The sequence below is a fragment of the Somniosus microcephalus genome, chromosome 8 (genome assembly GCF_052327205.1).
Source record: "Somniosus microcephalus isolate GS21.2 chromosome 8, FLI_Smic_1.0, whole genome shotgun sequence".
Classification (NCBI taxonomy): Eukaryota; Metazoa; Chordata; class Chondrichthyes; order Squaliformes; family Somniosidae; genus Somniosus; species Somniosus microcephalus.
In genome coordinates, this window is record NC_140994.1 from 171138037 (window position 1) to 171282215 (window position 144179).

General features: G+C 46.6%; 2 protein-coding genes across 3 annotated transcripts in view; both read left to right on the forward strand.

Annotated features, from left to right (window-relative positions):
* Positions 1–1486, forward strand: part of LOC147113928 (grpE protein homolog 2, mitochondrial-like) — a 14757-nt gene extending 13271 nt beyond the window's left edge. Inside the window, exon 4 of the mRNA XM_085995355.1 lies at positions 1–1486. This exon is cut by the window's left edge and continues 629 nt beyond it. The gene's annotated coding sequence lies outside the window, so the exon portion shown is untranslated.
* Positions 1487–23357: 21871 nt separating this feature from the next.
* pcyox1l (prenylcysteine oxidase 1 like) lies at positions 23358–109288 on the forward strand. 2 transcript variants are annotated; one of them, XM_085995357.1, is made up of 6 exons: positions 23358–23729; positions 52307–52513; positions 59484–59658; positions 67128–67339; positions 103323–103463; positions 108408–109288. In XM_085995357.1, exons 1-6 carry the CDS (start codon positions 23639–23641, stop codon positions 109061–109063), a joined length of 1482 nt encoding a protein of 493 aa, XP_085851483.1. In that variant the 5' UTR covers positions 23358–23638; the 3' UTR covers positions 109064–109288. The 2 variants fall into 2 exon arrangements, with proteins under 2 accessions (XP_085851483.1, XP_085851482.1); XM_085995356.1 differs by having other exon boundaries at positions 23366–23729; positions 108405–109288.
* Positions 109289–144179: the final 34891 nt, after the last annotated feature.

Sequence of the window (144179 nt, forward strand, 5' to 3'; positions counted from 1 at the left end):
CTCAAAAGGTCTTCCAAAAAGGAGACACTGATGCTTTCTTGCCTGGCATTGCTGAAGACCTGCTTATTGTCTCCATCTGAGTATGAAGAGTGGTAGAAGTAAAGTAAATAAATAAACTGAGATGGGTGGTACTCTGATGGCTCAGTCAGTAGCTGAGCTATAAAGTTTTGTGCTCCTGAATTAGGGAAAGTTTACAAATTGCTTGAATTCCCACTCCTGACTACTGCTCAGCAACCCCTGCTGGAAGTGTCCTTGTGTGGATGTTGGATGGGGACAGAATTGGGCTTGACTGAACAGTTGGGCAGTTCCACCACATCCAAGGCTCACTGAATAATCAATTGAGAACAATACTGGAGGGTCTCTGGAACTGTGCCCCAATGAGGATGGGGAAAAATAGTAAGAAAAAAATAAGTGGAAATGGTGCTGAGAATCTTTAACTAGGATTACATGCTCAAATCATAGTGGTCTTCCAGAACTGTTACTTGGGATTGGGTTGTCACTGGGGAACTCAATGTGGAAGAACTGCACATCCAGACAGGAGAGAGCCACAAGATTTTGTTTGCTTCTCGAAGCAGATTTTAATTGGATAAAAAGGCTATTGTTAAACCTGTTCTGCTCCACCATGCAATGCTTTCATCCATGATCTGATGGCTTCCTGTGCTCTTGGTTTAACCAGAACAATTTGTTCAAAAACTAGTAAAATGATCCCTGTAAATAGCATCCTGTCACCTTGAAGTGTTAGACCCAGTCAGCTAGCCTTGCAGGTACTTCACTTGAAGTTTGATTTTGAAATTGTTTTGTATGGGCCTTTATTCTACTTTCATGTAAAATTTCTCTCTTCTGGTCAGTGGACAAAATAGTATGTTATTTATTAGTGATGTCAAACTAAACATATTTATAACATACCATGACATGCAAGATTTTATTTTTTGTAATCAAATTATTGCAGGCATGCTAGTGAAAATTGTAATATATTTGTACAATATTTGGATTGTTTTGTCACTCTTGTGCAGACTAAAAATCCATGTGTCCTGTAAAGTGCCAAAATCTTATTTTATACTGTCAGTAAGTGTGCATTTTTGTAAGTGAATGGAAGAACTGGTAAAGCAGTTTTTAAAAAACCACATTGTTGATCAGAATGTTACTTCTAATAAACAGAAGACTCTTAAAAGCTTAACTCTTCTTAAATGCAACTTGCAGAAATCAACTTTTTACCATCCTGTTGTACTTTTTGGAGTTTCTCTCGAGTTGTGCCACTTTTTGCATATATTTTACTTTTACTATGAGCAAGAAAAGTAAAGTATAAAATAATTATTGCTGTTGCACTCATGTTGGCTCCCATTAGGATGCAAGGTTAAGCTCCTATTTAGGCCTGTTTACTTTTATGATACCACGTCTGTGCCTTTTGACTTCTGTTTTGAATATACCCAATGACAGCCTCCACAGCCCTCTGGGGTTGAGAATTCCAAAGATTCGCCATGCTCTGGAAATTTCTTCTCATCTCAGTCCTGAATGGCCTACCCTTTATCCTGAAGCTGTGGCCCCTGGTTCTACACTCTCTCCAGCCAAGGGAAACATTCTCCCAGCATCCACCCTATCAAGCCCTGTAATAATTCTGTATGCTTCAATGAGATCCCCGCTCATTCTTAATTCAAGAGAATACAGGCCTAATTTACAAAATCTCTTATACGACAGCCCTGCCATCCCAGGAATCAATCTCGTGAACCTTTGTTGTACTCCCTCTATGGCAAGTAGATCCTTCCTTGGGTAAGGAGACCAAAATTGTACACAGTACTCCCGGTGTGGTCTCACCAAGACCCTGTATAATTGGAGTAAGACTTCTTTACTCCTGCACTCAAATCCTCTTGTAATGAAAGCCAGCATACCATTTGCCTTTCTAATGGCTTGCTGCACCTGCACATTCACTTTCAGTGACTCGTGTACAAGGACACCCAGGTCCCTTTGACCATCTGCATTCCCCAATCTTTTTTCCACATTATATTCCAGCTGCCATGTTCTCGCCCACTCACTGAGCCTGTCGAGATCCCCTTGAAGCCTCTGCACATCCTCTTCACAACTGACACTGCCACCTAGCTTTGTATCGTCAGCAAATTTGGAAATGTTACATTTAGTCCCTTCATCCAAATCATTGATATAGATTGTGAACAGCTGGGGCCCAAGCACCAATCATTGCAGTACCCCACTAGTCACAGCCTGCCATCCTGAAAAAGACCTGTTTATCCTACTCTTTGTTTTCTGTCTGTTAACCAATTCTCAATTCATGCTAGTATATTACCCCCAATTCCATGTGCCCTAATTTTGTTCACCAACCTCTTGTGTGGGACCTTCTCTAAGGCCTTCTGAAAATCCAAATACACTACATCTACCAGTTCCCCTTTGTCTACTCCACTAGTTACATCCTCAAAGAACTCCCAATAGGTTTGTCAAACAGGATTTCCCTTTCATAAATCCGTGTTGACTGCCCAATCTTGCTATTAGTTTCTAAGTGCCCAGTTATTACATCCTTTATAATTCCAGTATTTTCCCAACTACTGATGTGAGGCTAACAGGTCTGTAGTTCCCCATTTTCTCTCCCTCCTTTCTTAAATAGCGGGGTTACATTTGCTATTCTCCAATCTGCAGGAACCGTTCCAGAATCTAGAATTTTGGAAGATGGCAACCAATGTGTTCACTATCCCAATGGCCACCTCTTTCAAAACCCTAGGATGTAGGTCATGCAGTCCTTGGGATTTATTGACTTTTAGTCCCATTAATTTTGCTAGTACTGTTATTTTTACTAATTTCTCATTCTCACCACACCCTTGGCTTTCTCATTTCTGGGAGGTTTTTATTAACTTTTGTCACATGTACCTGCAGGGCTCCTTCAATCAAGTATTTAGCAACAGTGCTCAGTACTTGAGGCATGAGCTACCAGTTTGTCAAGAGTGACTCAACCTATTTTTGTCCCACTGTACCTATAATTTGGGTTGTGTGGAAAACTTGCAAGCTAGCCCTGGCACTTGCCAAAACATTTTTTTAGTTCCAAATGAGCATAAAGTTCCTGCATACTTCACTTTAGAACCCCTAGTGGTCCAGACTTGCCAGTTTCCATTTTGAAAATGATGTTGGCATTTGCTATACTTGATGCTGGTCTATTTCATAAGTTAACCACTATTGAGGTCTTGGAGTAATAAACATGATTCTTGTTGCTTCAATAATTTCTCTCCTGGTCGTCTTCACCTCCCACCCCAAAAAAAAAACTATGGTGGTCACTCCTGCCTCGCAGCTGGTATTGTAGTACCATATCAGAATATGTAATGGGGGAGAAATTGAGCTCCGAGGCGCTAAGGAAATTACCAATGCCCGTGAACTTCCATGGCGGGTTAGCTCTGGTGCTAAAACTTATCGCCCCGGAGATCGTAACTTCATCCGATGTGCTGGAGAGGTACCACCAACGTTACCTCCAAGATCCTGCAAATCCATTGGCAAGATAGGCACACCAACGTCAATGTTCTTGCTCAGGCCAACATCCCCAGCATCGAAGCTCTGACCATGCTCAATCAGCTCCGATGGATGGGTCACATTGTCTGCATGCCCCATACAAGACTCCTAAAACAAGCGCTCTACTCGGAGCTCCGGCACGGCAAGAGAGCCCCAGGTGGGCAGAGGAAACGCTTCAAGGACACCCTCGAAGCCTCCTTGAAAAAGTGTAACGTTCCCCACCGACACCTGGGAATCCCTGGCCCAAGACCACACAAAGTGGAGGAGAAGCATCCGGGAAGGTGCCGAACGCCTCGAGTCTCTTCGCCAGGAGCAAGCGCAGGCAGCGGAAGGAGCGCACGTCAACCCAAGCACCCCACCCACCCGCCCCTTCAACCACCATCTGCCCCACCTGTGACAGACTGTAGGTCCCGCATTGGACTCATCAGTCACCTGCGAACTCATTTTTAGTGTGGAAGCAAGTCAGCCTCGGTTCCGAGGGACTGCCTAAGAAGAAGAAGCAGTCCGTTATGCCCGGATGTAAAATTCGCTTCCGCCCCCTGCAGCATCACCGGATGCCGACAACAGCTGCAAGAGGCATCGTCACCTCGGCTGGCTACTGAGGGAGCGCTAATTAAAGGCAGTGGTGGTCAGGTAGGCCAAAATGTATTAATGTCCCCAGTACACTGCATTTTGATTTTTTTTCCAGTCCACGATTGATCAGTCCTGCACTCGTGAGTGCGTGGGGCTGCTATGCACGTATCGCAGGTGCCGTCGATGACCACAGCATTGGCCCTTCCCTCTAAGGGAGGGAAGCAGCCTGTAAAACTGGCAGCGCGGCACGGAACATTGTGCAGCACTGTGCCACTACTGCCCCTCTTTCTCCCTTTAGTGCTCTAAGGGAAGTGGTAGCACTCTACCTCCCTCTTGGAGCGCTAAACCGGAAGCTCCTGTCTAAATCAATTGTTTAGCGCCTGGAGATACTTTTGTGCTCGCCCCGAATGGGGCGCTACACAATTTCTAGCCCAATGTCTTTACTTGAATGCCTCAGCATTTCTTGTCAGGTCAGCTGAAGGGCGATGCTGGTGGCTGAGATTTTCCAGCATGCGTGATTAGGGTTCTCATTGTAAGAATATATCACCCGATATGAAAGCAGGCTGCAGAATGGATTTATGTCGTGCCTTATCACGTCCTCAGGATCTCCTAAAGTGCTTATTTAGTGTAGTTACTGAAGAAAATGTGGCAGCCAATTGTGCACAAGATCCCAGAGAGCAAATTAGATGAGTGACCCATTTAATCTGTTTTGATGATCGTGGTTGAAGGAGAAATTGTGGCAAGAACACTGGGCAAACTCATTGCTCTTCAGATAGTGCCATATAATCTTTTACATCCTGTTGACTTAACATCTGACAATGTAGCACTCCCTGAGTACTGTACATCGGAGTCGATCTGGATTATGTGCTGAAGTCCTGGAGGAACCCAGTACCTCTGACTGAGACAAGATAGCAACTAAGATTTAGTTCAGAGCATATGTCCAATGGCTGAAGGACAGAGAACCAGAGACCATAGATTTCAGGTGGTTGGCAAAAGAACCAGAGGCACAATGAGGAAAAACTTTATTATGCATCAAGTGGTTAGGATTTGCAATGCACTGCCTAAGGTTGGTGGAAACAGATTCAGTAATAGCTTTCAAAAGGGAATTAGATGTATACTTAGTGGGGAAAAAAATGCAGACTTGATGGGCCAAATAGTATCCTTCTGTGCTGTGCTATTCTATGTCTGCCATTCAGAAAAAGAGACAAAGAAAGGGACTTTCAGTGGCCATGCTTTTATTTCATTAGACTTCAAGAACAATTATCCATTATGGAATCATTTCGATGAAAACCTATCAATCCTCTTTTTTGCAGTGTGGCCAAACACTTCAGGTGGCCACATCAATTCTGCCTACCTATTACTACCAAACTTCAGGACTGGAACTCACTAAAGATAACCTAAGCAAGAAAACCGTATTAGAAAAAATAATGGCACTAAAGACTGACAAATCCCCAGGACCTGATACTTTCCACCCCTGGGTTTTAAAGGAAGTAGGTGAGGAAATTGCAGATGCTTTAGCCATAATCTTCCAAAGCTCTTGATTCAGGAATTGTCGCTTTAGATTATTTAAGAGGGTGTGAGAGAAACCAGGAAATTATAGACCTGTTAGTCTAACATCTGTTGTGGGGAAGTTATTGGAATCTATAATTAAGGACAGAGTGACTGAGCGCTTAGAGAAATTTGAACTGATTGGAGAGAAACAACATGGATTTGCAAAGGGCAGGTTATGTCTAATGAACCTGGTTGAATTTTTTTGGGAGGTAACTAGGGTAGTGGACAGGGGAATGCCTATGGATGTAGTTTATACAGACTCCAGAAGGCATTTGATAAGGTTACTTATAAGAGGCTGTTAGCTAAAATTAAAGCTCAGAATTGAAGACAAATTAGTGACCTAGTTAATTGACTGGTTAGGCGGTAGAAAACAGTAGGGATAATGGGTATGCACTTGAATTGGAAGGAAGTGACTAGTAGTGTCCCACATGGATCTGTGCCAGGGCTTCAACTATTCACTATATTTGTTAATGACTTAGACAACACAATAGAGAGCCATATATCCAAGTTTGCCGATGACACAAAGATTGGTGGCATAGTAAGTAGTATAGATGGGAGCAACAACTTGTATTTATATAGCGCCTTTAACGTAGTAAAACATCCCAAGGCGCTGCACAGGAGTATTTTAAGACACAAAATTTGATACTGATCCACATATGGATAAATTAGGGCAGGTGACCAAAAGCTTGGTCAAAGAGGTAGGCTTTAAGGAGCGTCTTAAAGGAGGAAAGAGAGGTAGCGAGGCGAACAGGTTTAGGCAGGGAATTCCAGAGCTTAGGGCCTAGGCAACAGAAGGCACGGCCACCAAAGGTTGAGTGATTATAATCGGATCCTCAAGAGGGCAGAATTAGAGGAGCGCAGATATCTCGGGGGGGGGGGGGGGAGGTGTTGTGGGGCTGAAGGAGATTACAGAGATAGGAAGGGGCGAGGCAATGAAGGGATTTGAAAACAATAATGAGAATTTTGAAATTGAGGTGCTGCTTAATCGGGAGCCAATGTACAAAAAAATAATCAAAAAAGCTAATGGAATATTAGCCTTTATAACTAGAGGGCTAGAATATAAAGGGCAGGAAGTTTTGCTACAGTTATACAAAGCCCTAGTTAGACCACATCTGGAGTACTGTGTGCAGTTCTGGGCATCGCACTTTAGAAAGGATAAATTGGCCTTGGAAAGAATGCAGCGCAGATTCACCAGAATGTTACCAAGGCTCCAAGGATTAGATTATGAGAGATAACATAAACTAAGCTTGTATTCCTTGGAATATAGAAGGTTAAGGGGTGGTTTGATTGAGGTTTTTAGGATTTTGAAAGGAATTGATAGGGTACATAGTGAGAATTTTTTTCTGCTCTTGGGGGAGTCTAGGACAAGGGGACATAATCTTAAAATCAGAGCTAGGCCATTCAGGAGAGATGTTAGGAAACACTTTTCACCCAAAGGGTGGTAGAAGTGTGGAACTCCCACAAAAAGCAATAGATGCTAGCTCAATTAATAATTTTAAATCTGAGATCGATAGACAAGGGTATAAAGGATATGAAGGCAAGTGGGTGGAGTTAAGATACAGATCAGCCATGATATCATTGAATGGCCGAACTGGCTTGATAGTCTACCCCTTTCCCTCCCAGTGCTACTAAATATGAGATACTACTTGTAGCCTTATACATGTAAGGGTGAGAGATAAAATGGAGTACATATGTAATGTGACATATAATAATCATCAAAGCCACTGATGTCCAGTTTGGCAGAGAATACCAGAATCCCATATAATAGAATACAACTTGACATATTCAGTGAATCAAAACATGACACCTGTATATAGCTATAAAACAGTGTACTCTCTGATTCGACATAGTAATAGTACGAAAATAGTATGTCTAGTGTGCATTACCTGTCTCGCATTTAATCTGTCACAACTTTACCTCACTTCCAAAAAAATGTAAAGGAGTTCTCAAAACAATGGCGCTACCACATACGGAGTCTCTATGCACCCATCCAGTGTTTGTTTAAGAACATAAGAAATAGGAGCAGGAGTAGGCCTTACAGCCCCTCGAGCCTCCTCCACCATTCAATAAGATCATGGCTGAACTTCTACATCAACTCCACTTTCCCATCCTATTCCCATATCCCTTGATTCCCTTAGTGCCCAAAAATCTATCGATCTCAGTCTTGAATATACTCATCGACTGAACATCCACAATCCTCTGGAGTAAAGAATTCCAAAGATTCACAACCCTCTGAGTAAAGACATTTCTCCTCATCTCAGTTCTAAATGACCAACACCGTATCCTGAGACTATGGCCTCTAGTTCTAGACTCTCCAGCCAGGGGCAACACCTCTCAGCATCTACCCTGTCAAGCCCTCTAAGAATATTATACATTTCAATGAGATCCCCTCTCATTCGTCTAAACTCCAGAGAATATAGGCCTATTCTACTCAATCTCTTCCCATAGGACAGCCTTCTCATCCCTGGAATCAATTTAGTGAACCTTTGTTGCACATCCTCCAAGGCAAGTATATCCTTCCTTAGGTAAGGTGACCAAAACTGTGCACAGTACTCCAGGTGAGGTCTCACCAAAGTCCTATATAATTGCAGCAAGACTTCCTTACTCATGTACTCCAACACCCCTTGCAATAAAGGCTAACATATCAATTGCCTTCCTAATTGCTACTGTACCTGCATGTTAACTTTCTGTGATTTGTGTACAAGGGCCCACAAATCCCTCTGCATATCAACATTTACTAGTCTCTCATCTTTTAAAATTATTCTACTTTTCCATTCCTCCTACCAAAGTGGATAATTTCACACTTCCCCACATTATACTCCATCTGCCAGCTTCTTGCCCAGTCACTTAACCGGTCTATATCCCTCTGCAGTCTCTTTGCGTCCTACTCACGGTTTACTTTCCCTCCTAGCTTTTTATCATCAGCAAAATTGGATACCTCATCTAAGTCATTGATATAGATTGTAAATAGCGGAGACCCAAGCACTGATCCTTGCGACATGCTAATAGTTACACCCTGCCATCCCGAAAATGATTTCTTTATTCCTACTCTGTTTTCTGTTAATGGAGATAGACAGTTTCCCAGCAGATAAGGGAATTAGGGGTTACGGGGAGAGGGCAGGGAAGTGGACGTGAGTCTAGATTCGGATCAGCCATGATCCTATTGAATGGCGGAGCAGGCCCGAGGGGCCGTATGGCCTACTCCTGCTCCTACTTCTTATGTTCTTATAACCAATCCTCAATCCATGCTAATATATTACCCTCAATCCCAGGAGCCCTAATCTTATGTAACAACCTCTTGTGTGGCGCCTTATCGAATGTCTTCTGAAAATCCAAATATACTACATCCACTGATTCCCCCTTATCTACCCTGCTAGTTACACCCTCAAAGAACTCTAATCAATTTGTCAAACACGATTTCCCTTTCATAAAACAATGTTGACTCTGCCTAGTCACATTGTGATTTTCAAAGTGCCCGATTACCATGTCCTTAATATTAGATTCTAGCATTTTCCCTAATATTGGTGTCCAGCTTATTGGCCTATAGTTCAGTTTCCTCTCTCCCTCCTTTCTTGAACAGTGGGGTTACATTTGCTACCTTCCAATCCCCAGGGACTGTAATGTATGTACCTTTTAAGGGGAGAACTACTTTTTACAGCTCCTGTATACTGTAGTACCGGCAGTGACCACACCTGTATATAAACCCTGAGTAGTGATCTGTACAATTAGTTCTAGAGTAACCCTCATTCAGTAAACACCTGTTGAATCAGTAAACACCTGTTGAATCGTTCCCTGCAGTCTTGTTGTCTAATTATTGAAGGACACAACATCAAGATACACGGATCTAACATTGGCGACGAGCAGATTCGAACCTACCTGCAACTCTGCATCACCTCCCAGGGATTCGCTCCTGGAGAACAGTGGAAGAAGGCCGAGTCCAGAAGCACGGGCGTCGACCACGGGCAACCCCCCAGTCATCCAGCGGAGATTTGAGCAGCGCAGGGGAGGCTGTCGAGCGCCAGGCTTGGCTTTCCAGTCACGGTGGTCCAGCGAAACGGGCTGGCAACAGGTACTGCGCAGACCCTTCCCGGACAGCGGCGGCTAGAGCCGACCGAGAGGCACAGAAAAAGGCCGAGCAGCGTCGAGGGGGAGAGAGGGTAGAGCGCACAGGGCGCAGCCGGTGTTCAGGACTGAGCGGCGTCAACGGGGGAGAGAGGCGAGAGAGAGCAGAGCGCTGCCGGTGTTCAAGGGCTGAGCAGCATCAACGGGGGAGAGAGGCGCGCAGGAAAACGCGCAGAGCGCAGCCGGTGTTCAAGGGCCGAGCAGCGTCAACAGGGGAGAGAGGCGCACAGGAAAACGCGAGGCGCTGCCATTGCCACGAGGACCGCAGAGAGTGGCATTGGCAGCAGCGCATGAAACCCACAGGGCGTCGCCATTTGCCATGAGGACCACCGAGAGCGGCGTTGGCAGCACTGCGGGAGACGCCATTTTAAGCCGCAGCGGGGAAGAAAGGAAACTGCGGGAGACGCCATTTTAAGCCGCAGCGGGGAAGAAAGGAAAGTGCGGGAGACGCCATTTTAAGCCAGTCTAACCACACCCAAAAATGCCGAAGAGTGGCAGTATCACAGCGTTCGACAATGAAGTCGAAGATTGGACGACATATGTCAAACGCATAGAAGTATACTGCAAGGCGAATGAAGTGCCAGATGACAAGAAAGCGCTGGTATTGTTGAATTCAATGGGTGCAAAAACGTATGGCTTATACGAAACCTAGTAACCCCAGAGAAGCCAGTGGAAAAGGATTTTGAAAACATAGTGTCAATCCTACAGGACCACTTAAACCCCACACCGCTGCTGATAGCAGAAAGATTTAAGTTTCACAAAAGGAACCAGCATAAAGATGAAAGTAATGCTGAGTATTTAACGGAACTGCGCAAGCTATCGAAACACTGCCAGTTTGGAACGGGACTAGCAGATACTTTAAGGGACAAGTTTGTGTGTGGCTTCAAAGCGAAGGAACCCAGAAACGGCTTCTATCAGAAAAGGATCTTACGCTGGACAAGGCTTTCAGCATTGCAGTATCACACGAAGCAGCAGCACGGGGCGCTGCAGAGATACAACGGAGATCGCAAGAATATGGCACAAATGAAATGTCATATGGAACAGTGAAGTGCTATCGCTGCGGCAGAACAACACACGACCATAATGATTGCTGGTTCAAGGACAAAGTGTGCAGACAATGTGGAAAAGTAGGACACATAGCAAGAGTCTGCAGGTCGGGAAAGAAAACCAGCAGCAAGAAATCTCCACAGGAGAAGTACAAGAAGGTACATAAGGTGACGGAGAGTAGTTCAGATGAACAGAAGAGTGATACAGACTCCGGAAGCAAGGAGCTGGGTTGGCTGAACCACATAATGTGATAAAAACGGAGGATCACCAAACTATCTGGCTTACGCTCAAGATAGCCGGAGTCCAAGTGAAAATGGAATTGGACACAGGATCAGCCCTAACAGTCATAAACCGAAGGGACTACAAACGGCTATTCTCACATATACCCTTGAGAGATACAAAGATTGTCTTGAAGACGTACACGGGGCAAAAATTCTACCCCAAAGGAAAAATAAAGGTTAACGTTATATATAACGGCAAGGAAACACCAAAAATGGACCTATATGTATTGCCAGATGGAGGACCACCACTACTAGGACGTGAATGGATCCGGAAGATACAGCTAGATTGGCATTCCATACAAGCACTGACTGTAGATGCCAAAAAGGATGACGACGTCACACCTGGACGACTGTCAGAAATGCTAACTGACGCACAAGAAGTGTTCCAGCAGGGACTCGGAACACTAAAAGGCATAACAGTGACGATCAAAATAGAGGAAAATGCAAGCCCAAAGTTTTTTAAGGCCAGACCAGTACCTTATACGATCCGCCCAGCCGTCGAAGCAGAGCTGGAAGGTTTGGAACGTTCAGGAGTACTGTCCAAAGTGGACTGGAGCGAGTGGGCTACACCCATCGTTCCTGTAATGAAGAGGTCGTTGAGTAATACGCCTGGGGAACCAAAGAAGGTTCGCATCTGTGGGGACTTTAAGGTGATAGTGAACCCAGTCCTTCACATGGTACAATATCTGCTTCCGCGGATTGAAGATAGTTTCGCCTCGCTATCTGGAGGGAAATGCTTCACTAAGATTGATCTGGCCCAGGCGTACCTGTAAATGGAGGTAGAAGAAGCCTCGAAACAGTACCTCACGATCAACACTCACCAAGGTCTCTACCAATACAACCGGCTGGTGTTCGGGGTAGCATCAGCTCCGGCTATTTGGCAAAGGGCAATAGAACAAGTCCTGCAAGGGATTCCAGGGACCCAGTGTTATTTGGACGACATCCTGGTCACGGGTGAAAATGACAGTGATCACCTCGCCAACCTGGAGCAGGTGCTCACTAGATTGAAGGAATATGGGCTTCGAGCTAATCACCACAAATGCGAGTTTTTCCAGAAGCAGATCTTGTATTGTGGCCATGTTATTGATAAAGAGGGGTTACATAAGTCCCCTGAAAAGATTGAGGCAGTAGTCAAGGCTCCAGCACCGGAAAATGTGTCATAACTGAGGTCGTTCCTCGGGCTGGTGAACTACTACCATAAGTTCTTGCCGAATTTGTCTACCGTACTACACCCACTGAACACCCTACTGCAAACGGGGGTACCATGGAAGTGGAGTGACGAATGTAAACGAGCTTTCCAGAAGAGCAAAGCATTGATCACATCAAAAGAGGTGTTGGCTCATTTCAACCTAGCACTGCCAATTCGGTTGGCATGTGATGCATCACCCTATGGCATTGGAGCGGTGCTGTCGCACAAATTCCCGGACGGCTCGGAGAGGCCAGTAGCCTTTGCGCCTCGGTCACTAACCTCAGCCGAGCGTAACTCCGCCCAGATTGACAGGGAGGCCCTCAGCCTAGTATGGGGAGTGAAAAAGTTCTATCACTATCTGCACGGGCAGAAGTTCACCTTGCTGACTGACCACCAGCCACTTCTCTCCATCTTTAATCCAAAGAAGGGCGTTCCGATGATGACTGCGCAACGGCTGCAAAGATGGTCCCTTTTTCTAGGGGCGCACCAATATGAAATCGAGTATAAGGGCAGGAAACAGCATGGAAACACTGATGGGCTATCACGCCTGCCACTGCCTACTGCGGAGGAAGCACCAGCAGTGGATCCTGTCGAAATATTTCATTCGACTATAATTGAATGCTTGCCAGTAACTAACGCTGGTATAGAGAAGGAGACCCGAAATGACCCGACACTGTCTCGGGTATATGATTTGACGGTGAAGGGATGGCCAGCACATGGCGACTCACTGTTGCCAGCATTCTCATCCAGAAGAGAACAGCGGTCAGTATGCCAGGGGACCTTGATGTGTGGATCCCGAGTGGTAATTCCACCCAAGTTAAGGGAGAGAGTGCTCAATGAGCTTCACGAAGGTCATCTGGGAGGGGTGAAAATGAAAAGCCTTGCTAGGGCTTATGTGTGGTGGCCGGGGATCGGTCAGCAAATCGAGGACCTGACAAAGAGCTGCTCAGGATGCCAGAAGGTCCAAAATGCACCACCACATGCCCTTCTACACCCATGGGAGTGGCCCTCATCTCCATGGCAACGGGTGCATATTGATTTTGCTGGTCCATTCATGGACTCAATGTTTGTAATAGTCGTGGATGCGCACTCGAAATGGCCTGAGGTGATCAAAATGTCCTCCACCACCACGGAGAAAACTATTGCAGTCCTACGGACCATTTTTGCCAGGAACAGCTTGCCAGAGTAGATTTGCTCTGATAACAGACCACAGTTTGTGTCCGAAGAGTTTCGAAGATTTATGAAAAGGAATGGGGTAAGGCATTACACATCTGCCCCGTATCATCCAGCCACAAATGGATTGGCTGAGAGGTTCGTACAAACCTTTAAGAAGGCAATAAAGGCTATGTACAATGACAACATTCCGCTGCAGCACAAGGTGGACAATTTCCTGTTCGCCTACCGGAATGCGACACATGCAGTCACCAACCAGGCCCCGACCATGATGTTCTTTAACCAAAGGTTGAGATCTCGTCTGGATTTGCTCAGACCAAATGTACGAAGAGATGTTGAGAGTAAGCAATTCCAGCACATCCATGAGAAGCCGACAAGGAGCTTCAATGTAGGGCAACCAGTCTTGGCCCGCGACTACCGAACAGAGAAATGGCAACCAGGAACGATATGCACACGGCAGGGGCCACTAATGTACACAGTGGATGTTGGGGAGAACATTGTGAGACGCCATGCTGACCAGATCCTAGAGTCACAGGAACGAGTCAACCCCATGTCTCGGCCGTACGTACCTGGTGAGGAACCCGACGTACAGGTCGCATCTACCTCAGAAACCATAGCATTGGAAGCTGATGAATCAACTGACGACAGGGTGTTAGAATCCCCTCCGCACCAAGAGCGAGACACTCGGGAAAGGCGTTATCCAGAAAGGATCAGGAAGCCTCCCCAAAGACTGAATTTATAAATAGACTATTTTCAGTTAATGTTGCATGTTAAAAGTGTTAATTGTAATTAGTTTGATATTTAATTGTTAAATGAGTGTTATGGTACTGTTAATCTAAAAGGGGAGGAATTTTAATGTATGTACCTTTAAGGGGAGAACTACTTTTTACAGCTCCTGTATACTGTAGTACCGGCAGTGACCACACCTGTATATAAAACGAGTAGGGATCTGTATAGTTAGTTCTAGAGTAACCCTCATTCAGTAAACACCTGTTGAATCATTCCCTGCAGTCTTGTTGTCTAATTATTGAAGGACACAACATCAAGATACACGGATCTAACAGGGACCATTCTAGAATCTAGAGAATTCTGGAAGATCAAAACCAATGCAGGTATTATCTCTGCAGCCACCTCTTTTAAAACCCGAGGGTGTAGGCCATCAGGTCCAGGGGATTTGTCGGCTTTTAGTCCCATCAGTTTCTCAAGTACGTTTTCTTTACTAATATTAATTACTTTAAGTTCCTCACTCTCAATAGACCCTTGGTTCCCAACAATTTCCAATATGTTGTTTGTGTCTACTACTGTGAAGACAGCCACAAAATATTTATTTAACATCTGCCATTTCCTTATTTCCCATTGTAATTTCTCCTGTCTCTGACTCAAAGGGACCATGTTTACTTTTGCTAATCTCTTCCTTTTTACATACTTATAAAAGCTCTGACAATCTGTTATATTTCCTGCTCGTTTACTCTCATTCTATTATCTCCCTCTTCATCAATTTCTTGGTTACCCTTTGCTGATTTTTAAAACCCTCCCAATCCTCAGGCTTAATATTATTTTTGGCAAAACATTGTAAGCCTCTTCTTTTAATCTAATACTATCCTTAACTTCTCTAGTTAACCATGGCTATACCACTTTTCCAGTGGAGTTTTTATTCCTCAAGAGAATGTATCTTTGTTGAGAATTACTAATTATTTCTTTAAATGTTTGCCATTGCTTATCTACTGTTATATCTTTTAATCTAATTTCCCAATCTACCTCAGACATCTCACCCCTTATGCTTCCGTAAATGGCTTTGTTTAAATTTAAGAGCCTAGTTTCAGACTTAACCACATCACTCTCCAACTTAATATGAAATTCCATCATATTATGATCACTCTTTCCCAGATGATCCTTTACTATAAGATTACTAATTAACCCTGTCTCATTACACAATACTAGATCTAAAATAACCTGTTCCCTAGTTGGTTCCTTGACATATTGTTCTAGAAAACTATCTTGAATGCATTCCATGAACTTGTCCTCCAAGCTATTTTTGCTAATTTGGTTTGCCCAGTCGAAATGAAGAGTATAGTCCCCCAAATTATTGCATTACCCTTGTTACATGCTCCTCTAATTTCCTGATTTATACTCTGTCCAACAGTATGATTACTGTTAGGGGGGCTATAAACTACTCCCAGCAGTGTTTTCTGCCCTTTGTTATTTCTTAGCTCCATCCATACTGATTCTACATCCTGATTTTCTGGGCTAAGATCCTTTCTCTCTACTGCCTTTATCTCATCCTTTATCTTCATCTCATCAGGGCTACCCCCACCTCCTTTTCCTATCTTTTCTATAAGTTACATACCCTGGAATATTTAGTCCCAACCTTGGTCACTCTGCAACCACATCTGGATCACATCTGGCTACTAGATCAAATCCATTTATCTCTATTTGTGCCATTAATTCATGCCCTTTGTGACACAATCTACGTGATTTTACCCAAATCACTGCTCTGCTCTACAGCCTTGACCTTTCTCTTCAGGCTTATAAATTTACCCTTTCCTGAACCCCCCCTCCCCTTTATTAGTTTAAAGCCCTATCTACCACCCTAGTTATTCAATTCACCAGAACATTGGTTGCAGCTCAGTTTAAGTGGAACCTGTCCCAACGGGACAGCTCCCTCTTTCCCCAGTACTGGTGCCAGTGCCCCATGAATTGAAACCCCTGCCTCCCAAGCCATTCTTTCAGCCACACATTTAAACCTCTAATCTATTTGTCCCAGTGTGTCAGCCAGTGGCTGAGTTGGTAGCACCCTCATCTCTGAGTCAGAAGGTGTGGGTTCAAGTGCCACTCCTGAGATTTGAGCACAAAAGTCTAGGCTGACACTCAAGTGCTGCACTGTCGGAGGTGCCATCTTTCGGATGAGATGTTAAACCGATGCTCTCTCAAGTGGAAATAAAAGATCCCATGGCACTATTTTGAAGAGGAGCAGGGGAGTTATCTCCAGTGTCCTGGCCAATATTTATCTCCCAACAAACATCAACAAAACAGGTTATCTGGTCATTATCACATTGCTGTTTGTGTGAGAGATTGCTGTGCAAAAATTGGCTGCCGTGTTTCCTACATTACAGCAGTGACTACATTTCAAAAAGTACTTCATTGGCTATAAAGCGCATTGGGACGTCTGGTGGTCGTGAAAGGTGCTAGTAAATGCAAGTCTTTCTTTCTTTCTATGCCAATTTGCACGTGGCTCAGGTAGTAATCCAGAGATGATTACTTTTGAGGTTCTGCTTTTTAACTTGTACCCTAGCTCCTCAAACTCCCTCAGCAGAACCTCATTCCTAGTTCTACCTAAGTCATTGGTAGAACGACATGGACCACAACAACCTGCTCCTCCTTCTCCAAGTTCTACTATTTCTAGGGCCACTTTCTTAATTACCCTAGGATGTAGATTATCAGGCCCTGGGGATTTATCGGCCTTCAGTCCCATCAATTTTCCTAACACCATTTCTCTACAAATACTGATTTCTTTCAGTTCCACCCTTTCATCAGACCCTATGTTCCCTGGCATCTCTAGGAGGTTATTTGTGTCCTCCTAACAAGGGAAATTAGGGATAGCATAAGATCCAAGGAGAGGACATATAAATTGGCCAGAAAAAGCAACAATCCTGAGGATTGGGAGCAGCTTAGGATTCAACAAAGGAGGACAAAGGGATTAATTAAGAAGGGGAAAATAGAATATGAGAGTAAGCTTGCAAGGAACATAAAAACTGACTGTAAAAGCTTTTATAGCTATGTGAAGAGAAAAAGATTGGTGAAGTCAAGCGTAGGTCTCTTGCAGTCAGAATCAGGGGAATTTATAATGGGGAACAAAGAAATGGCAGACCAACTAAATACATATTTTGGTTCTGTCTTCACAAAGGAGGACACAAATAACCTCCCAGAGATGCCGGGGAACATAGGGTCTGATGAAAGGGTGGAACTGAAAGAAATCAGTATTTGTAGAGAAATGGTTTTAGGAAAATTGATGGGACTGAAGGCCGATAAATCCCCAGGGCCTGATAATCTACATCCTAGGGTACTTAAGGAAGTGGCCCTAGAAATAGTAGATGCATTGCTGGTCATCTTCCAGAACTCGATAGACTCTGGAACAGTACCCATGGATTGGAGGGTAGCAAATGTTACCCCACTATTCAAAAAAGGTGGTAGAGAAAAAGTGGGGAATTATAGACCGGTAAGCCTGACATCGGTAGTGGGGAAAATGCTGGAGTCCATTATAAAAGATGTAATAGCAGAGCACTTGGAAAGCAGTGACAGGATCGGACAAAGTCAACATGGATTTACAAAAGGTAAATCGTGCTTGACTAATCTGGAATTTTTTGAGGATGTAACTGGTAAAATAGATAAGGGAGAACCGGTGGATGTGGCGTATTTGGACTTTCAGAAGGCTTTCGATAAGGTCCCACATAAGAGATTAGCGTGCAAAATTAAGGCACATGGGATTGGGGGCAAGGTATTGACTTGGATAGAGAACTGGTTGGCGGATAGAAAGCAAAGAGTTGGAATAAACGGGTCGTCTTCCGAGTGGCAGGCAGTGACTAGTGGGGTACCGCAAGGATCGGTCCTAGGACCCCAGCTGTTCACAATATATATTAATGGTCTGGACGAGGGAATTGGATGTAATATCTCCAAATTTGCAGACGACACAAAGCTGGGTGGGAGGGCATGCTGTGAGGAGGATGTCGTGAAACTCCAGTATGATTTGGACAGGTTGGGTGATTGGGCAGAAACATGGCAAATGCACTATAATGGGATCAAGGGGTATGGGGAGAAGGCAGGGACAGGATGCTGAATTTGGATGATCAGCCATGATCTCATTGAATGGCAGAGCAGGCTCGAGGGGCCGAATGGCCTACTCCTGCTCCTATCTTCTATGTTTCTATGTTTCTGCAGCTGTGAGGAGATGTCCTCAACTCTGGCATCTCAGGCAGGCAACCCAGTCTTCGAGACTCCCGGTCGTGGCTGCAGAGAACAGTATCCATCCCCCTGACAATCCTATCCCCTACCACTGTCACATTCATTTTTGCTCGCCCACTTGAATGGCTTCCTGTACCACATTGCCATGGTCCATTTGCCCATCCTCCCTGCAGTCTTTGTTCTCATCTACACCGGTAGCAAGTACCTCGTACCTGTTGGATAATGGCAAAGGATGAGCCTCCTCCACCACTGAGTCGCAGTCACATTCTCCTGTCCCTGACCACTAACCAAATCTAAATCACTACCTAACCTAAGGGGTGTGACTGCCTCCTGGGTCAAAATGTTCAGGTAACTCGCCCCCTTTCTGATGCATCGCAATGTCTGCACTGCAGACTCCAGTTCAACAACTCATGGGATGTGGGCATCATTGGCAAGGCCAGCATTTATAGCCTTTCCCTAATTGCCCTTGAGAGAATGTGGTGGTGAGCCGCCTTCTTAAACCGCTGCAGTATGTGTGGTGAAGGTACTCCCACAGTGCTGTTAAGTACGGCGTTCCAGGATTTTGACCCTGCGCCAATGAAGGAACTGTGATATATTTCCAAGCCAGGATGGTGTGTGACTTGGAGGGGAACTTGGAGGTGGTGATGTGCCCATGCGCCTACTGCCCTTGTCCTTCTAGGTGTTAGAAGTCACGGGTTTGGGAGGTGCTGTCAAAGGAGCCTTGGTGAGTTGCTGCAGTGCATCTTGTAGATGGTACACACTGCAGACACGGTGTGCCAATGGTGGAGGGAGTGAATGTTTAAGGTGGTGGATGGGGTGCCAATCAAGCGGGCTGCTTTGTCCTGGATGCAACATCCCCACTTCTGATCTTATGATGGAGGGAAGATCGTTGATGAAGCAGCTGAAGATGGTTGGCCTAGGACACTGCTCTGAGGAACTCCTGCAGCGATATCCTGGGGCTGAGATAATTGACCTCCAACAACCACAACCATCTTCCTTTGTACTAGGTATGACTCCAGCCAGTGGAGAGTTTTCACCCTCTGATTCCCATTGACTTCAATTTTACTAGGACTCCTTGATACCATACTCGGTCAATCTTCGTAGGACTGCTCCTGGGCCTGGCCAAAGTGGCCATTAACTGGTCCAGGCAGCGGGCGGCTGAGGGGGTCATTTGGCCCGACTGCCTGCCTCTCTTCCACGGCCACGTTTGCTCCCGGGTGGCCCTGGAGATGGAGCACGCGGTGTCCGCTGGCACGCTCGAGGCCTTCCGCGACCGGTGGGCACCGCAGGGACTGGAGTGCATCATCACCCCCGGAAACCAAATTTTAATTTAATTTGTTAGGTTTCATTTGATGTATTTTTGTTAAGTTACAGTTTTTGTTTATTAATCGTACCAAAAGAGCACACTTGGTCAAATGCTACCTTGATGACAAGGGCAGTCATTCTCACCTCACCTCTTATTCAGATCTTTTTCCCATGCTTGGACCAAGGCTGTAATGAGGTCTGGAGCCGAGTGGTTCTGGCAGAACCCAAACTGAGCATCGGTGAGCAGGTTATTGGTGAGTAAGTGCCGCTTGATAGCACTGTCGACAACACCTTCCATCACTTTGCTGATGATTGAGAGTAGACTGATGGGGCGGTAATTAGCTGGATTGGATTTGTCCTGCTTTTTGTGGACAGAACATACCTGGGCAATTTTCCATCGGGTAGATGTCCATGTGGCTAGTTCTGGAGCACAAGTCTTCATCACTACAGCTAGGATGTTGTCGGGGCCCATAGCGTTTGTTGTATCCTACATTACAACAGCGACTACACTTCAAAAGTACTTCATTGGCTGTAAATTTTCTTTGGGACATCCGGTGGTCATGAAAGGCAGTATAGAAATGCAAGTCTTTCTTTCTTTCTATCCAGTGCGCTCAGCCATTTCTTGATATCATGTGGTGTGAATCAAATTGGCTGAAGACTGGCTTCTATGATGGTGGGGACCTCGGGAGGAGGCCGATATGGATCTTCCACTCAGCACTTCTGGCTGAAGATGGTTGCAAACGTTTCAACCTTGTCTTTTGCACTCATGCTGGGCTCCGCCATCATTGAGGATGGGGATGTTCACGGAGCCGCCTCCTCCCGTTAGCTGTTTAATTTTCCACCACCATTTATGACTGGATGTAGCAGGACTGGAGAGCTTTGATCTGATCAGTTGCTTGTGGGATCACTTAGCTCTGTCTATAGATTGCTGCTTCCTCTGTTTAGCATCCACGTAGTCCTGTGTTGTAGCTTCACCAGTTTGGCACCTCATTTTTAGGTACGCTGGTGCTGTTCCTGGCATGCTCTTCTACACTACTCGTTGAACCAGGGTTGGTCCCCTTGCTTGATGGTAATGGTAGAGTGAAGGATGTGCTGGGGGCTATGAGGTTACAGATTGTGGTGGAATACAATTCTGAAGCTGCTGATGGCCCACACTGCCTCATGGATGCCCAGCTCTGAGCTGTTAGATCTGTTCTGAATCTATCCCATTTAGCACAGTGGTAGTGCCACACAACATGTTTGCGGGTGTAATCAGTGTGAAGACAGGACTTTGTCTCCACAAGGACTGTGCGATGGTCACTGCTATCAATACTGTCGTGGACAGATGCATCTGTGACAGGTAAATTGGTGGGGACAAGGTCAAGTAGGTTTTTCCCTTGTGTTGGTTCTTTCACCAGCTGCCACAGGCCCAGTCTGGCAGCTATATCCTTCAGGACTTGGCCAGTATTGGTGCTACTGAGCCACTGTTGGTGATGGACATTGAAGTCCACACCCAGAGTACATTCTGTGCCCTTGCTACCCTCAGTGTTTCCTTCAAGTTGTGTTCAATGTGGAGAAGTGCTGATTCATCAGCTGAGGGAGGGCGGTAGGTGGTAATCAGCAGGAGGTTTCCTTGCCCATGCTTGACCTGAAGCCATGAGACTTCATGGGATCCGGAGTCAACGTTGAGGACTCCCAGGGCCACTCCCTCCCAACTGTATACCACTGTGTTGCCAGCTTTGGTGGGTCTGTCCTGCTGGTGGGACAGGACATACTCAGGGATGGTGATGGAGGAGTCTGGGACATTGGTTGAAAGGTATGATTCTGTGAGTGTGACTATGTCAGGCTGTTGCTTGACTAGTCTGTGGGACAACTCTCCTAATTTTGGCACAAGTCCCCAGATGTTAGTGAGGAGGACTTTGCAGAGTCAACTGGGCTGGGTGTGTCTTTGTCATGTCCGAATCTGGTGCATATGTCAATCCCGGGGGGTCCGTCCAGTTTTATTCTTATTATTGTTTATTGTAGTGGTTGGATACAACTGAGTGGCTTGCTAGGCCATTTCAGAGGGCAGTTAAGTGTCAACCATATTGCTGTGGGTCTGGAGTCACATACTGCAAATGTGGATCTGGAGTCACTTACTACAGATGTGGTTGCCTGGGTTCACGCTGCTCTCCACAAACTCCCATGTGTGGCACACCTCCTGTCTTTACCTAATCTTGTTTTATATATTTAATTAATTAAATTTTTATGGATTTAATTCACTTGGTTTTTAGTTTTTTTTAAACTGATTAATTTAACTAGTTTAAATTATTAATTTAATAAAGCATTAGTTATAGGTTCCTAGTTTTAAATACTGCCTCAAGCTTATACAAACCAATACAAGGGTTAAAAAGCAAAAAGGAGCACCTCTTTCCCTCTCTGCACCAAATTTCCACTCTCACCAAATTCTCAAATTTCCACTCTGTTTATATTAAAGAATAATTTTATTTCAAGGCCTCAGTCACTGCCAGAAGCTGAATTTGGACTTGATGGTGCATTTTTCAGGTGTTAAATTGGCACTCAAGTCTCCAATTTGGCAGGCAGGCAGGGAAGTTCATTACAAGTTGGAAGTGCCACACTGGCATAAGCATAGAAAACAAGCGTTCGAGCCTTTGTATATGCAAGTAAGAGGCCTAACACCTGTCTGAGGTCCCGTGTGCAAAATTGGGTTGCCCTGAAGTCTTTGCTCTTCCCAATTCTTCATCACTAGTGCAAGGCTTGATTTCAAAATTCTCATCCTTGTTTTCAAATCCCTCCATGGCCTCGCCCTTCTCTATCTCTGTAATCTCCTTCAACTCCCCCCCCCGAGATATCTGCGCTCCTCTAATTCTGCCCTCTTGAGCATCCCTGATTATAATCGCTCAACCATTGGTGGCTGTGCCTTCTGTTGCCTAGGCCCTAAGCTCTGGAATTCCCTGTCTAAACCTCTCTGCCTCGCTATCATTTTCCTCTTTTAAGACGCTGCTTAAAACCTACCTCTTTGACTAAGCTTTTGGTCACCTGCCCTAATTTCTACTTATGTGGCTCGGTATCAAATTTTTTGTCTTATAACACTCCTGTGAATTACCATGGGACATTTTACTATGTTAAAGGTGCTATATAAATACAAGTTGTTGTTGTTGTAGTGACAAAAGCCCTTCAAAGCTGTTGTGAAGAAACTTCTATAATCTTTTTGTTCTACAATTGGTAACTTAAGGGACAGATGTGCACGAATATTATTTCAAGCCTTGCATTAGGAATTTGTACATACATAAACATTTATATGATTCTCTTCTGTGGACCTGGACGCATTAAAATCTTCTCTTTAAGTTTTATTTTTGCAACAGATCCCCCAAAACTGAATGGGGAAGGTGGACAATTACAAAGCTGTCGGGCCATGTAGCAGCTTCACCATTCATTTCAAAGACATGACTCAACTCCTTGCACAGTGAAGCAGACCACTGGATTTCCTGCCACAGGCCTGAGCCTGCGCACTTGTCAGCGAATCAACGTTTTTGTCAATGATGAGGGATTCTGTAAAACCCGGCAAAGGGAGCGCCTTCATAAACTGGACTGAGAGGGTGTGAGTTGATTTTATTTATTTTTAAAAGGAATACCGGCAATTCTGACGATTAGGGAGAGATTATATTTTTCTCTTCTTTAAAAAACCCCCCCACAAAGTAACGAGTGGCAGGCGGGAGCCCCAGCCTCGAAAGGTTGGGATTGAGATCCGGCTCCTGGGTTTTTGAAGAACAGACCCGGGACGGGCTGCCCATGGCGGAGCTGTGCTGAAACAGACGCCACATTCATACCAGCTGCTGGCGACTCTCAGCCCCGCAAACCTCTCCATTGCCGGGGCTCTTTACCGTCGGCGAGCTTTGGCCGTTCTTCGTCCTTTCTGTCACCTTGCAATCGCTGCTGGGCTTCGGCTTTGTGCAGTATGGCTGTTGGTGCTGGGCTGACACTTGCATTTTTAATCAGCATTGGAGTCACCTTGTGTCATCAGGAAGAAGCGCCTCCTAAAAAAATAGGTAAGATTTGTGCCTGCAAAGTGGTTTTATTGTAGAAACTGCAAACTGCGTCTTATTCCAACTTGTATTAATGGTATTCTATAAGGCAAAGACAATTTCTGTAATCTTAAGTTCTAATGATCTCTGTTGCTAAACCTGCTATCCATTAGTATCCAAATAACGTTCCTCTGGAAAAAAATATCAAACATATGCTTTAAAAATTTGAACTTTCATGAATCCTAGAAAATTAAAACTGGCCCTATCGATTTACAAAATCATTAGAGGTACCGGAAATGGGTATCATGCATCACTGTACGTGAGTTAGATGGCTACTGTACTGTATTTTTGGAGTAGGAGATGGAGAATACATCATATGGGATTGATCAAAGTCTCTGATTTAATAGTGTTTTCAAAGCTGCTCTTTGGTATAATTTGAATTAGCTCATGATTCCCAGACCTGACTAGTGGCTGTGTCTTTGGTTCCTGCTGCAGTCAGCTGATTATGCAATAAAGGTGTATCATCACCTTTGCCTCCTACATAAAAACAATTGAAGTATTGTAGAGAAATTTCCAAGTGGGACTTTGCAGCTACAAGAAAGGTTTGAAAGAATAACATGTATCTAAAATGATTCTATGAGGGGGGGATGGGCACCAGCATATAGAAGTAGAAAAGAGGAATAAGGTGCATAAACAAGTGATTGTGTTGGATAGTACTAGAGAAGAAAGTAGTACTAGAGGTGGAAGTAGTGCCATATTAGATAGGAGCAGAGTAAGAAAGACTAAGAAAAATTCAAAAATGGGTTTAGAATGCATGTATGTAAACGGACAGTGGTGAATAAGGTTGGTGAGCTACAAGCACAGTTAGCCATGTGGCAATAATGGAAACGTGTCTTAAAAACAGTGAGGACTGGGCACTTAATATTCAAGGGTACAAGGTGTTCAGAAAAGATAGGGAAGGAAAAAAGGGAGGTGGAGTGGCTGATTTAAGGAAGACTTTGTAGTGTTGGAAAGGGAGGATGTTCTTGAGGGGACAAGGACAGAATCCATTTGGTTAGAGTTGAGGAGCAAAAAGGGTATGATCACACTATTGGGGGTATTCTATAGGCCTCCAAATAGTGAGAGGGAGGTAGAGGAGCAAATCTGCAGGGAAGTTGCAGAGATATGCAAGAGCTATAGAGTGGTGATATTGGGGGATTTTAATTACTCAAGTATCAATTGGGATAATGCTAGGGTAAAGGGAAAGAAGGGGGAGGAATTTCTGAAATGTGTTCAGGAGAATTTCCTTGACCAGTATGTTCTTCGCCCAACTAGGAAGGAGGCATTGCTGGATCTGGCGCTGGGGAAATGAGGTGGCCCGGGTCGACCAAGTGTCTGTGGGAGAACACTTGGGTACGAGTGATCATCGTCTGATAAGATTTAGATTAGCAATGGAGAGGAGCAAGGAACAATCTAAAGTGGAACTTCTAAACTGGAATAGGGCTAACTTCAATGGGATGTGAAAGGACCTAGCCAGGGAAAAATGGAACCAAAGACTGACAGGAAAAACTGTAACGGAACAGTGGGTGATCTTTGAAGGAGGAGATGTTCCAAGTACAGGCTAGGTACATTCCAACAAGAGGGAAGGGTAAGGGAACCAAAGCAAGGGTTCCTTGGATGACGAGGGAGATAGAGAAGATGATGAAACAAAAAAAAGAGGGTGTATGATGCATGTCAGGTGAATTCTTCAAGGGAGAACCAGACCAAATACAATAAGTTGATAGGGGAAGTGAAGATGAAAATAAGCTTGACAAAGAGAGAATATGAGAGTAGAATGGCAATTAACATAAAAGGGAACCCAAAAATCTTCTACTGACATGTAAACAGTAAGTGGGTAGTAAGAGGTAGGGTGGGGCCTATTAGGGACAAAGAAGGTGATATATGCTTAGAGGCACAGGACAAGGCTAGAATACTCAATGAATACTTTGTATCGGTGTTTCCTAAGGAGGTGGATGCTGACAAAATATCGGTAGAAGTGGAAAAGTTAGAATCAATGGAAGGGGTGAAAATTGATAGACAGGATGTACTAGAAAGGCTGGGTATGCTTAGAGTGGATAGGTCGCCTGGTCCAGATGACTAATCTAATTGAATTTTTTGATGAAGTAACAGGGAGGATTGAAGGGAATGCAATGGATGTTGTCTACATGGATATTACGAAGGCATTTGACAAAGTACCACATAGAAGGCTGGTTAACAAAATTGAGGCTCATGGAATAGGTGGGTCATTGGCAGCTTGGACAAGGAATTGGCTTAAGGACAGAAAACAGCGAGTTGTGGTAAATGGCTGTTTTTCAGACTGGAGGATGGTAGACCGTGGTATTCCCCAAGGGTCAGTGCTGGGGCCACTGCTTTTTGGATATATATAAATGACCTGGATATTGGAATACAGAGTAGAATTTCTAAATTTGCCAATGACACCAAATTTGGGGGTGTGGCAAACAGTGAGGATGATGCCAATCGACTGCAACAGGACATAGAAAGACTAGCAGAATGGACAGACAAGTGGCAGATGGAATTTAATTCAGAGAAGTGTGAGGTGATGCATTTTGGCAGAAGGAACAGGGAGAGGCAATATACACTTAATGGCACAGTTTAAAAGTGTGCAGGGACAGAGGGACCTGGGAGTTAATGTGCATAGGTCCCTGAAGGTGGCAGAATATATTGCGAAAGTGGTTAACAAAGCAAAAGGGATCTTGGGCTTCATAAATAGAGGTATTGAGTACAAAAGTAATGCTGAACCTTTTATAAAGGGTGGTTAGGCCACAGCTGGAGTATTGCGTCCCGTTCTGGTCACCACACTTTTTAGGGAGGGTGCAGAGGAGATTCACCAGAATGGTTCCGGGGATGGGGGATCTTCGCTACAAGGACAGGTTGGAGAAGCTGGATTTGTTTTCATTAGAGCAAAGGAGGTTGAGGGTGATTTGATAGAGGTGTACAAGATTATGACGGCTTTGGATAGGCTAGACAGGGAATGGCTGTTCCACTAGTTGATGGTGGTCGTCGTCTTAGGCAGTCCCTCGGAACCGAGGATGACTTGCTTCCACACTAAAAATGAGTTCGCAGGTGACTGATGAGTCCAATGCGGGACCTACAGTCTCTGTCACAGGTGGGGCAGACGGTGGTTGAAGGGGCGGGTGGGTGGGGTGCTTGGGTTGACGTGCGCGCCTTCCGCTGCCTGCGCTTGGCTTCCGCTTGCTCCCGGCGAAGAGACTCGAGGTGTTCGGCGCCTTCCCGGATGCTTCTCCTCCACTTTGTGCGGTCTTGGGCCAGGGATTCCCAGGTGTCGGTGGGGATGTTGCACTTTTTCAAGGAGGCTTTGAGGGTGTCCTTGAAGCGTTTCCTCTGCCCACCTGGGGCTCTCTTGCTGTGCCGGAGCTCAGAGTAGAGCGCTTGTTTTGGGAATCTCGTATCGGGCATGCGGACAATGTGACCCATCCATTGGAGCTGATTGAGCGTGGTCAAAGCTTCGATGCTGGGGATGTTGGCCTGAGCAAGAACACTGACGTTGGTGCGCCTATCCTGCCAATGGATTTGCAGGATCTTGCGGAGGCAGCGTTGGTGATACCTCTCCAGTGCTTTGAGGTGCCTGCTGTACACGGTCCATGTCTCTGAGGCATACAGCAGGGCGGGTATCACTGCTGCTCTGCAGACCATGAGCTTAGTGCTGGGTTTGAGGTGCTGGTCTTCAAACACTCTCTTCCTCAGGCGACCAAAGGCTGCACTGGCACACTGAAGACAGTGTTGGATTTAGTCATCGACATCTGCCCTTGTTGACAGTAGGCTCCCGAGGTATGGAAAGTGGTCCACATTGTCCAAGGCCTTGTTGTGGATTTTGATAATCGGAGGGCAGCACTGTGTGGCGGGGGCAGGTTGGTAGAGGACCTTTGTCTTACGGATGTTTAGTGTAAGGCCATGCTCTCGTACGCTTCGGTGAAGGTGTTGACGATGGTTTGGAGTTCGACCTCCGAATGAGCACAGACGCAAGCGTCGTCTGCATACTGTAATTCGACGACAGAGGATGGGACGACCTTGGATCTGGACTGGAGGTGACGGAGGTTAAACAGTTTCCCGTTTGTTCTGTAAATTAGCTCCACTCCAGTGGGGAGCTTACTGAGGGTGAGATGGAGCATTGCACCAAGGAAGATGGTACAAGGACTAGGGGACACAGATTTAAGGTTTTGGGCAAGAGTTACAGGGGTGATGTGAGGGGAAACTCTTTTATGCAGCGAGTGGTGAGGACCTGGAACTCGCTGCCGACGGAAGTGGTAGAAGCAGAGACAGTCAAGGGGAGACTGACTGGATAGGTACTTGAGAGAAATAAACTTGCAGGGCTACGGGGATAGAGCGGGGGAATGGAACTGACTGGATTGCTGTACAAAAAGCTGGCGCGGACTCGATGAGCTTAATGGCCTCCTTCTGTGCCGTTATGACTCTCTGATTCTATGTGCTGCATTGGAGTTGTTTTTAGTTGTATGTGGGCGATGTTGATATGGTGATCGTACAAATGTTGGAGAACATAAGTGTAGGGGGTTTCTCTTGCTTGCTCTGGTCTCCTGCCAGGCTTCTTGCAATAATTACCCGTGAGTGGTTCGACCCACTCGCCCCTACGGTTCTCGACCTTGGACTTAGGTGCAGGGAGCTGTAGTGCAGAGAAAAACTCAATAGACCAGGTCGAATAGCACAAAATGGATGCCTTTATTGAACAGTTTGCAGCATTATAAAATACATGTCATATGCACAGATTAAAGTAACTACAAGCATACACACATCTATAAACTTAACTCTATAGAAATGGGGAACACACGGCACATCGTGAAAGGGGTAACACATTACAATTACCCTTAACCCCCTCCCCTACAATTACCCTTAACCCCCTCCCCTAAACCTAACTAAGTTTCGATTTGAGGGACTCGGGATCATGCTCACCACTTTAAGAATTGCGAAAAAGGCTTTGCAGCCTTTCGACACAGCTTTCCGTCGTCACGTGGGTTTGGAAGCTTCTGGCGCAGCTTGTTTTCCTCTTGGTTCTCCTGCGATGTAGGCAGCCGGTACAGCCTTGGTGAGCGCTCGCCACGGATGGATCCGTTTCCGATGTGATTTTTAAGAACTGGATGCACACGGATGAATCCGTGACCGATGTGATTTTTGAAGAACTGGATCCTGGGCTCCGGGACCTGAGTGTCGTCTTCTCCGGCCTGGGTCGTCGATGATCTCCCGACAAAAGTACCCGGGCCTCCCTCGTCGTCTTCCCGCCGTGGCCGGGCCTTGCCTGGCCGAGCTGGCTTCCAAGCCAAATTCTTCTCGTCGTGGCCGGGCCTTGCCTGGCCGAACACCGAACACGTTCCGAACCGAAATTGTTCCGAAGGTCCGAACCGAAGTGCTGTTTAACCGAAGAGTCTGTCCCGAAGCGTTTTTGAACCGATGGAGAACTCTCTGATGGACTTTACTCAATCCACAGTTATACTTTTTTGGAACATTCTTATCTCCCGCCAAATCATAGTCCTGTCTTTGTAATAATTTTGGCGGGCAGAACTCTCTGCAGGGGTGTTTTGTCTTCATAACGGGAGTCGGTGATAGCTTAACTGGCCTTCCTGGGCCGATAATGTCTTTGCTTTGTTACCGTAACTTGGTTTGTATATTGATCGGTCTGGAGATTGCCCTGGATGGCTGTTACACGGCTTCTCTTTGTACAGTGTAATGGGTTAAAGCGTTCGTTCAATTGTCCGCCCATTTCTTGATGGGTCTCATCCTGTCACCCAAATCTGTCTTGTACTTATAATCTAATCAATATGTATGCTCAGTTCCATGAGTTTCGGCTTCCCGAAACTGGTTTTCGCGGGCTTTTAATGTCCTCAATCCACAAGCCTGTCTGGCTTGCAGTAATCCACGATTCTGAGAGGGGTGTGGATAGCACATTTAGTGAGTTGGTCACACCGCAGGTTAAGGCCAGCGTAGACAGTACATGGGTGACCAAAAGGCAGAGCAAGGGCAGGAAGGTAGTGCAGAAATCCCCTGGGGTTGTCTCCCTTAGCAACAGGTTCACCGTCTTAGGTACTGTTGTCGGGGGGGGTGACGCATCGGGGGAAGGCACCAGCAGCCAGGCTCATGGCACCATGACTGGCTCTGTTGCAAAGAAGGGAGGGAAAAAGAGTGGCAGGGCTATAGTAATAGGGGATTCGATTGTAAGGGGAATAGATAGGGGTTTCTGTGGTCGCGACCGAGACTCCAGGATGGTATGTTGCCTCCCTGGTGCAAGGGTCAAGGATGTCTCGGCGCGGGTGCAGAACATTCTGGAGGGGGAGGGGGAACAGCCAGTTGTCGTGATACATGTTGGTACCAACGACGTAGCTAAAAAAAGGGAAGAGGTCCTACAAGTAGAATTTAGGGAGTTAGGAGCCAAGCTAAAAAGTAGGACCTCGAAGGTAGTAATCTCTGGATTACTACCAGTGCCACGTGCTAGTAAGAGTACAGAGAACAGGATAGTTAGGCTAAATACGTGGCTTGAGCAGTGGTGTAAGAGGGAGGGTTTTAAATTTTTGAGGCATTGGAACCAGTTTTGTGGTAGGTGTGACCTATACAAAAGGGACGGTCTACACCTGTGCAGAGATGGAACTGATGTTCTCGGGGTAATTTTTGATAAAGCAGTTCGGGAGCATTTAAACTAGTATGGCAGGGGGCTAGAAACCTATGTAGTGAAATAGAGGAAAGTGAAAGGCAGACAGAAATAAATGGTAAAAGGGTGAGGAACAAAAAACAAAGGGCCAAACTAATTCATAAAAAATGTGAGCATAAAAAAAGCCTGAGGGTTTTATACCTTAATGCGAGAAGCATCAGGAACAAGGTAGATGAATTAGCTGTGGAAATAGAGGTTAATAATTATGATCTAATTGGGATTACGGAAACATGGTTGCAGGGTGAGCAGGGCTGGGAGCTTAACATACAGGGGTATTCAGTATTTAGGAAGGATCGACAAAAAAGAAAGGGAGGAGGGGTAGCATTGCTAGTAAAAGAGGGGATAAATGCAATTGAAAGGAAGGATATTAACTCAGTTAATACAGAATCTATATGGGTGGAGCTAAGAAATAGCGAGGGGCGAAAAACATTAATAGGAGTGGTATATAGGCCTCCAAATAGTAAAATAGAGGTTAGGGAGGGCATCACGAGGGAAATTAGAGAAGCGTGCAATAAGAGCACAGCTGTCATCATAGGTGACTTTAACTTACATATAGATTGGACTAGCCTAATCAGTAAAAATAATGAGGAGGAGGAATTCCTTGAGTGTTTAAGGGATGGTTATCTGGATCAATATGTCGAGGAACCAACTCGGGAACAGGCTATATTGGACTGGGTACTGTGCAATGAGAAGGGACTAATCAGTAATCTTGTTGTACGGGGACCCTTGGGTCAGAGCGATCATAACATGATCGATTTCTCACTCGAAATGGAGAGCGAAGAAATTGACTCAGAGACTAAGGTCCTGAATTTAAACAAGGGGAATTATGATGCCATGAGACGGGAACTGAGTAGGTCTGATTGGACAACGTTCCTGAGAGGACTGGAGGTAGATAAACAATGGCAAACATTTAAAGATAGAATGACAAAATTACAAAAATTGTTTATACCAATCTGGCATAAAAGGAAATCTAAAAAGGTGACTCAACCGTGGATAACAGGGGAAATTAGAGACAGCATAAAATCCAAAGATAGGGCGTATAAAATAGCCAAAAAAAGCGCCAGAGCGGAAGATTGGGAACAGTTTAAGATAGAGCAAAGGAGGGCAAAGGGCATGATCAAGAGGGGCAAAATAGCTTACGAAAACAAGCTGGCGGAAAATATAAAAACTAACTCCAAAAGCTTTTATAAATATATCAAAAGGAAAAGACTGGTGAAAACCAAAGTTGGTCCATTGCAGTCAGATACGGGGGAATATATAATGGGAAATAAGGAAATGGCAGATCAACTAAATGCATACTTTGGGTCAGTCTTTACGAAGGAAGACACAAAAAACCTCCCTGGGATATCGGGAAAAATAGGGACATTGGCAAAGGAGGAACTGACGCAAATCAATATCTCTAAGGATATGGTGTTAAGGAAGCTAAAGGGATTGAAGGTGGACAAATCCCCAGGGCCTGATAACATGCATCCTAGGGTACTGAAGGAGGTGGCCCTAGAGATAGCGGATGCACTAAGGATGATTTTTCAGAATTCATTAGACTCGGGAACAGTGCCGATGGATTGGAGGGTAGCTAACGTTACCCCACTATTCAAAAAGGGGGGTAGGGAAAAAGCAGGTAATTACAGACCTGTAAGCCTTACATCAGTTGTGGGCAAAATGCTGGAGTCCATCATTAAGGATGAAATAGCGGAGCACTTAGCAAATGGGGACAGGATAGGACAGAGTCAACATGGATTTACAAAGGGTAAATCGTGCTTGACTAATCTATTGGAATTTTTTGAGGGAGTAACTGGTAGAATAGATGGGGGAGAGCCAGTAGATGTGGTGTACCTGGACTTCCAAAAGGCCTTCGATAAGGTCCCACATAAAAGATTAGCATGGAAAATTGAGGCTCATGGGATAAAGGGGAAAGTTTTGGCGTGGATAGGGAACTGGCTGTCAGATAGAAAACAGAGAGTTGGAATAAACGGCTCATTTTCTGAATGGCAGGCAGTAACAAGTGGGGTACCACAGGGATCTGTCCTGGGCCCCCAGCTGTTCACAATTTACATTAATGACCTGGATCAGGGAGTCGGATGCAGCATTTCCAAATTTGCAGACGACACTAAACTAGGAGGTGGGGTGGGCTCAGAGGAAGAGACCAGGAAGCTCCAGAGCGATTTGGACAGACTGGGCGATTGGGCGGATAAATGGCAGATGCACTATAATGTGGACAAGTGCGAAGTTATCCACCTTGGGTGCAGGAACGGGAGGGCAAATTATTATTTAAATGGCAATAGATTGGGAGAGGGGGAAGTACAGAGAGACCTGGGTGTTCTTGTACACCAGTCACTGAAGGCGAGCATGCAGGTGCAACAGGCGGTCAAGAAGGCAAACGGTATGCTGGCCTTCATAGCAAAAGGGTTAGAATACAGGAACAGGGATACCTTGCTGCAGCTGTACAGGGCACTGGTGAGACCACACCTCGAGTACTGTGTACAGTTTTGGTCGCCTCATCTGAGGAAGGATGTTCTTGCCATGGAGGGGGTGCAGCGGCGATTCACCAGGCTGATACCAGGAATGGTGGGAATGACCTATGAGGAGAGACTATGTAGTTTAGGGATGTACACACTGGAGTTTAGAAGATTGAGAGGGGACCTCATAGAAGTGTATAAAATTCTGACAGGTCTAGACAGACTGGATGCAGAAGGAATGTTTCCCTTGGCGGGTGAAAACAGAACTAGAGGACATAATTTAAGGATAAGGGCTAAACCATTTAGGACAGAGATGAGGGGGAATTTCTTCACTCAGAGAGTGGTGAACCTGTGGAACTCATTGCCACAGAGGGCAGTGTACGCCAGCTCATTAAATATATTTAAGAGGGAATTAGATATATTTCTACGGGCAAAAGGGGTTAAGGGTTACGGAGAGAAGGCGGGGACGGGATACTGAATTAAAGGATCAGCCATGATCTCATTAAATGGCGGAGCAGGCACGAAGGGCCGAATGGCCTACTCCTGCTCCTATCTTCTATGTATCTATGTAACAGAAATTCAAATGGCCCCAGAAGCTGGTCACGAGGTCTGGCGGCCATTTTGTGTGCCCTTTTATCAAAGGTTTCTCTGTGTAAGCTTCTTTTGGTCAATAAAGCTGTTTTATTAACCCTACTTTCCTATGTGATTATTTAATGAAAATTTCGCGAATCTTACAGTCCCTCCTGTGATACTGATAGCTTGCTTAAAGTATCAATAACCCTTGGTGAGCAAATTTTCTCTGATTCCCCACATCCAAACATTCCTGGTAATTAACTATCTATGACCCCCACGACACATGCAGTTCCCATTTCAGAAAATTACATTGTGTACAGTTGGACAACCATAGGCAGTACAGGGCCGATACCCCTTACACCACCTGCATACACATTTTGTTAATCAAAAATAGAAAACCGATCAACGGTTATAACACAACAGTATTCATACACTTAAATCATATAGTAACCAAAAATCAAGAGTGGAGGGACGCTTTATCCTTTAATACATAGCAGCCTAAGTGGGGGTCTCTTCACCCACTCGTACATAGCGTTCTCTCCATTCTCCTGTGTTCTCGTGCCTCTGGAGGCGTTTGCCTCTCTTGCAATGCACGAGCAGTAAATATATTACAATCAAAACCTGACACACTACTAGGATGTGGGATGCTATTCTAATCCAGGGTGGGATCTCTATATTAGTGAACAGGTCCCCCCATGGTGGGGTGACTATGTCTAATATGTCTTTCCCTATCTCCAATGTCTTCTGCTCTACTGTGTAAAAATGCTTCTGTGAGACTATTACGGCTTTTAAAATCTTGGTGAGGTGTTCGGGGAGAAGGGGAATGACATAACCAAAATGCGCAACGAATCGCTACAAATCCGTGAAATTCTCTTTTACAGTGAGGTGAACAGTGGAAGGTACAGGAATGGGGACAATTCGCTGTTGTGCCACTTGAACTTCAGCCCTGGGTTTGAAACAGAAACTGCTGTCACTGACCGGACACCACCCGTGCTGTCCGTGATGGTAGTGAGGCGCTGCAGTGGTAACACAGTATGTTCCACCTCCGATATATGCCACCTGCGGGGGCACATGGTCTTTTGCCATTGCCTCCATGGTGCAATTTACCGGCTTCGCGCTAGCGGCTCTGAACCCGCACTGTGGTTTTAAAAAGGCATTCAAGTGCTGGGGACACAGGATGATGTGTGCTCCCCGGCTTCGACACCCCGAGAGGTCGGTGCCTGTCATCGTACGCTCCCATCTGATGACATAAGGCGGGACCACTGTGTAACGAATGTGCGCACCCCCCTGAATGACTCCAATGTTCTCCACCCTGTATACCTGGGCGGGTTTTGCTGTGGGACCCAACACCGGCATCCTCACCACTATTCCCATGATAGTGTGATTCGAGCGTCCACAGTCCACTGGGACTGGGTACGCCTCTGCAGCTAGCCTGAGCTGGCACGGACTTAATGCGTTCTCAAAAGGGTGGAGCGCTTGCAAGTGCTTATTGCTGATCCAGGACGGGACCAAACCTTGTTTTAAATCCTCCAGATTACTGCGGCCCTCGCCCAGTAACCACGCCCCGTATAGCACACAAGCCTCGTTCTGTGCAGCCTGATCGGACGCATTCCGATCCTCCCTAATGAGTGCATTTACCGTTCTAGCGTGTTTCTCCAGCTCAGCAATTATTTCTTTTAAGTGTAGTGTCATGGCCTGGTCCTCATGTAGCTCAGAACCCACTACCTTATTTTCGTTTGTCAGTATGTTCCTTAACTGGGCCTTTAGACCATTAATCTGTGTCTGCAGCGCCACGTTGTCTAGAGCGTTGACAACAGACGTCCCGGTACTAAAAGCAGTGAAGATGTCATTTACAGTACCCCTTCTTTGCCTTCCTACCCGATCCAAAACTTCTTGTGGTGTGGTGTACAATTCGGCTTTGTCGATGTCGGCAAAGTCAAACTCATAAAATTGTCTGAACATCCTGGTTAACAGGACCTGGTACAATTGCTCCGTTTCCTTGGGACACCACTCCGGCAATCGTACCTGTGAGGTTTAAAATCACTGAGGCCACCGTGTAGTGTACCCCTTGGTACAGCATCTGACCGGTGGGTACCAATACTAAACCGTTCCCGGGTCCCTTTGTGGTGGTGGGGCACCCTTCCTTCTGGGCTAGTGTTACCGGAATCGTGGGCAGGGGCTTGCGTGGGCGGGTGATGAGTTCAGTGGCGTTTACCGGAATCGGGGAGAATGGGACTCCGCACGCCCGGGTGCTGACGTCCCACCTCATCCCTTTCCCTTCATCCTGCCACTGCCTCTGGAAAAAGATGGATATGCCTTAGGGGCAAACGTACTTCGAACCCCACATGCAGACATATATCCCTTCATCTGGTTCCCACCACTTGTCCCAACACACACGTAATTGTCCGTGAGTCCCCGTAATTGTTCGATGGGTATTGTTACCCAGTCGCTCCCACTCGATTGTAGAGTTCTTCATATTCTTTCCCAGATTTCGAAGCCTCCACCATCTACTTAGCGGTACGTTCCCATTACACACCAAACAGATCCTCTTTCCCACGGTAACGCTGACTCTGGGTGCAATGATCCTCACCCGAGGGCACAGTAACGAAGTCTCTTGGTAGGCAAACCCGGATTTGCTGGAGTATTCTGTGGAATTCGATCCTGGCCATCTCCCTTGGTGGAAGTAGGTGGCGGTTTCCTCAACCTCTCGCTTCCCCGTCCCATCCGTCGCGATGGGGGCTGTGTCCCCGGAGCATCCGAACACGACGACGTCCTTGGTGCGGCCTCGGTAGGCCAGCCTGCACCCGATCGCCGCGAGCACCACGAGAATCCTCTCCATTGTATTCCTGGTTTCTGTAACCGATAAGATGATGTAGCCAGGCTCCCAATAGGCGCTGGCCTCATTAAACGGATGCTCGGGTCCCTTGACCCCGCTTCCAAACAAACACACATACTGGGCAGACTTCGAAAACTACCTTTTAAAACATCCCCATCATCTTAAACTTTACATGCCTTAAACTAACATTAAAATTACTTAAGTTTAGGTAATGATAAGTTAAGTTATGTACAGCGCCGCCCTCCTTCGGGCGGCCTACCTAATTCCTGTGAGGGCTGCAGCGTGCCGCTCCCTGTGGCGGGGCTGCACTAACCTTCGGCTTTGATCCCCCGCAGCCTGTCGCTGCTGAACGGGAATCGTGTCTTTCCTGGGCTACCCTGGATCGATGTTGGGGGAAGTAAGGAGGATCTGACCAAAACTTTCTGGGCTGAGGCGTCCGAGCCGACCTACGAGGGGGCACCTTGGGCGAGGCTCCCAGGGCTAACGGACCGGGGATCGGGACCTTCACCTTCGCAGCCTGTGGTCCCACCACAGCTGCCGGCTCCGGCTCCCTTCCCTCAGGCTCCGCCCCCCTGGGGCTGGGATCCGTGGCATCCGACTCCACCCCACCTGTCCCCACAGGTGGTGAGTCTCCGCCCCCAATCCCTACCTCCCCTATGCTCGAGTCGGGGGCGAGACCTTCGTCCTCCTCCGACGACTCCTCCGTGATCGGGTCAGAGGCGGGGTCGAGCTGTTCGGGCTCTTCCTTGTCCGAATCCCAAACTAACAGGGAGACCTCCCACTCCGATGGGATGACTCCTCCCCTCACGCAGGCTACAGTTCCAGCCTGTGTGGTCTGTGACCCTGTCTCAGGCTGAGGATTTCTGTCCTCAGACCTGGCCCCTGTTGTTGGCCCTTGTGCACCCGGCTTAAACAGTTTACACTGGTTAATGTGAAACCATTTAGTACGTCGGGGCACCTTCACTGCGTACACCATGGGGCTGGCCTTGTCTACAATGCTGTAGGGCCCCCATGTACAGTGGTTCCAGACTCCCTACTCGGGCATAGTTCCTAACCATGACCTGGTCTCCGACTTCCCACTCTTGCTTCTTACGGGGTTCCAGCAACAGTCGATTGCCCTGATGCTGTCTCCCCATGTTCCCAGCCGCTTGCTCATAAACCTGTTTCAGGTGCTCCAAAAGGGTTTGGATGAACTTGTCCCGATTCACCTCTTGGAGCTGGCCCTCAGTGAGCACCGGGGCTAGTACATGGGTGGGTGTTCGCATGATCCTCCCAGTCATTAACTCGTGCGGGGAGTGCCCCGTACTTTTGGACTGGCTGGCCCGGATCCCCATGAGGACTAGAGGCAGGATCTCCGCCCACTTCTGGGGCGAGCCCATTGCCTCTTTCCTCAGCTTTTCCTTGAGGGTCCGGTTCATGCGTTCAACAATCCTGGATGACTGGGGATTGTGCGCTACGTGCCACTTCCCTTCAATGCCCAAGAGCATGAGGGTGTTCTGCATCACTTGGCCGGTGAAATGACTCCCTCGGTCGGACTCAACAAAACGGGGGAGCCCCCACCGTGAGAACACTTCCCGGACCAAGATCTTGGCAGTACCCAGCGCCGTAGCTGTTCTACACGGGAAGGCTTCTACCCACTTGGTAAACACATCCACCAGGACAAGGCAGTACTTATAGCCTCCCTGGGCGGTGGGCAGGGGCCCTATGTAGTCGACCTGTATCGACTGCCATGGTCCCTCTACCCTCCTGATGTGCCCCATGGGCACCTTCCTTTTCTGGGGGTCTGGGTTGTTTGCAGCGCACACAAGACAGCTTGCACAGAACTCGCGGACATCGTCTCGAAGTCCCGGCCACCATCCTGCCTGCTCTACCCATTGCCAGGTAACCTCAGGCCCGGGGTGTCCTGCCCCTGGACCCTCATGGGCCAGTTGAAGGAATTCCCTCCGGTGCTGCTGCGGCACAACCCACTGTTCCTCCCGGAACAACATGCCTTCCTTGACGGAGAGGGCTGTCGTACTGTACGGACCCTCTACCTGCTTGCCCTCTGCAATAGCATTGAGGACTGTTTTCAGGGCGGGATCCAGGGTTTCGACGGTCTTTAGGTCTAGGGGCGGTGTCACCCCTGTGTTCCCTGGAGTCCCCTCCCTGCCTCGGATCACTGCCACGGGTCCGGGTCCATAGGGGTCCCAGAAAATGCCGTTGCGGGCACCCTCCCTGGCTAGCGCATCCGCCTGCTGGTTACCCTGACTGCGGGGTTCTGTGGTGGAATGAGCCTTCACCTTGTGGATGAACACCTCCCCTTCCTCCCCCACTGCTGCCAGGATCTTTTCCAGCAAGGGCTTAACTGTTAAAGGTCGTCCGTCCGCGGAGGTATATCCGCGACGAGACCAAATGGCCAGGTATTCCGTACACGAATTGCATGTGAACATGCTGTTCGAGCAAATCGTGTATGGGGTTGGGAAGATCTCGGGGTGGGTAACCACGTACGCCACCGCGGACAGTTCAGCCTGCTGTGCGCTCATAGTGCTGGGGAGCCTAATCGCCAGGGCAATGTTTGCCGCGGGGTCATAAACTCCACACCCTGTGAGTCGTTCGTCAGCAGATACCGTGCTGGAACCGTCTACGTAGATCTCGCGGCCTGTGGGGTGTATCCCGGCCCGTAAACCTATGTTGACCTCCCATACCCCTTCGACGGAACACCGATGGGCTGTTCCGGGATATACCATGTTGGCCGCGAGCTTCGGCTCGCAAAGACCTTTAACCTTGAGATCCATCTGGGAAAGGAGGAGGGTCCAGCGCGCAATCCGAGCGCTGCTTACGGCCCCATCCTTAATCCTTCCATCCAGCAGCACCTTTGTGGGTGTGTGATGGGTGAGGAGAGTGATGGGAGAGGTTCCTGTGAAGATCGCTGATCTGTTCACAGCCCAATGCGTGGCCAGGAGATGCCGTTCGCAATTGGAAAAACTCCTCTCCACATCCGTAAGCACCCTGGAGGAGTAGACCACTGGCCTCAGCTTGCCGTGTCGCTCCTGGAGCAGCACGGCACTCAGGCTGTCTCCACTGGCGGCTACTTCCAGGAAAAACTCCTCTTCCCCCATCTATGGCCCCTAGGGCTGGCGCGGTCTGCAGGTCCCTTTTCAACTTCTCGAATGCTGCCTGACAACCCTCGTCCCAAGACCACTCGACTCCCTTGTGTAAGAGTCGGAGTAGCGGGGCTGCTGTGGCTGCATAGTCCTCGATGAAGTCTCTGCAGTACCCGGTCAGTCCCAAAAAGGACCTCACACCCGTTACTGTTAGGAATCGGCAAATCTTGCACCGATTCCCGCCTAGCCTTATCTATGGCTCTTTCCCCAGCGCGGATGGTCAGACCCAGGAATTTCACCTCCTGCTGGCCGATCCGTGCTTTCTTTGGGTTTACTTTAAAACCCTTCGTTTCCAGTAGCTCCAATAATTCGGCTAATAGTGGGCCGTGCTCCTCCTTGAATCCGTGAACAGGAGCAAGTCGTCCACATACTGCACTATCTGATTGGGCTGGCTAAATTCCTTTAAACTTCCTGCCATGCACTGATGGAAAATGCTGGGGCTGTTGTGGAAACCCTGTGGCAAGCAGTTCCAAGTGTACTGTTGCCCTTTAAAAGTAAAGGCAAACTTGTACTGATCCTCCCGCCGCAACGGAATGGACCAAAAACCGTTCGAGATATCCAGCACCGTGAACGTGGTCGCGGATGCTAGAATACTCCCTATTAGGTCGGCAACTGCTGCTACCGTGGGCGCGCAGGCTGGGATGTTACTGTTGAGGACTCTGTAGTCCACCGTGGCCCTCCATGAATTGTCCGGCTTCCTTACCGGCCATAATGGGGAGTTCACGTGAGTGGCTATCGGCCTCAACACGCCCTGCTGCACCAATGAAGATATTGCTGTCTCCATGTCGGGTTCTGCTTCCTTGGGGAAGTTATACTGCTTTTGGGGTCGGATCATGGGGTCCCCGTCTACGCTGACCTCAAACCCGGTGACCCTCCCACAGTCGTGCTTGTGGGTGGCAAATGCGGTCAGATTGTCCGACACAAACGCTTGCAAGTTCGTTGGGACGTCCGCGACCATGAGCTCGAGGTCGTAACCTCCTGACGGCTTCATGGTGCACAGGGTCCCCTTTCCTCCCTTCTCTGGGATCACGACTACCTTGCCTAACCCATTCTCTGCTCCCCAGAGACAGTGATTTCTAAGGTCCACGAGGATCCCGTGTTCCACTAAGAAATCAGACCCGAGGATGCCTTTACCACCCCCCTCGTTCCACTTCATCAGGCTACACGTCCATGTGGTGTGGAGTGCTCCCAAATGAATGGAGAGCGGGATGGAGAACGCGCCAGCCTGTTCTTTGCCTGTGAAACCCGCTAATGAGAATGGAGCCTGGGTAGACAGAGGTGAGGCAAAAGGTTTAGCTGTGTGGATCACGGTACATGATGCCCCCGTATCCAACAGGTAACTACCCTTTTCCTTCTCTACCTCCATCTCCACAAGGGGTCTTTTCCACGCGTCATATCGGAGCGGACACAGGTAGACGGGCTGCGCGGGCTTTAGTCATTGGGGCGCTGCAGTTGGGGCTGGGGGAGCAACAGGGCCGTTGGCGACTGCCACCTTCCCCTGCGAGGTCATTAGAGACCGCATTGCCTCTAAAACTGACTCGATCGCATCGGGATGGATCAACACATCGGCTCCTTTCTCCCGGATGGGCGTTTGGGCTGGGGCTGAGGGAGCTTTTCCCTTTGATGCGCTATCAATTACTCATAAAAGACGGAGAGTTAGGAGAGTAACTAAAGGCTTTTATTAGCAAAGAACAGAGCATGCCTCTCGTGGTTGACTGGGTTCCAAGAAGGCAGGGGGCTGCAGGTCAATCACCTTTTATACCTGGTGCCTGTGGGTGGAGCCAGCTGAGACATGTTGAGGCATGCATAGGTACAGCAGTGAACAACAATAACAGTGGTTTACCACATTCACCCCTTGTTTAAAATTGAGTCCGGCGGGGTGAAGTGTACTAAAGGTTCGTGTAAGTAAGTCTATCAGGTGGCCTTGTATGCCGTCCTGATCGTCGTGGTGGCGGCGGTGATGGTGCAGCATCCAACGTTGAATCTGGCGTCTCATTGAGTGGTTGGGTGGTCAATGACTGGGGCTGCGGCATGCCGTCTAGCGGGGTTGGGTTGTGGGTAGTGGTGGATGGCAATGGTAGTGTTTCAGGGGCACCCAAAGGTGCGAGATCTCGTGTGGGGGCTGTGTCCTCCCGCCCGTCCGGGTACGCTACGTAAGCGTACTGGGGGTAGGCGTGGGTAGTGGTGGGTGGCGAGGGAGGTGTTTCGGGAGCACCCGAAGGTGCGAGGTCTCGTATGGAGATGGTGTCCTCCCGCCCGTCCGGGTACACCACGTAAGCATACTGAGGGTTGGCATGGAGGAGGCTCACCCTCTCGACCAGGGGGCCCGTCTTATGGGACCTCACGTGCTTCCGCAGTAGGACGGGTCCTGGAGAAGTCAGCCATGTCGGTAACGAGATCCCCGATGTGGACTTCCTGGGGAAGGAGAACATTCTCTCGTGAGGGGTAGCATTGGTGGCTGTACAGAGCAGTGACCGAATGGAGTGGAGCGCCGCAGGGAGGACTTCCTGCCAGCGAGAGGTCGGGAGGCCCTTAGATTTCAAGTTTAAAAGGACTGCCTCCCAGACCGTCGCATTTTCCCTTTCCACCTGGCCATTCCCCCGGGGGTTGTAGCTGGTGGTCCTGCTTGTAACGATACCTCTCGAGAGCAGGTACTGCCGGAGTTCGTCGCTCATAAAGGATGAGCCCCTGTCGCTATGAATATAGCTGGGGAAACCGAACAAGGCGAAGAGGTCATTCAGACATTTAATGACCGTGGTACTGGTCATGTCTGAGCAAGGGATGGGAAACGGGAGTACTCATCAATTATGTTGAGGAAGTACACCTTGCGGTCGGAGGAGGGGAGGGGCCCTTTAAAATCGACGCTCAGCCGTTCAAAGGGGCGCGTGGCTTTGATCAGGCATGCTCTGTCTGGCCTATAAAAATGCGGTTTGCACTCGGCACAGATTTGGCAGTTCCTGGTCATGGTCCTGACCTCCTCGATGGAGTAGGGCAGGTTACGGGATTTGATGAAGTGAAAAAACCTGGTGACCCCCGGGTGGCAGAGGTCATTGTGGAGGGTCTTCAGTCTATCGACCTGCGCGTTGGCGCATGTACCACGTGATAGGGCATCTGGGGGCTCATTGAGTTTCCCGGGCCGGTACAAGATATCGTAATTGTAGGTGGAGAGTTCGATTCTCCACCTCAAGATCTTGTCGTTCTTGATTTTGCCCCTCTGCTTATTATTAAACATAAAAGCTACTGAACGCTGGTCAGTGAGCAGGGTGAATCGTTTTCCGGCCAGGTAATGCCTCCAATGTCGCACAGCTTCCACAATGGCCTGGGCCTCCTTTTCGACAGAGGAGTGTCGAATCTCGGGGCCCTGGAGGGTCCTTGAGAAAAAGGCCACGGGTCTCCCCGCCTGGTTAAGGGTTGCAGCTAGGGCAAAGTCGGATGCGTCGCTCTCCACTTGGAAAGGGATGGACTCATCCACTGCGTGTATTGTGGCCTTCGCAATATCTCCTTTTATGAGAGTGAAGGCTGCACGGGCCTCTGCTGTCAGGGGGAAGGAGGTGGACTTGATGAGGGGTCTGGCTTTGTCCGCATAGTTGGCCACCCACTGAGCATAGTACGAGAAAAACCCTAGGCATCTCTTCAGTGCTTTTTGGCAGTGGGGGAGGGGGAGCTCCATAAGGGGGCGCATCCAGTCGGGGCCGATGACTCCGTTCTCCACTACACAGCCAAGAATGGCAAGGCGCTCGGTACGAAACATACATTTGTCCTTGTATGTTAGGTTCAGCCGCTGGGCCATACGGAGGAATTTCTCTAGATTAACATCATGGTCCTGCTGGTCGCAGCCGCAGATGGTGACGTTGTCTAGATAGGGGAAAGTGGCCTGGAGCGCGTTCTGGTCAACCATCCGGTCCATCTCCCGTTGGAAGACTGAAACCCCGTTGGTGACGCCGAAGGGAACTCTGAGGAAGTGGTAGAGACGACCGTCAGCTTCAAAAGCTGTGTACTGGCGGTCCTCAGCCCTGATGGGGAGCTGGTGGTATGCCGACTTCAGATCAATCGTCGAGAACACCCGGTATTGTGCTATCTGATTGACCATGTCAGATATGCGGGGGAGTGGGTATGCATCTAGCTGGGTGTAGCGATTTGATCGTCTGGCTGTAGTCAATAACTAGGCGCTGTTTTTCGCCAGTCTTCACTACCACCACTTGTGCTCGCCATGGGCTGGTGCTACTTTCAATAATCCCTTCCTTCAGGAGTCTTGCTACCTCGGATTTAATGAAGCTCCTATCCCCGGCACTGTAACGCCTGCTTTTGGTAGCGATGGGCTTACAGTCGCGGGTGAGGTTAGCGAACAAGGATGGGGGGGGGACTTTAAGGGTGGAGAGGCTGCAAATGGTGCGTGGCGGGCGATTTAAAAGCTGCTGGCTGCAGACTGTGAGTGGGGGGAGGGGTCCGTCGTACGCTAATGTGACACTCTTAAGGTGGCACTGAAAATCCAACCCCAGTAGAACGGCAGCGCAAAGATGGGGCAGGACCAGGAGTTTAAAATTTTTGTATTCTGTGCCCCTTACTGAAAGGGTCACTACACAGTAGCCACCGACGTCCGCTGACTGGGCTTTGGAAGCCAAAGAGATCCGATGTCGCGTCGGCAGGACCGGGAGAGAGTAACTGCGCACCGTGTCGGGGTGGATAAAGCTTTCCGTGCTCCCGCTGTCAAAAAGGCAGGTAGTGGCGCGACCGTTTACCGTAATGTCCATCATGGACCTGGACAGTTGATGAGGGAGAGATTGGTCCAGCGTCACGGAGGCCAGCGTATGGTCGAGCGAGTCGAAGTGGTCGTCAGATGAGGCGGTGGTTGAGTCCGGGTCCCCCGTGGTTGAAGTTGGAGACGTCTGAGATGGCGGACAAGATGGCGGCGCCCATGGTCCCGATCCCCACGTGGCTGGGGGAACCCAAGATGGCGGACAAGATGGCTGCCCCCACGGTTCGCACGCGGCGCTGCTGGCGTTAGCAGTTTTACCTTTGCAGGCGCTGACATAGTGTCCTTTCTTCCTGCAGCCGGAGCAGGTAGCGTTTCTCGCCGGGCAGCGTGCTCTGGGGTGTTTTGCCTGGCCACAAAAATAACATTTCTGTGCCTTGGACATCGCAGCAGCAGTTGAAGGTGGCGGTCCCATGACCCAAGGTTGTGGCGTCCACGTTGCGGAGCGGTTAGGGGAGAAGGCGCCCATATTCCTGTGGGCCGCGTCGAGCGAGAGCGCGAGGGACACTGCCTTTCTCGGGTCCATTTCTCCCTTTTCCAACAGTCTCTGCCGGGAGTAGTCGGACCTTAGACCCGCAACGAAAGCATCTCGGATCAGTCCCTCCGTGTGTGCTGCGGCTGATACTTCTTTGCAATTGCAGTCTCGGCCGAGTATCCGTAGTGCCCGTAGGAAGGCCTCCACCAATTCCCTGGGCTGCTGTCTGCGGGATCTTAAGAGGTGCCTGGCATAGACCGTATTTACCGGGCGTGCGTATTGCCCTTTTAGCAGGTCGATAGCCGCCGTGTAGGTCGTCGCGTCCTGGATTATTGTATAAACTTGGTGGCTCACCTTTGAGGCCAGGATTTCCAACTTGTTTTCGTCCAGGGTCACAGTTGAGGCTTGCAGGTAGGCCTCGAAGCAACGCAGCCAATGCGCAAATTTGGTAGCCGAACCCGCTTCTTGGGGGTCTAGGTCCAGGCATGTTGGTCTGAGGGCTCGCAGCAGCTCCTGCTGCTCAGCGTTTGTCGACATTTTGTTTTTGCTAATAAAATTGATGCGCTATCAATTACTCATAAAAGACGGAGAGTTAGGAGAGTAACTATAAAGGCTTTTATTAGCAAAGAACAGAGCATGCCTCTCGTGGTTGACTGGGTTCCAAGAAGGCAGGGGGCTGCAGGTCAATCACCTTTATGCCTGTGGGTGGAGCCAGCCGAGACATGTTGCATGCATAGGTACAGCAGTGTGCAACAACAACAACGGTGAACAACAATAACAGTGGTTTACCACACCCTTTAAATCCTTCCAGGGATTTTTACAGTCCCGGCGCCAGTGACCTTCCTTCCCACACCCGTAACAACTATTCTTGGCTTGGGGAGGGCGATTCCTCTCCTGATGCCACTCCTTTTTAACAGGAGCTGCAGGCCTCACCTCATGCACCTTTCCCTTCGGGGGAGGCACTTCCTTACTCCTGCTGTTCCTGTAACCTATCGTGAGCTGATCAAGTACTATCTCCTCCGTGGAGCGGGGGTTATTGGGGTCAAACCATGTTTTGGCTTGCTCCCTCACATGTGGCAAGCAATTGGTGACCAGGCACCGGAGCCAATGAGCCCTTTGACCAGCGTCCTGCCCGTCCTGGGCCGGCCCGCCCGGGCAGCTGCGCCGATACACTGGCCACAACCTTCCGGCGAAAACCCGTGGGGGCTCTCCCTCTAGCTGTACCGTCCTACCCAATCGGAGGAACGGACTTCTGTCATCTTCCACCATAACCTCCAGGACCTCGTCCCGTAAAACCTCATACTCCCTGTGCCCTCTCTTGCTCTCGTCAGAGAGACACTGGAGGATCGAGCTGTCCAGGGAGAACAGCAGCATTCTGGACTGCTCTACCCCGTCACAGTCATTAACTGCTGCGGTCTGCTCCACGTCCCTAAAATGGACGGAGGGATCTCCTGACTCGGAGAGTTTTGGGATCTCCTGACTCGGAGAGTTTTGGATGTGGCTTATCATTGCCCTTAGCTGTTGTGCGCTGTGGGGCATTACGATCTGATTCATGAGGGGTCCGTCATCGCCATTCGCTTCGTCCGGACCGAGCCTCCAGTGTCGAGCGGGACACATCGGTGCCGGCTTCGACCCTACTACCTGGGGTTGTTCTACCTCAGAATCTCTTCGACTAACTCCACCGTTTCCTCCCCCGCAACCCAAGACTCATCATAGCTGGGAGGTGCCGAGGGCTCGGTGGTTGGTACCCCAACAGCCTCTCGCGGAATCGGTCTTTTGGATTCCCTGGCTAACTAGATGGCTCGCTGGTGGGTTTATGAGACACACCAAGCCGTTTGCCTTTGCTATGGCCGTTCTCAGGTCCTCTAGCTCCCTTTGGCAAGCGCTATGGTCGGCGTTCTCAGACCTATCCTCGATGGCCATCTTGTACGCTGCTCTAGCTCCCAGAATACTCTCCTCCTGTGCCTTTACCTGCTGAGCTGGGCGGACACACCTGTCTCTTATTCTTCCTTCACTGGTCTTGGCCTCAGTGACCTGACACTCCAAGTAATCTATCTTGGTCTCATGGCGATTGGTTACGGAGTGGCGTTCCTGATTCAGTGCGTTGAGCGATGCAATCAGTCTCTTTCCTCCCGCAACCTTTTCCTCTACTTCTGCTAGTAACCCTTTGATCTGGGCCGTCTGTGCTACAACGACTTGGTCCAAAAGCTGGACTTGCTTCTTGTAGCACATCAGCCAGACCGCTTTTTCTACAGATCTTTTGTGCTCTTTGCTTTCTGTCCACTTGATGGCTGCGTCTAGCAGGCGCCTATCTCTTAATAGGTCGGATATCCACTGTTTTGTAAGGTTTACCTTCCCAAAAACATAATCCGCTATTCTCTCATCCATCACATTTCGTTTATTCAGACCTTGATCTAAAACACTACATTCCTGCTGCCAAGGTCCTGCCGCAGTCGCCATCTCTGTAGGGGGTTTCTCTTGCTTGCTCTGGTCTCCTGCCAGGCTTCTTGCAATAATTACCCGTGAGTGGTTCGACCCACTCGCCCCTACGGTTCTCGACCTTGGACTTAGGCGCAGGGAGCTGTAGTGCAGAGGAAAAACTCAATAGACCAGGTCGAATAGCACGAAATGGATGCCTTTATTGAACAGTTTGCAGCATTATAAAATACATGTCATATGCACAGATTAAAGCAACTACAAGCATACACACATCTATAAACTTAACTCTATAGAAATGGGGAACACACGGCACATCGTGAAAGGGGTAACACATTACAATTACCCTTAACCCCCTCCCCTACAATTACCCTTAACCCCCTCCCCTAAACCTAACTAAGTTTCGATTTGAGGGACTCGGGATCATGCTCACCACTTTAAGAATTGCGAAAAAGGCTTTGCAGCCTTTCGACACAGCTTTCCGTCGTCACGTGGGTTTGGAAGCTTCTGGCGCAGCTTGTTTTCCTCTTGGTTCTCCTGCGATGTAGGCAGCCGGTACAGCCTTGGTGAGCGCTCGCCACGGATGGATCCGTTTCCGATGTGATTTTTAAGAACTGGATGCACACGGATGAATCCGTTACCGATGTGATTTTTGAAGAACTGGATCCTGGGCTCCGGGACCTGAGTGTCGTCTTCTCCGGTCTGGGTCGTCGATGATCTCCCGACAAAAGTACCCGGGCCTCCCTCGTCGTCTTCCCGCCGTGGCCGGGCCTTGCCTGGCCGAGCTGGCTTCCAAGCCGAATTCTTCTCGTCGGCTTCTCGTCATGGCCGGGCCTTGCCTGGCCGAACACCGAACACGTTCCGAACCGAAATTGTTCCGAAGGTCCGAACCGAAGTGCTGTTTAACCGAAGAGTCTGTCCCGAAGCGTTTTTGAACCGAAGGAGAACTCACTGATGGACTTTACTCAATCCACAGTTATACTTTTTTGGAACATTCTTATCTCCCGCCAAATCATAGTCCTGTCTTTGTAATAATTTTGGCGGGCAGAACTCTCTGCAGGGGTGTTTTGTCTTCATAACGGGAGTTGGTGATAGCTTAACTGGCCTTCCTGGGCCGATAATGTCTTTGCTTTGTTACCGTAACTTGGTTTGTATATTGATCGGTCTGGAGATTGCCCTGGATGGCTGTTAAACGGCTTCTCTTTGTACACTGTAATGGGTTTAAGCGTTCGTTCAATTGTCCGCCCATTTCTTGATGGGTCTCATCCTGTCACCCAAATCTGTCCTGTACTTATGGAACTGAGCATACATATTGATTAGATTATGAGTTTCGGCTTCCCGAAACTGGTTTTCGCGGGCTTTTAATGTCCTCAATCCACAAGCCTGTCTGGCTTGCAGTAACAGAAATTCAAATGGTCCCAGAAGCTGGTCACGAGGTCTGGCGGCCATTTTGTGTGCCCTTCTATCAAAGGTTTCTCTGTGTAAGCTTCTTTTGGTCAATAAAGCTGTTTTATTAACCCTACTTTCCTACGTGATTATTTAATGAAAATTTCGCGAATCTTACATAAGAAATAGGAGCAGGTGTAGGCCACATGGTCCCTTGAGCCTGCTCTGTCATTCAATAAGATCATGACTGATCTTTGACAACAACCCCACTTTCTCGCTCGATCCCCATATCCCTTGATTCCTCTAGAGTCCAGAAATCATATATCTCAGCCTTGAATATTCTCAACGACTGGGCATCCACAGCCCTCTGGGGTAGAGAACTCCAGATATTCACAACCCTCTGAGTGAAGAAATTTCTCCTCATCTCAGTCTTAAATGGCTGACCCCATATCCTGAGACTGCCCCTTGTTCTAGACTCTCCAGCCAGGGGAAACAACCTCTCAGCATCTACCCTGTCAAGCCCCCTCAGAATCTTGTATGTTTCAATGAGATCACCTCTCATTCTTCTAAACTCCAGAGAGTATTGGCCCATTTTACTCAATCTCTCATCATAGGACAGCCCTCTCATCCGAGGAATCAATCTAGTGATCCTTTGTTGCACCGCCTCCAAGGCAAGTATATCCTTCCTTAGATAAGGAGACCAAAACTGCGCACAATATTCCAGGTGTGGTCTTGCCAAAGTCCTGTACAATTGAAGCAAGACTTCCTTACTCTTGTACTCTAACCCCCTTGCAATAAATGCAAACATGCTATTTGCCTTCCTAATTGCTTGCTGTGCTTGCATGCTAACTTTGTGTTTCTTGTACGAGGATACCTAAATCTCTCTCAACACCAACATTTAAAAGTTTCTCGCCATTTGAAAAATATTCTGTTTTTCTATTCTTCCTACCAAAGTGAATAACGTCACATTTCCCCACATTATACTCCATCTGCCACTTTATTGCCCATTCACTTAACCTGTTTATATCCCATTATTATTATTACAGACTCTTTTTATGTCCTCCTCACAGCTTACTCTCCCACCTAGCTTTGTATTGTCAGCAACCTTGGATACCTTCCACTCGGTCCCTTCATCTGAGTCATTAATATAGATTGTAAGTAGCTGACGCCTCAGCACTGATCCCTGCGGCACTCCACGAGTTACAGCCTGTCTACCTGAAACTGACCCATTTATCCCTACTCTCTGTTTTCTGTCCGTTAACCGATCCTCTATCCATACTAATAGATTATCCCCAGCCCCATAACACCATTAAATTCCTGGTTGGTTTGGATTTTTGATTTACTTCGACTCATCCAAGTCTATATCGGAGTCAAAGCCAGTTCTAATTTGCAGTGTTAAGGTCATTAGTATGAGTGTAAATTTGGTACAGCTCCAAATCATCTGTGCTGTGGTCATCAACTGCAATTTATTTTTAAGAGTTGGTAAAATACTTGGGTAGTAATCCTAAAATGTCAAGCATAATCTATGTAATCTTTTGATTACATAAAAATAAAATCCAAAGTGAAAAAAGCCCATACAGTCCACCAAACCCACTCCATCCGGAGTCAACGTATGATTATTTGATCCATCCAGAGTCAGTGTGTGATTATTTAATTACAGAAAAGGGTAAGATATGCTTGTATATGGCAGGCTCCTGTACAATCAATCCTTGCTCCCCAGTTTTGAGCTGTAGGTAACTTGCAATATTAAAACAGGGACTCAGTAGGCAAATATCCCATGCGGTGTGGTATTAAATCATACAGTCTAGAAAGGCCCCAGCTACAGCAACCAAGTGGTTACGACAATTGTCCTCGTAGTCCCTGGCCTGGGAAGGGAAGAATCAGTGAAGGTCCCTACTCCTGATTGCTGATGAGTAATTTCTTGTAGAAGGTGCATTTTGTGTTCACACATCAGGTGAGGACAGGATCAAGTTCAGCTGTGATAATCCCATTGACTGAATAACCTTTGGACGCTCACTGTTTAGGGTCACACATGAAGTGAACACTGCTGGCATCCATGGAACCCTCCCAAACATAAGATACTGCCTACAAGAGAGGAGAGAAGAAAATTGGAGGGGGAACAAACTCCAGAATTTTTTAGGGCCCCAGATTGCTCCATGACAAATTGAGACTAGGTTAGTGTTGAGATCTCAACTGGCACAGTAGGCGCAACTACTGGCCATGGTACTCTGGGTTTGGGTGTGTGGAAAATCAGTTAGGATTCTTAGTCCTGATCACTGACCAGTACCCCACGCTGACAATGTACATATGTGGACCTGGATGAGGATAAGATTGGGATAGGTAGACTGGCACACAAATAATGGCCAGCTGGACAAGGTACCGGAGGGCACCTGGCAACAGTAGAACCATACCGAGCAATGATTCAACACTTTCAAACAGGGAGGGCAGAAAATTAGCAGTAAGAAAATGAATTCTTTCAAAACCTTGGAACTTGCACTCTGGTGAAATATTTGAATTACGTCACTATGTTTGTAATTGAAAGGCCATTTTAAAACTCCTGACAGATGCAGTAAATTTTGTAGGCTGATAGCTAAACTCATTTAGTAGGTGGGCTTCTGGGGTACCACATGGGAAAAGTGACATTCATTGCACATCAAGGAGAGCATGCCTCCGATTTGCCAAAGCAAAATTTAAATGGCCACTTCGGTACATTTTGTTATCCGAGTTTTCTATGAGGATGACCTTTACTCTGATACTTGTTGACAATTAGTTTAATCTTGTCTGAGACTGATCTCCCTTGTTGACCTGGTGTGTACTAATTAATAAATTGATTTTGTTTCAATGTGAGTTTAAAAGTCCCACCGTAACATAAGAACATAAGAAATAGGAGCAGGAGTAGGCCATTCGGCCCTTCGAGCCTGCTCTGCCATTCAATGAGATCATGGCTGATCTTCTGCCTCAATTCCATTCATCGGCCCTATTGCCATATCCCTTGGTGCCCTTACTAGTCAGAAATCTATTGACTTCTGTTTTGAATATACCCAAATGACTGAGCCTTCACAGTCCTCTGGGGTAGAGAATTCCAAAGATTCACCACCCTCTGTGTGAAGAAATTTCTTCTCATCTCGGTCCTGAATGGCCTACCCTTTATCCTGAGGCTGTGGCCCCTGGTTCTCTACTCCCCAGCCAAGGGAAACATTCTCCCAGCATCCACCCTATCAAGCCCTGAAATAATTTTGTATGCTTCAATGAGATCCCCTCTCATTCCTCTGAAATCAAGAGAATACGGGCCTAGTTTACTCGATCTCTTCTCATACGACAGTCCCGCCATCCCAGGAATCAATCTCGTGAACCTTCGTTGCACTCCCTCTATGGCAAGTATATCTTACCTTAGGTAAGGAGACCAAAATTGTACACCGTACTCCAGGTGTGGTCTCGCCAAGGCCCTATATAATTGGAGTAAGACTTCTTTACTCCTGTACTCAAATCCTCTTGTAATGAAGGCCAGCATACCATTTGCTTTCCTAATGGCTTGCTGCACCTGCGCATTCACTTTCAGTGACTCATGCACAAGGACACCCAGGTCCCTTTGAGCATATGCATTCCCCAATCTTTCACCATTTAGGAAATACTCTGCCTTTCTGTTTTTTCTACCAAAGTGGACAACTTCACATTTATCCACATTATATTCCATCTGCTATGTTCTCACCCACTCACTGAGCCTGTCGAGATCCCCTTGAAGCCTCTTCTCATCCTGTAACCAAAATAAGAAGCTAGATACTGTACACTGGAATCTCTTTTATTGATGTCTTTTTTTTTTGTCTACCACAGCTATAGTAGGTGCAGGAATCGGAGGATCTTCAGCTGCCTATTTCCTTAGACGGGAGTTTGGTCACAATGTTAAAATCGATGTCTATGAGAAGGGCACTGTCGGAGGTCGACTGGCTACAGTTACTGTAAATGGACAGCAGTATGAGACTGGTGGCTCAGTCATTCACCCACTCAATCTTCACATGCAAGACTTTGTTAAACAGTTAGGTAAGGTTATGTTTAATAATTCAGTTTCCAAAGTTTTCAGCAGGTTGATTTAAAAAATGTTTTATAATAAATAGCGAATCTGAGGACTGCATAAACTCAGAATTCAGTATAAAATATTCTTTTTGAGGTAAAATAATATTGTGATAGTATGACGTGTTAATGTTGGGACTGAAATACTTAACCACTTGCAGCACTGTGTTGTCTGTACTTCAAGGTCAAGTTTAGCACAGGTTAGATGTTGGGTTAAGTTCCATCAGTTTTTCCCAGTAATGGTGTTTTGCCGACCACAGGGGAATATTCACTACTTATGTGTTGTAGGCTGGCATGGGCTGCTTCATTAAATGAGCTATGAATGGAGCTGAATACTGTGGAATCACCAGTAGACAGTCCCACTTCCGAGTTTATGATGGAGGGAAAGTTATTGATGAAGTCGCTGAAGAGGGTTGGTTGGGGAATACTGCACTCAGGATCTTGTAGTGATGTTTTGGGGCTTGGGGCAATAATTGGCTTCTGACAAGCAAGAGAATCTTCCTGTGTGTCAGATATGACCCCCAGTGACATCATTATTGCTAGGCTCCTTGCTGCCATATTCAATCAAGTGGATGTTGAGGGTAGTTATTCACGCCGCTCCTCTGGGCTGACCTTTCTCAAATCATTTCATTTCAAACTTATACAGCCATCAAGAAAAAAAGACTCAGTACCACAGATCCTGTTAGTAAAAATACAGTGTTCTAATCCGCTCTGCCAACCAGATGTCACGATCCATGCTAGTTGTTCTGTTTTAGAATATATACAGTACACATTTCGTTTGCTACTGTGGATGAGTTTTACTGTTCAGATTTGGACCTGTCGCTGCAGCTTTTGTGATCAAACCATTCTGGGTAGCACAGCATCTCCGCAACAAGTGACATCAATGAGAGAGCGTTTTCTCTGTGCGTTAGGTTAGCAAATTCCTAAACACCTTGTTTACAAATGCAAGTAGTGCACCAAAGGTATACATGTAGTTCATTACTAGGCCATTCATGTGTACCTGATTTTCTCCCGCATATCACAACTGATCTCCTCCTCCCAAATTTTTTCCTCCTTGTTTGCCCAGCTGTTCTTGCCAACTGAGATTTTCCTGCTGGTGGGTTTCTATCTTTGCTCCATGATATCAGTTCTTTTTAGTAATCTAGACAAGATGGCACGTTGGATGTATGCATTCCTGCAATCCCACACGCCACTTAATTTTCTGATCTCGGCTCTGTTGCTGTGCAAGAATGGCAAGTGGAAGCCAGATGATTGCTGGGGTGGCGGGGGGGGGGGGGGGGAAGCAGAGGAGTGGTTTGCCACCTTTCTACTGCTCTGGTATAGAGTGGCACTGATGGAGGACTGAAAATCTGTAGTTGGCATGTGGTCAGGGGAAGCCAAGAAATTGAGGAAGTCTTATTGGGAGGGTAGTAGGGAAGAAAATAAATACTCAGCAGGTCAGGTAGCATCTGTGGGGAGAGAGAAACAAAGTTAACATTTCAGGCCACACCTTTTGTCAGAATTGCGAAAGGTTGGAGATATACCAGTTTTTAAGCAAGTGCAGAGGCAGGGAAAGGGAGGGGGGAGGTCTGTGATCGGGTGGAAGGCAGGACTGATTAAATGACAAAAGGGATGATGATGCAAGCAAAAGAAGGTGGTAATGGGACAGCTGAGAATTTCCAGCATTTTCTCTCTTTATTTCAGATTTCCAGCATCCTCAGTATTTTGCTTTTGTGTTCCGATTATGGGAGTCAACTCCCATTGTCCTATATGGATCTGTATGTTAGCAGGACCTGGGGGAGTAACAACAGGACCCCTTTGTCATCTGAACTGGATAGCCATGTCTTTTTGCAGGTGTAACTTTTGAATCTATCTGAAGGCTAACCAAATTTAACGCTACACGTGTAGAATTTGGTTCAAATTGTAAGCTGTTTTATTCCACAGTAAGGTGAAATGTGCAAACCAACAACACTCAAGAAGCTCAACACCATCCAGGACAAAGCAGCCTGCTTGATTGGCACCCCATCCACCACCTTAAACATGTACTCCCTCCACCACTGGCGTACCGTGACTGCAGTGTGTACCATCTACAAGATGCCATGGTGTGGAGATGCCGGAATTGGACTGGGGTGGACAAATGTAAGAAATCACACAACACCAGGTTATAGTCCAACAGCTTTATTTGAAATCACCAGCTTTCGGAGCGCTGCTCCTTCTTCAGGTGAAGTGGAGAAATGCGTAAAGACACAGCTTATATAGTCAGAGAATCATGTCAGATGTTTACAGGTAACCTTTCCAACTGCCATTTATCGCACCTCGGCAGAGAGATAATCACAGCAGTCAAAGGTGTGAATGGTGTCCAAACAGGTCAGTCAGGGAAACATTACATCAAAGAACAATGAGGTGGGGTCACAAGGGGTCAAATATTGCAGATGCTGGGGTCTGTATGAAAAACAAAAAAACAGACAAAAAACATTTTTTTTGGCTGGAAATCACAGCAGGTCCAGCCGCATCTGTGTAGAGAGAACAAGCCAATGTCGACTCGAGTCTGGATGACCCTGCATCAGGTGGGGTTACATGTAGCGTGACATGAACCCAAGATCTCGGTTAAGGCCGTCCTCATGGGTGCGGAACTTGGCTATCAGTTTCTGCTCGACGATTTTGCGTTGTCGTGTGTCTCGAAGGCCACCTTGGAGAATGATTACCTGAAGATCGGAGGCTGAATGTCCTTGACTGCTGAAGTGTTCCCCAACTGGGAGGGAACACTCCTGCCTGGTGATTGTTGCGCGGTGTCCGTTCATCCGTTGTCGCAGTGTCTGCATGGTCTCGCCGATGTACCATGCTCCGGGGCATCCTTTCCTGCAACGTATGAGGTAGACAACGTTGGCCGAGTCACATGAGTATGTACCATGTACCTGGTGGGTGGTGTCCTCACGTGTGATGATGGTATCTGTGTTGATGATCTGGCATGTCTTGCAGAGGTTGCTGTGGCAGGGTTGTGTGGTGTCGTGGTCGCTGTTCTCCTCAGACGAGGAGGAATGCGATGGACACCTACAGACACTGAAAGACGCCCTTGTAAGAACGGGATATGACGCTCGACTCGTCGATCGACAGTTCCGACGGGCCACAGCGAAAAATCGCATAGACCTCCTCAGAAGACAAACACGGGACACAACCAACAGAGTACCCTTCGTCGTCCAGTACTTCCCCGGAGCGGAGAAACTACGCCATGTTCTTCGCAGCCTTCAACATGTCATCGATGACGATGAACACCTCGCTAAGGCCATCCCCACGCCTCCACTACTTGCTTTCAAACAGCCGCCTAACCTCAAACAGACCATCGTTCGCAGCAAATTACCCAGCTTCCAGGAGAACAGCGACCACGACACCACACAACCCTGCCACAGCAACCTCTGCAAGACATGCCAGATCATCAACACAGATACCATCATCACACGTGAGGACACCACCCACCAGGTACATGGTACATACTCATGTGACTCGGCCAACGTTGTCTACCTCATACGTTGCAGGAAAGGATGCCCCGGAGCATGGTACATCGGCGAGACCATGCAGACACTGCGACAACGGATGAACGGACACCGCGCAACAATCACCAGGCAGGAGTGTTCCCTCCCAGTTGGGGAACACTTCAGCAGTCAAGGACATTCAGCCTCCGATCTTCGGGTAAGCATTCTCCAAGGTGGCCTTCGAGACACACGACAACGCAAAATCGTCGAGCAGAAACTGATAGCCAAGTTCCGCACCCATGAGGACGGCCTTAACCGAGATCTTGGGTTCATGTCACGCTACATGTAACCCCACCTGATGCAGGGTCATCCAGACTCGAGTCGACATTGGCTTGTTCTCTCTACACAGATGCGGCTGGACCTGCTGTGATTTCCAGCCAAAAAAAATGTGTTTTGTCTTTTTTTGTTTTTCATACCCCAGCATCTGCAATATTTGACCCCTTGTGACCCCACCTCATTGTTCTTTGATGTAATGTTTCCCTGACTGACCTGTTTGGACACCATTCACACCTTTGACTGCTGTGATTATCTCTCTGCCGAGGTGCGATAAATGGCAGTTGGAAAGGTTACCTGTAAACATCTGACATGATTCTCTGACTATATAAGCTGTGTCTTTACGCATTTCTCCACTTCACCTGAAGAAGGAGCAGCGCTCCGAAAGCTGGTGATTTCAAATAAAGCGTTGGACTATAACCTGGTGTTTTGTGATTTCTTACATCTACAAGATGCACTGCAGCAACTCGCCAAGCCTTCTTCGGCAGTATCTCCCAAACCTGCGACCTCTTCCACCGAGAAGGACAAGGGCAGCAGGTGCATGGGAACACCACCACCTCCAAGTCACACACCATCCTGACTTAGAAGTATATCGCCGATCCTTTATCGTCGCTGGATCAAAATCCTGGAACTGCCTACCTAACAGCACGATGGACTGCAGCAGTTCAAGAAGGCGGATCACCACCACCTTCTCAATGGCAATTAGGGATGGGCAATAAATGCTGGCCTTGCCAGCGATGCCCACATCCAATGAACTATATATTTTTTTTAAAAATAGGTATGATAAGAGGTGCTTAGTTTAGTTAATACAACCTATATATTCATGTAATGCCACAAATAAAGAACATGGGTACCACACAACTGTGGTGGTTGTCTGTCTTAAATTTAGTCTCTGGAAGAAGCAACTTCGATTAGCATACAAACCCCTTTTCTTCAGGTGCCTTTTTTTTACACTTTGCTTTTAAATACCCAGCATTCCAAGTATCTCTTTCCCCTAACCACTTTTTGTGGAAAAATGGTCAAAAGTATCCACAAACATGACATGCAGCAATTGGACCTGTTGGCTTTAATGGGACACAGCCAGATAACACACTCCACCTTAGCAACAGAATAATAGGCTGTGTTACGTAGTAAAATGCACCTGTCTTTATAAACCAGAGATATGTTTCTTTATAAAAACAATTTTCAGCCTCCTCGTCCCGATTTTAATTGCTGCCACTAGTAAAGACATAGGAGGGATGTGGGAATACCAAGTACCACCACCATCATACCCAAAGCAAAATACAACGGATGCTGGAATTTTGAAATAAAAACACAAAATGCTGGAAATACTCAGCATTTCAGGTCGATGACCTTTCATCAGAACTGGAGAATTCTTCGACCTGAAATGTTAACTCTGTTTCTCTCCCCACAGATGCTGCCTGACCTGCTGAGTATTTCCAGCATTTTCTGTTTTTATTTCATCATTCCCTTCAGCCTTCAGCTGCCTAGGCCCTAATCTCTGGAATTCCTTCCCTAAACCTCTCTACCTCTCTTTCCTCCTTTTAAGATGCTCCTTAAAACCCATCTCTTTGACCAAGCTTTTGGTCATCAGCCCGAATTTCTCCTTATGTGGCTTGGTGTCAAATTTTGTTTTATGACACTCCTGTGAAGCACTTTGGGATGTTTTACTACATTAAAGGTGCTATATAAATACAAGTTGTTATTTCCAACTTGATAAGACACCGAGATTAGTTTTGGCAGTTGTCTCCATTTATTACTCCATGGTTAGCTTGGCTCAGGGTGAAAGTGCTTAATGTATTAATTCTCTCCAAATTGTATTAAATACTGCCCATGGTGAAGCTCCTATAAAATGACTTCATGACATATTGATTTATCCCTGTTTGAAACTGAAATTCTGAGCCTGGTTGTTAACATCAACCTGTTGTGAATCTCTGGCTTTGTATTTCAAATCTGTATCAAGGTCAGGATAATGGTGGCTTTTATTCTGATATATGATGGGAATACATAACTGCTCTTTTTATACGTGCCGTTTTAAATGCATCAGCTAAAATTTGCAACAGTATAAGAATATAGACAAATCTTTTGTTGCGATGCAGTCCCTATGTGGAGATTCATGCGAATATATAAATGACAATATGCCAGACCAGCAATTTTTATTTGCATAGGAAGTGAAGTTTTTTATCAACAATAATGGTGCAAAGAAATTCATTGAGATTTAGATTACAGTATAGTATTTCCAAGTTATTTTCTGTACAATGCTGTCTTAGATCCACTGAATAGCAAACAATCTCACAGCTGTAAATGTTTTTTAATATAAAGCTGGAGCATGTTTTGTTTAAACTGTTTGTTCCACACACCAAACCTTTTTCATATACAAATCACCCACAACGCAATAATAGATTTTTACAGGAAATACTTTGTTGTGATCAAGGGACAACTCTGGTGCATACCGTTTTGGTGATGGAGGCAGTACTTTATAAATTACTTTTCTTTCTCTAACCAATAAAGCCTGTCAGCGAAGATTGTTAAATACAATGTACTCCTCCCTTCCCCCCCGAAGATGTGAGGCTTACATTTTTTTCCATCAATTTCTCACCCCTTCCCTATTTCCTCTTCTGGAAACCTTGACTCCTTGCTCGGGTTTGATTTCACAGGTGCCAGTTGCTCTTCGGGACCTTGTTTAAGTGCCGATTATTATGCACAGGCCTAGACCGTGAGCCTTCCACCCAAGCCCAGTCTTGCTGTAACTGGATGCCCACACATATGATTTCCTACAGGGGTCGCTTTCCTACAGGGGTCGCTGAGTAGAAATGAGAACCAGAAACCGTGGCTGATTTTCTCCTCCTCCCCACTTTCATCCCTAATCCATGATGCCGAAGCCAACTGTAGAACCTCTGCTGCCACCCCTGCTAAGATCAGCTAACTGAGCACACAAGCCAGGGATTAAACCTGGGACTTTTTTGGCCTGTATGGCTCAGCTACTCACTGCCTTAACCAGCTGAGCCATTAGGAAGCCCTTTTATCATAAGATGTACTTTGCTGGAGATCCAAAAGTAGCTTGTATGATTCAACTAGGTTGATTTAAAAACTAATAAGTTATTGTAACTGTAGCAATTTGTAATTTATTAGTCTTCCCTTCTTTATCTCTGTTCAAGGTCTGAAGCACAGAAAAGGTGTCCCAGAGAAAGTGGCAATCTTCAATGGGGAGCAGTTTGTGTTTGAAGAGACTGACTGGTACCTTCAGGATCTGTTTAAAATGTGGTGGCGGTATGGCTTTGGTTTACTGCGCCTGCAGATGTGGGTGGAGGAGATACTGGAGAAGTTCATGAGGTACTGCATATTGTGCAATTCATACACTGAAACAACAATTTGTAAAATATAACGTTACTTAAAAACCTACTGATCCTCAGTCAAGGGGCACTTTGAAGCATGATCCACCTCTCCCATTGTTACTGTAAAATTAAAGAAAGAACTTTCATTTATATAGTGCCTTTCACAACCTCAGGATGTCCCAAAGTACTTTTGAAGTGTAGAGACTGTTGTAATGTGTGAAACCCAGCAGCCAATATAGCAATATCCCACAAACAGCGGTGAAATAAATGTCCAAATCATCTGTTTTAGGTGTAGGTTGAGCAATAACTGTTGGATAGAACATCAGAAGCACGCCCCTGCTCTTCAGATGGTGCCTTGGGAACTTTCACGTCCATCTGAGAGAGCAGATGGGAGCTCCGTTTAACGTCCTATCTGGATAGACGGCAGCTTGGAGAGTGCAGCACTCCCTCAGTACTGCACTGAAATGTCAACCTAGATTATGAGTTGAGAATTTTTTTCACCCAGAGGGTGGTGGGTGTCTGGAACTCACTGCCTGAAAGGGTGGCAGAGGCAGAAACCTTCATCTCATTTAAAAAGTAATTGGATATGCACTTGAAGTGTCATAACCTACAGGGCTACAGACCAAGAGCTGGAAAGTGGGATTAGGCTGGATAGCTCTTTCTCGATCGGCGCACACGTGATGGGCCAAATGGCCTCCTTCTGTGCCGTAACCTTCTATGATTCTGTGAAATCTCGAGTGGGTCTTGAACCCACAGACTTCTGACTCTGACAAAAGTTCTACCACAGCCAAGGCTACCCATTGTAATGTAATGAATGCCAAAAAATTCTCAATACAAGAATATGACCAAACCATTTTTAACAGCAGAATATTGTCCTGGATCAGCATGGAATCTGATCCTTTTGTTGTACAAGGTCTCAGTTTTGGAATATGGCTTTGTTCTGTTTCATGTATATCTGCAAAAAATTTGTTGCCAGCAGCCTTGGAGTCTGAACCAAATGAGAATGGGGTTCACGCATTGGGTCACTGATATGGGCACAAACATGGACAGCGAGTGCAAACCATGGGTAATTTTATTTGCCTATTGCAGCTCAGGGATTCTAAAGCCAATTATATAATGCTCTCACTGCTGTTGTCACTAAGATCAGCTAACTTCCATCAGTGTTCAAACTTGTAACACTCCTGGTATGACACCTTAGCAGTCGACTAATCATCAGGGAATCAAGATTTTAACATTTTCCATACAAATGCCAATGACTTTCATTCTGTACTGCTGGTTCTTGCAGTTGCCAAGATATAGGACAGGTTATTTGTAAGCAAAACATGTTGGCCCCAAAACTTCACAGTTGTTCTGGTGAACTCCCACCGCAAGTTTGGCAGCAGTCTGCCAGAATGGCCCCAAACTCAGCCAGGTCTCAAATATGCCAAGACCCAGCCTTGTGGCGATGTTTCCTGTAAGGCCTTGTGGTGGCGGAGCTTTCACCTGCCTCAACAAGGCCATTGACGTAAAGAGGGACCAGGAGCGGGGCTCCATAGGTTGGGAGTTCCCGCTGCTAGGCCCTTAGTCGAAGCCTGTTGTATGATCAATGCAGGCGCACCTGGTCTCCTCAGACATATCTGGCTGGAACAAAAGTGGAGCCCATCTGAGGGTCCAGGAGGGGCAAGAAATGTTTGACACAGGTTTTATGAGGTCTTGTTTGTAAGGGGTTGCTTAGGGCAGAATGCTCCCCATCCCCCCGCCCCCCCCCCCCCACTCCCAGGCAGGCCAACTACCACGAGCGATGCAGGGGGCGGGATGCAGGTGTGACTGAACCTTGCTCCTATAAAAAAAAAAAAAAAAAATTTAAAAATGGTGACTCAACCGTGGCTAACAAGGGAAATTAGGGATAGCTTAAGATCCAAGGAGAGGACATATAAATTGGACAGAAAAAGCAGTAAACTTGAGGATTGGGAGCAGTTTAGGATCCAACAAAGGAGGACAAAGGGATTAATTAAGAGGGGGAAAATAGAGTATGAGAGTAAGCTTGCAGGGAACATAAAAACTGACACAAAGGTTTTATAGATATGTGAAGAGAAAAAGATTGGTGAAGTCAAGTGTAGGTCCCTTGCAGTCAGAATCAGGGGAATTTATAATGGGGATCAAAGAAATGGCAGACCAATTAAATACATACTTTGGTTCTGTCTTCACAAAGGAGGACACAAATAACCTCCCAAAGATGTCGGGGAACATAGGGTCTAATGAAAGGGAGGAACTGATAGAAATCAGTATTTGTAGGAAGATGGCTTTACAAAAGGTAAATCGTGCTTGACTAATCTACTGGAATTTTTTGAGGATGTAACTGGTAAAATAGATAAGGGAGAACCAGTGGATGTGGTGTATTTGGATTTTCAAGAGGCTTTCGATAAGGTCCTGCATAAGAGATTAGTGTATAAAATGAAGGCACATGGGATTGGGGGCAAGGTATTGACTTGGATAGAGAACTGGTTGGCAGACAGAAAGCAAAGAGTTGGAATAAACAGCTCTTTTTCCGAGTGGCAGGTAGTGACTAGTGGGGTACCGCAGGGATCGGTCCTTGGACCCCAGCTATTCACAATATATATTAATGATCTAGACACGGGAACTAGATGTAATATCTCCGAGTTTGCAGATGACACAAAGCTGGGTGGGCATGTGTGCTGTGAGGAGGATGCCGAGAAACTCCAGTATGATTTGGACAGGTTGGGTGATTGGGCAGAAGCATAGCAGATGCAATATAACGTGGATAAATGCAAGGTTGTCCACTTTGGTGTCAAAAACAGGAAGGCCGATTATTATCTAAATGGCAATAGATTGGGAGAAGGGGAAGTGCAACGAGACCTGGGTGTCCTTGTGCACCAGTCGCTGAAAGTAAGCATGCAGGTGCAGCAGGCGGTTAAGAAGGCAAATGGTATGTTGGCCTTCGTAGCGAGAGGGTTTGAGTACAGGAACAAGGATGTCTTGCTGCAGTTGTACAGGGCCTTGGTGAGGCCACATCTGGAGTATTGTGTGCAGTTTTGGTCGCCTTATCTGAGGAAGGATGTTCTTGCCATGGAAGGAGTGCAGCGAAGATTCACCAGGCTGATACCTGGGATGGAAGGAATGACGTATGAGGAGAGATTGGATCGATTGTGCTTGTACTCACTGGAGTTTAGAAGAATGAGAGGGGATCTCATCGAAACTTATAAAATTCTAACAGGACTAGACAGACTAGATGCTGGAAGGATGTTCCCGATGGTCGGGGAGTCCAGAACCAGGGGTCACAGTCTAAGGATAAGGGGTAAGCCATTTAGGACAGAGATAAGGAGGAATTTCTTCACCCAGAGAGTGGTGAACCTGTGGAATTCTCTGCCAAAGAAGGCAGTAGAGGCCAATTCATTAAATATATTCAAGAAGGAGTTGGATATATTTCTTGAGGCTAAAGGGATCAAGGGATATGGAGAGAAGGCAGGAACAGGGTACTGAATTTGGATGATCAGCCATGATCTCATTGAATGGCAGAGCAGGCTCGAGGGGCCGAATGGCCTACTCCTGCTCCTATCTTCTATGTTTCCTGTAGGCGCTTCACAAACGTCCGCAGAGTTGATGAAGTTCCGAGGTGGTCACGATCCCAGCAGAACTGCCAGGATTGGGTTATTTTCTAAGTGGTTGTCATCTTTATATTAAGAAAACTATTTCCTGAACATGTTTGAGATGTTATTTTTGATGCCTTGCTAAAATTGACTTTTAAAGCACAGTTTAAGTCAGCTCATTGTTCTGTCACACTGAGCCACAGGACAGAATAGAATCATAGAAATTTATAGCACAGAAGCCAGCCAACAAAGAGCTATCCACCCTAATCCCACTTTCCTGCACTTGGTCTGTAGCCTTATAGGTTACGGCACTTCAAGTGCATATCCAAGAACTTTTAAAATGTGATGAGGGTTTATGCCTCTACCACCCTTTCAGGCAGTGAGTTCCAGACCCCGCCACCCTCTGGGTGAAAAAATGTCTTCTCAAATCCCCTCTAAACCTCCTACCAATTACTTTAAATCTATGCCCCCTGGTTTTTGACCCCTCTGCTAAAGGAAATAGGTCCTTATCCACTCTATCTAGGCCCCTCATAATTTTATACATCTCAATTAGGTCTCCCCTCAGCCTCCTCTGTTCCAAAAAAACCAACCCCAGCCTATACAATCTTTCCTCATAGCTAAACTTCCCCAGCCCAGGCAACACACTCGTAAATCTCCTTTGCAACCTCTCTAGTGCAATCACATCCTTCCTGTAATGTGGTGACCAGAACTGCACGCAGTATTCTAGCTGCGGCCTAACTAGTGTTTTATACAGTTCAAGCATAACACCCTGCTCTTATATTCTGTGCCTCGGCTAATAAAGGCAAGTATCCCGTATGCCGCCTTAACCACCTTATCTATCTGTCCTGCTACCTTCAGGAATCTGTGGACATGCACTCCAAGGTCCCTCTGATCCTCTGCACTTCTCAGTGTCCTACCATTTATTGTATATTCCCTTGCCTTGATGGCCCTCCCCAAATGCATTACCTCACACTTCTCCGGATTGAATTCCATTTGCCACTCTTCTACCCACCTGACCAGTCCATTAATATGTTCCTGCAGTCTACAGCTTTCTTCTTCACTATCAGCCACACGACCAATTTTTGCATCATCAGCAAACTTCTTAATCATACTTCCTACATTCAAGTCGAAATCATTGATATATACCACAAAAAGCAAAGGACCCAGTACTGAGCTCTGTGGAACCCCACTGGAAATGGTCTTCCAGTCACAAAAACACCCTTTGACCATTACCCTTTGTTTCTTCCCTCTGAGCCAATTTTGGATCCAACTTGCCACTTTGCCTTGGATCCCATGGTTTGTAACCAGTCTGCCATGCGGGACCTTATCAAAAGCCTTGCTAAAATCCACATAGACTATATCAAACGCACTACCCTCATTGAATTTTTTGATAACGAGGAGGGTCAATCATGTTAGTCAGACACGACCTTCCCTTAACAAATCCATGCTGACTGTCCCTGATTAATCCATGTCTTTCTAAATGAAGATTTATCCTGTACCTCAGAATTTTTTCCAATAATTTTCCCACTACCAAGGTAGGCCGACTGGCCTGCAATTATTCGGCCTATCCTTTTCTCCCTTTTTAAATAACGGTACCACTTTAGCACTCCTCCGGCACCTCACCTGTAGCCAGAGAGGATTGGAAAATGATGGTCAGAGCCTCTGCTATTTCCTCACTTACTTCTCTTAACAGTCATTTCATTTCATTTCATCCGGGCTTGGGGATTTATCCACTTTCAAAGATGCTAAACCCCTAATACTTCCTCTTTCACTCTGTTTATTTCATCTAATATTTCACACTCCTCCTCCCTGATTGCAATGTCTGCATTGTCCCTCAACCCACAATTATTCAATTTGGTGAGATCCTGAACTCGCCTATGTGAGGGAGGTGCCAAATGGAGACTAGGTACTTCCTCAGATTGATGAAAGAGGAATTAGTTACCCAAGGATTAGTCAAAACTCTCAAGTCACTAATGGGACTAAAGGCTGACAAGTCCCCTGGACCTGATCTTAGGGTCTTAAAAGAAGTGGCTGCAGGGATAGTGGATGCGTTGGTTGTAATCTACCAAAATTCCCTGGATTCTGGAGAGGTCCCAGCAGATTGGAAAACCGCAAATGTAACTCCCCTATTCAAGAAAGGAGGGAGACAGAAAGCAGAACACTACAGACCAGTTAGCCTAACGTCTGTCATTGGGTAAAGTACTGGAATCCGATATTAAGGAAGTAAAAGCAGGACATTTAGAAAATCATAGTGCAATCAACCAGAGTCAATATGGTTTTATGAAAGGGAAATCGTGTTTGACAAATTTACTAGAGCTCTTTGAGGATGTAATGAGCAGGGTGGATAAAGGAGAACCAGTAGATGTGGTGTATTTGGATTTCCAGAAGGCATTCGATAAGGTGCCACATAAAAGGTTACGGGACAAGATAAGAGCTCACGGGGTTGGGGGTAATATATTAGCATGGATAGAGGATTGGTTAACTAACAGAAAACAGAGTCGGGATAAATGGGTCATTTTCAGGTTGGCAAACTGTAACTAGTGGGGTGCCACAGGGATCAGTGCTGGGGCCTCAACTATTTCCAATCTATATTAATGACTTGGATGAAGGGACCGAGTGTACTGTAGCCAAATTTGCTGGTGACACAAAGATAGGTGGGAAAGCAAGTTGTGAGGAGAACACAGAGTCTGCAAAGGGATATAGGTAGGTTAAGTGAGTGGGCAAAAAAATTGGCAGATGGAGTATAATGTGGGAAAATGTGAGGTTATCCACTTTGGTAGGAAGAATAAAAAAGCAAATTATTATTTAAATGGGGAGAGATTACAAAATGCTGTGGTATGGAGGGATCTGGGGGTCCTCGTGCATGAAACACATAAAGTTAGCATGCAGGTACAGCAAGTAATTAGGAAGGCAAATGGAATGTTGGCCCTTATTGCAAGGGGGATAGAGTATAAATGTAGGAAAGTCTTGCTACAACTGTACAGGGCGCTGATGAGACCACATCTGGAGTACTGCGTGCAGTTTTGGTCTCCTTATTTATACTTGCATTGGAGGCAGCTCAGAGAAGGTTCACTAGGTTGATTCCTGAGATGAAGGGGTTGTCTTATGAAGAACGGTTGAGCAGTTTGGGCCTATACTCATTGGAGTTTAGAAGAATGAGAGGGGATCTTATTGAAACATAAGATTCTGAGGGGGCTTGACAGGGTGGATGCTGAGAGGATGTTCCCCTCGTGGGGGAATCTAGAACGAGGGGGCATAATTTCAGAATAAGGGGTTGCCCATTTAAAACGGAGATGAGGAATTTCTTCTCTGGGGTAGAGAATTCCAAAGATACACGACCCTCAGAGCTGTGGAGCGGAGTCACTGAATATATTCAAGGTGGAGATAGACAGATATTTGAGCTACAGGGGAGTCAAGGGTTATGGGGAGCGGGTGGGAAAGTGGAGTTGAGGCCAAGATCAGATCAGTCATGATCTCATTGAATGGCGGAGCAGGCTCGAGTGGAGGAGATGCTGCAGTCATTGAGGGGGGGGGGGGGGGGAGCGTTTCATTAACATGACACGATGGTCTGTGGCAGAGACCCTGCTTCTATTTCTTATGTTTAGACACTTGATACCAAAATAGCTTCTTTCTCATTGGCGTGGGGAAATCTGGTCAATAGCATCTACTGAAATAATTGTTGTAAGTGCATTTTAAAAACATCGATTGTTCGGGCATCTCTGGACAGCTGATGAACGAAACTTGTAGTGATTTATTTTAAATGATTGTCGGGCATTAAAGGAACTAATGTACAATCAATAAGTCACAATTATCTCTAGATTTGAAAAAAGGAGTGGTGCTTACAAGAAGTGTTTAACCCTATGGTATCATTGTGGGACAGGATCTACAAGTACCAGGCCCATGGCTACGCGTTCAGTACAGTGGAGGAGATGCTGCAGTCATTGGGTGGGGAGCGTTTCATTAACATGACACGACGGTCTGTGGCAGAGACCCTGCAGGAACTGGGAGTCTCGCAACGCTTCATTGATGAAATAGTCACTGCTGTTATGAGAACGAACTACGGCCAGTCAGCAACCATTCCTGCATTTGTTGGTATGTATCCCTTTGTACCTGGTTAATCAACATATAATAATTTGGTAAGAATTAATATGTATAAAAGATGCACAATTGCAAGAGAATAAACACTGGTAATTAAAAAAAATACTATTGGCTGCTTTAATAATTTTAATAATCTGATTGCCCGGTAAATCAATAGTTACTGTACATTAGATTTCTTGCTAAGAGAGAATGCATCCATTTCACCGTTGGGCTTCCATAAAAGGAGAGGTGTTTAACTCTGGTACAATTGTATGACGGGATCTACTAGTCTATGATGTGCTGTACTGCCAGAGAAGATATAAAATTTGTGTTTAATTTTGGCATAGCATTGGTAGCTTTCTGGTACCTTGCCTGTTTTATAATACATACTGTTTGCATTTAGGACTTTGGATTTATGCCTGTAACAATCGGCACCAACATTTTCCTGCAAGTTTCTTCTTTACAAACTGAGTTTGGTACAGCTGGATGCAGTTCATGCTTGTTCTGAGATAAGCAGTTGTTTCCTATAATATTCACAGCAGAACCTCTAATGAGGCCATATGGGTAGAACTTAAAAACAAAAAGGGGGCAAGCACTTTGCTGGGAGTGTACTATAGGCCCCCAAACAGTCAGGAGGAGATAGAGGAACAGATATGTAGGCAAATCTCAGAAAAGTGCAAAAATAATAGGGTAATAATAGTGGGGGATTTCAACTTCCCCAATATAAATTGGGATAGTCAGAGTGTGAAAGGCTTAGAGGGTGCAGAATTCTTAAAGTGCATCCAGGAGAGCTTTTTGAGCCAACATGTAGAAAGTCCTACAAGAGAGGGGGCGGTACTGGACCTAATTCTGGGGAATGTAGCCGGGCAAGTGGTGGAAGTGTCAGTAGGAGAGCATTTTGGCGACAGTGACCATAATTCGGTGAGATTTAAGGTGGTCATGGAAAAAGACAAAGACGGCCCGGAAATAAGAGTTCTAAATTGGGGGAGGGCCGATTTTAATATGATAAGGCAGGATCTGGCCAAAGTGGACTGGGAGCAGCTACTTATAGGAAAATCCACATCAAAACAGTGGGAGACTTTCAGAAGGGAAATAGAGAGAGTACAACGCCAACATGTTCCTGTAAAGGTCAAGGGTGGGACCAACAAGCAAAGGGAACCTTGGATGACAAGGGATATACAAAAATGCATTAGAAATAAAAGGGGGGCTTTTGGCAGTTACAAAAGACTAAAGACGGAAGAAGCCCTAGAGGAGTATAAAAAGTGCAGGGGCATACTTAAAAAAAGAAATTAGGAGGGCGAGGAGGGGCCATGAAATAACACTGGCGAGCAAAATAAAGGAAAATCCTAAGATGTTTTATAAGTATATTAAGGGCAAGAGGATAACCAGGGAAAGGGTAGGGCCCATTAGGGACCAAAGTGGCAATCTGTGTGTAGAGCCAGATGATGTAGGCGGGGTTTTAAATGAATTTTTTGCATCTGTGTTCACTATGGAGAAAGACGATGCAGACATAGAAATCGGGCAAGGGGACTGTGACATACTTGAACATATTAGCATCGAGAGGGAGGAGGTGCTAGCGGTTTTAGCAGGCCAAAAAGTGGATAAATCCCCAGGCCCGGACGAGATGTATCCCAGGCTGCTGTGGGAGGCAAAGGAGGAGATTGCAGGGGCTCTGACACAAATTTTCAGAACCTCTCTGGCCACAGGGGATGTACCAGAGGACTGGAGAACAGCTAACATAGTACCATTATTCAAGAAGGGTAACAGGGATAAACCAGGGAATTACAGGCCAGTGAGCCTAACATCTGTGGTAGGGAAATTATTGGAAAAAATTCTGAGGGACAAAATTAGTCTCCACTTGGAGAGGCAAGGATTAATCGGGGATAGTCAGCATGGCTTTGTCAAGGGTAAATCATGTCTGACAAATCTGATTGAATTTTTCGAGGGGATGACTAGGGGGGTGGATGAGGGAAATGCTGTGGATGTGGTTTACATGGACTTCAGTAAAGCTTTTGACAAAGTCCCGCATAGGAGACTGGTCAAGAAGGTAAGAGCCCATGGGATCCAGGGTGCCTTGGCGCGTTGGATCCTAAACTGGCTGAGTGGCAGGAGGCAGAGGGTGATGGTCGAAGGTTGCTTTTGTGACTGGAAGCCTGTGTCCAGTGGGGTACCTCAGGGATCGGTGCTGGGTCCCTTGTTGTTTGTGATCTACATAAATGACTTGGATGAGAATGTAAAAGGTATGATCAGTAAGTTCGCAGATGACACGAAAATTGGTGGGGTGGTAAATTGCGAGGAGGAAAGCCTCAGGCTACAGGACGATATAAACGGGTTGGTCAGATGGGTGGAAAAGTGGCAAATGGAATTTAACCCTGAAAAGTGCGAGGTGATGCATTTTGGACGGACAAATAAGGTAAGGGAATACACAATGAGTGGTAGGACCCTAGGAAGTACAGAGGGTCAGAGGGACCTTGGTGTACATGTACATAGATCCCTGAAGGCAGCGGAACAGGTAGATAAGGTGGTTAAAAAGGCATATGGGATACTTGCCTTCATTAGCCGAGGCATGGAATATAAGAGCAGGGAGGTTATGATGGAGCTGTACAAAACGCTGGTGAGGCCACAGCTGGAGTACTGTGTGCAGTTCTGGTCGCCTCACTATAGGAAGGATGTGATTGCTTTGGAGAGGGTGCAGAGAAGATTCACCAGGATGTTACCTGGGATGGAGCGCCTCAGCTATGAAGAGAGGCTGGACAGGCTGGGGTTGTTTTCCTTGGAGCAAAGAAGGCTGAGGGGGGACCTGATTGAGGTGTACAAAATGATGAGGGGCATAGATAGGGTAGATAAAGAGGAACTTTTCCCCTTAGTAGGGGGGTCAATAACAAGGGGGCATAGATTCAGGGTAAGGGGCAGGAGATTTAGAGGGGATTTGAGGAGGAACTTTTTCACCCAGAGGGTGGTTGGAATGTGGAACTCAATGCCTGAAAGGGTGGTAGAGGCAGGAACCCTCACAACATTCAAGAAGCATTTGGATGAGCACTTGAAATGCCATTGCATACAAGGCTATGGACCAAATGCTGGAAAATGGGATTAGACTGGACAGGGATGGATGGGCGGCGCGGACACGATGGGCCGAAGGGCCTCTTTCTGTGCTGTTAAACTCTATGACTCTAACCTTCTGCCAGAAAGATAATATTGGTAGGCCTTGCTGAGTTCAGCATGGCTTATGTTTGTACAGCCACTCTCCAAGTTGTGTCTGCATTTATAGTTTCTCCTTACTACAGATTAAACTGAAAGAAGAAAAGGATAAAATGTAGTGCCCCAGAAAAACACACTACCACTTTCCATCAACATCAACCCCATCTCTTTCGGTCCATCTCACAAATGAAGTAAATTTTACATCGTGTACCTGTTGTATGGCTCTCTTGTGTGTGTATGCAGGAAATAGCTTTTTCTTAAAACAAAAAGAAAGCTGCACATTTACATGGGTGTGAAATGTTGCAGTTCAAGAACATTTTTAAGACCGTTGCCATCTGTGTTTGTGTAACGCATGCACACACGCATACGCCAAGCAACAGTATATAATGTAACACTAGGAATTGCCGAATTCCTACGAATAATTGAGAGCGACACAGGAGAACAATGAAACAGGCCTTTACTCAACAGAGATGCCACGAGGACTGCCTGGGCAGTCACGTGGTTTGCGACGTGACGTCATCGCGTTTGCCCGCGTTTTCCCGCGCTCTTAAAGGGGCCACGCCCCGTACATGCAAACTCTATATGCAAAACACAGTAATGCCTAACACAATGGTACAGGCTTAGGCTGGTGTTAGAACATCGTTAAAGAGAATTATGTACAGTTAGCCAGAGTATTCAGTGGTTCTGCCACATGCGCCCCCCCAGAATTCGCTTTAACGGACAAAGTCAAACGGTGAGGGGGTCTGACGAGCCTGTCAGAACGACTCCTGTACTCTCGAGGCAGAGGCTGCAGGGCGGTCGCACTTGGTCTGCCGTAACGACGATGGGTGGCTGACCCCGTCTCGGCGGGGCGGTCGAGGTCCAAATGTGCTGGCTTTAAGCGATCGACCGAAATGTGGTCCGGTTTACCACCGACATCTACCATGAAGGTTTTGTCCCCTGCTTCCAACACGCGGTATATGGGGTCTTGAGTGGATCCCTATGTGCGTCATGGCGAATAAAAACGTACTCGGCCTTGTGAAGCTCCATGGGAACGTGTGACCTCTGCAGCCCGTGGTGCGAAACATCTGGCCACCTCTTGGTGACTAGCAAGCTGGGCAGACGCGGACCACGGCTCCGTCAATGTTGGTAGGAAGTCCCCTGGGACTCGCAGCGGCTGACTGTACACGAGTTCCGCCGATGAAGAGTGAAGGTCTTCTTTGGGGGCTGTGTGAAGGCCCAACAGGACCCACGGTAGCTTGTCTGCCCATCCAGCGTCCTGGACTGGCCCTCAGGGCGGCTTTCATTGAGCGGTGGAAGCGTTCGCAGAGGCCATTCGCCTGTGGGTGGTAGGCTGTGGTGCGGTGTAATTTGACTGAGTCCTTGGGCCACTGCATTCCAGAGTTCAAAGGAAAACTGCGGTCCCCTGTCCGACGAAATATCTGCGGGCACTCCGAAACGGGCGATCCAGGAGGAAATGAACGCCCTGGCCACGTCCGCCGAAGTAGTGGATGACGGGAACCGCCTCTGGCCATCTGGTGGTGCGGTCAACCATGGTCAGGATGTGTGAAAAACCATGGGAGGGTGGGAGTGGTCCTACCAGGTCCACGTTGACATGGTCAAAACGTCGCTCTGGAACTGTAAAGGCGGCCAACGGAGCTTTGATGTGGCGCTGTACCTTTGCGGAATAGGAAACATTCCCGTTCTGAGCCCAGGAGTGTGAGCATTTGGCTCATCAACTCTGAAGGCTTGGAGTCCCCGAGCCCGGGCAGAGCGAGTAATCGACGGGCGCGCTCCGATTTTGTGAGCCCGAAAACTTGCAGTAACCGCGCTTTGAGGGTTTCATACTTGCGCTCTGTTGGGGAGTTTTTGAGGAGGCTGATGATCCGAGAGGCGATAGAGCTGTCGAGTGCGGAGACCACGTAAAGATACTTGGTCTGATCCGCATTGATGTTCCTCAGGGCGAACTGGGCCTCGACCTGAATAAACCATGAGGGCGCTTGCTGCTCCCAGAACTGCGGTAGCTTCAGCGAAACGGCGTTTGCCTCCATGCTGTGCTCTTCTTCTGTGAAAACGTTCACAAAAACGGGGTCACCAATGTGGGAATTGCCGAATTCCTACGAATAATTGAGAGCGACGCAGGAGAACAATGAAACGGGTCTTTACTCAATGGAGATGCCACGAGGACTGCCTGGGCAGTCACGTGGTTTGCGACGTGACGTCATCGCGTTTGCCCACGTTTTCCCGCGCTCTTAAAGGGGCCAAGCCCCGTACATGCAAACTCTATATACAAAACACAGTAATGCCTAACACAATGGTACAGGCTTAGGCTGGTGTTAGAACATCGTTAAAGAGAATTATGTACAGTTAGCCAGAGTCATTCAGTGGTTCTGCCACGATACAATAGCAAAATACTGCGGATGCTGGAAATCTGAAATAACAACAGAAAACAGTGGAAAGAATCAGCAGGCAATGTAAAACTACTTTGAATTTGAGAATTGCTTCTAGGTAACTACGGTTACGGTAACTGACAATGTTGCACCTTTGCACGGATGAACTGTAATTTATCAGTGCTGATAAAAATAACACATCTTGGTGGCATATCAAGCTTGCATTATTGTGCTAGTTGGCTCAGCTTTCTTGAGGCAGTTGACATAAATAAGGTATTTTTAACAAGGAATACTTGTGAACCAAAATGCATGATAGAATGGCCAGCAATGTTGGAAAATGATTTTAAATTGACTTCAAATGGACAATGAACCATTTCATATATATAATTTCTCAATTTCTTAGCTCAAATGTTTGAGGCAAATAAATGGTTTGTTTTTGCCATTTAATTCCATAGTTAATGGATGCTAAATCAGCAGATATTAATGTAATGAAAGAAATGGTGGTCAGCAGATACAAATCCCACGAAGTAACATTTCTATGTTGGCCTTTGCGCATTCAGTACTGACCACTCGTGATTGTAATTTGCTATCAAATGGGCTCAGTGCTGCAACAGGAGACTGCTGCCTCGCATGATTGCTACAGTTTTCAATTTCTAATGATCTGTTCATGCATTTAGTTTGAAAGTGGCACCATGGAAGTGGGAGATACCAATTCGGTTCTTTATCCTCTCCCTCACTCCCATGTTGCCGAGTTCATAATCTCATGAATTTATTAACAAAATATGTATATTTTTTTTAGAAAAGGTGAAATTAATTCTAAAACTTGTTTGTGATCAAATCTTGTGGTAAACCCTGTTCTCTGTCGAAAATGGCTCCTAAGCAAGCTGTTCCCAGGCTTCTGCCCATAATACTAAGCAACTCTACCGAATGGCCAGTGCATAAATTTAGCCTCCTCCCTGCCGCCTCCTCCCCATGGCTGGCCTCATTCCCACTCTGCTTCCCTGCATGATAGAACTGAAATTGGAAACTCTGGGAAAGATGCTCCATTCCACCACTTTTTGGTGCTCCGCAGACCATGAATTTTCCCTTTTTGTTTGGTCTTTTGTCCTTGCCTGTTTTCAATATGGTCTTTGGAGTAAACTATGGCCAACTACTTACAGAATATTGAACAGGCAGTATTTATTTAGCAAACTAATGTTCCCATACTTATTTCTGACTTGGTTAAGTTTAGTTTAGGAGCAGTACACAAGCAGATGTCTGAAAGTGTGCAGGCATGTATGGGTAAAATACTGTTGAGCAACTGGGGTGGAGGGGAATCTTGTGTATTGTCACATTTTTATTTTGTGAACTGCATGTTCTTCCTGCAGAATCATTTTAAACAGAGAAGGACCTCCTGTCTAATTCTCTTTTTCCTGGATGTGCAACCCTTTCCAATTCTTCTCAGTACTTTCATTGTTCTTGCCCCTTCACTAGAGCTGAGGGGAAACCCTCCGGATTTTTGGTTCTGCCTCCTGCACAAGAACAAATGCAGAATGGAAAGGGTCAGTGCCAGCTGATCTTCCGTCTAGCCAGCCTTTGTCCACCTAGTAATATATATCTGTCAATAAACTGGGGGGGGGAAATGCCTTCATGGTCTGCCTGTGGGTCACAATGACCTGTCAATCAAGCTTATCTCATACTTCATTTGTGCTAACCAATCTGAGTTGAATGAATGTGATTTAGCTCCCATTTGCTACTCTTGATGAGCAGGATTTTTTTTTTTAATTAACAAAAATCCATATTTTCTGGCCGGTTCCCAAATATCTCAACCAGTGATTCTCCTCTTCCCATCCCTCTGGTCTTCCCAGGCCAAGTGGGCATGTCCCGTGGCTAACAGTGCAGACAGTCAATCTGCTCCCAGGTTTCTGCCAGTGTCACGATGAACCAGCTGCCAGAAGATGCATAACGGCAGCACCGTGTCAGCTATTCAGATTTTTTTCCCGTTTCCTCTGTGGTGCCTCAGCAAAAGGAACTACACTGTGTGTGTGTGGGTCGGGTTAAAACTATGTTCCCAAATTCCACAGCACACCACATCGGGGAAAAGCAACTGCTGGAGCTTTACTGTGGCAGGAAAGTGAAGTCAAAAAAGGAATGAACTGATTAAGCAGAAGTCCATTTTATGGTGATGTTGCAGTATTAATTTGCTGAAATTTAACTCCTCTTCCTTTGTTTCCCACCCCCCACCCTTATAGAAGCAGGAAGGTCTGTTCAGGGAGAGGGAAGTCATGTGATACTATCAAATCCAAATTTGTGTGAAATCTGGTTTTAGTCCATTGGAAAATGTGTGTTAGTTCTCTTTCACTGTACTTCACTGGAAATGTTTTCTTTCACTTTGCTCAGATATTTTCTTAAGAGGAGGAGTAAAATTCTAAAAAATTGAAACAGCACAAACATGCGCACTACACCCGTGAAGGCCTCTGATTATGAACAGTTTTACCAAGTACGATACCAAGTGTGTTTTGAGGGGATGACAGCCTGACAGATCACAGGCAGCCTGACAGATCACAGGCAGCCTGAAAGCAGCAAGCACTTTATTGCTGCAGGTCTTTATTTTCTCTTAACCCTCAATCAACATAACAAGAAGTTTCTGGTCATTATCACATTGCTGTTTGTGGGAGCTTGCTATGTGCAAATTGGCTGCCGCGTTTCCCACATTACAACAGTGACTACACTCCAAGAGTACTTCATTTGGCTGTAAAGAGCTTTGAGACGTTGGGTGGTCGTGAAAGGCGCTATATAAATGTAAGTTTTTTTTATTTGGAGAATATTACAATTTTTAAAATATTCGTTCCTGGGATGTGGGCGTCACTGACAGGCCAGCATTTATTGCCTATCCCTAATTGCCCTTGAGAAGGTGGTGGTGAGCTGCCGCCTTGAACTGCTGCAGTCCGTGTGGTGAAGGTACTCCCACAGCGCTGTTAGGGAAGGAGTTCTAGGATTTTGACCCAGCAACGATGAAGGAACGGCAATATATTTCCAAGTCAGGATGGTGTGTAACTTGGAGTGGACCTTGCAGGTGATGCCGTTCCCATGATGGTACACAATGTAGCCACGGTGCGCCGATGGTGGAGGGAGTGAATGTTTAAGGTGGTGGATGGGGTGCCAATCAAGTGGGCTGCTTTGTCCTGGATAGTGTCAAGCTTCTTGAGTGTTGCTGGAGCTGCACTCATCAAGGCAAGTGGAGAGTATTCCATCGCACTCCTGACTTGTGCCTTGTAGATGGTGGAAAGGCTTTGGGGAGTCAGGAGGGTGAGACACTCACTGCAGAATACCTAGTCTATGACCTGCTCTTGTAGCCACATTATTTATGTTTCTGGTCAATGGTGACCCCCCAGGATGCTGATTAGGGATTCGGCGATGGTAATGCCATTGAATGTCAAGGGGAGGTGGTTAGACTCTCGCTTGTTGGAGATAGTCATTGCCTGGCATGAATGTTACTTGCCACTTATCAGCCCAAGCCACACTGTGCAATCATCAGTGAACATCCCCATTTCTCACCTTATGATGGAGGGAAGGTCATTGATGAAGCAGCTGAAGATGGTTGGGTCTAGGACACTGACCTGAGGAACTCCTGCAGCGATGTTTTGGGGTTGAGATGATTGACCTCCAACAACCACAACCATCTTCCTTTGTGCTAGGTATGACTCCAGCCAGTGGAGAGTTTTCTCCCCAATTCCCATTGACTTCAATTTTGCTAGGGCTCCTTGATGCCACACTCGATCAAATGCTGCCTTGATGTCAAGGGCAGTCACTCTTCCCTCACCTGTGGAATTCAGCCCTTTTGTCCATGTTTGGACCAAGGCTGAAATGTGGTTTGGAGCCGAGTGGTCCTGACTGAACCCAAACTGAACATCGGTGAGCAGGTTATTGGTGAGTAAGTGCCGCTTGATAGCACTGTTGATGACACGGTCCATCACTTTGCTGATGATTGAGTGTAGACTGATGGGCGGTAATTGGCTGGATTGGATTTGTCCTGCTTTTTGTGGACAGGATATACCTGGGCTGTTTTCCACATTGTCGGATAGATGCCAGTGTTATAGCTGAACTGGAACAGCTTTGCTAGAGGCGCGGCCAGTTCTGGAGCACAAGTCTTCAGCATGATAGCCGGGATGTTGTCAGGGCCCATAGCTTTTGCTGTATCCAGTGTGCCCAGCCATTTCTTGATATCATGTGGAGTGAATCGAATTGGCTGAAGACTGGCTTCTGTGATGGTGGGGACCTCAGGAGGAGGCCAATATGGATCTTCCACTTGGCACTTCTGGCTGAAGATGGTTGCAAACTCTGTTCTGAATCTGTCCCATTTAGCATGGTGGTAGTGCCACACAACACGATGGAGGTTGTCCTCCATGTGAAGACGGGATTTCACCTCTACAAGGACTGTGCGGTGGTCACTGCCATCATGGACAGATGCATCTGTGACCGATAGATAGGTGAGGACGAGATCAAGTAGTTTTTTTCCTCGTGTTGGTTCTCTCACCACCTGCCGCAGTCCTAGTCTGGCAGCTATGTCCTTCAGGACTCTGCCAGCTTGGTCAGTAGTGGTGCTACTGAGCCACTCTTGGTGATGGATATTGAAGTCCCCCACCCAGAATACATTCTGTGCCCTTGCTACCCTCAGTGCTTCTTCCAAGTGAAGAACATGGAGGAGTACTGATTCATCAGCTGAGTGAGGGCAGTAGGTGGTAATCAGCGGGAGGTTTCCTTGCCTATGCTTGACCTTAAGCCATGAAAGAAAAAGAAAGACTTGCATTTATATAGCACCTTTCATGACCACCAGACGACTCAAAGCGCTTTACAGCCAATGAAGTACTTTTGAAGTGGAGTCACTTTTTTAATTTGGGAAATGCAGCAGCCAATTTGCGCACAGCAAGGTCCCACAAACAGCAATGTGATAATGACCAGATAATCTGTTTTTGTTATGTTGGTTGAGGGATAAGTATTGACACTGGGGATAACTCCCCTGCTCTTCATCGAAATAGTGCCATGGGATCTTTTACATCCACCTGAGAATGCAGACGGGGCCTCGGTTTAACATCTCATCTGAAAGACTACACAAGTGCAGCACTCCCTCAGCACTACACTGCAGTGTCAGCCTAGCTTTGTGCTCGGGTCCCTGGAGTGGGACTTGAACCCACAACCTTCTGACTCGGAGGCGAGTGTGCTACCCACTGAGCCACAGCTGAGACTTCGTGGGGCCTGGAGTGAATGTTGAGAACGCCCAGAGCCACTCCCTCCCGACTGTATACCACTGAGCCACCACCTCTGGTGGGTCTGTCCTGCCGGTGGGATAGGACATACCCAGGGATGGTAATGGAGGAATCTGGGACATTGGCTGAAAGGTATGATTCTGTGAGTATGACTGTGTCAGGCTGTTGCTTCTCCAATTTTGGCAGAAGTCCCCAGATGTTTGTGAGGAGAACTGTGCAGGGTCAACTGGGCTGGGAGTGCCGTTGTCATGTCCGAAGCCGATGCTGAGGTCGATGCCGGGTGGTCCGTCCGGTTTTATTCTTTTTATTGTTTTTCATAGCAGTTGTGTACAACTGAGTGGCTTGCTAGACCATTTCAGAGGACAGTTAAGAGTCAACCAGATTGCTGTGGGTCTGGAGTCGCATATAGGCCAGACCAAGTAAGGACGGCAGATTTCCTTCCCTAAAGGACATTATAATAATTCTAAGGATAATGGCAGGCTGGGTCAAGACAAATAATAAGGGCATTCCCTGGGTGATTCATGTGTAAGTATGCAGCCATTTTCCTGGACAGCTAAAAGCTGATTCAAGTATAACAGAAAATGTTGGAAATGTGCATCAGTTCTATCAGCCTCTGTACAGAAATGATAGCTTAATTTATCAGATGTAAACACTTCATGAGAACCATTCTGGCAAAGGGTCTATACTTGAAGAGTTAAGCTATTCTCTTTACAAATGCTAACAGACCTGCTGTTTAATCATTTCAGATTTACAACAACAACTTGCATTTATATAGTACAGGTTGAGCGTCCAAAATCCGGAGTTCCGGGATGTTCCAAAATCCGGACTCCAAGACGATTGGTGGCAGCGGTCTGGAATTCGTAAAATGTTCCGGAATCCGAACACCCTGTGGAAGGCTTACCAAAAACCAGAAATAGCGCAACCTGGACCCAGGCATTTCCAGACTCGGCACGTGTTTCTGATGTCCGAAGTCTGGAAATATCGTAACTCGGGCGTTTCTGGACTTCGGACATCCGAAACACATTCCGAAGTCCCTAAAAACCCAAAAACCGGCTCGGCTTCGGTTCCAAGGTTGCCGGATTCGGGACGTTCAACCTGTACCTTTTTAAAGTAGTAAAATGTCCCAAGGTGCTTCACAGGAGCATTATCAAACAAAATTTGACACCGAGCCACATAAGGAGATATTGGGGCAGATGACCAAAAGCTTGGTCAAAGAGGTAAGTTTTAAGGAGCGTCTTAAAGAAGGAGAGCGAGATAGAGGTGGAGAGGTTTAGAGGGCTATCCTTTTGCATTTGTTATTTGAATACTCTTGTTACCTTTTATAAAATGCTAGTTCGGTCCCAGCTGGAGTATTGTGTCCAATTCTGGGCACAACTCTTTAGGAAGGACATGAAGGTTTTGGAGAGAGTACAGAAGAGATTTACTAGAATGGTTCTAGGGATGAGGGATTATAATTACTTGGATAGACTGAAGAAGCTGGGTTTTTCTCCTTAGTGCAGAGAAGGCTAAGAGGAGTTTCGATAGAGGTATTTAAAATCATGAAGGGTTTAGATTTAGTAAATAAAGAGAGCCTGTTTCGAATGGCTGAAGGGTCAATAGCCAACGGGCACAGATAAGAACATAATAAATAGGAGCAGGAGTAGGCCACACGATCCCTTGAGCCTGCTCCGCCATTCAATAAGATCATGGCTGGTCATCGACCTCAACTCCACTTTCCCGCCCGATCTCCATATCCCTTGATTCCCCTAGAGTCTAAAAATCGATCTTCTCGGCCTTGAATATACTCAAAGGGCCTGATTTTGTGGATTGTGTGGGAAATGGTCGGGTTCCCCCGAATGTGGGGTTCTGACACACAAAAAAAATGTCAGCCAGCTCCACGCAATTTTCCCTCAAGTGGCCAATTAATTTCCAGCGTGTGGGCAGCCTTGCTAATTGTCCATTTCTAGTCAGAAAGCCCCACAGTATGATGTCATCATTCGTGGTGCTTTCAAGGTCCATAGCAAGCACTGCATCCTCTGAACGCTTCCAAACGAACCATACAGGATGGCAGAGGAGCCTGGAGCAGCTGTGGCCAGTGCCAGACCCCGAGCTGCCTCCAAATTCGACGAGGCTTCACTGCAGGCATTATTGGATGGGGTTAGGGCCCACAGGGAGGTCCTCTTCCCTAGGTCAGGGAGGAAGAGGCCTCCCACTGAGACCAATGCTGCATGGATGCAGGTGTCAGCAGATGCCAACTCGCTGGGAGTCACCAGAAGAACCTTGGCATTACATCTCTAACTCCTTCCTTTACTCCCCCACAGTACCATCCAGAGCCCCCGTCCTCACTGTGGAGGAGGAAGAGGCTGTGCAGCCAGACTCCTCAGAGGAAGCTCCAACCTCTGAGGGTGCAGCGTCAGCAGAAGTAAGCGCACCCAGCACCAGTGCAGACACTCGCACCTCGGGGGGACCTTCGGGACATAGAGTAGTGTTGTCACCTGGTGTTTCACAGCTCACAAGTGAGCCTCGGCAGATTCTGGAGACAGGGACAGCAGTGGAGAGTCCTCGTCGGAGGGCACATGACTCTGCCAGCTCAGCTCAGCTGCGCTGCATGTCGACCCTCTGCCTCTGGGTCCATCCGCAAGAGAAGAGGTGATGGATCTCCATGCACAGATGCAGGAGTCTCTGGCAGGCTTTGTCTCCAGGGTCGCTGCGAGTGTGGAGCGAATGGAGGAGTCCATAGCGACCATGAGCAGAGCCTTTGTGGCGTCATTGGCGCATGAACGCATCACCATGGAAAGGTTGGCAACCTCCATGGAGGAGATAACTTGCCAGGGTACGGAAAACATGGTGAGTGCTCATAAGAGAATGACATCTCTTGAGCAGCGTTGGCCATCTATTGAACAGAGAAACCAGACCTTCATGGAAGTCCTTCTGAGTAGGACTGTCAGTGCAGAAACGGGTCCCCATGGCCCCCTAAAGCGCAGCAAGGTGCTCTCAAGCCACTTCCAAGCGCTGGCCCCTTCTGGCCTGTGCAGCTTCAGGTGAGTGAGCAGCAGCCTGGTGCTCCTGGTTCTGCTGCTGGAGATCCTCTAATGGCAAGAAGGGAAGGAAAAAAGGCATCCCATGCTTCTCGTAGATGCCTCCGCTGAGGAAGCGCTGAGTGAGGGTGGCGAGAGGGGCTTCCCAGGAGATCACATTGGAGAAGTGTGTGAGGCTCCAACCTTCCACAGCTGTACCTAATCCTTGAAGTAGCCCCAAGCCTGCAACAACAAGGTCCTTCACCATACAAATGCTGTCCCTTTAAATCGCAGCTTTTCCGAATGACCAGCTGACAGCAAGCAAGCTGGCAAGCTTCACGCCAGGTTTCATCAGCGTGGTTCCCCGCAGGCGTGCTTGATGTGGGGAAAGCCCCAAAATCGCAACGGCCCCTGAAAATCGACTTAAACAAGGTAATAATTGCTCATTAGTGTTCCGACGGCCAGTCGCGCCAGCGGCGGGCGAGACTGAAGCAGGTCGCGGAGAAACGGCGGTCCGAAAGTCGGACGGGGCGGGGAATCAGGCATGTGGGGTTGCGACCCCCTTTTTTGGCCTCCGGCCGCCTGAAGAGCCGCACGACGGCTGGCAGAAAATCGGGGCCTAAGACGCTGCATCCACAGCCCTCTGGGGCAGAGAATTCCAAAGATTCACAACCCTCTGAGTGAAGAAAATCCTCCTCATCTTGGTCTTAAATGACCTACCCCTTATCCTGAGACTAAGCCCCCTAGTTCTAGACACTCCAGCCAGGGGAAACAACCTCTCAGCATCTACCCTGTCAATGCCCTTCAGAATCTTGTATGTTTCAGTGAGATCACCTCTCATTCTTCTAAACTCCAGAGAGTATCGGCCCATTCTACACAATCTCTCCTCATAGGACAGCCCTTTCATCCCAGGAATCTATCTAGTGAACCTTCGTTGCACTGCCTCCAAGGCATAAGAACATAAGAAATAGGAGCAGGAGTAGGCCATTTGGCCCCTCGAGCCTGTCCCACCATTCAATAAGATCATGGCTGACCTGATCTTGGCCTCAACTCCACTTTCCCGCCCACTCCCCATAACCCTCGACTCCCCTGTAGTCCAAATATCTGTCTATCTCCGCCTTGAATATATTCAATGACTCCGCCTCCACAGCTCTCTGAGGTAGAGAATTCCAAAGATTTACGACCCTCAGAAGAAATTCCTCCTCATCTCCGTTTTAAATGGGCGACCCCTTATCTTGAAACTGTGCCCTTTAGTTCTAAATTCCCCCATGAGGGGAAACATCCTCCTGGCATCTACCCTGTCAAGCCCCCTCAGAAACTTACGGGGGGGAAATTCGGTATCGCCCCGTTTGGTGCGTAATTATCTGCTGGGCGCAAAGTTTAGCGCCTGGCACAAATTATAGCCTCCGACAGCAAACTTGACTCCTATCACCCCTGGAGGTGATTTGAGCGCTAAATCAGGCACTACACACTTCTCTTAAGGCGCTAACACCGAGGAGCAAGGCGCTACCTCAGAACGCTGGAAAAGCTCATGTGATGTCAGTCAACAATGAAATACAGACATACTGGCACCGGCCAGTTCTTAAAGGGGAGGGTCGACCTTGCTCTCCTTCCACACGCTGCTCATTGCAGTCTTGAATCTCGGCCTGGAGAGACCTGTACATCAAATCTGCTGGGAAGAACAATGGAGAGTCCCAGGGAAAGAGCTCAGAGTGCAGCCCCCATAGACTCTTCTAAATCAATGCAAGGAAGGTCAAATCAAAGTGAACCTGCAAAGTGCTGCTCAATACCAAAACTCCTTCACACAGCGTTGAATCGCTCCAGAAGTGTCTGTCTGTCTCTCTCTCTCTCTCTCAATGCGTGGTGCAAAAATGTCGCCAACAAAAAAAGGCAGGAAGCGGTCTCCTTTAAATAGTGCTCCCCCAGTCCCTTCCCGACTGCAAAACGTTCCCCTGTTGCTAAAGGCAGTGGGCGCCACTCCATATCTGGTCCGGGACGTTGCACGCTCGACTGATGTCACGATCTGCGGGCGCAGGAGATCGTGGCGGTAGTGTTTAACGCTGTCGCAAAATGTCTGTTCAATTTTGCGAGCAGGATAAGGAGACCAAAACTGTGCACCGCAATCCAGGTGTGGTCTCACCAAGGCCCTGTACAGTTGTAGCAAGACTTCATTACTTTTATACTCCAGCTCTCTTGCAATAAAGGCCAACATGCCATTTGCCTTCCTTATTGCTTGCTGTACCTGCATGCTAGCTTTCTGTGTTTCTTGCATGAGGACACCCAAATCTCCCTGAACAGCAACAATTAAAAGTTTCTCACCATTTAAAAACTATTCTGTTTTTCTATTCTTCCTACCAAAGTGAATAACCTCATAATATTTCTCTATATTATACTCTATCTGCCACCTTACTGCCCACTCACTTAGTCTATCTATATAGCCCTTTACAGACTCTTTGTGTTCTCACAGCTTACTGTCCCACCTAGCTTTGTATCATCAGCAAACTTGGATACATTACACTCGGGCTCTTCATCTCGGTCATTTAATATAGATTGTAAATAGCTGAGGCCCAGCACTATTCCCTGTGGCACCCCACTAGTTACAGTTTGCCAACCTGAAAAAGACCCGTTTATCCCTACTCTGTGTTCTGTCCATTAACCAATCCTCTATCCATGCTACTATATTACCCCCAACCCCATGAGCCCTTATCTTGTGTAATCTTTTATGTGGCACCTTATTGAATGCCTTTTGGAAATCCAAATATACTACATCTACTGGTTCCCCTTTATCTACCCTGCTAGTTACACCCTCAAAGAACTCTAATCAATTTGCCAAACACGATTTCCCTTTCATAAAACCATGTTGACTCTGCCTAACCATGTTATGATTTTCTAAGTGTCCTGATACCACTTCCTTAACAATGGATTCCAGCATTTTCCTGACAACTGATGTCAGGCTAACTGGCTTGTAGTTCCCTGTTTTCTCTTTCCCTCCTTTCTTGAATAGCGGTGTTACATTTGCTACCTTCCAATCGGCTGGGACCGTTCTAGAATCTGGGGAATTTTGAAAGATCAAAACCAATGCATCCACTATCTCTGCAGCCACTTCTTTTAGAACCCTAGGACTAAGACGGTCCAGGGGATTTGTCGGCTTTTCGTCCCATTGGTTTCTCGAGTACTTTTTCTCTACTTATATTAATTACGTTAAGTTCCTCACCCTCATTAGACCCTTGGTTCCCCACCATTTTTTGTGTCTTCTACTATGAAGACAGGTGCAAAATATTTGTTTAATGTTTCTGCCATTTCCTTATTCCCCATAATAATATATCCTGTCTCAGCCTCTAAGGAGCCACCATTTACTTTTGCTACTCTCTTCCTTTTTACATACTTGTAGAAGCTCTTACAATCTGTTTTTATATTTCTTGCTAGTATTCTCTCATTCTACTTTTTCTCTTTTTATCAATTTTTTGGTCATCCTTTGCTGATTTCTGAAACTCTCCCAATCCTCAGGCTTACTACTATTCTTCGCAACATTATAAGCTCCTTCTTTTAATCTAATACTATCCTTAACTTCTTTAGTTAGCTATGATGGATCACTTTTCCTGTGGAGTTTGTTTCTCGGTGGAATGTATTTTTGTTGCGAATTATGAAATCTTTCTTTAAATGCTAGTCACTGCTTATCTACTGCCATACCGTTTAATCTATTTTTCCAATCTACCTTAGCCAACTCGCTCATCATACCTATGTAATTGGCTTTATTTAAGTTTAGGACTCTAGTTTCGGACTGAGGCAAGTCACTCTCAAACTTAATGTGAAATTCTATTATATTATGATCACTCTACCCCAGAGGATCCTTTACTATGAGATTGCTAATTAACCCAGTCTCATTACACAATACCAGATCTAACATAGCCTGTTCCATGGTTGGTTCTATGACGTATTGTTCTAGGAAACTGTCCCGAATGCATTCCATGAAATCGCCCTCCAAGGGTTTGTCCAGACTATATGAAGATTAAAGTCCCCCACGATTATTGCATTACCTTTGTTACAAGCTCCTACTGTTTCTTGATTAATAGTCTGTCCAATGGTATAGCTACTGTTAGGGGGGCCTATATGCTACTCCCACCAGTGTTTTCTGCCCCTTTGTTATTCCTTATCTTCACCCATACTGATTCTACTTCCTGATCTTCCGAGCCGAGATCCTTTCTCTCTACTGTCCTTATGTCATCCTTTATTATCAGGGCTACCTCCCTCGTTTTCCATTCTGCCTGTCTTTTCGAAACGTCAAGTACCCTGGAACATTTAGTTCCCAACCTTGGTCACCTTGCAACCACATCTCTGTAATGGCTATTAGATCAAACCCATTTATCTCTATTTGTGCCACTAGTTTGTCTATCTTGTTACAAATGCTTCATGCATTCAGATAAAGAGCCTTTAATTTAAATGTTTTACCATTATTCCCTGCTTAGACCTTATTCTCTGCTGCACTGCTACTGTTAAACTCTCTGCCCCTTCCTGTCACACTCTGCTTATTTTTACCCAAATTGCTACACTATATTGCCTTGATCTTTCTCTTTAGATTTCTAAATTTCCCCTCATCTGACCCCACCCCTCGCTTTTTTAGTTTAAAGCCCTGTCTACAGCCCCAGTTATTTGATTCACCTGGACGCTGGTCCCAGCCCGGTTTAAGTGGAGCCCGTCTCGATGGAACAGCTCCCTCTTTCCCCAGTACTGGTGCCAGTGCCCCATGAATTGAAACCCCTTCTTCCCACACCACTCTTTGAGCCACACATTTAACTCTCTGAGCTGCTTGACCCTATGCCAATTTGTGCGTGGCTCAGGTAGTAACCCAGAGATTATTACCCTTGAGGTTCTGCTTATTAATTTAGACCCTAGCTTCTCAAACTCCCTCAGCAGAACCTCATTATTGGTTCTACCTATGTCATTGGATCCTACATGAACCACAACAACTGGATCCTCCCCCTCCCACTCCAAGTGCTTCTCCAGCCGTGAAGATATATCCTTAACCCTGGCACCAGGCAGGCAACACAGCCTTTGGACTCTCTTTCGTGGCTGCAGAGAACTGTACCTATCCCTATGACTATACTGTCCCCTACCACATTCCTTCCTTCTGCCCCCCACTTGGATGGCCCCCTGTACCATGGTGCCATGGTCAGTTTGCCCATCCTCCCTGCAGTCCTTTCCCTCATCCATACAGGTAGCAAGTACCTCATACCTGTTGGACAAAGTCAAGGGCTGAGGCTCCTCCATCACTACATCCTGGGTCCCCATACCTTCCTGACTTGCAGTCACACCCTCCTGTCCCTGACCACTGACCAACTCTAAAGTACTACTTAACCTAAAGGTCAGATTTAAGGTGATTGGCAAAAGAACCAGAAGTGACATGAGGAAAACCTTTTTACGCAATGAGTGGTTAGGATTTGGAATGCACTGCCTGATAGGGTGGTGGACACAGATTCAATAGTAGCCTTCAAATGGGAACTGGATAGATACTTGAAGGAAAAAAAATTGCAGGGATATGGGGATAGAGCAGGGAGTGGAACTAACTGGATTGCTCTTCGAAAGAGCTGGTGCAGACTCGATGAATTGAATGGCCTCCTTCTGTGCTGTACTGTTCTATGGTTCAATGATTCTATTCAGGCCATCTCCCAACGCTCCTTGTTCATGATCACTGCAAAAGGAAACTTGCATAAGTAAGCCTGTTGGGCAATGGATGTTCTTAAATTATTTCACAAGATAATGGAGGTCAAAGGCATTTATTGTCTTTCATAGGAATTAAGCATACAATGACAACTATTAATAATTACACACATACTTAGTGTCACACTTACGATACAAGACTGGAGAATTTACTGCATCACAGGTTTTCAGCTTGAATGTTTAACAGCTGGCCAAGCCATGTCGAATTCTGAAGTATCTATAAACATCCATCCTTTTATACCTTTCTTTCACTGAGAATTTGCATGATTTGAAATATGATCTCATTAAATTAGCTAGACTTCAGTTTTAACAAGAAGAACTCCCCATAACTTGATATACTCCCTAATTTTCCAGATCTATGGTAGCTACCTTTTCAAGGCTAGAGCTAACTAAACTTGTTGCCTTGCTTGAATCTCTTATCAGTAAAGACTGTCCCTGCTTATTCTGTGTTTGTGGAGTAACTTATCAGCTAAAGCTCTCTAACTGGAATTCCTTTTAATTTAAACTGTCCTTCTAACAGAAACTTACTTAACAGGCAGAAGCTAAAAGTTAAGAATTAATTTCCTGCCAGGCACATGTCTCTTATTAACCAAAATTTATCTAATGTATGTAATGAATGACATGTTCCTCATTTCAAGCAAGCATTTTACCACTGAGTTATACCTGATATAATACGGGTTCACCACTGAACACTCCCAATTTCTCTGCTAGGTGGAAAGACTCCATGCTGACAGAACATATATTTCAGGTTAAACTACAAAATTGTTTTTGATGTGGAAATAAACTTGGAAGTATAGTGAACAGAGAGGAGGAGAGTGATAGACTTCAGGAAGACATAGACAGGCTGATGAAATGGGTGGATGCGTGGTAGATGAAATTTAACGCAGAAAAGTGTGAAGTGATACATTTTGGAAGAAAGAATGGGGAGAGGACATATAAATTAAATGTTACAATCCTAAAGGGGGTGCACGAACAGAGAGGCCTAGGGGTATGTGTGCACAAATCATTGAAGGTAGTAGGGCAGGTTGAGAAAGCAGTTAAAAGGGTTTACAGGATCCTGGGCTTCATAAATAGAGCCATAGAGTACAAAAGTGTGGAAATTATGATGAACCTGTATAAAACACTGGTTCGGCCCCAACTGGAGTATTGTGTCCAATTCTGGGCACCACACTTTTTAGGAAGGATGTGAAGGCCTTGGAGAGGGTGCAGAAAAGATTTATGATAATGATGATTCCAGGAATGAGTGACTCCAGTTACATTGATGGACTGGAGAAGCTGGGGTTGCTCTCCTTGGAGCAGAGAAGATTGAGAGGAGATTTGATAGAGGTGTTCAAAATCATGAGGGGTCTGGACAGAGTAGATAGAGAGAAACTGTTCCCATTGGCAGAAGGGTCAAGAACCAGAGGACACAGGTTTAAGATGATTGGCAAAAGAACCAAAGGCGACGTAAGAAAAAACTTTTTTATGCAGCAAGTGGTTAAGATTTGGAATGCACTTCCTGAAAGGGTGGTGGAAGCAGACTTAATCTTATCTTTCAAATGAGAGTTGGATAAGTATCTGAAGGAAATTTTTTTACGGGGAAAGGGTAAGGGAGTGGGACTAGCTGAGAGTCGGCATGGGCTCGACAGGCCAACTGGATTTCTTCCATGCTGTAACCATTCTATAATTTTATGATTACACAGAAATACAGTACTTGCCTTTACACTTAACTGTTTCAAAACAATAACATTCCAATGTTTTAGCAGTTTCCTTCAGTAACTTTTGATAAAATTTTACTTGAGAGAAAAATCCCTCATTGAGCCACTATTTGCCACACCACAATAGGAAGCTGAGTGGCTGTGTGGCTCTCTTCTTTCATTTTCCCCATCTGGCACAATGGAAGATAAAAAGTTATCCTTCACAATTAATCAAACTATTCCACTTCGCATTACCTCCTGCAATGACAAAACAGAGAAAAATAAACTCACAAATATGAACATCATCAAGCAATGAGCCTGACCATATTAGATTAGATTCACAATGCAGAGTTTTATAGTCTCTCTATTATTAAGAACATTACTGAACAAGTTTACATGAGAAGAGGAGCCCGTCAGTCTCACAACTGACATTTAGGCCCGGATTTTCTGGCAGCCGTCGGGCGGCTTTTCATGCGGCCGGGGGCCGAAAATCGCCGAAAAAGCGGGTCGCGATCCCCCCCCACCGCCTGATTCCCCGCCCCGTCTGACTTTCGGACCGCTGTTTCTCCACGACCCGATTCAGTCCCACTGGCCGTCGGAACACTAATTACCACTTATTTCCATGTTTAAGCCGATTTTCAGGGGCTGTTGCGATTTTGTGGGGTTCCCCACGCTAAACACGCCTGCGGGGAACCCCGCTGATGAAACCTGGCGTGAAGCTTGCCGGCTTGCTTGCTGTCAGCTGCAGGTCATTCGGGAAAGCTGCGATTTAAAGGGACAGCATTTGTATGTTGAAGGACCTTGTTGCTGCAGGCTTGGGGCTACTTCTTCAAGGCTTAGGCACAGCTGTGGAAGGTTGGAGCCTCACACACTTCTCCAATGCGATCTACTGGGAAGCCCCTCTCGCCACCCTCACTCAGCGCTTCCTCAGCGGAGGCATCTACGAGAAGCATGGGACGCCTTTTTTCCTTCCCTCCTTGCCATTACAGGATCTCCAGCAGCAGAGGCGGCAGCAGCAGAACCAGGAACAGCAGGATGAGCACCAGGCTGCTGCTCACTCACCTGAAGCCGCACAGGCCAGAAGGGGCCAGCGCTTGGAAGTGGCTTGAGAGCACCTTGCTGCACTTTAGGGGGCCATGGGGACCCGTTTCTGCACTGGCAGTCCTACTCAGAAGGACTTCCATGAAGGTCTCGTTTCTCTGTTCAATAGATGGCCAACGCTGCTCAAGAGATGTCATTCTCTTATGAGCACTCGCCATGTTTTCCATACCCTGGCGAGTTATCTCCTCCATGGAGATTGCCAACCGTTCCATGGTGATGCGTTCATGCGCCAATGACTCCACAAAGGTTCTGCTCATGGTCGCTATGGACTCCTCCATTCACTCCACACTCGCAGCGACCCTGGAGACGAAACCTGCCAGAGACTCCTGCATCTGTGCATGGAGATCCATCGCCTCTTTTCTCTTGCGGATGGACCCGGAGGCAGAGGGTCGACATGCAGCGCAGCTGAGCTGAGCTGGCAGAGTCCTGCGCCCTCCGACGAGGACTCTCCACTGCTGTCCCTGTCTCCAGAATCTACTGAGGCTCACTTGTGAGCTGTGAAACACCAGGTGACAACACTACTCTATGTCCCGAAGGTCCCCCTGAGGTGCGAGTGTCTGCGCTGGTGCTGGGTGCGCTTACTGCTGCTGACGCTGCACCCTCAGAGGTTGGAGCTTCCTCTGAGGAGTCTGGCTGCACAGCCTCTTCCTCCTCCACAGTGGGGACGGGGGCTCTGGATAGTCCTGTGGGGGAGTTAAGGAAGGAGTTAGAGATGTGATGCCAAGGTTACATGCACATTCGAGTTGACATCTGCTGACACCTGCATCCATGCAGCCTTGGTCTCAGTGGGAGGCCTCTTCCTGCCTGACCTAGGGAAGAGGACCTCCCTGTGGGCCCTAACCCCATCCAATTATGCCTGCAGTGAAGCTTCATCGAATTTGGAGGCAGCTCGGGGTCTGGCACTGGCCATAGCTGCTGCAGGCTCCTCTGCCATTCTGTATGGTTCGTTTGGAAGCCTTCAGAGGATGCAGTGCTTGCTGTGGACCTTGAAAGCACCACGAATGATGACATCATACTGTGGGGCTTTCTGACTAGAAATGGACAATTAGCAAAGCTGCCCACATGCTGGAAATTAATTGGCCACTTGAGGGAAAATTGTGTGGAGCTGGCTGACACTTTTTTGTGTGACAGAACCCCACATTCGGGGGAATCTGACCATTTCCCACACAAGCCACAAAATCGGGCCCTTAGTGTTCCCATCTGGATATCCAGCTGTAACACCAGGAGTTATTTACTCAGTACCTCAAGCTTCTTTCCAATAGACAACACTGCATACCAAAAGTTAGAGTTCAATCCCATCCAATCATCCTCCAGGTCACAGATAAGACTGATCCTTAGAAAGCTCCAACTTCTCTCTTCTTCCCCGCCACCCGCCCCCCCCGTCTCTCTCTCCTCCCCCCAGTCAGTCTCAGTCTCTCTCTCACTCACTCACCTCACTCACTCACTCACTTCTCCTTCCCCCCCCCCCCCCGGGTTTCTCTCTTTTCTCTCCCCTCCCCCCCCCCCCCCCCCCCCCCCCGGCGCTCTCTTCTCTCCCCCACCCCCCCCCCCCCCCCCCCCCCCCCCGGTTCTCTCTCTCTCTCACTCTCTCTCCCTCTCTCTTGTGTGGGAGAAATAGACTTTCCTACAGAAATTGTTCTCTGAATTAGCAAAAAGAGAATTGCAATTTTGTTACTCATTCTGGCTACAGAGATAACATTGCAGTCGAAGGTCAGCACAGTAAAAGTTCAGCACAGGGTTCAGCCAGCCCCTTTCCTGGAAGTTGGTGACACCCACTGTGGAGCTTCCTCTATTATCTTACAAAAAATGCTGCAGCTGTAATTACTGGAGTAAAGTTCAAGTGAGGAGTGAAATGGAACTGGGAGCTTTTTAAGTTTTGACACTTTATCACCCCTGAATACTGAAGCCTTAAGTTCCAATGACAATGGTAGTTGTCGGGGAAACAAAATAGAGCCATCCTGGCATGGACTTAGCACGGGGGATTGAGCAAGCAAATTAGAATTGTGAGATGTACAGTGTCCAAGAAAAAATGAGTGCTTTCCATCTTTCACTCTTTTTATGCAGTGTCTTCCCACCACCCCAAAGTTGTTGACTTGGTGAGGTACAGTTCTACAAGCACCTTCCACTATCTTGTCTAAGGAGCTGTTCTTCCTGTACAAATCAAGCTCAGTCCTGTGCTCACCCCATGTCCACACAGTTCACTGGATAATGATCAGGAGCTGGAACCCTGGTAGATTCCACCCCCCCACCACCATCCCCCTCCTCTTTAGACCAGCTCCCTAGAACAAGTAGCAGGGCCCATTTGTAGTTCTCCTGAGATCAACCAACTCCTCGGTCATTTTGCCTCTGTTCCACACAAGGCTGTCAGGGGAGCTTTTCCTTTTTGCAATATTAGTCTCTATCTCATGATCCAGAGTCCTTCTCCTCCTCCTGCCCATAATGTGCCTCCAAAGTTAAATTCTCACATTTGAAGTGGTGCAAAAATAAATGAAGGTTTAAAGCATGATTTTTTTTTTATAGCCTTTGTTTAAATTCTACCATTGTCTCCCACGATTCTCCACATGGAATGTTCTGTCTTGGAGCTGGCGCTAAGGAATATGTGCTTCCCTCACAGGAAGGTTAGGAAAATGTAGAAATTACCTCAATTGTTTTGTGCACCTCGTAACAGGTGGCTTGAGTTTGAACAAACCCACCTATCTTTTCACTTAGGATGCATTTATAGTACAACTTTAGCATCATTGCAAAGCGGTTTGCTGCAGTAGAACTGTGGATTTGAAGTTGCATTATAGGGAGGATTTTCCCGGGTTTGCACTGAGGCACACTGGATCGCCTGGGCACAGTGAATACTGTAAAGTTAAAGCAGATCAAAGCTCACAAGGCTGTAAAGGAACCCACCTGATTTTCCTTCCAATGATTTAAAAATGACTAGTCTTTTGCATTTGGTTGTCATAGAACCATAGAAAGTTACAGCACGGAAGGAGGCCATTTCAGCCCATCGTGTCCGTGCCGGCCAACAAAAAGCTATCCAGCCTAATCCCACTTCCCAGCTCTTGGTCCGTAGCCCTGCAGGTTACAGCATCCCAAGTGCAGATCCAAGTACTTTTTAAATGTGGTTAGGGTTCCTGCCTCTACCACCCTTTCAGGCAGTGAGTTCCAGACCCCCACAACCCTCTGGGTGAAGGAATTTCCCCTCAAATCCCCTCTAAACCTTCCCCCAATTACTTTAAATCTGTGCCGACTGGTTTTTGACCCCTCTGCTAAGGGAAATAGGTCCTTTCTATCCACTTTATCTATGCCCCTCATAATTTTATACACCTTAATAAGGTCTCCCCTCAGCCTCCCCTGTTCCAAGGAAAACAGATCCAGTCTTTCCTCATAGATAAGATTCTCTACTCCCGGCAACATCCTTGTAAATCTCCTCTGTACCCTCTCTAGTGCAATCACATCTTTCCTGTAATGTGGTGACCAGAACTGCACGCAGTACTCTAGCTGAGGCCTAATTAATGTTTTATACAGTTGAAACATAACCCCCCCTGCTCTTGCCTTTATTAGCCGTGACATAGAATACAAGCATTCCGTATGCCGCCTTAACCACCTTATCTACTTGACCTGCTACCACATTGGTAACTCGAGTTAGAGAAATGATGAGGTTTCTGGTGGAGGCATTGCAAGCTGCTTTTCCACTGCCATCATTTTAGTTCAGATTCTTTGAGGCCGGCTCCCAAGCTTATACTAAATCCAGCTCACCTTATCAGAGCGATAGAATCATAGACCCACTAAAACCTTTGTTCAGGACTTTTCCACTGGGATACGAGAACTGTATTTAGTCCAGCCCTCCAATCCTTCCAAGAACTCCACATTCCTCCAACTCTGACCTCTTGTACATCCCCCACGTCCTTCGTTCCGCAATTGGCGGCTGTGCTTTCAGCCATCTAGGTCCTAAGCTCTAAAAGTCCCTCCCTCTCCTCCTTTAAGACTCTGCTTTAAACCTACTTCTTTGATCAAGTGTTTGATCACCTGTCCTAATGTCTCCTTATTTGGCTCCATGTCAATTTTTGTCTAATTTACGCTCCTGTGAAATGCAATGGGACGTTTTACCACGTTAAAGGCACAATATAAATGCAAATGTTGTATTAGAAAGTCAGCATGCCAGCTCACAGATGCCAGTTTCCCAAAATCCAAAATGAAACCACATTAACATAAAAGCAGCATTGCACTTCAAGTTCTGACAAAAGGGTTTTGCCTGAAGTGTTAACTTCTCTTTTCTCTGTCTAGATGCTGATTGATCTGCTGTGCATTTGAAGCATTTTCTGTTTGTGTTTCAGATTTCCAGCATTGAGTATAAATGCAATGTGGTATCAGCCCTTTAAAACCTACCAGGAGTGGAAATGTTTAAAGAGTGCACATGTGCCTGCCTTTAAACATTTAGGGGGAAAAATTGAGTCGTGCCCCCTTTGGGGTGCTAACTTTGTTGGGGCGCTACTTTTAGTGCTCCCAAAAAATGAACACCCCAGTGGCCAAAATTCATCGGTAGTGCCCCCCAAGAGGGAAGCGGGGCGCTACTGGAAGCGCCTCGCCTCCCTCTTGGGGCGCTGCTGTAGAAGTTTAACAGTCCGAGGAATGCCTGCAGTTCGGTCTTGTTCTTGGGGGTGGGAGCGCGCCTGATAGCCTCCACCTTCTCCGTAGTCGGATGCACACCGTCTTTGTCCACTCGAAATCCCAAGAACTCCACCCCATTGGCACTTCTCCTTCTGAAGGCGTAGTCCTACCTCAGCCAGCCGGCGTAGTACTTCCTGCAGCCGCTCATCATGGGCTTCCTGTGTCTTGCCTGTAATCAGTATGTCATCCAAGTAAGGCTGAACTCCCGGAACACCAGCCAACAGGGTGTCCATGAACCTCTGAAAGATTGCCACAGCCGTAGACACCCCAAACTGCAGCCTTGTGGCTCGGAAAAGTCCTCTGTGGGTGTTGATTGTCAACAGCTCGGCTGACTCTTCATCCAGGACCAGTTGCTGGTATGCTTGCTTGAGATCCAGCTTGGTGAACAGAGTGCCTCCAGCCAGTGTTGAAAACAGCTCTGTAACTGTTGGTAAGGGATACACATCTGGTAACACAGCAGTATTAACCGTACATCTGTAATCTCCACAGATTCGCAGGCCCCCATCCTTCTTTGCAATGGGCACGATAGGGGTGGCCCAACGGGAGTTCTTCACTGGCAAGAGAACCCCTTGGTTCACCAGCTTATCCAGGGCCTCATCCACCTTCTTGCGCAACGCAAAAGGAACTGGTCGCGCCTTGAAGAACTTAAGCGCTACCCCATGGTCCATTTCGATTGAGACTGGCGGTCCCCGACAGGCCCCGAACTCACCAAAAACCTCTTCATAGTTCTCCAACATAGGCATTATGGGCTGTCGCTGTACCGTGTGTACTCCTGTCACTTCAATACCGAGGGGCTCAAACCAATCTCTGCCCAGCAGGCTTGTGCCCTGCCCCGCCACCACATAAAGTGGAAGTGTGTCCTTGACTGCCTGATACTTAACTTCCACATGAATCATACCCAGCACCTGGAGTTGAGCTTGGGACCACTGCCGTAGCATGCCACTGACCTGAGCCATCGCCGGGGGTTCACTTGGCCACAGCCTATTGTAAGTCTCTTCACTTATCAACGAACACGCTGAGCTTGAATCCCCCTCCATGCAGAGTGGTGCCCCATTCATGATCACATTTGCCGTGTATCCCCACCGTCTGTGGGGTAGCTGCTCAGCTTCCGTGGTATACACTGTGTACTCATCGTTGTCCTCCAGTGTCAGGGTGTGTGTCTGCGATGCTTGTGTTGGCTCTGCTGCAGCAGCCTGAGCTTTCTTCATGCAGACACGAGCTATGTGTCCTCTTTTCTTACAGAAATGACATACCGCTGACACAAATTTGCATGTAGTGGAACCATGGAGAGCCCCACAGCGGAAACATTTTCTTCCTGTCTCTTTAGTTGCCTCCATGTCTCTCGCAGCAGCTGCATGTGTGGTCTTGTGCACCTCGGCGGCCTGAGATGGTGCTGCCTCTGTACGGAGCATACGTGTGTTCATCAATGCAGCCTCTGCTGCTAAAGCCTTCTCGGCCAGCCGGAACATCAGGGCCTTCTCCGCTAACAGCTGTCTCTGCAATGCCGAGTCCAGCACTCCACACACAATCCGATCACGGAGCATATTGTCTAACTGGTCACCAAAATTACAATGTAATGAGCGTTTCCTCAACTCAGCAATGTAACTTGAAATAGATTGTCCAGGCTGTTGTTTACAATTGTGAAAATGGAAACGCTGCACAATCTGAGGGTTTTGGGTTAAAATGTTTCTGCAGCTTCTCAATCAAATCAGCATAATCCACCTCACTAGGTTTACGAGGAGCCACCAATGAACGCAGGACGGAGTAACTAGCAGCTCCGCATACACTTAGCAACACTGAGCGCTTCTTCTCTTCTTTGTCAATATTATTGGCCTCAAAGAAACACCCCAGTCTTTCTGCGTATTCCTCCCATGAACTGTCCTTATCCCCAGAGAACTCTTCAATACATCCCAAGGTCGTCATAGTTTTAATGTGCACTGTCCCTTTAAGATCCACGGACTTTTTTCTTTTTTTAAAATTCTTTTTCTCCTCCGGCCAGAGTTACAGTAGTTGCCTGGCCCGCACAATACTCTGTCCGCCGTCTACGTCGCAGCTAGCCAACTATCAAAATGCTGTTGATGTTGCTAGCTGAGTGGCCCGCTCGTCGCAATTTCCAATATCACGGCTGTAGGTTCGCATGTCTATCTCCGTCCTTCTAGAGAGTTCAACAGCCGCCTCGTCGCCAGTATTGCATCTTGACCAAACAGTAATGAATAGAGGAGACGGAATGTACCTTTTACTATTTACTGAGTAAATGGGTGGACATTACAGCACATTGTCTGCATGGCAGAACCCGAACTGAAAGTGAAAGGCAAAGTAAAACCGAGCCCCCCAGCACCCCCTTCAGGTAACACCCGGGAACTGGGACAAACTTAATTGAAGCAAAACTCAAAACACAACAGCTGCGAGGGAATATTGCAGTGTTACGTGCCGCAGTGTGGTACTGCAGGCCTTCCTCCCCTTCTTAAAGGGGAGGGGCCTTGCACAGCGCGACCCGGGGCTCAGCTGGGCCACTAGGGATCGGAGTGCCAGCAAAAGAGCACAGCACTCTTAGGGCGCTAACGGGAGGTGCAAAGCAACCGAATTTTTCCCCCTTAAATTTTAGCTTCTGCAATGATTTCTGCACATACATGTTGGTGCATATAATCAGTGCTCTTTGTGGGCAGGAAATTACAGAGTGAATCAGGCAGTACTGCAGTAAGAATGCACCATTAGTAGATATAGCCAGTGGCAAAGGGAGGGCCTCTGCTTACAACACTCTTCGTCATGAGACCTTGACACCATCCTCTCATTTAAAGCTGTATTAATGAGAAGACATTACCCACACAACTGTTACAACATGTAAAGTACATTTTGCTGAAGGACTGTACTAGGGTGGAGTAAACTTTTAATCTTGGATTTAAGTAGAGTGTTAAACACTCAGCAAAACGGAGGCTAAATATTTGTTCTTATCTTCATGTAAAATGGTGATTCTACATGAACTTACTTCCTCCCCTTCCCCACTGTCAGGACAAAACCTGGTCTGTCTGGAGGGCACCAGACCTCTTGACTCCAATCAAGTAGATCACTGTGGTGTATGTGCCTTTAAGAGCCCCCTGTGTACTGTAATGCCAGTAATGGCCACTCGGCTATATAAGCCTGTATATTGTCTTGTATCTGTTAGTTCACCTCCAGACTTTGTTCAGTAAACACCTGTGTCTCTATTAACACACGGATACAACAGTGGCGACGAATTGGAAACGGACTTACCTGCAATTCGGCAGCACCTCAAGGAGATCAATTCCTCAGACGAAAGTCGAAGAAAAGCAAGAAAAAAAAACAAAAAAACTGTGGTTTCACCAGCTAGCCGAGCTGGTGGCAGGTACTGCAATAATCCTCCCTGGGCGGCGGGCTGGGGCTCCATCGGCTGGCTCTGCAGCGGGGCCGAGCAGCGAAGGCGGAGGCAAACAGAGACCGAGGGGGGAGCACTCGGGAAACAGCCGGCGCTGCAAAGCAGTTCGGCATTCGGGACAAGCAGAGGGAGGGAAAAGTCCCAGAGAGTCTGGCGGGAACGAGTCTCCACCTGTAAATAAAAACCGCGGAAAACAGCGTTGTCAGCAACAGCAGCGGCGGGAAAGCGCGGGAAGCGCCATTTTTTTCTGCAGGGAAGAAAGGAAAGCGCGGGAGGCGCCATTTTTCTTTCAGGATGCCTAAGGCTGGCAATATTAATGCTTTCGAAAACGATATAGAGGATTGGACCACATATGTGGAAAGAGTGGAGGTATATTGCACAGCAAATGGAATAGAAAATGATAAAAAGGCATCAGTACTTCTAAATCGAATGGGCGCAAGGACATACGGGCTGTTACGAAACTTAATCACTCCAGCCAAACCAAAGGACAAGAATTTTAAGGAGATTGTTGATACCCTACAGGAGCACTTAAACCCAACACCGCTGCTGATAGCGGAACGATTCAAATTCTTCAAGAGGAATCAGCACAAGAATGAAAGTAACGCTGATTACCTCACCGAACTAAGGAAGCTATCGGGGCACTGCCAATTCGGGGCAGGACTGGCAGATTCTCTTCGAGACAAATTCGTCTGCGGTCTCCTAAGTGAAGGAACACAGAAAAGGCTACTTTCTGAGAAAGATTTGACACTGGACAAGGCTTTCAGTATGGCTGTATCATACGAAGCAGCCGCAAGAGGATCTGCAGAGATACAGCAAAAGACACAGGACTTCGGCACCCATGAAATGAGACAAGGTTTCGAGAGATGTTATCGCTGTGGCAGATCCACCCATGACCAGAGGGACTGCTGGTTCAAGGACAAAGCATGCAGGCAATGCGGAAAGATTGGACACATTGCACGCGTATGCCGATCTGGACACAAAAAATCCACGGACAGGAAAAAAATCAATAAGGAAAAGTACAGAAAGGTACAAATGATGATGGACAGTAGCTCCGAAGACCAGCAGAGCGATAGCGACTCCGGAAACAAGAGACTAAGCTGTCTCAAATTACATAATGTAATTGCCAAAGAAGATTACCAGACCATTTGGGTTACCCTCACGATAGCGGGGTCCCCAGTTAAAATGGAGCTAGATACAGGATCAGCTCTGACCATCATAAGTCGACGGGATTACGAGCGGCTATTTCCGCATATACCTTTGAAAGACACATCCATTATCTTGAAAACATATACGGGGCAGAAAGTATACCCCAAAGGGAAAATAAGGGTGCCTGTTGTATACAACGGCAAGGAAATACAGAAGTTGTATTTATACGTTCTGCAAGATGGTGGTCCACCGCTGTTGGGACATGAATGGATCAGGAAGATACGTTTAGACTGGCACTCCATTCAGGCACTGACGGTGACCAGTAAGAAAAAAATGATGATGACGTCATACCTGAACGATTAAAAGACATCTTGGCCAACGCCAAGGAAGTGTTTCAACAGAAACTAGGAACCTTGAAAGGCATCACCGCCTCAATAAAAGTGGAAGATGCGGCAATTCCCAAGTTTTTTAAGGCAAGGCCGGTGCCATATGCAATTCGTCCAGCAGTTGAGGAACTTGTCAACTCTTCTGCACCCTCTTAACGAACTGCTACAAACGGGAGTAATTTGGAAATGGAGTGAAGACTGTAAACGTGCCCTCCATAAATGCAAAGGCTTGATCACGTCCAAGGAAGTTTTGGCTCATTACAACCCATCACTGCCAATCAGACTGGCGTGCGATGCATCCCCTTACGGCGTAGGAGCGGTATTATCGCATAGATTCCCTGATGGCTCGGAACGACCTATAGCTTTTGCCTCATGCTCATTGAACTCAGCTGAGCGTAACTATGCCCAGATCGACAGGGAAGCACTCAGACTGGTATGGGGAGTGAAGAAATTCAACCATTACCTACACGGACAAAAATTTACCTTGTTGACTGACCATCAACCCCTCGTCTCCATATTCAACCCTAAAAAGGGTGTTCCCATTATGACAGCGCAAAGGCTACAGAGGTGGTCCCTTTTCCTAGGGGCACACCAATATGACATAGAATACAAAGGATCAAAACAGCATGGGAATGCTGATGGTTTATTGCGCCTACCGTTGCCAACGGTAGAAGAGGCACCTACAGTAGACCCAGTGGAGATGTTCCACTCCACCATAGTGGAATGTCTACCAGTAACAAATTCTGCCATTGAAAAGGAAACGAGAAATGACCCGACTCTCTCTCGAGTCTACGATTTAACGGTGAAGGGATGGCCAGCACATGGCGAACCACTGTTGCCAGCATTCTCGCAAAGAAGAGAACAGCTGTCAGTGTGCCGAGGAACCTTGATGTGTGGATCCAGAGTGGTGATTCCACCCAAACTCCAGGATAAAGTGCTAAAGGAGCTTCACGAGGGGCATCTGGGTGGAGTGAAAATGAAGAACCTAGCCAGAGCGTTTGTGTGGTGGCCAGGTATCGATGGAGACATCGAAGAAATGACCAAGAGCTGCCTAGGATGCCAGAAGGTCCAAAACGCCCCACCACAAGCCCCTCTACATCCATGGGAGTGGCCCTCATCTCCATGGCAAAGGGTACACATCGACTTTGCTGGTCCATTTATGGGCTCAATGTTCTTAATCGCGGTTGATGCGCACTCCAAGTGGCTGGAGGTAATAAAGATGTCCTCCACCACCACGGAAAAAACCATCACAGTATTAAGGACCATATTTGCCAGGAATGGGCTGCCGGAACAGATCTGTTCTGATAATGGACCGCAATTTGTGTCCGAAGAATTCAGGAAGTTCTTAAAAAAACAATGGGGTTAAGCACTACACGTCCGCCCCATACCATCCCGCCACCAATGGATTGGCTGAAAGGTTTGTCCAGACCTTCAAGAAGGCCATGGGCAATGAAGACATAAACTTCAGCATAAGGTAGACAACTTCTTGTTTGCATACAGGAATGCAACATATGTGGTTACAAACCAAACCCCCGCCATGGTGTTCTTCAATAGAAGCCTAAGATGCCGGCTGGATTTGATCAAGGCAAACATCAGAAGGGACGTGGAGAACCGGCAATTTCAAGGCATGAATGAAAGGCCAACTAGAACCTTCCAGATAGGTCAACAAGTTTTGGCCCGGGACTACCATACCGAGAAATGGCAACCTGGAACTATTTGCACACGACTAGGACCGCTGATGTATACCGTGGACATTGGAGAAAGCATAATAAGGCGCCATGCTGACCAGATCATAGAGTCCTCCGAAAAGGGACAACCTACACCACAACTCTATACGCCTAATGATGAAGTAGAGATACCCATAGTATCTACCTCCGATCCGGTGATACTGGAACCAGATGAACCCGACACTGGCATTCAAGCCGAATCAGCCTTGCCAAAAGAACCTACTACACCACCAGAAACTACTACACCACCGAGGCGTTATCCGGACCGAGTCAGGAAGCCTCCAGAGAGACTGACTTATAATTGATTAACTGCAGCAAATGTGTAGATTATTGTTCTTGTAACATGTTAATTAATGATTTCTTAAAATATTATGTACTGGTTGTCTAAAAGGGGAGGAATTGTGGTGTATGTGCCTTTAAGAGCCCCCTGTGTACTGTAATGCTGGTAATGGCCACTCAGGCTATATAAGCCTGTATATTGTCTTGTATCTGTTAGTTCACCTCCAGACTTTGTTCAGTAAACACCTGTGAAACCAACTCCTGCCTTCCGTGTCTCTATTAACACACGGATACAACAATCACCTGTCAGTGTTATTACTTGTAGTTAATGAAAAGCACACGACTATATTTAACCTCAGGTTTTTTTTGTATCCAGTTGTGATATTTTGTAATAACAACAGAAAATGCTGGAAAAACTCAGCAGGCCAGGCAACATCCGTGGAGAGAAATTAGAGTCGACGTTTCGGGTGAACCCTTTTTCAAAATATATTGATATTTTGTAGTTAGCATCTACGGCTCATCATTTTTAAAGCGGGATATCCTGTAATTTTAACCTAACCTGATGGGATCGGATGGAACGCTGAGTTAACAGTCTCATATTACTCTCCATTGGGCGGGGTGTAAAAGCAGCGTTGCACCCGATCCCATCAGTTTACCGAAGGATGGATTCGGTTCAAATTTTTCCGAGTAGTCGAATCTTCCATACGTTCAACTCATTAAAAAGCTCCAGTATTACAGTTATATAATTTACTTCAGTTTAAATTCATTTCCAAAAGAACACTAACTCCTAATTCCTTTTTTAGTTGTGGAGGTGTAGTAATACAAATGTTGAACTTTATCTTTAGAATTAAGTGTGCCTGAGAGACACAAAATGAGCAAACAGAGTGAGCGTTAAGTACAGTGAAGCCTTTCTCCTTTGAGACTGTTGATCATTAATATATTATTGGGTCTTTCACTACAGGCAGGTGGTCCTTAACATTGGTCACACTTTACGGCAGGTTTTATTAAAGTTCTGTAATTAAAGGAATTTAAGGCACTTTCAAGTTAGAGCTCCCTTGGGAAATACTTTAGAATTACATAATTGTCCTACTAGAGTTTTAAAAGAAAGACTTTGCTTCAGCTGTCCAGCATAAGAAAATGTCAGACAGGAAAAGACCAGCTGGTCGATCTAGCTTGTCCCATATAGTCTCATAAATATAATGGAACTGAATTTAAAAACAAAATAGAGAATTTTGAAAAAAAATTCATTTGCAATCTCTTGCTTGAATTTTATCTATGCTTATCTTGCTATAAAAATTCTATAGTAGGTAAACAGCTGGTGGTTTTTTTTGTGATGCAATGGAACAAGCAGGATTAAAATCTCTCTCAAAAAAGAAATTAGGCAACCCTGTGCAAAAATGGGCAATAAGCTAGACAAATGGATTTAATTGGGCCAGAGAGTTATTCCCATTACATGGAGTCAGCTAATTGTATGGGAACACATTTAGCCATGCCTACTCACCTGAGGCCCATGCTGTTTATATCTTCCTGATTGTTGTCCAGTGACTACTACTGAACGTGTGCATTTGTGGTTGTTGGCTGCGGAACTGGATCAGGCTTGACTGACTCTCACTGTCCACACTCAATCAAGTTATAGTCCAACAGCTTTATTTGAAATCACAAGCTTTCGGAGCGCTGCTCCTTCGTCAGGTGAAGACTTCACCTGACGAAGGAGCAGCGCTCCAAAAGCTTGTGATTTCAAATAAAGCTGTTGGACTATAACCTGGTGTTGCGACTTCTCACATTTGTCCACCCCAGTCCAACACCGGCATCTCCACATCATGCACACTCAATCAAGCATGAGTCAATTCATCAGAAAGGGGAGGGTGGACTCCAGGAGATGACTCCATGTATCCAGCAGATAGCAGGTTATTCTGCAAATATTTGGCACGCTGAAATAAGTTTGAAAATCTTGTAAAGCTGGCATTCTGATTCTTTTCACTATAGAAGAATCATTTTCAGTTTTCAAAGCACTTCATTGGCCATCTGGTAAAACTGCTTTGCCTTTCTGAGAGGTAAATTGTAGTTGAATAGGATATTCTTGTGATTTTTATTTTCTCTATGCAGGAGCAGTATCAATGGCAGGGGTCCAGGCTGGCCTTTGGGCTGTGGAAGGAGGGAATAAACTGGTTTGTTCCCATTTGCTTGATTCAGCAAAAGCCCATGTTATCCACACTACAGTGACTTCAATCTCTCTGCAGAAATCAGGTAAAAAGGAAGACCATATACTTTGTGCAGACATTTGGGTTGCTCAGCAATTGTGTGACAATAATTATTCAAACATCAAATGACATCAGTGAGGACCCAACTGCAAGAGTACAGTTATTCTATTTTTCTATTATATTATCAACACAAGCTCTGCTGTTATAATGTTAACTGGGCTTTTGGTAAGCTATCTATCATCATGTACAAACTGCTACATGTGTCTTCCATCTTCTGACTGGAATGAAGTTGACCTTTAATCTGCAGGCCTTCGATGACAGTTTGAAAGGTTGGTACTTTACTCCTCCTCCTGTTTTCATATGGGGAGTACCAGGAGATTAACATTGTGCCTTATCACACTGGTGCAGGGGTAAGGGAAAAGGTACACAAAATTGATACATTACAAAAATTCTACATTAAAAAAAAAAAAAATCCTGTAGCAGCTGTGTCCCATGTACAGATAGAAATAGTAATTCCGACAGACAGCTTGTTTTGACAGAAGATATATCTTAAAAACACAACATAATAGCCAACACGTGAGGATGTTAACTCTTCTGATAAAGATACCATAAAAGGTCCAAAGGCTAAAAATGAAGTTTTTTTAACCAGATTCCATCGTTTAGAAATTCGATGGTGCAAAATGGACACCTAAGCATCCAATATCACAGGCGCTCATTACGGCGGAAGCACGTCACCCCCCCCCATATTGGTAAAGGCAGAAAAAGAGGCATCCAGTGCCCGCGCCAGAACCAGCCGCTGCACCTTTGCATATGCAAGTAATGCTTGTCTGAGGCCCACTTTGCAAAATTAGGCTGCCCTGCAAACATGGTCTACATACGGCCTAATCAGTGGTACTTAGAGACTCCTGGAGGCTGTCACCACAACAGGTAAGTCTTTTCAAAAAAATAAATAAATAAATAAATTAGCTGAATGTGGAGCTGGGAGAAGCAGGAATGCTCCTCCCTGTTCCACTGGAACGCTGAAGACCATTGCTGGCCCTGCTTGGGACCCCTCCCTCTTGATCACTTTAGCACCCCTCCCTCTCCCGATTGCACCTACCCCGAGCTGAGTAGGTGTGTGCAACTCGCCGGTCTCGTGTAAATGGGGTGCGAGGCCCATTATTGGGAGTGCCTTGGACCTACCGTTCCCTGCATGGTAGGCTGGCGCAAACCAATTTCTAGACTCATAAGTTTAAAGCTTTATTCCAGTACTGATTTCTAACTGTGGAGGTCAATTTCAGATCAATTTTATTCATCCAGGACTAGCGTTGAACAGTGAAGTCTTGTTGGGGGGGGGGGGGAAAAAGTTTATTTGAGGGATCTGGTGGTACTCTAATAATGAAAAGAGAAGGCTCGCGCTCAATGTTTGCACTGCTATATTGCCAGGGTACATCATAAATAACTATACCACAGAGTATTTGCAAATGCCAAGGCCATCTGCTGCCAGATAATTGCTACTGCATCGGTTTAAAAAAAAAAAAAATGGCACAATCTCAATGATGTATCTTTGCCGGCATTTGCGGCTAGGCTCGCTCGTGATCTGCTCGGACAGCCCATCCTGCACTGACTGTACCAAAATAAAACAAGGCCCTGGATCAAAGGGTTTCCAGCATCTGCAGTATTTTGTTATCGCAACGGAGTTAATGTTGCAGGTAGATGACCTTTCGTCCGAACTGAAAAAAGTTAGAGATGTAACAGATTTCAAGCAAGTGCAGGGGCAGGGAAAGGGGGGAGGGGAGGAAAGAACAAAAGGGAAGGTCTGTGATAGGGTGGAAGGCAGGAGCGATTAAATGGCAAAAGGAGATGGTAATGGGACAAGTAAAGAAACAAAAGATGAGTCTAGAAGAGGTGTAAATGGGAATGGCAGAATCATCAACAGCTGCCATGTGGAAAAAATAGGGGCAGAGGTTATGGTCTGAAATTGTTGAACTCAATGTTGAGTCCAGAAGGCTGTAAAGTGCCTAATCGAAAGATGATGTGAACAGTGCAAGAGGCCGAAAACAGAGAGGTCAGAGTTGGGAGTGAAGCAGAGAATTAAAGTGACAGGCGACTGGAAGTTCAGGTCACACTTACAGACTGAACGGAAGTGTTTCTGCAGAGCGGTCACCCAATCTGCATTTGGTCTCTCCAATGTAGAGGAGACTGCATCGTGAGCAACGAATACAGTATACTAAATTGCAAGAAGTACAAGTAAATCGCTGTTTCATCTGGAAGGAGTGTTTGGGGCCCTGGACAATGGGAAGGGAGGAGGTAAAAGGGCAGGTGTTGCATCTCCTGCGCTTGCACGGGAAGGTGCCGTGGGAAGGGAAGGGGTGTGGGGGTGATTGAGGAGTGGACCAGGGTGTCGCGGAGGGAGCAGTCCCTTTGGAATGCTGAAGGGGGACGGGAAGATGTGTTTGGTGGTGGGATCATGCTGGAGATGGCAGACGGTGATCTGTTGAATGTGGAGGCTGGTGAGGTGAAAGGTGAGGACAAACGGAACCCTATCATGGTTCTGGGAGGGAGGGGAAGGAGTGAGAGCAGAAGTGCAGGAAATGGAACAGACACGGTCGAGGGCCATGTCAACCATGGTAGAGGGGAATCCTAGGTTGAGAAAAAAGGAAGGCATATCGGAAGCACTAGTATGGAAGGTGGCATCGTCAGAGCAGATGTGACGGAGAAACTGGGAGAATGGAATAGAGTATTTACAGGAAGCTGGGTGGGAGGAATTGTACTCCTGTAGCTGTGGAAGTCAGTGGGCTTATAGTGGATAGCAAAATACTGCAGATGCTGGAAATCCAAAATAACAACAGAAAATGCTGGAAAAACTCAGCAGGCCAGGCAACATCCGTGGAGAGAAATTAGAGTCAACGTTTCGGGTCAAACCCCTTTATCAAGACTAAAGAGGCACAGGAAATGAAATAGATTAAGAGGCCAGGCTGGGAACAAGGTTGAAGAGCCAAACGGAGATCCCGTCGAAGAGAAGAGCAGAACTTCTCGATAGCCTATCCCCAGAAATGGAGACAGAAGTCGAAGAAGGGAAGGGAAGAGATGGACCATGTGAAGGTGAGGGAAGGGTGGAAATTGGAAACAAAGTGTATAACATTTTCTAGTTCAGGGCAAGAGCAGGAAACGGCACCAATGTACCGGAAAAAGAGGTGAGGGAGGGGACCTGAGTAAGTATGTACTTGTATGTCAGCTTGACTCAGTTATTAACATTCTTGTTTCTTGAGTCAGAAGGTTATGATTCAACTTACATTCCAGGTCTTGAACACGTTAAGCAAGGCTGGCATTCCTAAACAGTACTGAGTGCTGCATTGTTGATGTACCATCTTTGGATGAGATATTAAGCCAAGGCCTCAACTGCCTGTTTTTGTGAATGCTAAAGATCCCATGGCACTATTCAAAGAAGAACAGGGAGTTCTGCCATTGTCCTGGCCAACATTCCTCCTTCAATCACCACCAAAAAGAAACCCAGGCATACTTTTTATGGAATCCTGCTGTTTGCAAAATAGTTGCTGTGTTTTCCTACATAACAGTCAAAGGGATTAATTGTAGGTGAAGTGCTTTGGAATGTTTCAGTGGGACCTGATAAGGTGCTATATAAATGCAAACTTTCTTCCGGGGTGGGGGGTAAGGAATTTTTGTCTAAGCTAAAATGTACCTAAATGAGAGGGAGGAAGTACTGGATCAAAACCGTAATGTCCCATTATTATAATTATATTTTAGAGACATGCAGCTTGCATATTAAAGGTACTGATACTCACTTTCTAACTATATATGCCTTCAGTCACAAAGCTGGGAAAGATATGTGCAACACTTATAAACAAACCACATTCTCATGGAGTTAAATCTTGTTGCAAATCAAGCTTAAATAGTGTTGAGGGAAAATGCAGCTTTGAAAAAAAAAAAAAAGTTTTCATTAATATTTTGTTACTGAAATACTCCAGTCAATGTGAAACTGATATCAAGACTAATCAAATACTTTATCCATTTTGAGGTCATTTAAGTATGATTAGAAATAATTGATTCTAACCTTGTATAGATCACTATTGAGACCACATTCAGAATATTTTATGCCAGTTTGGACATCTTCACTTCAATAGCACACTAATTTTTGGAGCGGATTCAGAGGAGAGTGACGGGGCTGAACTCATTTTCTTTGGAATAAAGAAGATTAATGATGTTTTGTAAAGTCTTGGGTTATGTCCCTGAGAAGCAAAAATTATGTAGATGTAAGCAGGTTATTTGACTTGGACAGTGAACGTAGAATTAGAGGACTCAAAAGTGGAAGAAACTATTTTCTCCCTTACAGAGTAGAGCAGCATCCCAAGAAAAGCTGCTTTGGGATCTTAGAAGAGTGATCTAAGTGTGCCACTCTCCCACATTATGTTCTAATAATGCAGCCAGTCTCCAAAAACACCACAAAGGGGGAGTGCTGGTATTTTGCATGTGCACAGACTGGCAGTGATAGTTTAGCCTGTCCACATGCACAAAGTACTGATGATGTGACTGAAGCAAAATCTCCATACAAGTGTATGTGATGGCATTTTAATGCCATTAACCAGGATTAAGCTGCTTAACTAGCATGATTACTGGTTCTAGAAGAGCCAGTGGCAGTTTGGTAAACCCTATTTTTAAAAAAAAAAAACCGGTCTGCCAGACCTCCGATCTTTCAAAAATAATTCTGTGCAATTTGCTTTTGGCTGCCTCTAGCTGTGCAAGACCTGTGTGTTGACAGACAGCGGCACGAGCAGATAACAGGGCAGCAGAAGCAGCAAGCAGGATTGATGGGTTAAATGACCCTTTCTCACTCCATTCTTTGTATTATTGAAATGTACCATTGGTACATGTTATGCTCAAACAAAGAGAGAAGGCAGATTTGGCCATTTACAGGACTGATTAAGGAAAGATTGTTTGCAAAATTCAGTCTATTTCTACAAATAATTTTAACATTTTCTTTCTATAGCAGATAAATCCTTTTACCAAGTGAAGTATGAAAATGAAGATGAAGGCGGTTATGATTTCTATGACATTGTAGTCATTGCAACTCCTTTACATCACAAAGCTACAAATATCACCTTCAGTGGTCTTACACCACCAGTCACAGAGTTTTCTGGTCACTACCAACAGATGGTTGTTTCTGTAGTTCATGGTTACCTCAATTCCTCATATTTTGGATTCCCAGATCCCAAACTCTTCCCATTTGCAGCAATTCTAACAATAGAAAGTCCAAAGCTTTTCATGTTTAGCACAGCCAGTATTTGCCCAGTGAATATCACCGGTAATTACAGAAGAAAGCAACCACAGGAGGCTGCTGTGTGGAAGGTCTTCTCCTCCTCCCCCCTCAACAAAGAACAACTGAAGACACTCTTTCGTTCATACTACTCTGTCCAAGTCACTGATTGGCTGGCATATCCTCAGTACAATTCCATGAAAGAAATCCCTCCCATAATTCTACATGACAACCTGTACTATTTGAATGGTATAGAGTGGACAGCGAGTGCCATGGAAATGAGTGCCATTGCTGCCAAAAACATGGCTCTGTTGGTGTATAATCGGTGGAACCAACAACTGGATAAGATTGATCAGAAAGATTTGGTACATAAAATCAAAACTGAACTGTGAGCAAGGGCACAGACAAATTAATGTTGAATGAACAAACACATACTGTACTTGAAGCTGCGAATTTGAACTTTGAATGCAACAGTTACAGCTGTCATTTTAATCTGATTGTAAAGAAATATTGAATTAAACAGACCCTGTTGCTGATTGCTAACCTATTACTATGAATGAAAATTGTGTAAAATGTTCAGGTTTTATTTTATTTTTTAAATTTTTTTAAGTACTGTCTTAAGTTCTGTTTTGTGCTTCACAAAGGGGGAGGTCACAATGCTAATTGCATTGTTTTGGGAACGATAGAAGAACATTTAGATGAACAATATCATGAATAGAGGTAAAAAGAGAAAATGCTGGAAATACTCAACCGGTCAGGCAGCATCTGGGGAGAGAGAAACAGAGTTAAGGTTTCAGGTCGATGAAATTCATCGACGTGAAACATTAACTTTGTTTCTCTCCACAGATGCTGCCTGACCTGCTGAGTACTTCCAACATTTTCTCTCTTTATTTCAGATTTCTGATTTTTGTATCATGAAAAGAGGGTTTACCTACCTCAGAGAAATCAAATGTCCTGGCTGTCACCTTGAAACCTACTTTGTTGCCATTGTCAGTCCATGTGGAAATGTATTAATTCAACCTATAAACGCACATGCTTTGTGGCCCAGTGCACTATGTAGAATGATAGGACAGAATCCTTGGGATTCTACCCACCCCCCACAGAGGTTCGATACCTGGGCTTCCCCCCACACTAAGTTACAATTTTACATATGCAATCTGAGATGCCAATGGAGGTACATACGAATTAGGAACAGGAGTAGGCCACTTGGCCCCTCAAGCCTGCTCCGCCATTCAATAAGATCATGGCTGATCTGATTACTCCACATTCCTGCCTAACCCCTGATAACCTTTCCCCCCCCCTTGCTTATCAAGAATCTATCTACCTCTGCCTTAAAAATATTCAAAGACTCTGCTTCCACCGCCCTCGGAGGAAGAGAGTTCCAAAGACTCACGTCCCTCTGTGAGAAAAAAATTCTCCTCATCTCTCTCTTAAATGGGCAACCCCTTATTTTTAAACAGTGACCCCTAGTTCTAGATTCTCCCACAAGAGGAAACATCCTCTCCACATCCACCCTGTCAATCAATCAATCAAGTCACCTTCTAAACTCCAGCAGATACAAAACAATCACAAAATTTTTTTTAAATGGAGGGACGCTTAATCTTATACTAGCAGCTTAGAGTGGGGTATCTGCTTCCCCCATTCGCACATAGCGTTCTCTCCATTCTCCTGCGTTCTCGTGCCTCTGGAGGCGTTTGCCTCTTTTGCAATGCACGAAGAGCAAAAATATCACAATCAAAACCTGACATACTACTAGGATATGGGATGCTATTCTAATCCAGGCGGGGACCTCTATGTTGGTGAACAAGTCCCACCATGGTGGGATGGTTATGTCCAATATGTCTTTTCCTATCTCTAAAGTCTTCTGCTCCAGTGTGTAGAAATGTTTCTGCGAAATTATAACGGCTTTTAAAATCTTGGTGAGGTGTTCGGGAAGAGGGGGAATGACATAACCAAAATGCGCGACAAATCGTTGTAAGTCTGTGAAATTCTCTTTGATAGTGATGTGTACGGTGGAGGGCGCAGGAATGGGGACAATTCGTTGTTGTGCCACTTGAACCTCGGCCCTGGGTTTGAAACAGAAACTGCTATCACCGACCGAACACCACTCGTGTTGTCCATATCGGTACTGAGGCGCTGCAGTGGTGACGCAGTATGTCCCACCCCCGATATATGCTACCTGTGGGGGCACATGGTCCTCTGCCATTGCCTCCTTTTGCAATGCACCGGCTTCGCGCTAGCGGTTCTGAACCCGCACTGTGGTTTCAAAAAGGCATTCAAGTGCTGGGGACACAGGATGATGTGTGCTCCCCGGCTCCGACATCCCGAGAGGTCGGTGCCTGTCATCGTACGCTCCCATCTGATGACGTAAGGCGGGACCACTGCGTAACGAATGTGTGCGCCCCCCTGAATGACTCCAATGTTCTCTACTCTGTATACCGGGGCGGGCTTTGCTGCGGGACCCAACACCGGCATTCTTACTACTATTCCCATAATAGTGTGATTCGAATGTCCGCAGTCCACTGGAACTGGGTATGCTTCTGCGGCTAGTCTGAGCTGGCACGGGCTTAATGCATTCTCAAAAGGGTGGAGCGCTTGCAAGTGCTTGTTGCTGATCCAGGACGGGACCAAACCCTGTTTTAAATCCTCAAGATTACTGCGGCCCTCGCCCAGTAACCACGCCCCGTACAGCACACAGGCCTCGTTTTGCGCAGCTTGATCGGACGCATTCCGATCCTCCTTAATGAGTGCATTTACCGTTCTCGCGTGTTTCTCCAGCTCAGCAATTATGTCCTTAAAGTGTAGTGTCATGGCCTGGTCCTCATGCAACTCAGAACCCACGACCTTGTTTTCGTCTGTCAATATGTTCCTTAACTGGGCTTTTAAACCGTTGATCTGTGTCTGCAGCTCCACGTTATCTAGAGCGTTGACAACAGATGTCCCGGTATTAAAAGCAGTGAATATGTCATTTACAGTACCCCTTCTTTGCCTCCCGACTCGATCCAAAACTTCTGGCGGTGTGGTGTATAATTTGTCTCTGTCGATGTCGGCAAAGTCAAATTCGTAAAATTGTCTAAACATACGGGTTAACAGGACCTGGTATAATTGTTCCGTTTCTTTGGGACATCACTCCGGCAATCTTACCTCAGTGAGATTTAAAATCACTGAGGCCACCGCGTAGTGTACCCCTTGGTACAGCACCTGACCGGTGGGTACCAATACTAAACCGTTCCCGGGTCCCTTGGTGGTGGTTGGGCACCCTCCTTTCTGGGCTAGTGCTACCGGAAGCGTGGGCAGGGGCTTGCGTGGGCGGGTGATGAGTTCAGTGGCGTTCACCGGAATAGGGGAGTATGGGGCTCCGCACGCTCGAGTGCTAACATCCCATCTCATCCCCTTCCCTTCATCCTGCCACTGCCTCTGGAAGAAGATGGACACGCCCTTGGGGCAGACGTGTCTCGAACCCCACATACAGACATATATTCCCTCATCCGGTTCGCACCATTTGTCCCAACACACACGTAATTGTCCGTGAGTTCCCGTAATAGTCCGATGGGTATTATTACCCAGTCGCTCCCACTCGACCGTAGAGTTTCTCATGTCCTTTCCCAGCTTTCGTAGCCACCACCATCGCCTTGGTGGTACGTTCCCATTGCACACCAGACAAATCCTCTTTCCCACGGTGACGCTGACTCTGGGCGCTAGGATCCTCACTCGAGGGCACGTTAATGAAGTCTCTTGGTAGGCAAAACCGAAATTGCTGGAATATTCCGTAGAATTCGTTCCCAGCCAACCTGGCCATCTCCCTTGGTGGAAGTAGGTGGCAGTTTCCTCTACCTCTCGCTCCCCCGTCCCATCCGTTGCGATGGGGGCCGTGTCCCCGGAGCACCCGAAAATGATGACGTCCTTGGTGCGGCCTCGGTAGGCCCACCCGCACCCGATCGCCATGAACGCGACGACAATCCTTTCCATCGTATCCCAGGTTTCTGTAACCAACAAAATGATGTAGCCGGGCTCCCGATAGGTGCTGGCCTAAATTAATTGGACGCGCGGGTTCCTGGACCCCGCTCCCTAACAAACACACATACCGGGCAGACCTCAAAATTGTACTCTTAACACCATATACTTTACATTCCTTAAACTATGACCATAATTACCTATCTTAACTTATGTACAGCGCCGCCCTCCGTGGGGCGGCTTTCCGAATCCCTGTGAGGTCTGTCGTGTGCCACACCCTGCGGTGGGGCTGCATTGATCTTTGGCTTTGATCCCCCGCAGCCTGTCGCTGCTGAACGGGGATCATGTCTTCCTGGGGCTGCTTTAAACCGTGGTTGGGGAGGATGGGGAGAATCTGGCCAAAATTTTCTGGGCTGGGGCGCTCGAGCCGACCTACGAGGGGCTGCTTTGGGTTGGGCTCCCGGGGCCGATGGACCTGGGGTCGTGACTGTTACCGTTACAGCCTGTGGTTCCTCCACAGCTGCCGGCTCCAGCTCCCCTCCCTCAGGCTCCGCCCCCCCGGGGTCGGGATCTGTGGCTTCCGACTCCACCTCACCTGTCCCTACAGGTAACGAGTCTCCACCCCCACTCCCTACCTCCCCCAAGCTTGAGTCGAGGGCGGGACTGCCGTCCTCTGACTCTTCCTCCTCCGTGATTGGGTCTAAAGCGAGGTTGAGCTGTTCGGGCTCTCCCCTGCCTAAATCCCATTCAAAAGATGAGACCTCCCACTCCAATGGGATGGCCTCTCCCTTCACGCAGGCTACTGCTCCAGCCTGTGTGGTCTGTGACTCTGTTACAGGCTGAGGATCTTTGTTCTCAGACCTGGTCCCCTTTGGTGGCCCTTGTGTACCCGGTTTAAACAGTTTACACTGGTTGATGTGAAACCATTTGGTACGTCGGGGCGTCTTCACTGCATAAACCATGGGGCTGGCTTTGTCTACAATGCTGTATGGCCCCATGTACAGTGGTTCAAAACTCCCTACCCTGGCGTAGTTTCGGACCATGACCTGGTCCCCGACTACCCACTCTTGTTGTTTCCGAGGTTCCAACAACAGTTTATTTCCCTGGTGCTGTCTTCCCATGTTCCCAGCCGCCTGCCCATAAATCTGTCTCAGGCGCTCCAAGAGGGTTTGGGCGAATTTGTCCCGTTTCACCTCTCGGAGCTGGCCCTCAGTGAGCACCGGGGCTAGCACATGGGTGGGTGTTCGCATGATCCTTCCAGTCATTAACTCGTGCGGGGAATACCCCGTGCTTTTGGACTGGCTGGCTCGGATCCCCATGAGGACTAAAGGCAGGACCTCCGCCCATTTCTGGGGCGAGCCCATTGTCTCTTTCCTCAGCTTTTCCTTGAGGGTCCGATTCATGCGCTCAACAATCCCGGATGACTGGGGATTGTATGCTACGTGCCACTTTCCCTCAATGCCCAAGAGCATGAGGGCGTTCTGCATTACTTGACCGGTGAACTGACTCCCTTGGTCGGACTCTACAAAACGGGGGAGTCCCCACCGTGAGAACACTTCCCGAATCAAGATCTTAGCAGTACCCAGTGCCGTAGCTGTTCTGCACGGGAAGGCTTCTACCCATTTGGTGAACACATCTACCAGGACAAGGCAATACTTATAGCCTCCCTGGGCGGCGGGCAGGGGCCCTATGTAGTCGACCTGAATCGACTGCCATGGTCCCTCTACCCTCCTGATGTGCCCCATGGGCACCTTCCTTTTGTGGGGGTCTGGGTTGTTAGCAGCACACACAAGACAGCTTGCGCAGAACTCGCGGACATCGTCCCGAAGTCCCGGCCACCATCCCGCCTGCTCCACCCGTTGCCAGGTGACCTCAGGTCCGGGGTGTCCCGCTCCTGGACCCTCGTGGGCCAATTGCAGGAATTCCCTTCGGTGCTGCTGCGGCACAACCCACTGCTCCTCTCGGAACAGCATACCTTCTTTGACTGTGAGGGCTGCCGTACTGTACGGACCTTCTACCTGTTTGCCCTCTGTGATGGCTTTTAGGACTGCTTTTAGGGCGGGATCCAGGGTTTGGACGGTCTTTAGGTCTGGGGGCGGTGTCACCCCTGTGTTCCCGGGAATTCTCTCCCTGCCTTGGATCGCCGCCACGGGTCCGGGTTCGTATGGGTCCCAGAGAATGCCGTTGCGGGCACCCTCCCTGGCTAGCGCATCCGCTTGCTGGTTGCCCTGACTGCGGGGTTCTGTAGTGGAGTGAGCCTTCACCTTATGGATGAACACCTCTCCTTTCTCCCCCACAGCTGCTAGGATCTTCTCCAGCAAGGGCTTAACTGTTAAAGGCCGCCCGTCCGCGGAGGTGTACCCGCGTCGGGACCAGATGGCGAGGTACTCTGTACACGAATTGCACGTGAACATGCTGTCTGAGCAAATCGTGTATGGGGTTGGGAAAATATCGGGGTGGGTAACCACGTACGCCACCGCGGACAGTTCAGCCTGCTGCGCGCTCATAGTGCTGGGGAGCTTAATTGCCAGGGCAATGTTTGCCGCAGGGTCATAAACTCCACACCCTGTGAGTCGCTTGCCGTCAGCTACAGTGCTAGAACCGTCTACGTAGATCTCGCGGCCCGTGGGATGTATCCCGGCCCGTAAACCTATGTTAACTTCCCATACCCCTTCTACGGAACATTGATGGGCTGTCCCGGGATATGCCATATTGGCTGCGAGCCTTGGCGCGCAGAGGCCTTTAACTTTGAGATCCATCTGGGAAAGGAGGAGGGTCCAGCGCGCAATCCGAGCGCTGCTTACGGTCCCATCCTTAATCCTCCCGTCCAGAAGCATCTTCGTGGGGGTGTGATGGGTGAGGAGCATAATGGGAGAGGTCCCTGTGAAGATCACTGATCTGATCACAGCCCAATGCGTGGCCAGGAGATGCCGTTCGCAATTGGAGAAACTCCTCTCCACATCCGTGAGCACCCTGGAGGAATAAACTACTGGTCTTAGCTTGCCATGCCGCTCTTGGAGCAGCACTGCGCTCAGGCTGTCCCCACTAGCGGCTACCTCCAGAAAGAACTCCTCTCCCCCATCTATGGCCCCTAGGGCTGGCGCGGTCTGCAGATCTCTTTTCAACTTCTCGAATGCTGCCTGGCACCCCTCGTCCCAAGACCACTCGACTCCCTTGTGTAAGAGTCGAAGTAGCGGGGCCGCTGTGGCAGCATAGTCCTCGATGAAATCTCTGCAGTACCCGGTCAATCCCAAAAAGGACCTTACACCCGTTACTGTGTTGGGAATCGGCAGATCTTGTATAGATTCCCGCCTGGCCTTATCTATGGCTCTTTCCCCAGCGCGGATGGCCAGACCCAGGAATTTAACTTCCTGCTGGCCGATCTGGGCTTTCTTTGGGTTTACTTTGAAACCCTTCCTTTCTAACAGTTCCAACAATTCGGCTAACAGTGGGCCGTGCTGCTCCCTTGTATCTGTGAACAGGAGTAAGTCATCCACATACTGCACTATCTGGTTGGGCTGGCTGAACTCTTTCAAACTCCCCGCCATGCACTGATGGAAAATGCTGGGGCTGTTGTGAAAACCCTGTGGTAAGCAGTTCCAAGTGTACTGTTGCCCTTTGAAAGTAAAGGCAAACTTGTACTGGTCCTCCCGCCGCAGCGGAATGGACCAAAAACCGTTCGAGATGTCCAGCACCGTGAATGTGGTCGCCGATGCTGGAATACTCCCTATTAAGTCTGCAACTGCTGCTACCGTGGGCGCGCAGGCTGGGATATTACTATTGAGGACTCTATAGTCCACCGTGGCTCTCCACGAATTGTCCGGTTTCTTTACCGGCCATAATGGGGAGTTCACGTGGGTGGCTATCGTCCTCAACACGCCCTGCTGTACCAATGAAGATATTGCTGTCTCCATGTCGGGTTCTGCCTCCTTGGGGAAATTATACTGCTTTTGGGGTCGGATCATGGGGTCCCCGTCTACGCTGACTTCGAACCCAGTGACTCTCCCGCAGTCGTGCTTGTGGGTGGCGAACGCGGTCAGATTTTCTGACACACGCGCCTGCAAGTCCGTTGGGACGTTTGTTATCATGAGCTCGAGATCGTAACCTCCTGACGGCTTCATAGTGCACAGGGCCCCCTTTTCTTCCTTCCCCGGGATTACGACTACCTTACCCAAACCGCCCTCGGCTCCCCAGAGACAGTGATTTCTCAGGTCCACGAGGATCCCGTGTTCCACCAAGAAATCAGCCCCGAGGATGCCTTTCCCCCCCCCTCATTCCACTTCAATAGGATGCACGTCCATGTGGTGTGGAGCGCTCCCAACTGAATGGAGAGCGGGAGGGAGTGCGCGCCAGCCTGTGCTCTACCTGTGAAACCCGCTACTAAATATGGAGCCTGGGCGGACAGAGGTGAGGCAAAGGTTTGTCTGTGTGGATCACGGCACACGAAGCTCCCGTATCCAACAGGTAACTACCCCTTTGTTTCTCCACCTCCATCTCCACCACAGGTCTTCTCCAAGCGTCATAGCGGAGCGGACACAAGTAGATGGGCTGCGCGGGCGTCAGTCATTTAGGTGTTTCGGCTGGGGTCTCGGGGGCGATAGGGCTGTTAGCAACCGCTACCTTCCCCTGCCAGGTCATCAGAGACTGCATAGTCTCCAAGACTGACTCGATCGCAGCGGGGTCCACAACCGCACCACCCCCTTTATTCGGGGCAGAGGCTACGGTTGGGTTCTGGACTGGTGTTGGGGCAGCGGCCTGCACTTGTGGTTGTGCTGGTGTTGGGTAAACTCTCGGGCCGTTGGCGACTCGGGCTTGGGCTTGATCTTGGGCTGCGGCGAACGCTCTCTCCCTCTTATCCTTCCAAGGATTCCTACAGTCCTTGCGCCAATGACCCTCCTTCCCACACCCGTAACAACTGCTATTTGCTTGGGGATGGCGATTTCCCTCCTGACGCCATTCCTTTTTAGCAGAGGCTGCGGGTCTCACCTCATGCACCTTTCCTTTCACAACAGGCGTTTTCTTGCCCTTGTTGTTTCTATAACTGATCGTGAGCTGATCTAGTACTACTTCCTCCGTGGAGCGGGCGTTAGTGGGGTCAAACCATGCTTTGGCCTGTTCCTTCACTACTGGCAGGCAACCTGCTACCAGGCACCGAAGCCAGTGAGCCCTTTGTTCGCCATCCAGCCCGGCCCGGGCCGGCCGGCCCGGGCAGCTGCGCCGATACACTGGCCACAACCTGTCGGCGAAAACCCGTGGGGGTTCTCCCTCTAGCTGCACTGTCTTTTCTAAACGGAGGAACGGAGTTCTGTCCCCCTCTCCCATGATCTCCAGAATCTCATCCCGTAGCAACTCATAGTCCCTGTGCCCTCTCTTGCTCTCGTCAGGGAGACACTGGAGGAGCGAACTGTCCAGGGAGAACAGCAGCATTTTAGACTGTTCAACCCCGTCGCAGTCATTGACTGCTGCGGTCTGCTCCACGTCCCTGAAATGCACGGAGGGATCTCCTGACTCGGAGAGTTTTGGGATGTGACTTATCATCTCTCTTAGCTGTCGTGCGCTATGAGGCATTATGATCTGACTCTCAAGGGGTCCGTCATCGCCATTTTCTTCATTTGGACCGATCCTCCGGTGTCTCGTTGGACACACTGGCGCCGGCCCCGACTCTACTGTCTGGGGTTGCTCTACCTCAGGGCTCTCTCCCTCTACCGTCTCCGTCTCCTCACAGAATCACAGAATCACAGAAACCCCACAGTGCAGATAGAGGCCATTTCAGCCCATCGAGCCTGCACTGACACATATCCCACCCGATCCCCGTAACCCCTACACCAACACATATCCCACCCTATCCCCATAACCCCACATATTTTAATCCCCCTAACACTAAGGGTCAATTTATCATAGCCAATCAACCTAACCTGCACATCTTTGCACATCTCCTGTCCCGGAGTCCAAGACTCCTCATAGGCAGGAGGCGCAGAAGGTTCGGGGGTTGGTACCCCAACTGCCTCTTGTGGAATCGGTCTTTTGGATTCCTTGGCTAGCAACAGCTGACTCGCTGGTGGATTTATGAGCCACACCAACCCGTTTGCCTTCGCTAGGGCCTTTCTCAGGTCCTCTAGCTCCCGGCGGCAAGTGCTGTGGTCGGTGTTCTCAGATCTATCCTCCATGGCCATCTTATATGCTGCCCTGGCTCCCAGGAGCTTTTCCTCTTGGGCATCTACTTGTTTGGCTAGACGGGAACACCTCTCTCTCATTCTACCTTCACTGGCCTTGGCCTCAACAACCTGACATTTTAAATATTCTGCCCGGGTTTCGTGGCAGCGAATTACAGAGCGGCGTTCCTGGTTCAGCGCGTCAAGCGATTCAATCAGTTTTTGACCTCCCGCAACCTTTTCCTCTACGCCTTTAAGCAAGCCGTTGATCTGGACTGTCTGTGCTGCAACTACCTGGTCCAAAAGCTGGACTTGCTTCTTGTAGCACATCAGCCAGACCGCCTTTTCTACAGATTTCTTATGCTCTCTACCCGCTGTCCACTTGATGGCTGCGTCTAGCGGGCGCCTATCCCTTAGTAGATCAGATATCCATTGTTTTGTGAGGTTGACTTTTCCGAAAACATAATCTGCTATTCTTTCATCCATCACATTTCGTTTATTCAGATCTTGATCTAACACACTACTTTCCTGCTGCCAAGGTCCTGCCGCGGTCGCCATTTCTGTAGGGGTTTTTTCCTGCTCTCTTGCCCGTTCTGGCCCCCTGCCAGGCTTCGTGCAAGAATTACCCTTGAGTGGTTCGACCCACCCCCCCTACAGTTCTAGACCTTGGACTTAGATGCAGAGAACAGTAGTGCAGAGAAGAGGACTCAATAGACCAGGCTGAATAGCACGAAATGGATGCTTTTATTTTTGAACAGTTTGAAGCATTACAAAATACATGTCATAGGCACAGATTAAAGTAACTACAATCATGCACAAATTTATGAACTTGACTCTATGGAAATGGGGAACACACGGCACATCGTAAAAGGGGAAACACATTACGATTTCCCTTAACTCCCTCCCCTATACCTAAACTAAGTTTCGACCTGGGGAACTTGGGATCATGCTCACCACTCTCGAAATCGCGAAAAGGGGTTCGCAGACCTTTTGACACCGCTTCCCGTCGTCACGTGGATTGCGAATCTTCTGGCGCAGTCGATATTCTCTCCTCCCTCGAGGCAGTGGGGTAGGCCCAGCCTCGATGAGCGCTCATCAAGGTTGAGATCCACTAAGTCGATTTGGGTTCATGGAGCAGACCCAGATGCAGGCTATGCACATGGGAGAATCTTGTGGCCTAGATCGCCAGTCCTCCAGAGGGTTTCTTCTCCGTCGGCCTGGGTCGTCGATGATCTCCCGACCCCAGTACCCGGGCCACCCTCGTCGTCTTCTCGTCGTGGCCGAGCCTTGTTTGGCTGAACACCGACCACGTTGTCCTTTTACCGAAACCGTCCGTCTTTAAAAAGACGAAAACGTTTTCATCGATCTGCCGAAGTGGAAGAGGCGCCGATCCGGGCACCGTCCGCCCTTCGTTCGTTCCTCGTAGAAGAAAGTTCTTGAAAAAAATGGAAGCCTGAAGTCGCCCAACAAGAAGCCGTGGCAGTGAAGAAGAAGTAACTTAGATGGACTTTCAATCCATAGTTATACTCTTTTGGGACAGTCTTATCTCCCGCCAAATCATAGTCCTGTCTTTGTATTAATTTTGGCGGGCAGAAATCTCTGCAGGGGCGCTTTGTCTTGTAACGGAGCCGGTGATAACTTAAACTGGCCTTCCTGGCCGATAATGTCTGTTAATGTCCTTTGCATTGTCACCGTGGCTCGGTTCGCATATTGATCGGTCCGGACATTTTCCTTGATGGCTGCTAAACAGTTTTTCCTTTGTACGATAAATGGGTATAAGTGTTTTTACATTGTCCGCCCATATCTTGATGGGCCCCATCCTGTACTTATAATCCATTGAATATGTATGCTGTTGCTCTGAGTTTCGGTTCCCAGATACTGGCTTTCGTGGGCTCACTGTCTTCAATCCACAAGCCTGTCTGGCTTGCAGTAACAGAAATAAAATGGTTCATAAACTGATCACGGGGCCTGGCGGCCATTTTGTATGCCCTTTTTATCAAAGGTTTTTCTGTGCAAGCTTACTTTGGTCAATAAACAGTCTTATTTTATCCAGTTTTCTTGCGTGATTTTTGCTGAAAATTGCGAATCTTACAAGATGTGGTCTCACCAATGCCCTGTATAACTGAAGCATAACCACCCTACTTTTGTATTCAATTCCCCTCGCAATAAACGATAACATTTTAATAGCTTTCCTAATTACTTGCTGTACCTGCATACTAACCTTTTGCGATTCATGCACTAGGACACCCAGATCTCTCTGCATCTCAGAGCTCTGCAATCTCTCGCCATTTAGATAATATGCTTTTTTATTCTTCCTGCCAAAATGGACAATTTCACATTTTCCCACATTATACTCCATTTGCCAGATCTTTGCCCACTCACTTAACCTATCTATATCCCTTTGTAGCCTCCTTATGTCCTCGTCACAATTTACATTCCTACCTATCTTTGTGTCATCAGCAAATTTAGCAACCATACCTTCGGTCCTTTCATCCAAGTCATTTATATAAATTGTAAAAAGTTGAGGTCCCAGCACTGATCCCTGTGGCACACCACTCATTACATCTTGCCAACCAGAAAATGACCCATTTATGCCTATTCTCTGTTTCCTGTTAGCTAGCCAATCTTCTATCCATGCTACCCCCTACACCATGAGCTTTTATTTTCTGCAATAACCTTTGATGTGGCACCTTATCAAATGCCTTCTGGAAATCTAAGTACAGTACATCCACCGTTTCTCCTTTATCCACAGCACATGTTACTTCCTCAAAGAACTCCAATAAATTGGTTAAACATGATTTCCCTTTCACAAAACCATGTTGACTCTGCCTGATTACCTTGAACTTTAAGTGCCCTGCTATAACGTCTTTAATAATAGCTTCTAACATCTTCCCTATGACAGATGTTAAGCTAACTGGCCTGTAGTTTCCTGCTTTCTGTCCCTCCCTTTTTGAATAAAGGAGTTACATGCGCTATTTTCCTATCTAATGGAACTGGACGAATTAATGATCTGGACGAGGGAATTGGATGTAATATCTCCAAATTTGCAGACGACACAAAGCTGGGTGGGAGGGTAAGCTGTGAGGAGGATGTCATGAAACTCCAGTACGATTTGGACAGGTTGGGTGATTGGGCAGAAACATGGCAAATGCACTATAATGTGGATAAATATGAGGTTATCCACTTTGGTGGCAAAAACAGGAAGGCAGATTATTATTTGAATGGCAATAGATTGGGAGAAGGGGAAGTGCAAAGAGACTTGGGTGTTCTTGTGCACCAGTCGCTGAAGGTAAGCATGCAGGTGCAGCAGGCGGTTAAGAAGGCAAATGGTATGTTGGCCTTCGTAGCAAGAGGGTTCGAGTACAGGAACAAGGATGTCTTGCTACAGTTGTACAGGGCCTTGTTGAGACCACACCTTGAGTATTGTGTGCAGTTTTGGTCGCCTTACCTGAGGAAGGACGTTCTTGCCATGGAGGGAGTGCAGCGAAGATTCACCAGGCTGATACCTGGGATGGCAGGAATGATGTAGGAGGAGAGATTGTGTCGATTGGGCTTATACTCACTGGAGTTTAGAAGATTGAGAGGGGCTCTCATCGAAACCTATAAAATTCTGTCAGGCCTGGACAGACTAGATGCAGGAAGGATGTTTCTGATGGCTGGGGAGTCCAGAACCAAGGGTCATAGTCCAAGGATAAGGGGTAAGCCATTTAGGTCTGAAATGAGGAGGAATTTCTTCACCCAGAGAGTGGTGAACCTGTGGAATTCTCTGCCACAGAGGGTGGTGGAGGCCAGTTCATTAAATATATTCAAGAAAGAGTTGGATATATTTCTTAAGGCTAAAAGGATCAAGGGATATGGGGAGAAGGCAGGGACAGGGTACTGAATTTGGATGATCAGCCATGATCTCATTGAATGGCGGAGCAGGCTCGAAGGGCCGAATGGCCTACTCCTGCTCCTATCTTCTATGTTTCTATGTAACCTTCCCTGAATCTAGGGAATTTTGGAAAATTAAAACCAACGCATCAACTATCTCACTAGCCACTTCTTTCAAGACCCTAGGATGAAGTCTATCAGGACCCGGGGACTTGTCAGCCCGCAGCTCCAACAATTTGCTCAGTACCACTTCCCTGGTGATTGTAATTTTCTTGAGTTCCTCCCTCTCTTCCATTTCCTGATTTACAGCTATTTCTGGGATGTTACTTGTATCCTCTCTAGTGAAGACCGATGCAAAATACCTGTTCAATTCAACTGCCATCTCCTTATTTTCCATTATTAATTCCCCAGACTCACTTTTTATAGGACCAACGCTCACTTTGTTAACTCTTTTTAAAATATCTATAGAAACTCTTACTATCTGTTTTTATATTTCTAGCTAGCTTTCTCTCGTACTCTAATTTTTCTCTCATTAATCTTTTAGTCATTCTTTGCTGTTTTTTATATTCTGTCCAATCTTCTGACCTGCCACCCATCTTTGAGCAATTATATGCTTTTTCCTTAAGTTTAATACTATCTTTAACTTTTTTAGTTAACCACAGATGGTGGGTCCCCCCCTTGGCATTATTCTTTCTCGTTGGAACGTATATATTCTGTGTATTCTGAAATATCCCCTTAAATGTCTGCCACTACAACTCTATTGACCTATCCCTTAACCTAACTTGCCAGTTCACTTTAGCTAGGTCTGCTTTCATGCCCTCATAATTGCCCTTATTTATGTTTAAAATACTAGTCTTGGACCCACTCTTCTCTCCTTCAAACTGAATGTAAAATTCAATCATATTATGATCGCTGCTACCTAGGGGTGCCTTCACTATGAGGTAATTATTTAATCCTATCTCGTTGCACAATACCAGGTCTAGTATAGCCTGCTCTCTGGTTGGCTCCAGAATGTGCTGCTCTAAGAAACTATCCCCAAAACATTCTATGAACTCCTCATCTAGGCTACCTTTGCCCATCTGATTTTTCCAGTCTATATGTAGATTAAAATCCCCCATGATTATTGCCGTACCTTTCTGACAAGCTCCCATTATTTTTTCCTTTATACTCCATCCTACCGTGTGGTTACTGTTGGGGGGCCTGTACACCACTCCCACAAGTGACTTCTTGCCTTTATCATTTCTCATCTCTACCCAAACTGCTTCTACATCCTGGTTTCCTGAACTTAGGTCATCCCTCTCTATTGTGCTAATACCATCATTAATTAACAGAGCCATCCCGCCACCTTTTCCTAGCTTCCTGTCCTTCCTAAATGTCATGTACCCTTCAATATTCAGGTCCCAATCTAGGTAAAGTACTTCCCCTGCAAAAGAGGGGTAACCTATTTTCCCCTGGTCTTTTATGCATTTGAATGTTAAAAGGAAAGGTCACCTGAAGGAGGAATGGTGTAGGTCGTGAAGGGACCTTAAATGGGGACAAAAATATTTAACGAAAACAAGTAGATAATATTGTTTGAAGTGCTCATCTTATGTCACAGTTACAAGGCACACAAGGAAATGGTACACTCATTTCTAATTGGACTATTGATCAAGATGAAGATGCCTCTTCAAGGTGCTGGCCAGTGCATTTTGCTTTAAAGTGCAGCCAGCCTGTATTTTATATTAATTTACTCAGTTAAATCTCTAGACATTTATAACTCACAGGTTAATTGAAGTGTTTGGCTCTCCCAAGATCCTAAAAGCACACCACCTGTGTGTTAACACTTTGCAGTAGTGCTCAAGATTTCAGATAGTAGTTGCAACATCACTGTTTAAAATGAGAATAAATGTTGTAATAGAATGTAGAAGAAGCACAATTTGCAATTCTACAGCAATAGTAGTTTTATTTATTTTCAATTGCTTAATCCTGCAAACAACATTACTTTATCACATCTGATTTGCCAATAAATTTCCATAAGATGTAAATATACTTAACTTCCCCCATCCCCACAAAGATTGTTCAAAGTTTTGTTGAAATCTGGGCAGTAGGAGAGAGGTAATTAAACATAGCCGGCAGTTTTGTTTCTGAAAGGTTCTGCACCATAATATTTGGTGTGGTCCTGAGCCATACAGAGTAACAAGGTCCCAGATGGTAGTCCTTTCTGTCCCACATTAGCAGGATGCTGTGATGTTTTTGTGGATGGGTGGCGGCGGTGGTGGAAGGCTTTTTTCTGGATGGCCTAGGATAGGGCAAATGTCCATCCTAATCTATGCCAATCTTGGGATCTTAGCTGGGTTGGCAGTGGGAGTGGTACAGTTGGCTTGATCTGTGGGATCTGTCACGCTGGGGAGAAGGGGAAAGAATCATTATATTCCACTGACTGCTGTTGGAAAGAAATGTGTAGATACTAAGCGAGTGCAGGATCTGACTTGGCTCTGATGCACTAATGGTCAAATGGCTTCCATAATGATAATCTGTCTAGGATAATGCATAAAGAAGGCAATAGAGGACTCCCAGTATGTGTGGAATAATACCTCAGTATTGTAAAAGGAGGGGAGAAAAAAATCCTTTACTAAAGATTAATTAGCAAGTTGAAGGGTTTTTCAGGGGTAGGGGAAGGAGAGAAATCACCCACAAATCTGAATCACAAAAATGAATCCATTTTACAGAAAATGGCTACTCTAACTGCAGAAATTGGTCAACCTCTACAATAGGCATTAAAAAGGCTTTTTGACATGAGTGAAAATGACGTGTTAAAAAGGCACATGGGTAAGATTTCACTTTGAAAGCACTTTCGATGAAAAACTGACATGGTCATACATTGATATTTCACTGTTGGTACACCTGTACATTTACACACATACTCTGGGAATTTTGATAGTCAAACCTGCTATTATATTTTTCTAATTTTAGACAATTGAAGATTGGGAAGGAGCAATGTGCCAGTATGGTGTTGGCATGTTTACAATGTTCCTAAACACTGGTACACTGTTCACAACAGTGCTGCTATTGTTTAGTGAAGTAACACCAATGCTGACAATAATGTATCTATGGCTAGGGGGAAGATAGGAAGGATAACTAGTATTGAAGGAAGATCTTCACCACACAATGCAATTTGTGTTTCAGTAAAGATTTCTCCAGAGTGACAAATTTCTTACTGTGGTCATGAAGCTGTGTTAATGAATTGGAGATATGATTGTGTGATGTATTATAATAAATGTTATTGTTTTGTTCTAGGAAAGGACCAGGAATATTTTAATCACTTTTCTGATAATCAAAATAGATTGTTGCAAGAAAAGAAAATCAGATATTGATGACAGCATTATTTATCACAAGGTATTGGTGAATAAGACACCATTGCTGAGATGAACATCCCAAAGGTTTATTTTTAATCTCTTGCAAATTCTATTGAGAGCTACAGAATATTCTTTCCTGCTTGTGAGTGTGCTCTGTTTTCACCATTGTGTAATAGTATGTGAATGTGACCAAATCTGAGCTTCAAAGACTGACTTCACTAAGGGGAATGGGGATTTGTCTTTGGAGGGGTTGCTTCTTGTATTCTAAAACTGCCATTCAAATAAAGCTTACTTATTGTGGAGAATGTCTTGACCATAGTTATTCATTAATTTTAGCAAAGAATAGCAATTCATTACCAATACTGAAAGAGTGACCCAAGCTTAGTATTATTTGACATTTCTTATTTTACACCTTGGCCCACATGCCTGTCTTTTTTGATATAAACACCGTGCTTAGATACAAATGTTGCATGGATGTGTTAATGTACTTGTGTACATGTGCAATGCAGCATTAAAATATACTCATTTTATCAGTCCTATTTCAGTAGTTTATGAAGGACTCCGTGATGAACATATTATTCAGAAGGGGAGGTGCCCCAGCCTGTTGACCAAATATCCTTTTATCATTGGTTGATCCTCTACCTCCTATGACATTTGCTCTTAAAGTAGGTTGGGATGTCATAATTTTCAGTTATTTTGGATCACTGGGACCCTAATGTTATGTGCTTTGCAATTCTCTCAGTAGCCTTGCAATGACATTGTGAATACAGTGAAAAGTACATCTGGCTAAAGGTGCCTTTGTAGAAAATGAGCAGTGATATTCCATCAATGGGTTTACTTTGCATGTTGCAAAAGGAAATGGTTTCATTCTTAATACCACTAGGCTAAGTGAATGCCTTCATAACTGATCCAGATCCTGTCTTCGTTTGATGACTGCGCGCACATTCCTTTCCCGGAAGAGTTGCAGGATAGTGATCAAAAATGGAAACTGAGCTGAGTTTGTCCACATCGCTGCTAGTCCAGGAATGCTTAGGTCAATTGGAGCAGCCCTACTACTGCCCTGGCTGAGATCTGTTAACCTGGAATTGAAGGTGTTAAGTTGACATCCATTTTTGAGGACATCAGATGCCAAGCCTCTACAAACCATGAAGGGACAACAGTGTTAAGTGGTTTCAGATGTTTATTAATTCTCTGGATTGGTAATTAAGTCAATAAATTTGAAGGTTGCTACTGGTTATCTATTTTCTGGCTTAACCGAACATAAATCTTAAAACTGAATTTGAATTCTCCAAACACTCTGACAGAATGCACAATGGCTTCATTTATGAATAAAAGTGCTTGTTCTTTCAGTACCTAATTATTTTTGTAAATCTCTGGAGGTGGATTGAAATTAGCCTTGGAAGGCTTCAGCAGGATTAGGTCATGAAACATTTCATTAGTTATGCTTCCTCCACCCACACATGCAACTACCATCAGCATGTTCTGTTTAAGCATCATAGACGTGGATAAATACCCAGTTAGTTTTCTCACTTCTTTAGATCGTACATTGCATTCCCAAACTCTCACATGGGGGATGCAAGTACGAAAAAAAAGTGAGAAATACAGCTGCCAATGACACTGGCAGTCCATTGACAATGCCACTATAACAGGCCATCAGGGGGTTTACAAGTGGTCCAACTTCTCTCCTACTATAGAGCTCTCTTATCTTATTACCTCTTTCCATCCACCCCCCCCCCCCACCCCCTTGTTGAACTCTTCTTGACCCAGGCAGCTTTCCATGATGGAGGAAAGGCTGGAGACTTTTTCCCAAGCCTCAATCATTACTGCTGTGATGCTGAATGAAAAGAAGTGTACAAAGTAGATAGGCAATGGAATCAGAAGAGGCAGTACAAAAATGACAATAACTTAAAGAAAGAAATTATTTGTATTTAAAAGTAATAGCATCTTTCATGTCCTTAGGATGTCCCAAAGTGCTTCACAGCCAATTAATTACTTTTGTTATACAGCAGCCATTTCACGCACAGCAAGGTCCCACAAACAGTAATGATATATATATACACACAAGATCAGATAATCTGTTTTATGGTAGTATTGATCGAGGGATAAATGTTAGAAAGGACATTGGGAGACGCCCAGGCTTTCCTTTGAAAAGTGCCATGGGATCGTTTACATTAACCTGAGACGGCAGATGATGTCTCAGTTAAACACCTCATCCAGAACACAACAATGCAATTTTCCCTCAGTATTGAACTGAGGAATCAGCCTAGAATATGTGCTCAAGTCTGTTGTACAGCTTGAACTCATGCCCTTGAAGACTGCTACCACTGAGCCAAGCTGAAGTGGACAAAATGTATAAGTGGGCATAACAATTTAAATAAAATATAATGCAGACAAGTGTAAAGTGCTGCACATAGGACAGACAAATAGGCGACACAAGTAGTTGATGAATGCTGTTGAAATAGCTCAGGGTGAAGCCAGAGTTGCTAAATCTGGTTGGAAGTATTCATAGAGGTTTTATCATGTGATCACGTGATGTTTTCCCAGTGTTTGCAAATGTTATTGCATTTACCTCAGTGGAGCATAAGAACATAAGAAATAGGAGCAGGAGTAGGCCATTTGGCCCTTCGAGCCTGCTCCGCCATTCAATAAGATCATGGCTGATCTACCTCATCTCCACATTCCTGCACTATCCCCATAAATCCTTGTGTAATAAAGGCCAACATACCATTTGCTTTCCTAATTGCTTGCTGTACCTGCATGTTAACTTTCAGTGATTCGTGTACAAGGACATCCAGGTCCCTCTTAACTCCAACACTTCCCAATCTCTCACCATTTAAAAATTACTCTGCTTTTCTATTTTTCCTACCAAAGTGGATAACTTCACATTTCTCCTCATTATATTTCATTTGCCATGTTCTTGCCCACTCACTTAGCCTGTCTATATCCTCTGGAAGCCTCCTTGTATCCTCCTCACAACTTACATTCCCACCCAGCTTTGTATCATCAGCAAACTTAGATATATTACATTTGGTCCCCTCATCCAAACCATTGATACAGATTGTGAATAGCTGAGGCCCAAGTACTGATCCTTGCGGTACCCCACTAGTTACAGCCTGCCAACCCGAAAATGACCCGTTTATTCCTACTCTCTGTTTTCTGTCCGTTAACCAATCCTCAATCCATGCTTGAGTGTCTCATTATCACCAAGGGCCAAATAAAATATTTCAGTCTTTTTTTGTCAAATACAAAGATTTCAGTGACATGAATTGCAAGATAATTTATAAATCAAGGCAAGCTTGGTTAACCTATTTCCTGAGCTATTTTTGGGTTACTGCTGAACCTCTTTACCAAGATAGAACCTTCCACTGGCATTCCCCGTTTCCCCTCACATTACCTGTATTTTCCATCCATTCTCACTACTGCTGTCTTTGCCTTTGTTCATTTTCCTGGGCCTGCCCCACTCTTTTCTGCCAATCAATTGCTCTGATGCGACCAATCTGGCACAATCCCATTTTCAGAACTCTGTGTCAGTAATTTAAATCGAATGGTGAATTGGAATGCTGCAAGGTGGGAGGTTCATTTTTCAGCTTTACCTTCATACCTCCACCCTGCCACAGAAAAGCAAGATGAAACACAACGAACTCCCCAGCACGACTACTTGAGAAAACAACCAGGATTGCCATCAGGTAAAGTAGCGTTTCTGAGCACGTGTACATATTTGACGAGAGAAAAAAAACCATTGAAGCAACAGCTCAATGCCATTGCAAAAGTAGAATATAATGGGCCAGCACTCCATGGAAATGAATGCTATTATAGATCTTCTGCCAAAACTCTTTGAAAACTATCAAATCCCTGTTGATAAGAGATGTGTCAAACTGTTCTCCTTACACAATGGGAATCTCCTCTGAGTTCTGAGAATGGTTGGAACAGTTTTGGCCATACCAGTCAGGAATATATTTTCAGTGTTACAAATTTATAGACAGACTGCAGAAACAAATAAATATGGAACTTGCAAAAACTGAGACTATAAAGACATTTCTCATTGTTGTGCTCTGAGTTTTATAAACATATCTGAAGAAACAAGGGCATTCTTGCAGCAGCAAGGTTAAACCTCAAGCATGAATTCAAGCGCAAGTGGGTGAAGATTTACTGTACTTGTTGCTTATGGATCTGCTTGTATGTAAAATTACTTGTAAATAGTTTAAGATAGTTTCATGGTTGCATCCAATTTGTCTGGTCAATGTACTTTATTGAAAACGTTTGATATAATTTTTGGTAAAAAATCCTAAATGTGATGGGTGTCAAGCAGCGACTTTGATGATATTGGGTTTCCTCAAACTAACTTATCCAATATCTGTCCAGGTTTGGATTTGGGAAAAAGTAACAACCCCAGGTTGAGATGTTAATTCTTCATCCATGCCGGTGGGGGAGGGGAGTCCACAAGTGAATAAGGTATAGAGAAAATAAGATTTTTTTTAAAAATCTGTAAGCAATGCAATGGAGATCACATTAGTACATTTACCCCTTTAAAAAAATCCACAGTCCTAAAATGTAATAAACTATCTCTAAACAAATCATTTCTAGAACATTTGGGCCTAGAAATTCAGTTGCGTTAGCGCCCACTTAGGGGCGAAAGAGTGGGTTGCGCCGGAATTTTTTTAGTGCCCGAAATTAGGTGGGCCCTAACATCGGCGTTAGCCGGTAGCGCTGCGCCGGCACCGATGACGTCATCGGTGTGCGCAGTGCCCCGGTACCGCCCGAAACCACGCCGATCCCCATCTTCAGTAGCGGCCGCCTCTTCCGTGGCGGCCGCTAACAACATCGGGAGACCGGGTCCTTACAGCAGCCTTAGCGGGGTGCTTTAAGGTGGAGGTGCGGCCGGCCGCTTTTTCGGCGGCCGCCTGCCCGCACCTCCTTCCCCGGCCTCCTCCACCCCCCCCCCCGCGGCATTGCCGGCTGGTTTCCGTGGAGCCCGGCACTTCTCCGTTGTGCCGGGCTCTTTTGCCGGCACTCGCAATCGGGGCTCCGGCCGTTGCAGGCACCTCCCCCTTAAGAGAAGGGGGAGGCCTGCAGTACAGCAGCCTGCCGCACCGCATCGGGTGGCGCAGCGGGACCAGGAGCGCTGAAATTCACTTTCAGCGCCCCAAGCGGGACGGCCACACCCTGGAACAGCGCCGGGTTCCGCTTTGGGGCGCTGAAAGTGAATATGGGGCGGGCACAACTGGCTCCGCGGCGGGCGCAAAATTTTCGGCGCAAACGAGCTGGCGGGGCTATACCCAATTTCTAGGCCTTGGTCTTTTGAGTTCCTTTTTCTTCCTTCTGAACAAGTTTTTCTCACTTGTAAAACTATATTCCTTGGAAATTTCTTAATTTTTTTTTCATCAGTAGTCAGAAAAGAAGAAATAGATAATGAGGCCACATGGTTCTTACTATTAAACTAATGGATGGATCATTAATGAAAACACCATCCCTTTCATTCACATGTACACACTTGTCCTTAATGCAGTCTAATTACCATTTTTAATCCTCTTCCCTTCTACACAAGAGTGTAATATTATCTTCACCAACCAGTCATACTTTATTCTGTTTACAGGCCGGAACTTGATTTGCTTTTCAGTGATTCAGTACATTGTTCCATATTGTGCCATTTAAAATTTATGACCTTAAAAATGCCTAAAATTCATCTTAGACAAATCATTTTTTGACATTTATTAATTTTGTGCCCTGCAGCACTGTCATGTTTTACTTCTCTGCAGTAGATCAAGTGGAACCTCGGTTTAATATAACCAGCTCTGATGCAGAGTTATGCCTGAAGCAACTTGTCATTCCTCTCCCCAGATGCTGTACCCGAGTGTTACCCGCCTTTTCTATTTTTGTTCCATATAACTGTTTCCACTGGCAGGAAGGTTGGTAACCGAAGGGCACAGATTTAAGATATTTGTCAAAAGAACCAGAGGAGAGATGAGGGAAACATTTTGCAGCAAGTTGATCTGATCTGGAATGCACTGCCTGAAAGGGTGGTGGAATCAGATTCAGTACGAACTTCAAAATGGAATTGGATATATACTTGAAAAGGACAAATTTGCAGGGCTATGGGGAAAAGAGCAGGGGAGTGGGACTAATTGGATAGCTCTTTCAATGGGCCAAATGGCCTCCTTCTGTGCTGTATCACACTATGATCCTAATCAGAGTTTTGTTTGTGAAGAGGCACTCCTCGCTTTTATTCTCTCTAACTTGTAAGAATCTGCCAGGGCCGTTCATTTGATTTCATCACTGCACCTTTCATTACATCCAGAACGCTGTTGCATTAATCCAGGTTTTTCAGTTTTTGGAGTGCAATTAAAAGTGACTAAAATCCATTTTCTATGCTATCCTGTAATTTATAGTGTTTCTTCCAGTGACTTTCCATGGAGCACAGATTTCTTTCTGTAACTATTTTGTTCTCTCTACCAGAAAGTTTCTCGCTCAGCTTTTTTTTTTGCTCTCTTTAGTTTGGGGATTTTCTCACTTTTTTTCTGGTTTTCCTTCTATTGTCTATCTGAAAATCAAGCCTTTTTCTACGTGCATAATTCCCATTCAGATCTGCAAGCTTTAATTTCCTCCCTTCTTAGTGTTATTTTTCTTTCTCGGTCCACTCAAAAATATTAATTACTTCTCTTTTGTCATTTTGTCTTTAACTTTCTCAGATTTTAAGGATTCTTGATTAAACTAAATCAGAGCTTTCTCCTTTGAATATTCCATTAAGTGTCACCAAGTTCTGCCAGTATCTTTTCTACTTTGAGAATTACTCAGACTGAGGGGTTAACAAGATCTCTGACCTCGCTGCATTCTCTGTAATACTGCTGACACCACACATTTATGACTGCACAATTCAGAATGCTGGCCCAAACCATTCAATCGTTGTCCACAGACTGGTTTAACAATGTGTTCTTATATACGCCACAGAAGATGTGCAGCCAATTATTTAACAATTCAGTTTGCACCGGCTGCTTCATTAGTTTAATCATTACATCAAGAACTGCTGTTTGTGTTTTATTCCGGACCGTGAGAGTATCACTCATTTTCTGAGCTTTGAGTTCAAATCTCACAAGTTACTACATATAATTAGACAATTGCTCCCCTAATGGCTGTGAGTTCATCCAATGAGTGCCTGAGGTGCACAGACCTGAAGGTCCCAGATTCAATCCCTGGTCTGGACTGAATTAGTTCCTTTCAGTTGGGGCAGCAGTGAGGGTAATGGCCCTGAAATTAGGATCGGGAGCTTGCCGCGCGTGCAAGCCCCCGATCTGCACTCACCCTGCGCGCCGACATCTGAAGCCCGGGCCTGCTTGCATTTCCTGTCACTGGCCCGGTTCAGATGTCGGCGCGATGTGCTTGCCTGATCCAGCGGCATAGTTAGTGCGATGTGCCGGCTGGGATCAGGTGAGCACTGTGCAGCCAATCAGGGGAGGGGAAACTCATTCATGAGTTTGACAGTAAGAGCTGTCAAACTCATGAAAACTCCTGGCCCCAAAACATTACTTAAACCTGAAAGAAAATTAAAAAAAACATTGCACTACTTAAATGAACAATAAAGAACTCTGAAAAACTATTTTAAACAATAATTTTAAAATTTGAAAAAAAAAATTACATAAAAAATCGGGGCTAAAACTAAACTTACCTTACTGTAAATTCTTTAAAAATAACAAACCTGTGGAAAAAAAAATTCTCAATTGTACTAAAAGCCCACTTACCTGAAAAACTAAGTACTTACGTGTGGTTTTTCAATGCGTAAAGACTGGAGGCCTTTACACACGCACAACTCTGAAAAAAAAAAGGAATTTCACTGCGCACGCGCTTGCCTGTGCAGTCGCGCGTGCTCTGCCTCTTAACCCCTTGGGTCAGAGGACAGGAAATGCCGGTTTTCAGCGCATGCGTTGTGCATGCTGAAAACCGGCAATTCTTCTGGGCACACACGTGAGTACCCCGTCCGTACTCACGCGTTGTGCCCGGAATTACTGGGCCATTATAATTGATCTCAGCCTTGCATTATGGAGGGGAAAGTTAGTCAGATTTTCTGCTCATTATCAGTAGCCTATGCTGGAAGCACATGTCTGATGAGAATAGCATTGGGCTTGGCTGTAGATTCATTGGGGCGATGCCAGGAAGGGAACCTATAGTTGAGACTGGGACCATTTCCATTGGAGCAGAGAAGGTTAAGAGGAGATTTAATACATTTTAAAAAAATCATGGGGATTTTTGATAAAGTTAATAGGAAAAACGATTTCCTCTTGTTAGACGGTTGTTGGGGAATCAATGAGGGGTCATCAATTTAAAATGGTCGTTAAGAGAGGATGGAAGAAATGTCTTTAATTGGAGGATTGTTGAAGCTTGGAATGTTTTACCACAGGGAATAGTTGAGGCAGAAAACATTGCGGCCTAGAAATTTGGTGGAGGCCCAAATGGGGCGCCAAGCTCACCTGGGCGCCGGAATTACCGCTGCGATCGGAGCCGTTGCGCCCGCTGGAAATTCAGCTTGAGCGCCCCAAGAGAGACGTGGGGCGCTGCTCGAGGTGCCCCGCGTCCCTCTTGGGGCGCTGAAACTGAATATCGCAGCGCAACGTGCCGCAGCGCCACACGCTGCGGCACGGCGCGCTGCAGTACTGCGGGCCTTCCCTTCTTAAGGGGGAGGGGCCTGCACCAGCGCGATGACCAATCGCGAGTGCCAGCAAAAGAGCCCGGCACCGAGGAGAAGTGCCAGGCTCTCGGGACACAGCCGGCACTGCCCGGGGGGGGATCAGGAGGCCAGGGACAGAGGTGCTGGCAGGCGGCCACCGTAAAAATGGCCGCCCCGCACCTCCACCTTAATTTGCGCCACTACCGCCACAGGTAGGCCCCGTGAACCGGGCACGATTTGCGAACGGCGTTACAGTGGCGGGCGCTACCAAATATCGCAATCGGGGCGGTAGCGGGATGCTGCGCACACCAATGACTTCATCGGTGGCGGCGCAGCGCTACAGGCTAACGCTGCCATTAGCGCCCCGCTAAATATCACGGGAGGCGTGGCCAGTGGCACGAAAGCCACTAAGTGCCCTCTTTAGGCACTAACTGGTGGCGCAGCCCACCGAATTTCTAGGCCTGCATCTTTTAAGGGAAAATTCGATAAATATTTAGAATCATAGAATGGTTACAGCACAGAAGAAGGCCTTTCGGCCCGTCAAGCCCATGCCGGCTCTCTGCAAGAGCACTTCAGCTAGTCCCACTCCCCTGCCCTTTCCCTATAGCCCTGCAAATTTCTTTCCTTCAGATACTTATCCAACTCCCTTTTGAAAGTCACGATTGAATCCGCCTCCACCACCCTTTCAGGCAGTGCAGTCCAGATCTTAACCACTCGCTGCGTAAAAAAGTTTTTTCTTACATCACCTTTGGTTCTTTTGCCAATCACCTTAAATCTGTGTTCTCTGGTACTTGACCCTTCTGCCAATGGGAACAGTTTCTCTCTATCTACTCTGTCCAGACCCCTCATGATTTTGAACACCTCTATCAAATCTCCTCTCAATCTTCCCTGCTCCAAGGAAAACAACCCCAGCTTCTCCAGTCTATCAACGTAACTGAAGTCCCTCATTCCTGGAATCATTCTCGTAAATCTTTTCTGCACCTTCTCTAAGGCCTTCACAACCCCCCTAAAGTGTAGTGCCCAGAATTGGTACAGTACTCCAGTTGGGGCCAAACCAGTGTTTCATACAGGTTCATCATAATTTCCACACATTTGTACTCTATTCCTCTATTTATGAAGCCCAGGATCCCGTAAGCCTTTTTAATTGCTTTCTCGACCTGCCCTGCCACTTTCAACGATTTGTGCACACACACCCCCAGGTCTCTCTGTTCATGGACCCCCTTTAGGATTGTACCATTTAGTTTATATTTCCTCTCCTCATTCTTTCTACAAAAATGTATCACTTCACACTTTTCTGTGTTAAATTTCATCTGCCACGTGTCCGCACATTTCACCAGCCTGTCTATGTCTTCCTGAAATCGATCACTCTCCTCCTCGCTGTTCACTATACTTCCAAGTTTTGTGTCATTTGAAGCAGAGAAAGCTACAACACTATAGAGAAAGAGAAGGGTAGTGGGGTTAGTTTTAGATTGATCTAGCAAAGAATTGGCACAGACCTTTGTGTCTGTCTTCATGGAAGAAGACGCAAAAAACATTCCAGAAATAGTGGAGAACCAAGGGTCTAGTGAGAATGAGGAACTGAAAGAAATTAGTATTAGTAAGGAAATAGTACTGGAGAAATTAATAGGACTAAAAGCCAATACATCCCCTGGACTTGATGGCCTGCATCCATGGGTTTTAAAAGAGGTGGCTATAGAGATAGTGGATGCATAGGTTGTCATCTTCCAAAATTCCATTGATTCTGGAACTGTTCCGGTGGATTGGAAGGTAGCAAATGTAACCCCACTATTTAAGAAAGGAGGGAGATAGAAAACTATAGACTAGTTAGCCTGACATCAGTAGTAGGGAAAATGCTTGAATCTATTAGTAAGGACGTGGTAACAGGGCACTTAGAAAGTAATAATAGAATTGGGCAGAGTCAACATGGATTTATGAAAGGGAAATCGTGTTTGATAAATCTGTTTTTTGAGGTTGTAACTAGCAGCATAGATAAGGGGGAACCAGTGGATGTGGTGTATTTGGATTTTCAGAAGGCATTCAATAAGGTGGCACACAAAAGGTTATTAAACAAAATTAGGGCTCATGGGATTGGGGGTTATATACTTGCATGGATTAAGGATTGGTTAACTGACAGAAAATAGAGAGTAGGAATAACTGGGTCATTTTCGGGTTGGCAGGCTGTAACTAGTAGGGTACTGCAAGGATCAGTGCTTGGGCCTCAGCTATTCACAATCTACATCAATGATTTGGATGAGGGGACCAAATGTAATATATCCAAGTTTGCTGATGATACAAAGCTGGGTGGGAATGTAAGTTGTGAGGAGGATGCAAGGAGGCTTCAGGGGGATATAGACTGGCTAAGTGAGTGGGCAAGAACATGGCAAATGGAATATAATGTGGAGAAATGTGAAGTTATCCACTTTAGCAGGAAAAATAGAAAAGCAGAGTAGTTTTTAAATGGTGAGAGATTGGGAAATGTTGGTGTTCAGTGGGACCTGGGTGTCCTTGTACACGAATCACTGAAAGTTAACATGCAAGTACAGCAAGCAAATAGGAAAGCAAATGGTATGTTGGCCTTTATTACAAGAGGATTTGAGTATAGGAGTAAAGACATCTTACTGCAATTATATAGGGCCCTGGTGAGACCATACCTGGAGTATTGTGTACAGTTTTGGTCTACTTACTTGCTATAGAGGGATATACTTGCTATAGAGGGAGTGCAACGAAGGTTCACCAGACTGATTCCTGGGATGGGGGGATTGTCCTATGAGGAGAGATTGAGTAGAATAGGCCTATATTCTCTAGAGTTTAGAAGAATGAGAGGTGATCTCATTGAAACATACAAAATTCTTATAAGGGTTGACAGGGTAGATGCAGGGAGGATTTTTTCCCTGGCTGGGGAGTCTAGAACATGTTGTCACAGTCACAGAATAAGGGGTCGGCGATTTAGGACTGAGATGAGGAGAAATTTCTTCACTCAGAGGGTGGTGAATCTTTGGAATTCTCTACCCCAGAGGGCTGTGAAGGATCAGTCGTTGAGTATATTCAAAACAGAGATCGATAGATTTTTGAATATTAAGGGAATCAAGGGATATGGGGATAGTGCAGGAAAGTGGAGATGAGGTAGAAGATCAGCCATGATCTCATTGAATGGCGGAGCAGGCTCGAAGGGCTGAATGGCCTACTCCTGCTCGTATTTCTTATGTAGACCAACTGACTTCCTTCTGTGCTACATGGATTCTTTGTCTTGTTTTTGTGGTCTTCCTCTAAACTCCCTCATCTTTCCACATTTTTTATGATCTCTTTTGCTGTGTTTATAATTTTTCCTTGCTGGTTTCTGTAATGTATGTACCTTTAAGGGGGGAACTACTTTCTACAGCTCATGTATACTGTAGTACCGGCAGTGACCACACCTGTATATAATGCTGAGTAGTAATCTGTTGTTTCAGTTGCAGTTTGAACCACGTTGAGTAAACACCTGTTGTACCGTTCTCTGCAGTCCTTTTCTTATTATTACACGGACGTAACAGTGGCGACGAGCAAGTTCGAACCTACCTGCAACTCTGCATCACCTCCCAGGGATTCGCTCCTGGAGAACAGTGGAAGAAGGTCGAGTCCAGAAGCACGGGCGTCGACCACGGGCAACCGCCCAGTCATCCAGCGGAGATTTGAGCATCGCAGGGGAGGCTGTCGAGCGCCAGGCTTGGCTTTCCAGTCACGGTGGTCCAGCAAAACGGGCTGGCAACAGGTACTGCGCAGACCCTTCCCGGACAGCGACGGGCTAGAGCCCGACCGAGCGGCACAGAAAAAGGCCGAGCAGCGTCGACGGGGGAGAGAGAGAGGGCAGAGCGCACAGGGCGCAGCCGGTGTTCAGGACCAAGCGGCGTCAATGGGGGAGAGAGGCGAGAGAGAGCAGAGCGCAGCCGGTGTTCAAGGACCGAGCAGCGTCAACAGGGGAGAGAGGTGAGAGAGAGCAGAGCGCAGCTGGTGTTCAAGGGCCGAGCAGCATCAACGGGGGAGAGAGGCGCGCAGGAAAACGCGAGGCGCTGCCATTGCCATGAGGACCGCAGAGAGCGGCATTGGCAGCAGCACAGGAGCAGCGCACGAAACCCACAGGGCATCGCCATTTGCCACGAGGACCGCCGAGAGCGGCGTTGGCAGCAGCGCGGGAGACGCCATTTTAAGCCGCAGCGGGGAAGAAAGGAAAGCGCGGGAGACGCCATTTTAAGCCAGTCTAACCACACCCAAAAATGCCGAAGAGTGGCAGTATCACAGCGTTCGACAATGAAGTCGAAGTTTGGACGACATATGTCGAATGCATAGAAGTATACTGCAAGGCGAATGAAGTGCCAGATGACAAGAAAGCGCTGGTATTGTTGAATTCAATGGGTGCAAAAACATATGGCTTACTACGAAACCTAGTAACCCCAGAGAAGCCAGTAGAAAAGGATTTTGAAAACATAGTGTCAATCCTACAGGACCACTTAAACCCCACACCGCTGCTGATAGCAGAAAGATTTAAGTTTCACAAAAGGAACCAGCATAAAGATGAAAGTAATGCTGAGTATTTAACGGAACTGCGCAAGCTATCGAAACACTGCCAGTTTGGAACGGGACTAGCAGATACTTTAAGGGACAAGTTTGTGTGTGGGCTTCAAAGTGAAGGAACCCAGAAACGGCTTCTATCAGAAAAGGATCTTACGCTGGACAAGGCTTTCAGCATTGCAGTATCACATGAAGCAGCCGCACGGGGCGCTGCAGAGATACAACAGAGACCGCAAGAATATGGCACAAACGAAATGTCATATGGAACAGAGAAGTGCTATCGCTGCGGCAGAACAACACACGACCAGAATGATTGCTGGTTCAAAGACAAAGTGTGCAGACAGTGTGGAAAAGTAGGACACATAACACGAGTCTGCAGGTCGGGAAAGAAAACCAGCAATAAGAAACCGACCAAAGGGAAGTACAAGAAGGTACATAAGATAACAGAGAATAGTTCAGACGAACAAAAGAGTGATAACGACTCCGAAAGCAGGGAACTGAGTTGTCTGAAACTACATAATGTGATCACAACGGAGGATCACCGAACCATTTGGGTCACTCTCAAGATAGCAGGAGTCCAGGTAAAGATGGAATTGGACACAGGATCTGCTCTAACAGTCATAAACCAATGGGATTACGAGCGGCTATTCTCAGACATACCCTTGAGAGACACAAAAATTATTTTGAAGACGTACACGGGGCAAAAAGTCTACCCCAAAGGAAAAATAAGGGTGACTGTTATATATAACAGTAAGGAAACACCAAAACTAGACCTGTATGTATTGCAAGATGGAGGACCACCATTACTTGGATGTGAATGGATCCGGAAAATACAACTGGATTGGCATTCCATACAGGCACTGACTGTGGCTGACAAAAAGGATGACGACGTCACACCTGGGCGACTGTCAAAGATCCTAACTGACGTGAAAGAAGTGTTCCAGCAAGGACTCGGAACACTAAAAGGCATGACAGCGACGATTAAAATTGAAGAAAACGCAAGCCCAAAATTTCTTAAGGCCAGACCGGTACCTTATGCGATCCGCCCAGCCGTCGAAGCAGAGCTGGAGAGTCTGGAACGTTCAGGTGTACTGTCCAAGGTAGACTGGAGCGAGTGGGCTACACCCATCGTCCCTGTGATGAAAATGTCATTGAGCAGCATGCCTGGGGAACCAAGGAAGGTTCGCATCTGTGGGGACTTTAAGGTAACAGTGAACCCGGTCCTTCACACCGTACAATATCCACTTCCGCGGATTGAAGATATTTTCGCCTCGCTATCTGGAGGGAAACGCTTCACTAAGATTGATCTGGCCCAGGCGTATCTGCAAATGGAGGTAGAAGAAGCATCAAAAAAATACCTCACAATCAACACCCATAAAGGTCTCTACCAATACAACCGGCTGGTATTCGGGGTAGCATCAGCTCCGGCTATTTGGCAGAGGGCAATGGAACAGGTCCTGCAAGGGATCCCAGGGACCCAGTGTTATTTGGACGACATCCTGGTCACGGGCGAAAATGACAGTGATCACCTTGCCAACCTGGAGCAGGTGCTCACTAGATTGCAGGAATATGGGCTCCAAGCTAACCGCTCCAAATGCGAGTTTTGTAGAAAACAGATCTCGTATTGTGGCCACGTTATCGATAAAGAGGGGTTACATAAGTCCCCAGAGAAGATTGAGGCAGTAGTCAAGGCTCCAGCACCGGAAAATGTGTCACAACTGAGGTCGTTCCTCGGGCTGGTAAACTACTACCATAAGTTCTTGCCAAATTTGTCTACAATACTACACCCACTGAACACCCTACTGCAAACTGGGGTGCCATGGAAGTGGAATGACAAATGTAGACGAGCTTTCCAGAAGAGCAAAACACTAATCACATCGAAAGAGGTATTGGCCCATTACAACCCAGCATTACCAATTCGGTTGGCTTGTGATGCGTCACCCTACGGCATTGGAGCGGTGCTGTCGCACAAATTCTCGGACGGCTCAGAGAGGCCAATAGCCTTTGCGTCACGATCACTAACCTCAGCCGAGCGTAACTACGCCCAGATTGACAGGGAGGCACTCAGCCTAGTGTGGGGAGTGAAAAAGTTCAATCACTATCTGCACGGGCAGAAATTCACCTTGCTGACTGATCACCAGCCTCATGTCTCCATTTTTAATCCGAAGAAGGGCGTTCTGGTGATGACTGCGCAACAACTACAAAGATGGTCACTTTTTCTAGGGGCGCACCACTATGAGATTGAATATAAGGGCACGAAACAGCATGGAAATGCTGATGGGCTATCACGCCTGCCACTGCCTACTGCGGAGGAAGCACCAGCAGTGGATCCTGTCGAAATATTCCATTCAACTATAGTTGAATACCTACCGGTAACTAACGCTTGTATCGAAAAGGAAACCCGAAATGACCCGACACTGTCTCGGGTATATGATTTGACAGTGAAGGGATGGCCAGCATATGGCGACTCACTGTTGCCAGCATTCTCGACAAGGAGAGAACAGCTGTCAGTGTGCCGGGGGACCTTGATGTGTGGATCCCGAGTGGTAATTCCACCCAAGTTAAGGGAGAGATTGCTCAATGAGCTTCATGAGGGTCATCTGGGAGGGGTAAAAATGAAAAGCCTAGCCAGGGCTTATGTGTGGTGGCCGGGAATCGATAAACAAATCGAGGACCTGACCAAGAGCTGCTCAGGATGCCAGAAAGTCCAAAATGCACCACCACAGGCCCTTCTACACCCATGGGACTGGCCCTCATCTCCATGGCAATGGGTGCATATTGATTTTGCCGGTCCATTCATGGACTCAATGTTTTTAATAGCCGTGGATGCGCACTCGAAATGGCCTGAGGTCATCAAAATGTCCTCCACCACCACGGAGAAAACTATTGCAGTCCTACGGACCATTTTTGCCAGGAATGGCTTGCCAGAACAGATTTGCTCCGACAACGGACCACAGTTTGTGTCCGAAGAGTTCCGGAGGTTCTTGAAAAAGAATGGGGTAAGGCATTACACATCCGCCCCGTATCATCCAGCCACAAATGGATTGGCTGAGAGGTTCGTACAAACCTTTAAGAAGGCAATAAAGGCTATGTACAATGACAACATTCCGCTGCAGCGCAAGGTGGACAATTTCCTGTTCACCTACCGGAATGCGACACATGCAGTCACCAACCAGGCCCCAGCCATGATGTTCTTTAACCGAAGGTTAAGATCTCGCCTAGATTTGCTCAGACCAAACGTACCAAGAGATGTTGAGAGTAAGCAATTCCAGCACATCCATGAGAAGCCAACAAGGAGCTTCAATATTGGGCAACCAGTCTTGGCCCGCGACTACCGAACAGATAAATGACAGCCAGGAACGATATGCACATGGCAGGGCCCACTAATGTACACAGTGGACGTTGGGGAGAGCATCGTGAGACGCCATGCTGACCAGACCCTAGAGTCACAGGAACAAGTCAACCCCATGCCTCGCCCATACATACCTGGTGATGAACCCAACGTACAGGTAGCATCTACCCCAGAAACAGTAGCATCGGAAGCTGATGAACCAACCGACGACAGGGGGCCAGAATCGCCTCCGCACCAAGAGCAAGACACTCAGGAAAGGCGCTATCCAGAAAGGATCAGGAAGCCTCCCCAAAGACTGAATTTATAAATAGACTATTTTCAGCTAATGTTGCATGTTAAAAGTGTTAATTGTAATTAGTTTGATATTTAATTGTTAAATGAGTGTTATGGTACTGTTAATCTAAAAGGGGAGGAATTGTAATGTATGTACCTTTAAGGGGGGAACTACTTTCTACAGCTCATGTATACTGTAGTACCGGCAGTGACCACACCTGTATATAACGCTGAGTAGTAATCTGTTGTTTCAGTTGCAGTTTGAACCACGTTGAGTAAACACCTGTTGTACCGTTCTCTGCAGTCCTTTTCTTATTATTACACGGACGTAACAGTTTCCTAGCCATTAAACTGGCTTCTTTGAGTCCATTACAAGGTGGCAGTACTGGATTTATGGATTCCTTGGAATATTGCCCCAGACCTTCATTTTTACAGGGATGTAAATCTCAGTATTTGAACATTTTTAACACTGGCATCTCTGATAACCTCCTACATGGTACATTTCTCTGATGTTGTGGAGAATAGATCCTGGCATGGCGTAACCAATTCTCATCAAATTCATTGGTCTGCATGACTTTGAACTCTATTTATTTCAGGAGTAAAAGGTGGGCTGTGTCAATATTCTACCAAACAAAACAAATGTATTTGTTTTGTGGAACACTAAAGTTACCAATTGTAAATAGAGCATTCTTGAGAATTCCCACATGCCTATGAGCATTTCAGGCACCTGATGAAAGGGTTGAATGTTTGTTTGCAATTAAAGTGAGTTTACAACTTTCACAGTGGTTGGTGGACAACAGTACGGAATGTCTTTCTCAACACAAGTTTTGCCTTTTTTGTATCTTTCCAATTTTCTCTGCAAGCTTTTCACCTCCCCCCACCTTTCCTATGGGAATGTTTCCATGCTGGGGTATGGTACCATAAATGCCAGTCACTCTCCAATACCTGACTGAGGAGCCAGTTATTCATGTGAGATTCTTAACCGTGTCAGCAGACCATTTGACTGTATGGGAGTATCACAGCTGAACTCAATCATATCTTCTATCTAACATTCACGCATACACATCCAGTAGGGGTGACTGGATAGCGATCAGAAACTGTAACCCTGATTAATTTGCCTGTCCTTTACTCCGGGCACTGAGGCTAACTGCAGCATTACTACTACTGCCCCAGGGGAGATCAGTTAACGTTTCTTTGTCTGTATGGACCAGCTGCTCATCAGACAAACACATTGAAGTATCTCGGGAGATCACCGTGGTCTTTTCAGCACTGAAGATAACACATCCTAGGTCAATTTACAATCTCATTCTGTCTATACCTGCCTGTAGTGATTCAGTTGCCACTTCTTTTTCAGATAGAAGGGTGATT

Excerpts from the sequence above, each read along its gene's own strand:
- pcyox1l (XM_085995356.1), top strand. The coding sequence starts at position 23,639 with ATGGCTGTTGGTGCTGGGCTGACACTTGCATTTTTAATCAGCATTGGA. Across the intron at positions 23,730-52,306 it reads AGCGCCTCCTAAAAAAATAG|CTATAGTAGGTGCAGGAATC; the intron begins GTAAGATTTGTG and ends TGTCTACCACAG. Across the intron at positions 52,514-59,483 it reads AGACTTTGTTAAACAGTTAG|GTCTGAAGCACAGAAAAGGT; the intron begins GTAAGGTTATGT and ends TCTCTGTTCAAG.